General features: G+C 44.6%; 2 protein-coding genes across 4 annotated transcripts; both read left to right on the forward strand.

Moving 5' to 3' along the window:
* The first annotated feature begins 28531 nt into the window (after positions 1-28531).
* On the forward strand, positions 28532-30331 carry LOC121005593 (general transcription factor II-I repeat domain-containing protein 2-like). The gene has a single exon (XM_040438372.1). The coding sequence runs from the start codon at positions 28532-28534 to the stop codon at positions 30329-30331; it is 1800 nt and encodes a 599-aa protein (XP_040294306.1).
* Positions 30332-48823: 18492 nt separating this feature from the next.
* MAPK8 (mitogen-activated protein kinase 8) lies at positions 48824-110907 on the forward strand. 3 transcript variants are annotated; one of them, XM_040434922.1, is made up of 12 exons: positions 48824-49006; positions 60059-60239; positions 62420-62549; positions 63399-63457; positions 63583-63721; positions 67378-67543; positions 68189-68260; positions 80328-80510; positions 100157-100281; positions 100673-100736; positions 101636-101713; positions 109139-110907. In XM_040434922.1, the coding sequence occupies exons 2-12, from the start codon at positions 60118-60120 to the stop codon at positions 109279-109281; spliced, it is 1281 nt and encodes a 426-aa protein (XP_040290856.1). In that variant the 5' UTR covers positions 48824-49006; positions 60059-60117; the 3' UTR covers positions 109282-110907. The 3 variants fall into 3 exon arrangements, with proteins under 3 accessions (XP_040290856.1, XP_040290855.1, XP_040290857.1); XM_040434921.1 differs by lacking the exon at positions 68189-68260 and adding an exon at positions 76212-76283; XM_040434923.1 differs by lacking the exon at positions 68189-68260 and adding an exon at positions 76212-76283 and having other exon boundaries at positions 109134-109286.
* Positions 110908-133394: the final 22487 nt, after the last annotated feature.

The following is a 133394-nucleotide window of genomic DNA, read 5'->3' on the forward strand; positions in this document are numbered from 1 at the left end:
TGCAATTTCAAATGGATCCGTCCCCCATTGACTTTCAATGCAAAGTCAGGACGGATCCGTCTGACTAACAATTAGACTTATATTTTTTTCTGAAATATATTGCAGATGGATCCGTTATGAATGGATACCATCGTTTGCATTATAGGTGCGGATCCGTCTGTGCAGATACCAGACGGATCCGACCCGAACGCAAGTGTGAAAGTAGCTTAAGCCTCAAGAATAGGAAGGCTAGATTGGACTTAAAAAAACAGCACACTTCTGGAAGAACATTCTTTGGACAGATGAAACCAAGATCAACCTCTACCAGAATGATGGAAAGAAAAAAGTATGGTGAGGGCATAGTACAGCTAATGATCCGAAGCATACCGCATCATCTGTAAAACATGGCAGAGGCAGTGTGATGGCTTGGGCATGCATGGCTGCCAGTGGCACTGGGTCCCTAGTGTTTATTGATGATGTGACACAGGACAGAAGCAGACAGATGAATTTTGGGGTTTTCAGAGACATACTGTGTGCTCAAATCCAGCCAAATGCAGCCAAACTGATTGGTCGGCGTTTCATAAAACAGATGGACAATGACCCAAAACATAAAGCCAAAGCAACCCAGGAGTTTATTAAAGCAAAGAAGTGGAATATTCTTGAATGGCCAAGTCAGTCTCCTGATCTGAACCCAATAGAGCATCCATTTCACTTGTTAAAGACTAAACTTTAGACAGAAAGGCCCACAAACAAACCGCAACTGAAAACCGTTGCAGTAAAGGCCTGGCAGACCATTAAAAAGGAGAAAACACAGTGTCTGGTGATGTCCATGAGTTCAAGGCAGTCATTGCCAACAAAGGGTTTTCAACCAAGTATTAGAAATTAACATTTTATTTTAAATTATTTAATTTGTCCAATTACTTTTGAGCTCCTGAAATGAAGGGATTGAGTTTAAAAATGCTTTAGTTCCTCACATTTTTATGCAATCATTTTGTTCAACCCACTGAATTAAAGCTGAAAGTCTGAACTTCAACTGCATCTGAATTGTTTTGTTCAAATTCCATGGTAAATTACAGAACAAAAATTAGAAAAATGATGTCTCTGTCCAAATATATATGGACCTAACTGTAGGCCAGACCCCTTCTACACAAAGCCATGCCCATTTTATGTGAAACAACGCCCCCTTGTTGGGTGAGGCAAAAATACTTAGAAAAGAGTGTACAACAGTTAGTAAATGTGATGCAAAGAATGCACACCATTTTTCAGCACATTTTCAATAGTAAATGTGCCCCATAGTGCATAAAAGTCAACAGTGCTCTGCTGACTCAATAACTTCAGAGTTCCAAACCTCCTCTGGTATTAACATCTGCACAAAAACTGTGCACCACGAGCTTCATGGCATCGGTTTCCAGTTGCATGGTAGCCTTACATCACCAAGCAATGGCAAATGTCAGATGGAGGGGTGTTAAGCATGCCGTCACTGGAGTGGAAACATCTTCTGTGGAGTGAAAGCTCACACTCTATCTAGCAGTCTGATGAACAGGTTTGCGTTGGGCGAATGCCAGTAGAAAGTTAGCTGTCAGACAGCATTGTGCCAACTGTAAGGTTTGTTGGAGGAGCCTAGGCTCTTTAGTTTCTTCGAAGGGAAATCTTAATGCTTCAGCATACCAAGATATTTTGGACAATTGTATGCTTCCAACTTTCTAGGAACAGCTTGGGGAAGGTCCTTTTCTGTTACAGCCTGATTGTACCTAGTGCACAAAGCAAAGTCCATAAAGACATGATTGGGTGAGTTTGGTGAGGATCAACTTGACTGGCCCACACAGAGCCCAGACCTCAACCTTAACAAACATCTTTAGGATGAACTAGGGTCTCAGAAATGCCCTCAGAATGAACGGGCAAAAATTCCCACACACTCAAAAAGGTTGTAAAAAAACTTCCCAGAAGAGTGAAATCTATGTTAGCTGCAAAGGGGAGAACAAGTCCATGTTAATGTCTATTGATTTAGCATGGAATTTCATAAAGACTTCTGTAGGTGTAATGTGTAGGTACATCTCATGATGTCAAAAACACTTTGGCAACCTGCTCTTTTGATGTTTAAAACAAAGGGATCTCACCAACATCCAGATGGCGGGCATGTTACTGACTGCCCTTGAACTTTTCCAAGTATCTGCTGTGGATTTATTTTGTAGATTTTGCTGTGGATTTCATCAGTGCCTGGCTAAGGGTGAAATCCACTTTAAAAATATGCAGAACATAAAGACATACTGCAGATTTAAAATTCACACCACATGTCAATTTTTGCATAGATTTTTGTCACAGCATACAAATGACATTTGTTAAAATCTTATTGACTTTTCTGTTTCTGTAATATTCTGTGAATTTATGGGCTCAAAACTGGATAGAAATGTAAGGCCATGCTCTTAGGGCAAGGAAAAAAATGTACAATTATCTACTAAATAGTAAACAGTGGGGAAAAAACTGCCACTGAAAAAGAATTAGGGATATTGGTGGACTGTAAACGTAACTTTAGTGACAAATGCCAGGCAACTGCTGCCAAGGCAAATAAAATATTGGGATGCATCAAAAGAGGTGTAGATGCTCAGGACAAAACCATCATTTTGCATCTATACACATCACCAGTCAGACCACACATGGAATACTGTGTACAATTTTGGGCACCTGTGTATAAGAAGGACATGGCTGAACTGGGTGTAGAGGAGAGCGACTAATATAATTAGGGGAGTGAGTGGACTACAGTGCCAAGACAGGTTAGAGAAGTTTTCCTATCAAAATATTCTACATTTTCAAACCAGCACGTGGATCTGAATACTTTTGTAATTGCATGTAATTAAACATTTAGTATAACCAAAGAATTATTCAATAAAATGTATCTGTATAGCGCCACTGTAATACCCTGGAGTGGTATTACCATTTCTGCACTCCGTTACTGTCTCTAATGGTTAACATAAATGTAATCTTTGTATTTATTTCCAGGTCCTTCACCATTGTGCTTTGATATTATTGTTATGCAACTGTTTTGTTCATGTAATATGCCTAGTTTACCAGCAGGTGGAAGCATATATGGCAGAGAGAGAGAGAGAGAGACACAGATACTTAGATAGAATAGAACTTACCATTCCATTCTCCCCCCTTTGGGCAGAAGTGGGTCAGTGTCGCGGTGTGGGTGGTAAACTCCACACCGAACACAGGAGGGAAGGGAAAGGGGAAAGGTCACCACCTAGTAAATCCCTAAACCGAGCCCTGACTACAATCAGTATGAACAGACCTCGATGGTAGGAATGTTCATACGCAGGAACCTAGAGCCTTATCTGACCCTAAAGGGCCCTGGAAATAGTGTCAGGACAAAAGATGACCTGTTCCTCCCCAGCTGAAGGAACAGGAGACTCACTCAGGCCTAATACCAAAAGATAGGGGAATACAACAAACTAGAAATAGGAAAAAGACACTTAACTCCGAAGTACCGCGGACGAGCAGGAACTCAGTGGAGAACCAAACACCAACACTTCAACAACCAGAAAGGAGCTATCAACTGCATAGGATGAGGGGTGAGACCAGACTAATTAGAAGAGTTGAAATGACCACTTAAGCTACACCTGAGACAAGAGGTGTGGTCATAACCAGCAACAACACAGAAACAAGTGAAACCAAAGAGGCTTTCAGATCACATCATATATGCGGAGTCTTGCAGCCGAGCCGGATGCAGGCTGTGTGAGGAGCTCTGCTGTGGACCGAGCCCTTCTTGAGCGATTATAAGCATTTTTCAAAGCTAAAATTGTAAGAAGAACGGACACAAGATCCGAATCCAAGATGGCGCCTGTGCGGCGCGCAGGCTTGCTGGAGGAGAAGGAAGCTGAATCGGAAGGAGATGGAGACAGTGAACAAGAAGAAAACAGCTTACCTGAGGACTTACCTCTATCCAGGTCCTTCATGAAGGATCTTTTACAAGAGTCTCTAGAGCCGCTCCACCGCGATCTGTCAGAAATAAAGCAGGACATGCGTCAACTACATGACAGAATGGAGGAAGTGGAGACGGCACAACAGGCTATAATATGCTTTGGTGAACAGGTTTCACACAGCCTGGATGATACGCAGGCTCATGTCAATTATATATACTCCCTGGTGGAGGATCAAGATAACCGGGGAAGGAGGAATAACATACGCCTGAAAGGTGTACCGGAGTCAGTGTCTCAGGACGCGCTGCTACAGGAGGTGACTCAACTGTTTGTCCGCTTAGCTCCAGACACCCATCCTGATTTATTCGCAATGGACAGAATTCATAGAGCCCTCCGTCCAGTGCCAAAACCCCAAGACCCTCCCAGGGATGTGATCTGCCGATTAACCAGCTTTGCGGCTAAAGAAGTTATCCTGGCAGCTGCCCGCACCAACAAAACGGAGGAAATTGAGGGCTCTATAATCGCATTGTATCAGGATCTCTCTCCAATGACCCTGAGGAAGCGACGTCATTTAAAGCCATTCTTGGAGATTGTGGCGAAACCAACCTCGCCACTGGGTTTTGGAGAGGCATGGCTACCAGCCTCTTGCCTCAGGATTATGGCCCATACTAACTTTAAAGGAGAAGACAGACACAGCTTAAATCTGTCTTTGGAATTGTATTTTGTTATGTGAGGGTACCCAGATAGCTAATTTTATTGTATTCGTGTATTCTGAGTGCCATTCACCTAATGATATGCACTCAGACTTGAGCTATCTGGGGCTATGTTAAATGTCTGTGTTTGCTGTGGGGGTGTGACATTGTGTGTTTGGGTGGTGATTTCTGTCCTGCTGTCTCCACATGTGTATTGGCAATTTCCCTTTGTCCTGAGAGATAATTGAATTGCTCCTCGGGTGTCTCCAGGGCAGAGAGGAGGAAACCATGATGCATTGTGGGGATGTGTTGTGTCTGTGTATCCTGAGTGCTACGTATCAGTCCTGTGTCACAGTCTTCCTTCTGGTCCCCTAGGGGCGTGTCCACCAGATGGGGACCTGCATAAATACGGGCGGGTAGCCCTCAATAAAGAGTTCCTGTTTTATACCTTCATGAAGTCTTGGCTCATGTTTGGGGGATGGAATAACTACACTCTTGGGAATTGCTATATCACAATACTCCCCTGAGTATAAGCTCTTGTAAGAGCTTGCTCTTGGTTCCTGTCTCTGGATTTAGGAGAGGTTCACCCACTGGAGCCTGGAGCCTTGTCGTAGGTCCAGGGTGGGTAGGAGACGGCGAGACCTCCACCAACCTTCGGCGGTTCGTGGGGTCTGCAGTGCTGACGGTGTCAAGTGGAGTGCTTGGAGTCCTCTGGAAGCACTAGGAGCATCTATCGACAGAGGTACCCGGTCGGGGTGCTAGGCGTTCCGTTACAGAGATCTTACTGCAGAAAAAATTAACCTACCGCTGGCTCCATCTATTCGGGTTATTAATTAACACTCCGGTACATAAGCAAGTCATACGGAGTCATGCAGACTTGATCAGAGTGTGCGAAGTTTTGGACATTAAAGGCCTGGAGATACCGGATTGGTGGCCTATTCAGAACTTAGCTGATTTACCTGCCCTGCCGGTGAGAGTTGAATGGTGTGGAGCCCCTCCAAAGAAGCAAAGACCCAGGAAATCTGGCCGCTTCCCCATCTGAAAAAGAAGATCTACATTAAGTGGACTGTTAAACAAAACAAGCAATGCAACAGCTCACTGCAAACCAAATACAGTACAAAATTGCATCATAATTGCAAATGCTGAACTAATAGGTTAGAGATACTTGGCAAATCGTTTTGTACAAAATTATTTGAGCCCATCTGCCGAACGTCAAGGCAATCTCTAGTTAGACGGGTACATTAAGTGGACGTTAGTTTCTTAGTTTTTTCAGTCTAACCTATCGGCCTATCCGTACTACTGGCTGATAGGACTTGACCATAAAGGAGAGAGAGAATCGAGTTAATACATACTTAGTTTGTATGAAAGTTATATATACATTTATATGTATGTTTTACTTATAATTAATGCATTTACCATCCTCCTGAATTTGATCTTGTGATTATAATATTTTTTAGTTTTCTTCATTTCATCCTTTTTTCTTTTTTCTTTTTCTTTGCTTCCTGTACCTTTTTCCTTCATAAGCATTACCTATAAGACAGTCTTTTCTGTTTCTGGACATAGCTTATCACGGGTTTCATTGTTTGTGGAGCGACATCTAGTGGTGCTGGTGGAGATGGCTCCCTAAGAATATTTTTACTTTATGGTTTTTCTTTCTTGTTATTTATAAACCACGATAGCAAGCTCAATTAGGTCCTCGGTCGGTTGTGACCGCCACCCCCCCCCATTTCTCTCCCCCCTATAGGGACTGTACGTGGGCCCCACGTGTTCTATATAGCTTATATTTCTCTTATAGCTGTATAGTTAACTACAGTTGTTTTATTTTATTCCCTTTAAAGGGCTTCTGTCACCCCACTAAAGTCTTTTTTTTTTTTGGGCTAGTTAAATTACTTATCCTGCGATATATGAAAATATAATGGTGTTACTTACTTTGATTCAGCAGTTTCTTCTAAAAATGAACTTTTATAATATGTAAATTAGGTCTCTACCAGCAAGTAGGGCGGCTACTTGCTGGTAGCAGCTGCAGAAAACCGCCCCCTCGTCGTGTTGATTGACAGGGCCAGCCGGGATCTCCTCCTCCGGCCAGCCCTGTCGGCATTTTAAAAATCGCGCGCCTGTGTTCATTCTGCGCAGGCGCTCTGAGATGAGGAGGCTCGCCTCCTTAGAACTCCCTCAGTGCGCCTGCGCCGATGACATCACCGAAATAGAAGATGTCATCGGCGCAGGCGCACTGAGGGAGTTCTGAGGAGGCGAGCCTCCTCATCTCAGAGCGCCTGCGCAGAATGAACACAGGCGCGCGATTTTTAAAATGCCGACAGGGCTGGCCGGAGGAGGAGATCCCAGCTGGCCCTGTCAATCAACACGACGAGGGGGCGGTTTTCTGCAGCTGCTACCAGCAAGTAGCCGCCCTACTTGATGGTAGAGACCTAATTAACATATTATAAAAGTTCGTTTTTAGAAGAAACTGCTGAATCAAAGTAAGTGACACCATTATATTTTCATATATCGCAGGATAAGTAATTTAACTAGCCCAAAAAAAAAAATGACTTTAGTGGGGTGACAGAAGCCCTTTAAAGGGACTCTGTCACCACTTTCTAACCCCCCCTTTTCAAAGTATTGTTATCTGCATGGCGCCCCTGTGATTATAAATGTGTTGTTAGAAGTTAAATTCGCCGTCTCCTTTTGATAAAAAGAGCTTTTATCTAACCTGTCAATCTTCTTGATAAGGTGCCCAGGGCGTTTCTTTTCGTCTCAATCTGCCGCCCGCCGCCGCCACCGTTGGTGCCCAGCTCCTCCCCTCATGCTTTCAGCGCCGCCTGAATGTAATCAAATACGCCTCCGGCTCTCTCTCAGTGCCCCCTCCTCCTTTTCAAAGATCCCGCGCGTGCGCACAGGGCTGTGCCTGATGCGCCCGTGCGGACATTTACAATCAGCCTCATTGAGCGAAGTGCGCATGCGCGCACTTCGCTCAACCTCCTCATCAGACGAGCACTGCAGCCAGCCGGCTGCAGTGCTCGTCTGATGAGGAGGTTGAGCGAAGTGCGCGCATGCGCACTTCGCTCAATGAGGCTGATTGTAAATGTCCGCACGGGCGCATCAGGCACAGCCCTGTGCGCACGCGCGGGATCTTTGAAAAGGAGGAGGGGGCACTGAGAGAGAGCCGGAGGCGTATTTGATTACATTCAGGCGGCGCTGAAAGCATGAGGGGAGGAGCTGGGCACCAACGGTGGCGGCGGCCGGCGGCAGATTGAGACGAAAAGAAACGCCCTGGGCACCTTATCAAGAAGATTGACAGGTTAGATAAAAGCTCTTTTTATCAAAAGGAGACGGCGAATTTAACTTCTAACAACACATTTATAATCACAGGGGCGCCATGCAGATAACAATACTTTGAAAAGGGGGGGTTAGAAAGTGGTGACAGAGTCCCTTTAAGGTTCTTTCCAGATTATGTTCTTTTCCCCTACTCTCTTACATCCATTTCCTCGAAGTTTGCTCAGGATTCCATTGAGGCGGTTGCTGGTACACATGGAGGTGGTATGTCTATATAGTAATGTCTAGTATACAAATATGTGCTTACAATGTTAGAGGTCTCAATGCCCCCACTAAAAGGAGCCAAATTTACCATTTTTTACATAAAAAGAAAGTTCAAATCGCTCTTTTGCAGGAGACTCACTTTCGCAAAAATCATATCCCCAGACTATCCCATTTGTTATATAACCAACGGATACATAGCACCTCAAATTCCTCAGCTTCTAAAGGTGTAAGTATAGCGATTCACAAGAATGTACCGTTTGTACACCAAGATACTCTGAGAGATGAAGAAGGGAGGTATCTTTTTATGAAAGGCAGTATAGGATCGCAATTAATTACTTTTGGAAATATCTACGCCCCAAATTCGGCGCAAGCTAATTGGCTTAAAGATATCATTAGTAGATTTGGGAGTTTCGCTGATGGAATTATTTTCTTAGGGGGTGACTTCAATGTTACTTTGAATCCCCCCCTAGACTCTTCCACTGGCTCGTCTTCACTCTCTGGTGTAGCGTTGGATAAAATAAAATCAGCTCTTTCCCAGCAAGGGTTAGTTGATGTGTGGAGAGCAATGCATTCCAACGAGAAAGATTACACATACTTCTCAGCTGCTCACAAATCCTACCAGAGGTTGGACTACGTTTTTCTTGGTGCAAATAATCTCCAGCATTGTGTAATTTCTACTATTGGAAATATTCTTCTATCTGATCATGCTCCTGTTTTCGTCGCATATAAAGTGTCGACTTTACCCAAAACTGAGTTCAGATGGAGACTAAATGAGACCTTATTGAACGGATCTAATATTCCGAAAGTGACAGAGATACTTGAAGAATATTTCCGATTAAATGAGGTTGCTAATACATCTCCGGTAAGCATATGGGCTGCTCACAAAGCAGTGATAAGAGGTCATCTTATAGCTCTGGGTTCTCATGATAAAAAACAAAAACAGAAAAAGATAGAGGACCTCATTTCTGAGATCTCCAAATTAGAGAAACCACATAGGAGAAAGATATCAGATGACGTTTTGGCACACCTAGACACCTTACGTTCGGAACTAAAAAACATATTAAATAACAATACAGCTAAGTTATTTTTGGCTAATCAGTATAAATATTATGCCCACGGCAATAAAGCTTCAAAGGTTTTATTGGCTCAGACTAAAAAAAGGAGATTGGCTGCGTTTATTTCATGTATTAAAACAAGAGATGATCGGGTCATTCATAAAACAGATCATATTGTGGATCAGTTTTGTAGGTTTTACAGTCAATTGTACAATTTACAAGACATTTTTTCCCCTTCACAAATATCATCTAAGACCCAACTTATACAACATTGGACACTTTAAATCTACCCAAATTAAAACCAGAGCAAACTGCCATCTTAAACTCTCCATTCACTATTTCGGGGGTGAAAACAGCTCTAAAAAACTCACCACTTCATAAGTGCCCGGGGCCCGACGGTCTCCCAATTGCCTATTACATCACCTTTCAAAACATACTTCTACCACGCTTCCTGAAGGTTTGCAATGGGGCGAGAGGAGGGGGGTCATTCACCAGTGACATGCTAACAGCGCAAATTACCATTATTCCCAAACCAAATAAAGATCATTCACTCTGTGCGAACTGTGCGAAGATCATTCACTCTGTCACTCACTCCTCAACAACAATCTTAAATTGTATGCTAAAATGCTAGCAAATAGATTAAAACTATACTTACCGGATCTTATATCTGCTGAGCAAGTTGGTTTTATACCAGGTAGAGAGGGGAAAAATAATATTATTAGGGTTATCCAACTGATAAAGGTTCGAAAAGGCGTTCGACAGAGTGGATTGGTTATTCATGACCCAAACCCTGGCCAAATTTGGTATTCCGGACTCTTTCATTATGAGCGTAATGGCAATGTATCAAAAGCCAACGGCACACTGTCTCCGTCATTTAGTATATCGAATGGGACAAGACAGGGTTGCCCTCTCTCCCCATTGCTCTTTGTGTTGGTGATAGAAACCCTTATGCAAGTATTTCGGAATAATTCCGAAATTAAAGGTATTAAGATTAGTGCAGAGACCCATCAGACTGCAGCTTTTGCGGATGATGTGTTGCTGTTCATTACTAATCCTGATACGGCCTTTAAAGAGATTGAGTCGTTGCTTCATGATTTCCATGAAATGTCCAATTTCTTAGTAAATTTATCTAAATCTACGATCTTGAATGTCTCTTTACCGGTGACGACTATGGCTAGGTTAAAAAGCGCTGTGGCCTTCCATTGGACAACTGACCATATAACTTTTTTAGGAATTAATTTGACCCCTAGTTTTTCCTGGTTATATCACGAGAACTTCCACACTCTTTCGAAACGTATAGAGGATCTTATAAGTTCCTGGGATATCCCATTTGTGTCTTGGTTTGGTCGTAGAAGCTATTCTAATGCCAACGGTTTTGTATTATATTCAGGCATTGCCTATTCCAATTCCCAGGGCCTTCTTTAAGAGAATCCAAAGCATCCTTCTGAAATTTTTATGGGGTAAAAAAAAAGCTAGGATACCTTTTTAAACAGGTCAAGCAACGGTCAACTAAAGGGGGAATGGGGGTGCTAGATGTATACCTATACCACAAAGCAGTGATGTGCATGCGCTGTTTGGAATGGCTGAGAAATTATTCAAACCGCTTAGATCTTTCAATTGAATCCAACATGGCTAACATCCCTTTGCGCTCTCTGTTGTTTATGGATAGTACATTGGCTAGGAAGGCATTGAAGACAGTCAGCTCTATAACTTTATATTCGATAAAGGTATGGTCAGAATCTAAATGGCTTGCATCATTAGCCCCAAATTATCCTGCATTATTGCAAGTGAGAGATATATTATTTCAAGCGCCTAAACAGTTTTTAGACACCCTACCGGTTAGAACGAAATCTCTTACATCGCCTATTTTAAGCTTATGTAAAGAAGATGATGTTCCTACATACGAAGATTTGCGCTCTCATCCGGCGTTGTCTAACCTTTCCACTTTTCATCTGGCCTATTTACTCCAACAGATAAAAAAACACTTAACAATTTTCCCGATGGTAACAGCTCACACCCCATTTGAAAAATTAGCTTTACAAATAAAGGAACCAAAAGGTAAAAATTTCCCAACTATATGAAACCCTACTTCCCAATCAGGGTTCAGAGACTCCTATATTTATTAAGCAATGGGCAGCAGAGCTGAACATTCAATTATCCCCCTTAGAAGTAAAACTTGCGCTCAAAGCGTTTCTTAAGGTGTCCAGGTGCGTCAAGCTGCAAGAAAACAGCTATAAAGTTTTAACAAGATGGTATTACACACCTCAAAGACTTCATCGCATGTTTCCTGAGTGTAGCCCTATGTGCTGGAGATGCAACCTAGAAATAGGTACGCATACCCATATCTGGTGGGAGTGTACCAAGATAACCTCTTACTGGCAAGAGATTTGTAAACTTATATCTAACATTTGTAGCCTGAAATTACCTATTTCCCCGAAAATTTGCCTCTTAGGAGTTTTAGGAGAAATCAGATGCCCCAAATATAAACGTTCGCTATGTAACACTTTGCTAGCAGCAGCTAGACTTATGCTGGCAATAGCATGGAAACAACCAAACCCACCAACTATTCAAAATTGGATCCTCAAATGCGATCAACTTTATCGTCTCGAACAAATTGCACACTGGGATGCTCGCACCCCTATGCAGTCCGAAAATTTTTGGAACCCATGGAAAACATTTAGGAATTTTTCTGGGATATGAGTTCTTACAGTGGGAGGAACATTTTGCGAAAGTGAGCCCCCTCCCTTTGAGCTGCCTCCCTTTGAACGGGTCTCCTTCGGTTGTGAGCACTCATATTAGTTGCTCCTAGTTGGAGTTAGTGCGAGACATTGCACTTTACGCCTGCCTCGATGGAATTTTGATCTTTACAAAGCTACTTTCCCCCCCCCCCCAAGTCACTTTTTTCTCTCTCTTGCTTTTTCTCCCCCCCCCCCCCCCCCCCACCCCCTGTATTTGTTTTTTCTTGCATTAGTGTGTTTAGGGTCAGTCCAATTAGATCTCTAATGGATATTAATATGTCTGTTATATTAAGATGAGCAGATGCATTTTCTTTGAAGGTATCATTTGGAAGACAATGAGCATGTTAATATTTTGTATGTACAACTATACGTATATAATGTATGCTCAGGCTATGTGTATACTTCCAAAAGGTTGAAATAATGCTGACTTCTATGTTGTTGTTTATTTCTTGTTGGAAAACAATAAAAACTATTTTAAAACAGATCACATCATATGCAGCCAGTCTCTTAGATCTTCTGACCCCTGTCACGGGAGAGACAGTGACAATACCCCCACTTCTACGGGTGGCCTCCAGACACCCAGGAATGACTTTATCCAGATGAGCTCTGTGAAAGGCTTTCACCAGATGACTAGCATTAACGTTGGCCGCTGGAACCCATATCCTCTCCTCTGGTCCATAACCCTTCCAGTGAACGAGATACGGGAGGGATCTACAGAGAATTCAGGAGTCCACTATCCTGGCAATCTGAAATTCCAGATTACCATCCACCATAACAGGAGCGGGAGGCAAGGAGGACGGATCAGCAGATTCGACATATCTCTTCAACAACAACTTATGGAACACATTATGAATCTTCAAAGCCTGAGGAAGTTCAAGACGAAAGGCTAGCGGATTAATAATGGCAGTGATCTTATATGGACCAATAAACCTTGGACCCAACTTCCAAGAAGGTACTTTCAACTTAATGTTTCTTGTGGACAGCCACACAAAATCACCCACTCTCAGGTCCGGACTATTCATACGTCTCTTGTCAGCCATACTTTTATACTTGTTGCCCAATTTTTTCAGATTATTTTGAATTTTCCGCCAAATAGATGACAAAGAAGAGGAAAATCGTTCCTCTTCAGGTATACCAGAAGTCTCCGCACCAGAAAATGTGCCAAATTGCGGATGGAACCTATATGCCCCAAAAAACTGTGACTTATCAGTGGACTCCGGTCTACGGTTATTTATGGCAAACTCGGCTAAAGACAAAAATGAAGACTACTCCTCCTAGTTCTCAGAGACAAAACATCTCAAATAAGTCTCTAGATTCTGATTAGTGTGTTCAGTCTGTCCGTTCGACTGAGGATGAAAGGCCGAAGAGATGGACAATTGTACCCCCAGACGAGTACAGAACGCCTATCAGAATTTGGAAACCAACTGAGTCCCCCATCAGACACCACATCAGAAGGAATACCATGTAATTTCACGATGTTATCGACAAACGCTTGTGCAAGAGTTTAGCATTAGGTAGACCTGACAATACTATAAAGTGCGCCATCTTACTAAAGCGATCAACAACCACCAAAATCCCAGTTTTTCCTGAAGAATTAGGTAAATCTGTGATAAAATCCATGGATAAATGAGTCCAAGGTCGGGACGGGATGGGCAACGGAAGTAAAGATCTGGAAGGCTGAGTATGTATCACCTTAGCATGCGCACAAGTACTACGAGCAGATACATAGTCCTCAAAACACTTACGCAACCCCCGCCACCAGAATCTACGAGAGATGAGATCGACAGTGAATCTGCTCCCAGGGTGTCCTGTGAGAACCGTACAGTGATGTTCCTCGAACACCTTGTGACGTAATTCAGAAGTAACAAACAACTTCCCCAGAGGGCAAGAATCCGGTGCATCCCCCTGTGCCTCCAACACCTCTGCCTCAATGTCGGCATATAGGGCGGATATAACTACCCCTTCAGACAATATCAGACCAGGATCTTCCGAATCACCCCCAGGAAAGCTATGCGACAAAGCATCAGCCTTGACGTTCTTAACCCCAGGGCGATAGGTGACGGCGAAATTAAATCTGGTAAAAAACAAATGACCATCTGGCCTGCCTTGGGTTCAGTCGTTTAGCCGACTCCAGGTAAGCCAGATTTTAGTGATCAGTAAGCACAGTAATAGGATAAATTGCTTCTTCCAATCAATGATGCCACTCCTCAAAAGCTAACTTAATGGCCAGCTACTCTCTATTACCCACGTTATAATTCCTTTCTGCAGCCGAGAGTTTCTTAGAGAAGAATGCACATGAGCGCCATTTACTATGTGAAGGACCCTGCGACAAGACTGCTTCTACCCTTACCTCGGATGCGTCAACTTCCACAATGAATGGCTGTGACACATCCGGTTGCACCAGTATAGGAGCAGAAGCAAAACATTCCTTTACCGCAGAAAAAGCTTGTAATGCCGCATCAGACCAGACTGAGACATCCGAACCTTTCCTAGTCATGTCCGTTAAAGGTTTAACCACAGTCGAATAGTTCAAAATGAATTTACGGTAGTAGTTGGTGAACCCCAAAAACCACATAAGCGCTTTCAGATTTTCAGGTCGATCCCAGTCCATCACAGCACGGACCTTCTCTGGATCCATGCGAAAATCTAAAGATGAGAGTAGGTAACCCAGAAATTGCACTTCCTGAACTGCAAATACACACTTCTCCATCTTAGCATACAATTTATTCTCTCTTAGGATCTGTAACACCTGTCTTACGTGATCCTGATGAGTCTCCATATCCGGAGAATAAATTAATATGTCATCCAGATACACAACAACAAACCTCCCCACAAGATGATGAAAGATATCATTAACAAAATGCTGGAAAACCACAGGAGCATTAGTTAACCCAAACGGCATGACCAGACTCTCAAAATGACCCTCTGGGGTATTAAACGCCGTCTTCCATTCATCCCCTTCCTTGATCCTGACCAGATTATATGCCCCCCTTAGGTCCAACTTGGAGAACACCTTGGCACCAACAATCTGGTTAAACAAGTCAGGAATCAAAGGAAGGGGGTATGGATCACGGACCGTAATCCAATTGAACTCACGGAAGTGCAGATATGGCCTAAAAGTTCAGTCTTTCTTCTCTACAAAGAAAAACCCTGCTGCCACTGGGGACTTGGAAAGTCTAATATGTCCCTTAGCCAAACTCTCGGCAATATACTCTCACATGGCCGCTCTTTCGGGTTCAGAAAGGTTATATAACCTAGAATTGGGCAACTTCGCTCTGGGAATAAGATTGATAGGACAAAAGTTTGGGGGTAAACCCTGGCAACCTCTCTCAGAAAATACATCAGAAAATTCAGAAATGAAAGCGGGAACAGCTTTAGTGGTCAAGACAGAAAGAGATGTATTAAGACAGTTGTCCATGCAGTAATCCCTCCAATCGAGAATCTGTCTTGCTTGCCAGTCAATGGTAGGATTATGTTTGCTCAACCATGGTAAACCCAGAACCAACGGAGCAGACAGACCCTCCAGCACTAAACACGAAATGGATTACTGATGAAAATCACCCACTCTTAAACAGGTGTCCTGCACCATCTGTGACAAACATTTCTGAGTAAGTGGTGTTGAGTCTATTGCAAACACCGAAGTATTTTTCTCTAATGCACTTGTCAACCCATGCAAACGGACAAACTGACCATCAACTAGGTTAACCCCTGCCCCACTGTCAATAAACACCTCAATTCCCACAGTTTTGGACTCTAGCGCCACCCCGGCAGACAGGAGAAATCGGGTACTACCAGTAAATGACAAAAGTAAGTCCTTGACTCCCCACCCACACCACCAAGAGTAAGATGGGAATTAAACGTTTTTGTTTTTTTGTTTTCACCTTGACGCTGAACGTAAGGACAAACATTAACAAAATGTCCCCTTTTTCCACAGAAAAAAACATACTACCTTCTTATGACTAAAACTCTTGCAAGCAGGCCCAGGGGTCACTCCCCATGACTGCATAGGTTCGTCACCAGGCCTAAACTCAGGAGTCTCTCTACCCAAGGTGTCAAAGGAAGCTGCCACGTTATATATGATAGTTTGTCCCGAGATTGAGGGACTTTAGATCTCTCTCAGGCGTTTATCCATACGTATAGCAGGGGACATAGCCGCTTCAAGTGACTCAGGATTTTCGTGAAAGGCCAATGCGTCCTTTAGCCTCTCGGATAATCCCTGACATAATTGCCTATGGAGAGCTGGATCATTCCATTCCGTATCCGTAGCCGATCTCCTACATGAATGTAGAAGATCTCCGCAATAGATCTCCGCAGAACGCACTCCCTGCCGTAAACCACGTAACTTGGTCTCGGCCAGGGAGATCCCATCCGGGTCATCGTAGATAAGACCTAGAGCTCTGAAAAATTAATTTACCGACCGGAGGGACTGTGATCCGATCGGTAGAGAAAAAGCCCAAGACTGAGCATCCCCTTTAAGCAAATGATAATACCCAGTCTTTGATTCTCATACCCAGATGAGAGCGGACGTAACTTAAAGTACCCCAATCCAAGGATACCAGAAAAGACAGAAAGTCCAGTAACCAGACCCAAGCAGAGTTTAGCACAGCAAAGGGAAAGAAAGCAGAGTTATTAAGAAGGCTTGTCAGTCCAGCAGAGAAAGGGAGAAAGCACAGTTACCAAGTTTGCATTCCAGTTTATGCCAAAGCCTGCTGGAACCAAGAGAAAACCTGAATGTAAGAAAAGCCTGGCTATTTTCTGGAATCAGGTTTATCCAAGTAAAGCTGCTGTTAAAGTTTATCAAGGTCTGGACTCAAGTTATTCTTCATCCCCTAACTCAACTATTCCCCTTTATTTGCTTCGAAGACTAAGCCTGGGGTCCCGCTGTATCCAGTTAGGCTACTTTCACACTAGTGGCAGGACTGTTCACCCTGTCGGATCCGTCCTGCCGCTATTTCGCCGGACCGCTGCTCCGCTGACTATAATGGGGACGGGGCGACTTATAGTCAATAGGGACGGAGCGGCAGTCCGGTGGCACTGTCGGATCCGTCCTGCCGCTAGTGTGAAAGTACTCTTAGGAGCACAATGACACATACAGGCCGCACCACACAACTCAACATTCCACTAAACCTAGGATGCGATAGGATCCTGGGGGATGGGGGACGACGACAGCACGTTGCACTACCTACTGTTTGTCCTTTTCCTTATTTCTCTGTCTACTTCAGTAAGATTGCCCAGGTGGTCACACATGCTCAGTTCCATCCTTCAACTACTATCAGCCGAATCTGCTGTTAGAAGCTGTACAGTTACAGGCAGAGAGCTGCAACAGAAGACACAACCCCTGAGATAGGAGACACCCCATGAGCTGCAACCTAAAATAAATCTAGAAGAATAACTTGAGCAATGAATAGGGAGAGCGCTGGGTCCATGTGAAGGACAGTGCTGATTGCAGCTTTGTTGGAAAGAGATTGTCATGTACTATATAATGTCTGATTTTCATTTTTACATTAATCATGGCATAATCCCTTAAAAAATTTGAATTTGTTTAGTCTGGTAAAAAGAGGGCATACAAGATATCTAATTACAATGTACGAATATATTAATTGACATTACAGAGATCCCTTAATATGGGGCAGTTAGCATCTGCCTCTTAGTGTTTTCCTTTCTCTGGATCAACACTATAGAATTATAGGCTGGAGGTCATGGACCGGTGTCTTTTTACAACCTTAAAAAAATTATTTAACTTTATTTGTACAGTACAGTCAGATCATCAAGAGCATTTTTCCGCCTTCATTGGCTCCCTAAGCATGTCGTCTCAATGTTGTCTCGTGGCGAGTAATCTTCAAATTGTTGTTGATCGAGTTACATTTTTCATCAATCATCCTCAGTCTAGTCAACATATTGAGAAAGTCTATCAGATCTTGAAGTATTGTCTGAAACTTTCAGGACTATTGGGCTGAGGCTACACGGTGTCATGTGTCGCGTGAAATCAAGTCTCAGAAACGTTGCATGTACAAAAACACTTGTTTGACAATTTTAGAGCTGTGATTTGGCTGTAATGAAACTGCTTCCATGGGTGGAGTTGACTTTTATTACTCAAACTGGAAAATCTCATTCAGCTTCAACCCCCTTCATTGACCATGGACAGAACCTCAGAGTACCTATTGCTTATTCTGCACCTTCTGAGGTTTCTGCTGCTAATTTCTAGCTAATTGGGTTTCCTTCAAATATGGGGAAAAAATTCCTTGTGCAAGCTAATTTCTGCAGACAGAAGTGCAGATCTTCACCCCAACTCATGCCTGGAGAAAAAAAAATCTTCCAAGTACATTTGTCTTGTTTCAAATTTGTTCCACAATTCTTTATTATAGTGAATAAATCCAGTGAGTTACAAATAGGGGTAAGTGAATCGATTTGTTCCTAAACTTTTAATGCTGTACGGATACCTGTCTCCATATAGCATTAAAATGTATGTTAAGTCCGAAGTCACAAGAATAACATTGGGCTTTGATTCTACCATTTTAAAAACATTTTAAAACAAGAATCCGAAGTCGGTTTTGGTACCGGCTGGTTCCTCTGTATCGAAGCCGACTTCGAATTCCTGTTTTAAAATGTTTTTAAACTTGTAGAATAGCAGCCTGATGTTATTCACCGAAGTCTCATGCCACTTCGGACTTAACTTTTGCCTTGCCGAAGCACATACATTTTAATGCTATATGAAGACAGGTCTCCGTACAGCATTAAAATGAAATTTAGGAACAAATCAACGTCAGATCTTGGGTCCGAAGCTTGATTCGCTCACCCCTAGTTACAAACTTCGCATTTCATCACTCTTCTGTTCACTAACTCATTCTGTGTCTTTCTTCTCAAGCCTCTTATTCTTAGCCATTTTTTTTCCAAGGGTGCTGCTACACTCCTAGTTACTTCGGCTGGTTCTAATATGAGATCAAAGAGATTCTAGTTGTCAAAAAATCCAGAGGTAGAAAGACTGGAAAGATTTTGGTCATGAGGTGAGATCTTGGGAACCCATGGAAAACATCAGTGCTGTGATGTGGAGTACTGTGATACTACACCACTCACCCTGGCCACCGCTCAGTTCCTGCATCTTCCTGCTGTGTTGCCAGGTTGTGTGAATTCACCACTTCCCAGCCTTGTAAATGGAGAGTGTGTGGTAAAAGCCAGTGATTCAAGCCAATAACAATTTGCCCCAGTCTATTTAGGAGCCTTCTGAAGGTGTTCTTTGCCTGGGCAATAAGATTCATTCTTCCAGTTCCTGCAGTCTGCATAGGTGTTTATTCAAAACAGTCACCACTCTGTGGTGAGTGATCTGAAGTGGAAAAGTCCATACCTCCTCCCCAGGGTTAAAGGTGAAGCACGCAGGGCCGTCTTTGCTGCAGGGCAAAAGGGGCAGCTGCCCCGGGCCCAGTTGCTCCTGGGGGCCCAAGGGAGCTCCGTTTCCCGACTCCCATTCACTAGTGACTGCGTCGCTAGGTTCAAACATTCGGGGCCTGGGCCCCGGATGTTTTGTCCCATGCCCCGAATGTCCTGCCTGCCTGCTAGATACAACTGTATTGCCGTACACAGATCGGCAATACAATTGAATCTAATACACTGGGAAGTGGTGAAGGACCTGTGGTGACATCACAGGTCATGTGATCAGCAAAACAGGCTGTGATAGGATGACCTGGATGATGTCACCATCATGTGACCAATGCAGGATTGGACCGGAGTGAAGAGGAGAAGGAGCCTAATGGTGATGTCTGTACATGAGGAGAGGTAAGTTAAGGGAGAGGCAGAGCAATGCTGGGAGTTGTAGTTATTTAACTGAGATGTATGTTAGGGCTGAAGGGAGGGATGTTATTGACATGGAACTGTGTGCTTGAGGTGGCTGGGGGAGGGAGTGATGTTATTTACATGGGACTGTATGTTGAAAGTGGATGGTGGGGGGGAATGATGTTTATGTACATGGGACTTAATGTTTAGGCTACGTTCACACTTGGGTTTTGGGATCCGCTTTTGAGATCCGTTTCAAGGCTCTCACAAGCAGCCCCAAATGCATCAGTTTAACCCCAATGCATTCTGAATGGATGCGGATCCATTCAGAATGCATTCTTTCGGCTCCGTACAGCCCCCCGTTCCGTTTTGGAGGCGGAACCTAAAATGCTGCAAGCAGCGTTTTTGTGTCCGCATGGCCTTGTGGAGCCAAATGGATCCGTCCTGACTTACAACGTAAGTAAATGTGGACAGATCCCTTTGCATTGACACAAAATGGTGCAATTGTAAACGGATCCGTCCCCCATTGACTTTCAATGTAAGTCAGGACGGATCCGTATTGGGACTTAGAAATTCAAATCTAATACAAATGAATCGGTCCTGAACGGATGCATTCGTTTGTATTATCGGTGCGGATCCGTCCTGTACAAGTACAGGACAGATCCGCACGAACGCAAGTGTGAAAGTAGCCTTAGGGGGTGATGTTTACATGGGATTGTGCGTTGGAGGCAGCTGGGGAGGAGGTGATGTTATTTACATGGGACTGTATGGTGGAGTGAGGATTATAACTGCAGGGGGAACTGCAGATCCAGGGGACATTATAGGCGGTCTTATTACTACTGGGGGCTCTATAGGAGGGTCTTATAGATCCGCCTTTTTTCTACTAAGCGCACTATGGGGGCCTTATTACTACTGAGGGGTCTGTAGGGAGCTTTATTACCACTGGGGGAACAATAGCGGGCCTTATTTCTACTGGGGACTCTGTGCGGGTATTATTAATATGGGAGGGCTCTTCTAATAATGGGGGCATTGTTGAGGAGCATTATCATGGTTGGGGCAGTGTTACTAATGAGGGCATTCTAGAAGGGAATTATTATTGGTGGGACTATGAGGAGCACTATTACTATGGGGGGGCAGTAATGTTTCTTCAGGATAGTATTTGGGGGTATTGGGGGGGGGGCAGGGGCATAACTAAAGGCTCATGGGCTCCGGTGCAAGAGTTCAGCTTGGGCCCCCCTTCCCTCAGTGCTTTGTGTGTTTTCTTATGCGGCACAAGTGTCTTTGGGCTCCTTCATGCTCCTGGGCCCGGTAGCGACTGCTACCTCTGCACCCCCTATAGCTACATCCCTGGGGTGGGGGGGGGGGCACAGCAAAATTCTTGCCCAGGGTCCAATCAATATTAAAGACGGCCCTGGAAGCACGCATAATCCTTTAGTTTGCCAGTGGATCCACATCATCTCCTGTAGGCCACTGGTACACTACCATCTACCACAGCCTCTCCTGCGTATACGTCAATCACTTTGAAAGGAACCACACTGTGCCTCAGTAAGTGCTAATGGCTGCTACTTCTCTACATTTTACATTTCCCTAACCTTCCACAGCCACGAACATGCTGTCAAATTGATCTTTATGCTGCAACCTAGAGGATGTCCCTAGAATTACAATTCCAGTCCAAGTGCAAACATCTCTACACAGGCATTCACTTTACAAAGTAACATAGTGGATAAGGTTGTAAAAGAGACACAGGTTTATCAGTCCAACCCGTAATCCGGTAATCCTACTGTGTTGATCCAGAGGAAAGCAAAAAAAGAAGAAAAAAAAACCCACAAGGCAATAGCATCATATTAAGGGGGAAAATTCCTTCCTGACACCAAATCAAACAACCAGCATAAATCTAGTACCCATAATGTTGTCTTGGTTTGACAGTGGCAATGTAGCAGCAGCAAACTGTCACGGTTCCCCTGGCCGGCTCAGCCTCAATGCGGCAGTGGCGTCGGTTGCCAAACAACATTGTGATGCAGCCTGGACCTCAGGCTCAAAACAGACAAGAATAGGACATGTTCTGTTTTTTCGTGTAACAGACATGCGGATGTGGACAGCTCACGGTGTGCTGTCCGCATTTTTTGCGGACCCACTGAGATGAATCCAATCTGCAAAAGAAAATGCGGATTGTATGCAGGAAAAAAATACAGTCGTGTGCATGACGCCTAAACCTAAAATCAAACAAAGTCTGTAGACTGGGAAGTGGTTTTAAACCTGACACCCATGACATAATCTTTGGGCGCCAACAACCCGCTACCCTAGTGCAGAAGAACCATGCCACAGTCTGTCACAGGCAGAAATTGTAGAAGAGCTGGCCCGGACCCTGAACGAATGAGTAACAGGCAACTTACAAACATTAAAGGGGTTATCCAATCCCTATAATGACCCCAAGAATGCCCGGGCCCCTCCTCTAGAGCATACTTACCTGCTTCCCGGCACCCGCGTCCCTCCGGATCACTGCACGGCCGCCGCTGCATCTCGCTGCAGGCCATGACAATGACCAGCCTCCCCAGCGTCACCCGCTCCCTCCGGCGATGTGAGGGAGCAGCCAATACCAGGGCGCGACGGTGACCAGCCTCCCTAGCGTCGCGGGGAGATACAGTGGCGACATTGCAGGCATCCGGGGTTAATGCGGGTGCCGGGGAGCAGGTAAGTATGCTCTAGAGGAGGGGCCAGGGCATTCTAGGGGTCGTTATAGGGATTGGATAACCCCTTTAGCTATTTCATACAACTTGATTCTCAAAACAGAGGAGGAGCAATATTTTAGGGAAATTATCCCTGTGCCTCACCAACCCATTCACTCAAGGAGTTTTCCATTTATCCTAGGAGGTTAACTTAATAGTTAGTCTCCAAAACAGATTTATCTCCGTCTGGTAGCAAAACAGAGAATTCTCTGTTACCTCATGCTCACCTATTTACTATCATTGTCATGTCCATTGCTATACAAATGGTTAAGAGGCGAGGAAAAATACAGAGGTCGCCATCAGAGACCACCACCAATACTACCTATACTACCTATCTTCTTCACCACTCGTTCAGTAGACCTAAGGCTACCCCCTAGGTGTTCACCAGAGCCGCTGCAAGGGAGGATGGATTTGTCAGTTAGATACCCAGATTAAAGGGGTTCTGCACTTTCATTTAACTGATGATCTATCCTCTGGATAGATCATCAGCTTCTGATCGGCGGGGGTCCGACACCCAGGACCCCCGCCGATCAGCAGCTGTTTGAGAAGGCAGCGGCGCTCCAGCAGCGGCGCGGCCTTCTCACTGTTTACCGCCGGCCCACTGACGTCATGACTAGCATCAACTAGCGTGGGCGGGGCTAAGCTCTGTTCACTTGAATGGAGCTTAACCCCGCCCACGCTAGTTGATACTAGTCGTGACGTCAGTGGGCCGGCGGTAAACAGTGAGAAGGCCGCGGCGCTGCTGGAGCGCCGCTGCCTTCTCAAACAGCTGATCGGTGAGGGTCCCGGGTGTCGGACCCCCTCCGATCAGAAGCTGATGATCTATCCAGAGGATAGATCATCAGTTAAATGAAAGTGCAGAACCCCTTTAAGTCTCTGGAGCCAGGAGGCAGAAAACAGGTTTGAGCTCACAGGTGGCAGACCAGATGCAAAAGAGTAACAGAAGTGCAATGAGCAGGACCGTGGTACGGTTACACGGACGCCAATCATGCAGTAGGTCAGGATATGTGTATAATAGTCTATGGTTTTTGTTCGTGACGCCAATTGCAGCGTGTGCAGGGTACAGTCTCAGGGCCCTTTAAGGTGTTGCAACTCACGTACCAGGTTAGGAATGCCAGAGTGGTGTAATGTCTCTGTATGGTAGTGGTAATGGTGTCAACGGTGTCTCCTACCTTGGTACGGCTGGACTCCTGGATCCTGGCTCACTTGCAATAAAATGAGTGTTGCTAGTAGGAGTAATTGAGGAACTTGGTAGTAATGAATGAAATCCAGACTTGAAATATAATCCAACTTGTCTTTACTGAATTGCATCATAAATCCATACGAGTTACAGCATTAGTCTTTAGGTCCCACCAGGTATTTGGCAATGTATGGCAGGGATCAATATCTCTTCTGCTCCTATACTATGTGCCTGTAGAATATGGCAGTAATCTGTCTTCTGCTCTGTCTATCTTCTACTTGGTATGGGACTGACTAGCTGAGGAGGAATTTGGCTTCTCCTGGTTTCTGGATAGTTACTCACAGTTCTTCTCACAGGGAATGGTTCGTACTGGAGATCTGTAGTTCTGGAGGTGCTGCTTGCTTGTCAACCAGCTGAGGCTGAAGGCTCAGACTGGGGAAGAAGATCTTTGGCCTTAGCCGAGGCACGATCCTGGGTTGGGATCCCTAAAACTGGGAGCTCCTACCAGCACAGCCTTCCCCTAGCAGGGGTAGCTGGAACACTCACTAGAACTTCCCTTCCTCCCCATGAGGCAGGATGTGGGAACATTCCACACCTCCCCAAAGAGGGGGGAGTTAAACTGGAATGTACTATTCCAGTTTAGAAACACTAAACTGTCTAAGGCCTGCTGAACACATTGCTGCCGCCTGCTGGTGTACATGGAAATTACAGCAAATTTATGAAACAAAGAAAATGCACATAATGAAGGATGTAATGTTAGATTACACAGGATGACAAAATACATACACTTAACATGTTGTAGCGGGGTAACAGAGTGTAGTAACATAACTCTGGGATGTTACAGAAGTACAAGTCAGAGTCTAAGCAAAGAAAGTCAGTAGGAGCCAAATAACTAGACAAACGGTTAATCCAGAGACAAGCCAAAGTCAGTCCACCGAGAGTTCTAAGCAGGGTTTAAAGTAGCACAATGCACAAATAAAGTAACAGGAGCCAGGACACATATTAGTCACAGGAAATACAAGCAACAAATGCCAGTCTAAAAGGGTTTTCCAGTAATAATCATATTTTATATAATGCCCGCAGCCTACCTCCTGAAAAAGAAGATTCATACTTACCTGCTCCATGCCGCTTTGGTCCTCTCATATCTCCATCTCCCGGTCCTGCACTGTTTACATCCGGCTTGCCATGGACAAGGTCATATGCGCCGCTCCAGCCAATGACTGGTTTCAGCTGTGATTTGGCAAGCAGCACGTCACCACTGAAGCCAGTCATTGGCTTGAGCGGTGCATGTTACCATGCCCATGGCCAGCTGGATGTAAATAGTGCGGGGACTGGAAAATGGAGGCAGCGGGGGACTGGAGCAGCAAGGTCAGTTCAGTATATCTTTATTTCTGTTCTCTGCCATTCATCCACCTTCAACTTGTATGCCATTACCATCTCCAATCTACTCCACTGCTAGACTTCTATTTCCACTTCATCTATCTGTGAGTTTATTTCATTGATGCCCGGCCGTGCGGGCATCAAGAGCGATACGGGTTCTGGGCAGCGAGGTAAGTACAATTTGTGGAGGCCATTATGACGCATAACAGGTATTATTTAGTGTTAGGCCCTGTCTTACAGAGATCGCCTTGACGTTTGGCAGACGGACTCAAATGGTTTTGTACAAAATGTATTTGCCAAGCATCTCACTTTATAAATCAGCGTAGCATTAGCACTATAATATTTCTTGCGACTATGGCATTATTGTACTTTATCTGGTTTGCAGGGTGCTGCTGCATTGTTATTTTTTCTCTATGTTTTCAGCCATGGCAGCGTGCACCTGCGCATTAGGAGGTGCTGACTAACCCCCTTTTCTTTGCAGATTTACAGCGCTGGAGGTGTGGCAGTCCGGCGAGTCGTGCACTCCTGATTAGCCTGTCTGCCTTATAGGCTGATTTTAATGAGTTTCAGTATAAAGCTGTGGCCTGCTCTCACTACATTCATTGGAAGCTGTCTGGCACAAGGAAAGGAATAGAGTGGGCTCGGCATGCATGTTGGTACCTGCATCCCTTGTAAGTAATGGAGGCCATTTTGGCACCAAAAATAGTAAAAGGCAGAGTGGACCCAGCATGCATGTGGATCCAACACTTCCTGAACTTTATGGTGGCCATTATGGCTCATAACAGGTAGTATTTAGTGTTAGGACCCATCTAACAGAGATCACCTTGACGTTCGGCAGACGGGCTCAAATGGTTTTGTACAAAATGTATTTGCCAAGCATCTCACTTTATAAATAAGCGTAGCATTAGCACTATAATATTTTTTGTGACTATGGCATTATTGTACTTTATCTGGTTTGCAGGGTGCTGCTGCATTGTCTTTTTTTCTCTATGTTTTCAGCCATGGCAGGGTACACCTGCGCATTGGGAGGTGCTGACTAACCCCCTTTTCTTTGCATAAGTACAATTTTTGTGAGGGGCCTGGGCATCTGGGCATTTAGGGGTGGGGGGCATTTTGGGGGTTTGATAACCCGTTTAATGGCAAAATTCACAACAGGTGTTTGATGCATGAAAAATAAATTTCCTGGTTCAATTAGAAGTCCCCCTCATTAGTCCTCATCATGCTGTTTACATTTTGACATCATGAGACCAAGATGACACCTTGTCATTGCGAGGCTTCAAGCAAGATGTTCTCAGACAGAAGTGGCCACTGAGCTTAGAGTGTCACAGAATGTCATCAGCAGGTTGTAACAGACATACAGAGAGACTAGAAGAGTCACAGAAAGGCATAGAAGTGGACGTCCTTCATTGTGAACGATGCCCTGCGGAACTGGATGATGAATGCCACACAACTCCAGGCACATTTAAGGGAGGTGAGAGGCACCCAAGTGTCACGCCAGACCACCCTTTATATCAGCGAGGTCTGCGTGCTAGACCACGTGCAAGGGTGCCTGACCGCAGGTGTGACGTCTTGCATGGGCCAGGGAGCATCTACTCTGGACAAGGGACCAGTGGGCTTCAGTGCTGTTCACTGATGAAAGTTGATTCACACTAAGCAGAAGAGATGGCCACCAACAATGTTGGAGACGTCAAGGAAAGAGCTATGCATCAGCCACTGTTGTCACCACAGAAACCTTTGGTGGTGGTGGTGTTACAGTGGGGTCAGGAGTGTCTAGTCAATACAGAACTGCCCTACACTTTGTGAATGGTACAGTGAAAAGGCCATACTACTTGAATAACATTATTAATCTAGTCATTGTGCCTCTGCATGAACAACACAGGCCTAAATTCATCTTCATGGATGACAATGCACCAGCTCATCAAAGTCACATCATTAGGGAACAGCTGCTGGAGACTGGGGTACCTCAAATAGAGCGGCCTGCACTTTCTCCAGACCTTAATCCCATTGAAAATTTATGGGATCAGCTAATTTGCTGTGTAGAGGCTCATAACTCTGTACCCAGAACCTCAATGATATGAGAGCTGTCCTTTAAAAAGAGTGGGACTTGTGAACAGCATGCAAAGTCGTTGTCAAGCTGTAATTGATGCTCAAGGCCACTTGACAAGTTATTGAGACATTGTCATATTTTGTGGGGGTATACCCACCACTGGTGTTGGCCTTTGTTTCAATAAATTTTCGGGGATGAGGAAATCACTACTGCATGATTCTACTTAAATGTCCTACTTTCATGGCATACTTTCTACGTTTTCCATAAATTTCACCCGAAAGCCAAATATCCATTTGGATATCCCTTTTTGTGAGTAGTGTATGTTTATTGCGACCATCAGGTTGTCATGTAAATCAGTCCGACTATAAGTATATGAGTACGTTGGAAAGACGACTGTGGGGGAAGTGCAGGTCTGTGGTCTTGTTAAAGGGGTTATCCAGTATCTACAACAGCCCCCCCCCCCCATGTGCCGGGATCCTCCATGGGAATATACTTACCCCACTCCCGCTGCGCTCCTGGTCCCCGCGCCGCCACTGCTGCTTCTCCCTGTACACGGATGAAAACATCCGGTGTCGGTGGGGAAAGCAGTCAATGGCAGGTGGGGACAGGGACGAGCCTCTCTAGCATCACCCACGATGCTAGGAGGCTCTTCCCCGCCTGCCATTGGCTGCTCCCCCACCGACACTGGATGTTTTCATCCGTGTACAGGGAGAAGCAGCAGCTGCGGTGCGGGGACCAGGAGCGCCTCGGGGAGTGGGGTACGTTTATTCCCACAGAGGGTCCCGGCACATGGGGGGGGGGGCTGTTGTAGATACTGGATAACCCCTTTAAGAATCCACGAGGTTACAGCAATGGCACATTTCTCAATGCTATCTCTGCCAGGCCCACTAACACACCGGGCATCTCCTCCTCAAAATTTGGAACCAGGAAACTTTGTTTCCCGTCAACCAATCTTGTTGGGAGTGTTCAGTGACAGCCCAATTTCCCAAGGTCTAATCTTATGTCTGTATGTGTTGAGGAAGTCTTGCCTGCTGGCTGTATTTATTTAGGAGGTATATGTCTGGATTTCTTTAGGTGAGGATTGATCTGGGGCTTGTTTTGGTTGGGGGGGTGGTCAGGTTTGGGGTATGTATTTTTGGGACTGGATTTATTTAGGGTCTCTGCTTGGAGGTTAGTATCTATTTAGGGAGTCTGGTCTCATGTCTATAGATGTTTAGGGGGCTTGGTCTGGTGTTTGTATTAGTCTAGGGCAGGGGTGTCAAACTCTGGCCCGCGGGCCAAATTTGGCCCGCAGTGTAATTATATTTGGCCCGCGAGGCTATACCAAATGACTACTAGAGCTAGCCCGCCGGTATTATACAGCGCATTCATTCATCGCTAATACTACAAATCCCATAATGCCTTGCTGATGTTTTGGCGCGTCAATAAGGACAGGTCCCAGAAACGCCCTCTCCTGTGTGACAGAAGTCATAGCGATCTCAAGCTACAACTGTCACTGTGGAACCCCTTCCCAAAAATGGCAAAAAGAAAGGCAGACAACAGGAACTTTCTGGACAGGTGGGAGACAGAATATCTGTTTACATATGTAAAAGACAGACCTGTTTGTCTGATTTGTGGAGTCAACGTGGCTATAACTAAGGAGTACAACATTCGACGACACTATGAAACAAAACACCATGACAAGTACAAGGACCTGGACATGACTCAAAAGAGCCAGAAAGTGGAGGAGATGAAAAGAAGTTTGGTTTCACAACAGAATATGTTCAAAAAAGCCACATCACAAAGTGAGGCTGCTGTAAAAGCTAGTTATATTGTAGCAGTAGAGATCGCAAAATCAGCCCGGCCCTTTAATGAGGGAGAGTTTGTGAAAAAGTGCATGTTGAAAGTTTGTGACATTGTGTGCCCAGAGAAAAAGCAAGCCTTTTCAAACGTGAGCCTGAGCAGAAACACAGGAGCTGATCGCACATGTGATCTTGCCACCAATCTGTATGACCAGCTTTTGGAAAAGGGAAAAGATTTCGTTGCATTCTCCCTTGCTGTGGATGAGAGCAGCGACGCATCTGATACTGCTCAGCTGTCAGTCTTCATCCGTGGAGTGGACTCAAATATGTGTGTTACGGAGGAGCTATTAGGATTAAAATCAATGCATGGCACAACCACAGGAAAGGAAATCTTTGAGGAGGTTTCCAAATGCGTAACTGAAATAAAGCTGTCGTGGGATAAACTCGTGGGATTAACGACAGATGGTGCGCCAGCGATGTGCGGTAAAACAAGTGGACTGGTGGGCAGGGTCCGGGAGAAGATGCAGGAAGAGAACTGTGCAGGTGAACTAACTGTTTATCACTGCATCATACATCAGGAATCACTGTGTGGCAAAGCCCTAAAGATGGAACATGTTATGACCACAGTAACACAAGTAGTTAACTTTATAAGAGCCAAAGGTCTGAATCACCGCCAGTTTAAGTCTTTTCTGGAGGAGTGTGGTTCGGCGTATTCAGACGTGCCGTATCACACAGAGGTGAGATGGTTAAGCCGAGGAAAAGTACTGAATAGATGTTTTGAGCTGCATGAGGAAATATGTCAGTTTCTGGAAAGCAAAGGGAAGGACACAGCAGAGCTTCGGGAGAAAAAGTTTCTGTGTGAGCTGGCCTTTCTGTGTGACATCTCGAGCCATCTCGATGCGCTGAACCTGCAGCTTCAGGGGCGCGGGCGCATCATCACAGACATGTACGCTGCAGTGAGGGCTTTTAAAACTAAGCTGTGCCTGTGGGAGAATCAGATGCTGCAAGGGAACCTTGGCCATTTTCCCTGCTGCCAAACCATGAAAACGCAGTTCTTTACCAACTTGTTCCCATGCGCACAGTTTGCTGAAAAACTCAGTGTACTCGGCGCTGAGTTTAGCCGGCGATTTGCCGACTTTGATGTCCAGAAATGTAGGTTTGAACTGCTCAGTAATCCCTTCGCAGTTAATGTGGAAAACGCACCAACCAACCTCCAAATGGAGCTAATTGAACTCCAGTGTAATGACACGCTGAAGTCAAAGTATGATGCTGTGGGCGCCGCACAGTTTCCACAGTTCATCCCTGACACAATATGCCAAGCTGCTCAGATGCTCTCCATGTTCGGCAGCACTTATCTATGTGAGCAACTTTTCTCCTCGATGAAGATGACCAAAACATCTCACAGGAGACGTCTGACTGATGAACACCTTCGCTCGATACTGAGGATTTCCTCAGCTCAAAGCCTGAGCCCAGACATTGATGAACTATCATCCAAGAAGAGATGCCAGGTATCTGGCTTGGGCACATCAGATTAGATCAGTGTGCAGCAAACTGAGCAATAATTAATGTTTTCTTTATGTACTTTTTCTTGCTACTCCAAGACATGGGCTTGAATGGTTGATTGATTTTATTATTGTTATTTTATTTTAAAAATTATTATTATTTATTATTATTTAAATCTTATTTAATAAATGAATATGCTTGTTCCATATTCAATGTTAAAGCAAATCTTGTTTGGGTCCATGTTAAAAGGTTCATTTGTTCAATGCTGGCCCACGACTTTGTTCAAGTTTTACATTTTGGCCCACTGTGTATTTGAGTTTGACACCCCTGGTCTAGGGGGTTCCATAGTTGCCAACAATCCCGAATTTGAAGGGACTTTCCCTAATTTTCAGAGAGAGTTCCAACAAATGTACTTCCTGGCTGGGTAGTCCCACTCATAAGTGGATGATCTTGTACTGCTTTGGATTGTTTCATGGACAGGGCTTAGATGTCATGAATTTACCAGTTTCAATGTTGGTAAGTATGGGATGAGGTCTAGGGCCTGTATTTGTTTTAGAAATAAGGGGAGAACACGACACTCAGGATTCTGTGAGGCGCTTGAAAATAGGGTACCAACTAATTTTACATTATCGTATGTCTTAAAATAAATTATATTCAAAGAATATTGAGAGTGCTGGATGTCCTTGTGGTATTTGTTCAGGGGTCTGCTCTGTGGACTGTAGGAGTTGGGGAATAATCAACAACCCAGACCTCCCAAGTGTCCCTCTTTTTGAGGGACAGCCCTCTTTTTGACTTTAGTTCTTATGTCCCTTTTTGCTCCTTAAATGTCCCTCTTTTTGATCTGAGGGATAGATTTGCACGTTTACAATATTGATCCAGAAAATGCTTGTCTGGTTCTTCTATGTATTTAAGAGCCCACCTTGCATATTATTTCATTATTTGATGCAATTTGGATTTTTGGAAATTTCCACATTCAGAAAATTTTTGCGCTATTGTGTAAAAGAAAACTATTGAAGTTTATAGATATGCAGGTAAAATGGATCTTTAACATAGTGAACCAAAATTGTCCCTCTTTGACCTTCCCATACCTCCCAACTTTTGAAAATCGTTAAGAGAAACAATATATGCCGGCATGCATCGCAGCAATTTTTTTTCATACTAGGCAATGCCTCTAAGGCCTCATGCACACGACCGGATGTATTTTGCGGTCCCCAAAAAAACGGATCCGCAAAAACTACAGATGACATCCGTGTGCATTCCGTATTTTGCGGAATGGAACAGCTGGCCCCTAATACAACAGTACTATCCTTGTCTGTAATGCGGACAATAATAGGACATGTTCTATTTTTTTGCGGAGCGGAAATACGGACATATAGAAATGGAATGCACACAGAGTAACTTCCGGTTTTTTGCGGACCCATTGAAATGAATGGTTCTGCACACAGTATATGTAGAGCAGCACAACAATACCTTTAGATATGGAATATCAGGAATGCATCAGCCAGTCCAATTCCTCTGATCTATAGGGGTTATAACGACATCAACCACAAAAGATATGACGGCAGCATCTCCAATCCAATAAGGCTTTATTCACACACGGTGCATGAGACAGTACACACGGTCCAGTTACAGCAACGTTTCGGCTACATAGTAGCCTGTATCAAGCTAACTTAGAAGTGTAAGATAGGGGTATATAAAACACACACAATCGCTCCTCCCATCCCCCATCTGCCAATGAAATGTCTAATTACAAATAGATAAAAGCTGTGTACAAAATGTTCACCAATACAATCTGTGCAATACTTAAATACCATTATGTATAACCAATCGGTGCACATAAATTACCTTATCGCGTCTGTCAAAATGCCTGCTTGGCGTTTAATGGACTCTACTGCGGATACTCAGTGTACAATGTGGATCCCTGTCATTCCAGCCAATCACGTGTCAAGATCAGTGTCACGTGTCATCCGACACTGTGACGTAGCTGCACCATGTGACCCAGCGTAGATCACATGTCCACACATGTGATCCAACATATATGACATGTCCACATAGACACTGTTCGCGCAATATCGCCAGAAATTCTGACTTAGCAGTATCGCCAGAAACTCTGACGTAGCAGTATCATGTGATCCCACATTAGTCACATGGCTGCAACGCCCCGCCCACATGATCACTCAAAACTTACTTAATCTATGATTATCTCATCCATAAACGATCCTAGTATATCCATGTACGTATTTATTTTTATATATATATATATATATATATATATATATATATATATATATACAAATACCGCAGCAGCACAGTCTGACAGCATGCACTGGGTGCAATTCCTCACAGAGGTCGGCTTCTCCTCCACGATATGTACTTTCCAAAGAACGAGGCAGCACTTCCAGATTTCGGTGACAGGGTGAAGACCCCAAACTTTATTCCCCAGCAACATTTCGGCCTACTCAATGAGGCCTTTGTCAAGCTTTGTACATATATACAGTACAGACCAAAAGTTTGGACACACCTTCTCATTCAAAGAGTTTTCTTTATTTTCATGACTATGAAGGCATCAAAACTATGAATTAACACATGTGGAATTATATACATAACAAACAAGTGTGAAACAACTGAAAATGTGTCATATTCTAGGTTCTTCAAAGTAGCCGCCTTTTGCTTTGATTACTGCTTTGCACACTCTTGGCATTCTCTTGATGAGCTTCAAGAGGTAGTCCCCTGAAATGGTCTTCCAACAGTCTTGAAGGAGTTCCCAGAGATGCTTAGCACTTGTTGGCCCTTTTGCCTTCACTCTGCGGTCCAGCTCACCCCAAACCATCTCGATTGGGTTCAGGTCCAGTGACTGTGGAGGCCAGGTCATCTGGCGCAGCACCCCATCACTCTCCTTCATGGTCAAATAGCCCTTACTTTCAAAGTTTTCCCAATTTTTCGGCTGACTGACTGACCTTAATTTCTTAAAGTAATGATGGCCACTCGTTTTTCTTTACTTAGCTGCTTTTTTCTTGCCATAATACAAATAAATTCTAACAGTCTATTCAGTAGGACTATCAGCTGTGTATCCACCTGACTTCTCCTCAACGCAACTGATGGTCCCAACCCCATTTATAAGGCAAGAATTCGCACTTATTAACCCTGACAGGGCACACCTGTGAAGTGAAAACCATTTCAGGGGACTACCTCTTGAAGCTCATCAAGAGAATACCAAGAGTGTGCAAAGCAGTAATCAAAGCAAAAGGTGGCTACTTTGAAGAACCTAGAATATGACATATTTTCAGTTGTTTCACACTTGTTTGTTATGTATATAATTCCACATGTGTTAATTCATAGTTTTGATGCCTTCAGTGTGAATCTACAATTTTCATAGTCATGAAAATAAAGAAAACTCTTTGAATGAGAAGGTGTGTCCAAACTTTTGGTCTGTACTGTATATATATATCGCAATGAAATAAGAGGTTCCAGGTGCATATCAACCTCAACCTATAAAACATAAAGATACAATATTAGAAAAATAGAAAGGACATATTAAAAACAACTTTAAAAAAATGGACCATAGTCCTACATTCTAATGATCGATATACATCAATTATCTAATACTACTTACATTAAACTCCAAATTCAATCCATATGGTTGTAGTGCTTTCAGAGTAAAAATCCACTTTAGTTCTTTCTTCCTAAGTATTGCCTCCCTATCTCTACTGAATCAATCACCCGGAATCTAAGTTGATTGATTGAATGGCCCATCTCTACAAAATGTTTCGCCTCCGGTTTATCCATGTTTTTCTTCCTAATAGTGCTTTTATGTTTGTTGATTCTCTTTCTAATCTCCATAGTGGTATCCTCATTGTAGATCAAGCTACATGGGCACTGGATCATATACACCACATATTTTGATCTACAGGTATAATAACCATTTATCTTGAAAACTTGACAAGTATAGAGTTGTCCAAAGGTATTCCCTTTAATCATGTTACTGCAGTTACAGCAACCTAAACACTAAAAGTTGCCCAGCTTATATGGAGCTAAATATCGTTCCTCTTTGGGGACGTCATCTATCAACAGAAGCAAGGTACGGCCATGGGGTCTAATGTGGCCCCTACCTACGCTAACATCTTCATGGCGGAGTTGGAGGACAGGCTAGTGTACCAATCAACCTTTAAAAAGAGTGCCCTGTGCTGGTGGCGCTTTTTTTGATCTAGTGTAACACCCTTGAGGAACTGGATGAGTTCCATCAACATTTAAATACAGGGATACCTGGGCTACAGTTTACTAAGGTAGTGTCACGTGAACAGCTGCAGTTTTTGGATGTGTTGGACTATACTAAAGATGGTCAGATTGGAACTGATTTATACCAAAAATCTAAGGATAAAAACAATCTACTTAGATTTGATAGTTGCCATCCAAAACGAATGATAGAGTCACTCCCTTGGAGTCAATTACTCTGAGTGAGGAGGATAGTATCCGATGAACAACAATCTGGTTTGAGAATTGATGAGATGTGCAAAAAGTTTAAGGCCAGGGGTTATCCACAGAGATTACTACACAGAACACGTTAAAAAGGGCGATCCATATAAAAAGGGAAACTATTTTAACAGGTATCCCTAAAAATAAGGACACAGATAGGATCCCTTTTGTGTCTACATATGGCACTTATAGTGGCCCAATAGCAAGGATAATAAAAAAAAGAATGGCATATTTTACATTAAACCCCAACTGAAGGAATTTCAGACACAACCCATAATGGCAGATAAGAGACAATCGAATCTAAGAGATTGCTTGGTGAAATCAGATGTAGGAAGTATAAAAGAAGAAAGCCAACGATATTTAGCTAGATTCCGGGTGATTGATTCAGTAGGGATGTTACGATGGGGTGGAGATAGGGAGGCAATACTTAGGAAGAAAGAACTACAGTGGATTTTTACACTGAAAGCACTACAACCATATGGATTGAATTTGGAGTTTAATGTAAGTAATATTAGATAATTGATGTATATCGATCATTAGAATGTAGGACTATGGTCCATTTTTTTAAAGTTGTTTTTAATATGTCCTTTCTATTTTTCTAATATTGTATCTTTGTGTTTTATAGGCTGAGGTTGGTATGCACCTGGAACCTCTTATTTCATTGCGAGATATATATATACACTGCTCAAAAAAATAAAGGGAACACTTAAACAACACAATGTAACTCCAAGTCAATCACACTTCTGTGAAATCAAACTGTCCACTTAGGAAGCAACACTGAGTGACAATCAATTTCACATGCTGTTGTGCAAATGGGATAGACAACAGGTGGAAATTATAGGCAATTAGCAAGACACCCCCAATAAAGAAGTGGTTCTGCAGGTGGTAACCACAGACCACTTCTCAGTTCCTATGCTTCCTGGCTGATGTTTTGGTCACTTTTGAATGCTGGCGGTGCTTTCACTCTAGTGGTAGCATGAGACGGAGTCTACAACACACACAAGTGGCTCAGGTAGTGCAGCTTATCCAGGATGGCACATCAATGCGAGCTGTGGCAAGAAGGTTTACTGTGTCTGTCAACGTAGTGTCCAGAGCATGGAGGCGCTACCAGGAGACAGGCCAGTACATCAGGAGACGTGGAGGAGGCCGTAGGAGGGCAACAACCCAGCAGCAGGACCGCTACCTCTGCCTTTGTGCAAGGAGGAACAGGAGGAGCACTGCCAGAGCCCTGCAAAATGACCTCCAGCAGGCCACAAATGTGCATGTGTCTGCTCAAACGGTCAGAAACAGACTCCATGAGGGTCATATGAGGGCCCGACGTCCACAGGTGGGGGTTGTGCTTACAGCCCAACACCATGCAGGACGTTTGGCATTTGCCAGAGAACACCAAGATTGGCAAATTCGCCACTGGCGCCCTGTGCTCTTCACAGATGAAAGCAGGTTCACACTGGCGACGCCGTGGAGAACGTTCTGCTGCCTGCAATATCCTCCAGCATGACTGGTTTGGCATTGGGTCAGTAATGGTGTGGGGTGGCATTTCTTTGAAGGGCCTAGCCTGACTGCCATTAGGTACCGAGATGAGATCCTCAGACCCCTTGTGAGACCATATGCTGGTGCGGTTGGCCCTGGGTTCCTCCTAATGCAAGACAATGCTAGACCTCATGTGGCTGGAGTGTGTCAGCAGTTCCTGCAAGACGAAGGCATTGATGCTATGGACTGGCCCGCCCGTTCCCCAGACCTGAATCCAATTGAGCACATCTGGGACATCATGTCTCGCTCTGTCCACCAACGTCACGTTGCACCACAGACTGTTCAGGAGTTGGCAGATGCTTTAGTCCAGGTCTGGGAGGAGATCCCTCAGGAGACCGTCCGCCACCTCATCAGGAGCATGCACAGGCGTTGTAGGGAGGTCATACAGGCACGTGGAGGCCACACACACTACTGAGCCTCATTTTGACTTGTTTTAAGGACATTACATCAAAGTTGGATCAGCCTGTAGTGTGTTTTTTTCACTTTAATTTTGAGGGTGACTCCAAATCCAGACCTCCATGGGTTGAAAAATTTGATTTCCCTTTTTTTTTTTGTGTGTGATTTTGTTGTCAGCACATTCAACTATGTAAAGAACAAAGTATTTCAGAAGAATATTTAATTAACTCAGATCTAGGATGTGTTATTTTTGTGTTCCCTTTATTCTTTTGAGCAGTGTATATATATATATATATATATATATGAATAAATACGTACATGGATATACTAGGATCGTTTATGGATGAGTTAATCTGTGAATTAGATTTATGCTATTTTAACATTTTTGTGGATCTAATGAACTCTGATGAGGGTCTGATCTTTATGATAATGACAGACGCACATAGATTAAGTAAGTTTCGAGAGATCATGTGGGTGGGGTTGTTGCAGCCATGTGACCAATGTTGGATCACATAATACCGCTACGTCAGTTTCTGGCGATACTGCTAAGTCAGAATTTCTGGCCATATCGCGTGAACGGTGTCTATGTGGACATGTGATCTACGCTGGGTCACATGGTGCAGCTACATCACAGTGTCGGATGACGCGTGACACTGGTCTTGACACTTGATTGGCCGGAATGACAGGGATTCACATTGTACGCTGAGTATGCGCAGTAGAGTCCATTGAACGCCAAGCAGGCATTTTGACAGACACGATGAGGTGTCCAGCTGCATCCACCTTTTTAAGGTAATATATGTGCACCGATTGGTTATACATAATGGTATTTAAGTATTGCACAGATTGTATTGGTGAACATTTTGTACACAGCTTTTATCTATTTGTAATTAGACATTTCATTGGCAGATGGGGGATAGGAGGAGCGATTGTGTGTGTTTTATATACCCCTATCTTACACTTCTAAGTTATCTTAATAAAGGCTACTATGTAGCCGAAACGTTGCTGTAACTGGACTGTGTGTACTGTCTCATGCACCGTGTGTGAATAAAGCCTTATTGGATTGGAGATGCTGCCGTCATATGTTTTGTGGTTGGCTCCTTATACAGTCCACAAAAAAAACGGAACGGACACGGAAAGAAAATACATTTGTGTGCATGAGGCCTAACTCTGCCAGAAGCATACCGTATTTACTGACTGTCACAACTGCAGCAGCTGGGGATTGGTTAGGTGTGTATAAGGTGTTTATTTTTTTTACAGTATGTGGAGCCCCTGCGACAATTTTTTCTCTTGCGCTTCAATATCCATTTAAATATTAGCTTCTAAATCATTTGATTATAGATATTTCAAGGTCCGAATTGCACCAAATAATGAAGTTCTGGTCTAATATACAGGTAAAAACCATACAGATAGTTTATTAAGCTTTGGCCATAAAAATCAGACAGGACTCGGGGGTTCTTAGATTTAGGATTGCGGGAGATCATGATCGGATTTCTTTGTATGCAGACGATATTCTTTTTTTTATGCAACAGACCAATATTACCCTGCCAAAATTATGGAGATTGTAGAACTGTACTCCAGGCTCTCGGGTCTGGAGGTAAATTGGTCCAAAAATTATTAGTGGAGAATCTACCTCTGGACCTGGGGGTTGAGGATTCCATGAAGTACTTGGGGACAAACGTCTCTGCTAATGTTCAGGACTATGTTCAACTTAATTTACTCCCGGCCATTATGAAGATTAGATCTTAAATTAAAATATGGCATCGGTTCACCCTTTCGAGAGGAGATAGAGTCTCCCTGGTGAAAATGATAGTTCTTCCCCAACTGCTTTATGTTCTCCGAAATTCCCCGGTTTGGATAGAGGACAAATTCTTTTAATTGATAGAGAAGATGATCAATGATTTGTTATGGGGAAGAAAGCGGGTAAGGCTGAAACTGGATTATTTTTCAATGCCGCTGGAACTTTTTGAACCTTCCGAGTTTCAGGGGATACTTTATTGCGTCTCAGCTATGTTTTTTTCATGAGTGGGAGACCAGCCCCTTATGTAAAAAATTAGTGGATCAATTTGGTTTTCTTGACTTCTTTACTCTATTAGAGTCAGGATGCCTAATGAGTCGGAGGCAGGAGTTTGGAGGCTTCGTTAAGCTTGTCACCAGGGCCTGGAAATTGATCAGGAGCTGGCTTTCTATCACATCCTCACTGGTTTGCACTCCGCTATGGCAAAATCAAAGACTTCCAGTGCTGGGGGACCTTGATTGCCAGCAGTACTGGAGGTCTAAGAATATTCACTACATAGCACAAGTAGTTGGTGATGGTCGGATCCTCTCTCTTGAGGAGATCGTGCAGAAGGAAAACACAGGAGAAATAGTTTGGTTTAGATACTTTCAGTTACGATTGGCACTTTGTAGTATCGTGGATAGAACTTTACTAAGTATAGACACGTCAAGTTTTTTGCACAGCCTAATAAGGAAAAAGAATTACGTTAAGGCTAAGATAGCTTATTGTTACAAACACTTAATTAGGGCACGTTTTTTGGATTGTGTTTCGCCTGGACAAAAGTCCTGGAGACTCACTTACCCTAACCTATCTTCTGAGGCTTGGGAATGTGTATTGAAGAATATGGGTTTGGTTTCTTTTAGTTTTAACCACATAGTTGTTCAGTTTAATATTATGCACAGGATATACACTCCCTTAAAGAATTATTAGGAACACCATACTAATACGGTGTTGGACCCCCTTTTGCCTTCAGAACTGCACTAAAGGGCTTCTGTCACCCCATTAAACCGTTTTTTTTTTTTTCTCTTTACTATTAATCCCTATAGTGCGATCTCGGCATACTTGCAGGATAACAGGCCGAACTGGATGGACAAATGTCTTTTTTCGGCCTTATGTACTATGTTACTATGTTACTATGTTACATAAGCTAATTAATGATTTTCGTTCAGTAGAATTTGCTAAAAATCGATTTTTTAAATATGCTAATTACCTTGCTACCAGCAAGTAGGGCGGCTACTTGCTGGTAGCAGCCGCATCCTCCGATCGTAATGACGCCCCCTCTGCATTCTGATTGACAGGGCCAGGGAAGGGAATCGTTCTCTGCTGGCGCTGTTAGAATTTGAAATCTCGCGCCTGCGCCGTACCTGTCTTCAATCGGCGCAGGCGCACTGAGAGGCGGCCGCTCGCTCGACCGCTCCATCCTCAATGCGCCTGCGTCGATGACGTCATCGCATACACCCGGAAGAGAAGACGCCGGCATCGCTGGAAGGAGGCGGAGAGTCTGGATGACGTCGCTGGATGCTCGAATCAGGTAAGCATGTATGTAATAAGCATGCTGCCACAAAAACCACCAATGAAATGGGAATAAAAAACAATAAATGATTTTTATCAAAAGTACAATTATTAACACAATACCACCAACGAATATGAATAATAAGCCCTACTCAATAAATATACAGATGCTTATATATGACACATATATAAATATCTGTATATATCTGTCAAATAGTGTATATATATATACATATATATATATATATATATATAAATATATACAGTGGGGGAAATAATTATTTGACCCCTCACTGATTTTGTAAGTTTGTCCAATGACAAAGAAATGAAAAGTTTGAACCCCTACCAACCATTAAGAGTTCTGGCTCCCACAGAGTGGTTAGACACTTCTACTCAATTAGTCACCCTCATTAAGGACACCTGTCTTAACTAGTCACCTGTATAAAAGACACCTGTCCACAGAATCAATCAATCAAGCAGACTCCAAACTCTCCAACATGGGAAAGACCAAAGAGCTGTCCAAGGATGTCAGAGACAAAATTGTAGACCTGCACAAGGCTGGAATGGGCTACAAAACCATTAGCAAGAAGCTGGGAGAGAAGGTGACAACTGTTGGTGCGATTGTTCGAAAATGGAAGGAGCACAAAATGACCATCAATCGACCTCGCTCTGGGGCTCCACGCAAGATCTCACCTCGTGGGGTGTCAATGGTTCTGAGAAAGGTGAAAAAGCATCCTAGAACTACACGGGAGGAGTTAGTTAATGACCTCAAATTAGCAGGGACCACAGTCACCAAGAAAACCATTGGAAACACATTACACCGCAATGGATTAAAATCCTGCAGGGCTCGCAAGGTCCCCCTGCTCAGGAAGGCACATGTGCAGGCCCGTCTGAAGTTTGCCAATGAACACCTGAATGATTCAGAGAGTGACTGGGAGAAGGTGCTGTGGTCTGATGAGACCAAAATAGAGCTCTTTGGCATTAACTCAACTCGCTGTGTTTGGAGGAAGAAAAATGCTGTCTATGACCCCCAAAACACCGTCCCCACCGTCAAGCATGGGGGTGGAAACATTTTGCTTTGGGGGTGTTTTTCTGCTAAGGGCACAGGACAACTTATTCGCATAAACGGGAAAATGGACGGAGCCATGTATCGTGAAATCCTGAGCGACAACCTCCTTCCCTCTGCCAGGAAACTGAAAATGGGTCGTGGATGGGTGTTCCAGCACGACAATGACCCAAAACATACAGCAAAGGCAACAAAGGAGTGGCTCAAGAAGAAGCACATTAAGGTCATGGAGTGGCCTAGTCAGTCTCCGGACCTTAATCCAATCGAAAACCTATGGAGGGAGCTCAAGCTCAGAGTTGCACAGAGACAGCCTCGAAACCTTAGGGATTTAGAGATGATCTGCAAAGAGGAGTGGACCAACATTCCTCCTAAAATGTGCGCAAACTTGGTCATCAATTACAAGAAACGTTTGACCTCTGTGCTTGCAAACAAGGGTTTTTCCACCAAGTATTAAGTCTTTTTTTGTTAGAGGGTTCAAATACTTATTTCACTCAATGAAATGCAAATCAGTTGCTATCTTTTATTTAAAGTTATTTTTTCGATTTTCCTTTTGATGTGCTATCTGCCACTGTTACAATAAACCTACCATTGAAATGATACTGTTCTGAGACTTTTCAATTGGACAAACTTACAAAATCAGTGAGGGGTCAAATAATTATTTCCCCCACTGTATATATATATATGCTATTTATATATATATATATACACATATATTTTAGTGTAAGTGATATATATCATTATATATGTTTCTTTGTGTATATATTACTATATATATATAAATATATGTTCACGGACTGGCATATATATATACACATAGAAACAGATATAGAGATACACATAAATATATTTATATATATATATATATATATATATATATATATATAAATAGACATAGAGTAATTCCGATATATTATCATAAAGATATATATAGAAAGAGTCGTGATAGACAGGCACAGATGGACAGGCACAGATGGACAGGCAGAGAGGGACAGGCACAGATGGACAGGCAGAGATGGACAGGCAGAGATGGACAGGCAGAGATGGACAGGCAGAGAGGGACAGGCAGACATGGACAGGCAGAGATGGAGACGCAGAGATGGACAGGCAGAGACGGAGACGCAGAAATGGAGACGCAGAGATGGACAGGCAGACATGGACACGCAGACATGGACAGGCAGAGATGGACACGCAGACATGGACAGGCAGACATGGACAGGCAGAGATGGACAGGCAGAGATGGACAGGCAGAGATGGAGACGCAGAGATGGACAGGCAGACATGGACAGGCAGAGATGGAGACGCAGAGATGGACAGGCAGACATGGACACGGGGAGATGGAGACACAGAGATGGACAGGCAGAGATGGACAGGCAGACATGGACACGCAGAGATGGAGACGCCGAGATGGACAGGCAGACATGGACACGGGGAGATGGAGACGCAGACATTGACACGCAGACATGGACACACAGACATGGACAGGCAGACATGGACAGGCAGACATGGACACGCAGAGATGGACAGGCAGACATGGACACGGAGAGATGGACACGCAGAGATGGACAGGCAGACATGGACACGGAGAGATGGATACGCAGACATGGATACGCAGAGATGGACACGCAGACATGGACAGGCAGACATGGACACACAGAAAGGGACAGGCAGACATGGACAGGCAGACATGGACACGGAGAGATGGAGACGCAGACATGGATACGCAGAGATGGACACGCAGACATGGACACGCAGAGATGGAGACGCAGACATGGACACGCAGACATGGACAGGCAGACATGGACAGGCAGACATGGACAGGCAGAGATGGACACGCAGACATGGACAGGCAGAGATGGAGACGCAGAGATGGAGACGCAGAGATGGACAGGCAGAGAGGGACAGGCAGATATGGACACGCAGACATGGACTGGCAGAGAGGGACAGGCAGATATACATAGTCAGAGATACATATTCAGAGATTCATAGGCAGAGATTCATAGGCAGAGATTCATAGGCAGACATTTATATGGAGAGATTTATAGGCAGAGATTCATAGACAGAGATTCATAGGCAGAGATACATAGACACAGATACATAGAGAGGAGAGTGTGAAGATATGCGTATTGTGTGGCCTGTAATTGTACCTTGTAATTAGTCTATTTGATAATATTCGTGGCTTTATTCTTTAGAGATAGTTATTTTGGACACTGTCTGCACTTATTTTCTCAAAACAGACAAAGGGATCGAGCAAAATCTAAAGCATGTACTATTGGTTGTATGTTGCCTCCCTCTAGGAGGCCCCCCTCCCCTTTTAGCCGGGGGTACAGTTTAAATACAAGTTTTGGTCAATAAACAGACAGTCTTTTTACAGCCCTCATCACGTTTCTGCTGTTGTTTTGGTACCTGTGTTGTGTGTGGGAGTGATACCGCTGAGATGTCCATGTCTGCGTGTCCATCTCTGCCTGTCCATGTCTGCGTGTCCATGTCTGCGTATCCATCTCCCCGTGTCCATGTCTGCCTGTCCATCTCGGCGTCTCCATCTCTGCCTGTCCATCTCTGCCTGTCCATGTCTGCCTGTCCATGTCTGCGTATCCATCTCCCCGTGTCCATGTCTGCCTGTCCATCTCTGCGTATCCATGTCTGCGTATCCATCTCTCCGTGCCCATGTCTGCCTGTCCATCTCTGCCTGTCCATGTCTGCCTGTCCATGTCTGCCTGTCCATGTCTGCGTGTCCATGTCTGCGTGTCAATGTCTGCGTCTCCATCTCCCCGTGTCCATGTGTAGTGTACGGGGACTGTAATACCCGTCACTACCAAAGTGTCACTTGGTGTGCTGTCGTCCCTCCTTGGTTATGGAGAAGTTGGTGTATGTCAGTTTTATAGAGTGTCATGTAATGCGATGCTATGTGTTTCCCTGTTGCTGTGAAACTTGCATGTACAGGCCTGCAGGGGTGTCATTCCAGCTTCTGGTCGCTAGAGGGAGCTAGGGAGCCCTAGTTTATATAAGGCCCAGACAAGGAAGTAAAAGTCAGTCTAGACCACAGCTCAGAAGTTTCTAGAGCCTGAGGAAGTGTCCAGAAGCTGAGAGAGACAGAAGTAAAGATCAGGAAAGCCAGAGGTACTCAGAAAGACAGAGGAGGTACTTATAGAAGCCATAGCCAAGGATATAAAGCCAGAATTAGGTTAATGGGCCTTGGTGAAGAATTGCTGTATTCCAGGATCAGACAGAATTAGAGTGCAAGCTCCTGTGCTGCAAGTCCTGGGTTCAACACTCTGTAATTACCCTGCTATAACTGAATTGCCTGCATCGACCGAATTGCAAAATCGACTGTATGCTTAGGAACTGCATTTCCTATATTGTCTCTGCTTGGAAAACTACTAAAGTTGGAGTTCTGTTTTAATACTACGTTTCCTCAATTTATTCCTGCATCCGCAAACGGCGTGCCACCGTTTACTTGGCACTGGCGTCACGAACTATTCCTACCTATACCTGCCCTTGCAGAGAGTCAGCTGTACCAGGTTAGTGTATATTGCACTACATCAACCAGAAACACCTACTACACACAACTTGAGTACGCTGCACATGTCTGCCTGTCCATCTCTGCGTCTCCATCTCTGCCTGTCCATGTCTGCCTGTCCATCTCTGCGTCTCCATCTCTGCCTGTCCATGTCTGCCTGTCCATGTCTCCCTGTCCATCTCTGCCTGTCCATGTCTGCCTGTCCATGTCTGCCTGTCCATCTCTGCGTCTCCATCTCTGCGTCTCCATCTCTGCCTGTCCATCTCTGCGTCTCCATCTCTGCCTGTCCATGTCTGCCTGTCCCTCTCTGCCTGTCCATCTCTGCCTGTCCATGTCTGCGTGTCCATGTCTGCGTGTCCATGTCTGCGTGTCCATGTCTGCCTGTCCATGTCTGCCTGTCCATCTCTGCGTCTCCATCTCTGCGTCTCCATCTCTGCCTGTCCATCTCTGCGTCTCCATCTCTGCCTGTCCCTGTCTGCCTGTCCCTCTCTGCCTGTCCATCTCTGCCTGTCCATCTCTGCCTGTCCATCTGTGCCTGTCTATCACGACTCTTTCTATATATATCTTTATGATAATATATCGGAATTACTCTATGTCTATTTATATATATATATATAAATATATTTATGTGTATCTCTATATCTGTTTCTATGTGTATATATATATGCCAGTCCGTGAACATATATTTATATATATATAGTAATATATACACAAAGAAACATATATAATGATATATATCACTTACACTAAAATATATGTGTATATATATATAAATAGCATATATATATATATATATTTATATATATGTATATATATATACACTATTTGACAGATATATACAGATATTTATATATGTGTCATATATAAGCATCTGTATATTTATTGAGTAGGGCTTATTATTCATATTCGTTGGTGGTATAGTGTTAATAATTGTACTTTTGATAAAAATCATTTATTGTTTTTTATTCCCATTTCATTGGTGGTTTTTGTGGCAGCATGCTTATTACATACATACTTACCTGATTCGAGCATCCAGCGACGTCATCCAGACTCTCCGCCTCCTTCCAGCGATGCCCGCGTCTTCTCTTCCGGGTGTATGCGATGACATCATCGACGCAGGCGCATTGAGGATGGAGCGGTCGAGCGAGCGGCCACCTCTCAGTGCGCCTGCGCCGATTGAAGACAGGTACGGCGCAGGCGCGAGATTTCAAATTCTAACAGCGCCAGCAGAGAACGATTCCCTTCCCTGGCCCTGTCAATCAGAATGCAGAGGGGGCGTCATTACGATCGGAGGATGCGGCTGCTACCAGCAAGTAGCCGCCCTACTTGCTGGTAGAAAGGTAATTAGCATATTTCAAAAATCGATTTTTAGCAAATTCTACTGAACGAAAATCATTAATTAGCTTATGTATGCTGAGATCGCACTATAGGGATTATTAGTAAAGAAAAAAAAAAACGGTTTAATGGGGTGACAGAAGCCCTTTAATTCTACGTGGCATTGATTCCACAAGGTGCTGATAGCATTCTTTAGAAATGTTGGCCCATATTGATAGGATAGCATCTTGCAGTTGATGGAGATTTGAGGGATGCACATCCAGGGCACGAAGCTCCCGTTCCACCACATCCCAAAGATGCTCTATTGGGTTGAGATCTGGTGACTGTGAGGGCCATTTTAGTACAGTGAACTCATTGTCATGTTCAAGAAACCAATTTGAAATGATTCGAGCTTTGTGACATGGTGCATTATCCTGCTGGAAGTAGCCATCAGAGGATGGATACATGTTCTCATTCTGTTTACGCCAAATTCGGACTCTACCATTTGAATGTCTAAACAGAAATCGAGACTCATCAGACCAGGCAACATTTTTCCAGTCTTCAACAGTCCAATTTTGGTGAGCTCGTCCAAATTGTAGCCTCTTTTTCCTATTTGTAGTGGAGATGAGTGGTACCCGGTGGGGTCTTCTGCTGTTGTAGCCCACCCGCCTCAAGGTTGTGCGTGTTATGGCTTCACAAATGCTTTGCTGCATACCTCGGTTGTAACGAGTGGTTATTTCAGTCAACGTTGCTCTTCTATCAGCTTGAATCAGTCGGCCCATTCTCCTCTGACCTCTAGCATCCACAAGGCATTTTTGCCCACAGGACTGCCGCATACTGGATGTTTTTCCCTTTTCACACCATTCTTTGTAAACCCTAGAAATGGTTGTGCGTGAAAATCCCAGTAACTGAGCAGATTGTGAAATACTCAGACCGGCCCGTCTGGCACCAACAACCATGCCACGCTCAAAATTGCTTAAATCACCTTTCTTTCCTATTCTGACATTCAGTTTGGAGTTCAGGAGATTGTCTTGACCAGGACCACCCCCCTAAATGCATTGAAGCAACTGCCATATGATTGGTTGACTAGATAATTGCATTAATGAGAAATAGAACAGGTGTTCCTAATAATTCTTTAGGTGAGTGTATGTAACGCCGCTGTGGCTTCAGAGGCGTGGACTACGAGACAACTCCAACTGCATGCGTTGTGGGAGCCCGAATTCAGACTATCTTCATCTGTTTTGGGATTGCCCCCTTTTAGATGGTTATTGGGGAGCAATAGAAGAATTTCTTGTGCGGCGACTGCAGGTGGAGCTCCCTCGCCAGCCTCAGCTATGGATCCTTGGGGATCTTTCTGTTCTAAATTGCCAGAAGCCAGAGCAGTGCCTTTTGACTAGGGCGATGTTTGTGGCCCGTCTCCTGATCTCCAGGTCCTGGTTTGCAGCTACTCCTCCTCACGTTAACCAGTGGCTGAAATTAGTCAATAAAATCAGAGATTATGAGGCCATTTTGTATAGGCAGAGAGGTTCATATGATAAATGGCTCAGGGTTTGGGCAGCATGGAAAGGGGGAAAGAAGAATTGAAAAGTCTCATGTTCATCAATTTCTTATATAATTTTTTTTATGTATGTGTGTGTGTATATGTGTGTATGTATGTGTATATACATATATACATGCATTTTTTTTTCCTTTCTTCTCCCGGATATGGCGGCACCCTGGGGGGAGGGAAGTGGGTGGTTGGGAATGTATGCATTCTGTTTTTCTTAATCTTGTAAATGTTGGTTGAGATGAATAAAGAAAAATATTATTAAAAAAAAAAGATAGTTTATTAAGGAGCAATATAGTAAATTTATTAATGCACATTTGTGCATTAATTCCCCAGGTTAAAAAAGAGGGACATTTTAGGATCAAAGAGGGACATGGGTCAAAAAGAGGGGCACTTGGGAGACATGCCTTCCAAAAAGTTGGGAGGTATGCCGCAACCTGTGGCTCTCCAGCTGTTGCAAAACTACAACTTCACTTCATACATTGCTTGTCGAAAAAATCCTGACTATATAAGGCTCCATTCACACGTCCGCAAATGGGTCCGCATCCGTTTCCGCAATTTTGCGGAACGGGTGCGGACCCATTTATTCTCTATGGGGACGGAATGGATGCGGACAGCACACAGTGTGCTGTCCGCATCCGCATTTGCGGAGCGCTGCCCCGATCTTCGGGTCCCGCAGCTCCGCAAAAGATAGAACATGTCCTATTCTTGTCCGCAGCTGCGGACAAGAATAGGCATTTCTATAGGGGGTCCGCAACACACCACGGACGTGTGAATGGAGCTTAAGGGCTCATTCAGACGTCCGTATTCTTTACGCAAAAATGCGGATGTTTTTTGCGGACATGCATTCCGTTTTTTTGCTGATCCATGGACTTCAATAGGGCCATGTCCTGATTTTCACAGACAAGTATAGGACATGTTTTATTTGTTTTGCTGAGCCGTGGAATGAAAAAGGGCCCTATAGAAGTGAATGGGTCAGCATCTAATCCACAAAAAAAGGATCCGCAGGACCGCATTTTTGTGGACAGCATAAGGCCGTCTGAATGAGCCCTATAAGGCATGTTAGTAGGTATGTGAATAAGCACAGTGAAGGAACCATACGGCAGGGTCAAAAGGTAGGTGGGTAACTGTTTATTTTCACTCTTTTGGGGTGATTTTTTTTAGAGGGTGGCGGACACCTCCCTCACTATAAGGTGTTTCTATGTTATACACAATGTGCATGAGTATTCATGCCCTAAACCTTTTGTCATACACTGACAGGGCAATCGCACAGCTAGAGAAAAGCGTAGGCTTTAAAACAAGCATGTAGGCCTCAGTTGCCGTGGCGACACAAAGCGATGCACGTGACCTAGTGACGCAAGGTGGACGCAGCAGGCGCACTGGGCGTGTGCGCAGACTTCCGGTTACGTCACGAATTCTCCTCCAAGACCGAGGCACCGGGAGAGCTATGAACCGGAGAGACCGAGCGCAAATGACGGGCTACCACCAGTGACAGGAGACGGAGCGCAGAGAAGACATTGAAGCCGCCTTGAAGACAGACTGACCGTGTAGGAACCGCCCTACGGGGCGCCACAAGCAGGTGAGAGGAGGGGAGGAGATGTCACTGAGGATAGAGCCAACACAATGGGCTGCTGACAACATCTGCTGTGTGCACGGCTACCTGTCAGTGTGGATTACTCAGCGCGCGGCCATAGCTGTGGGTCACGGTGTGGTGCCAGGTAGGCGAGGCTGGCCCTCCATTCTAGATGTGGGCCTGGTGGGAACCTGTATAATAGAGATCCTTTAGTTCTGTGATGTTGGGTCCCAGGGGTGAGGGGCCGCGACCCAACTCATTTTTCAATGACTAAATTCTTTGGCGTAACATAATGGACCACCATTTCAGGTTTAGAGCTCATGCCCACAACCGTGGACAGCTGGCCACAGTAGAACAGTCCTATCTCTGTCCGGACACACGGAAATGGAACTAATGGTTTTGTTTTGGTTCCGCATACGGTCCGCAAAAAAAAATGGAACGGGCACGGAAAGAGAATACATTGGTACGCATGAGCCCTGATGTGACGTTTTAGCAGGGGCATATTTTAGGACAGTCTGGATTCCTCAGTACGTTGGCATAAATCGCCCAGTCTTCTGAAAGCCCGATTTGTCTGCCATGGTTATCAGATTTGACAAACTGTGCCCTTTGTGTCCCAAAAAAGGTTGTGACCTTGTTCCCATTGCGTGATCTAGGGGTTGTGGAAACCCAGCAGTATCACAATGTGAATAGGTATCAAACAGCGTCATTGTTTGCATCTAGAGCCTGAAAGCCTATGATGGCAGCGTCCTGTCTGGTAACTGTTCGAGGGATACCGGATCTCCTTCTGGAGAACCACTCAGGATAGGTCATTAATATCTGATCTCCTGGGTCTCCCGCCAGTCGGCTGTTTAAAGGTTTTTGAAGAGACTGTTCTCATTGAACACTGCAGCCTCTTCCTTGACGGGTGACGTCACCGCACATCGGTCACATGGCGCAGCTTGGTCCCATTCAAGTGACTTGGCCTGAGCTGCAGTATCAAATCCAGCCACTGTGCTTGGGAAGCAGCAAGGAGGCCTCAGCGCCCACTCTTCATCCAGCTGATCGGACCCCCACCGATGAAATATTGGTGATCGGTATAAAAATTGCGGACAACCGCTTTAATGACAAGGCAATTTTGGGTGATTTGAAGCATGTGGTGGTTCCTAACACTTTCTTTTTTATTTCTTAGAATACCAAAATAATTTTGGCAACGTTTTTTATGCCTACTGTTTTTAGAAATATTTTTCTTTTATTAATTTTATTTTGGGAAAATGTAAAATTTTTAAAGTCAATTTGTTTGAAAACGAAAGCTTTTTTTTTTTTTTTTTTTTTTTTTTTTAAATATGTGAACTGACACCAAAATAAACGATTAATTTGGGTTCCCTAATATGCGTCGGTCGTTTTGATCTATAATGTGTATGGGTTGACGTGAATTGAGGCAACTGTTTTGGTGGGTATTTTTTATTTGTATTTTATACAGAATGTCCCCCAAGAGGTCATTTAAAGACATATATATTTTTTTTTCCTTTTTTAATTTACTCCTTTTTAATTTGCGCTTTTCCACTGTAGCTGGGGCGTCCAAAGGAGCCACAGTTCCAGGCGAAAGCAGCCCCCTGTGGGTGCATTGTACATGGGCAGAGCTGATCAGGTTCTGGTAAATGGGTATTCCGGTAGGTGCAAGTTATCCCCTATCCACAGGACAGGGGATAACAGTCCGATCAGTGGTGGTCCTTTTGCTGGGATCCCCACCGATCACGAGAATGGGGCGACCACTCTCCTGTGGAAAGGGGATAACCTGATCGCCAAGTCCAATAGAGGAAGCGGCATAGCTGTCCCTGAGCGGAGGAGAAGGCAGAAGCAGTAATAACCCGCCGGGCACCTAGATTGCAGGAGCTTTAATTGGGCGCCATAATGTGCTCTGAAATAAAGCCCAGGACCAGGCCATACATTTCTGGTACTTGGTTATGTGTAGAGATGTGAACCTCCTGGCACTCTGGAGAATGTTGCTTGGAGTCGGGTTCCCACCCCATATAATAATAAAGAGAATACTCCAGCACTGTGCGCCAAGGCTTGTTTATTTGGAATGCGGCGTCGGAACAACGTGATGTTTCGGCCAGAACGGCCTTTATCAAACAAGTGCCGCTGTAAGGAAAAGCGCCAATGAATGCTGCGCTGTGAAGTCGTAGCGTGTATCCGCACGCTGAAATGGAGAAGCTCTTCTCTATTTCAGCGTGTGGATACACGCTACGACTTCACAGCGCAGCATTCATTGGCGCTTTTCCTTACAGCGGCACTTGTTTGATAAAGGCCGTTCTGGCCGAAACATCACGTTGTTCCGACGCCGCATTCCAAATAAACAAGCCTTGGCGCACAGTGCTCTCTTTATTACTTGGTTATGTGTGTCAGAGCTGTCTGGAAGTAAATAATGGCTGCCTCCATTTAGAAGCTGTTCACATTGTGATCTGCATCCGTCATATACAGCTCTAGGGCTTGTTACAAGACACACATGAATTTTGTGTGGTGTGTTTTTATTTTATTTTTTTAACGTCTAAGAAATGCCAGAATAACCGCATGTTTAGCCGCTATTTTCCTCATGGCGTTTTCCCTATAGAGCAGGTGATGTGAAAAGGCCTGAAAAAATACACCACGCTGCTTTTTTTTTTTTTTTTTTAAAGACACCAGTAAAACAAAAAAGCAACCTCATTAAGAAAAACAGCAGTAGCAAAAAAAAAAAAAAAACAGACCTTGAGCGGACATTTTTACCCCAAAAAACACAGGTACAAAAAAATGCTGAAAACCGCCATCAAAACCTTACATGTAAAAGCACCTTAAAGGGGGTGTCTGGTTTCAGGATGAAACCGAACACCCTGCAGATCAGGAAGATGTGAAGAACGGGTAAGTATTTATCAGCCAGATCTTGTGCCGCTGCACTGGTTCTCCTGCCTGGGCTCTATTTACCCGGCTGCAGCATTGACATCACATGTTAATGGTAAATTTGAGTCAGTATATTTTAACAAAATTTTTAAAAATTCACTATTTTCTAAATTTGAATCTCTGCTTTGGCAGATTTTAATTTTTTTTCCCTGTAGCACATCAAGGGTTAAAGGGGTTGTCTCATCTCATGAATCCACTGTAAATCATTTGTTGTCCAGTGAAGGTATCTTCAATATACATCAATTTTCAAATATGGCTGTGACTCCGGTAATTAGCATTTTTATACCCCCAAATTGCATGCTCGTTTCTATGGGTTACGGCCACCACTGTAACGTTCAGAGCGGTGGCCGCGCAGACGCACAAATATCAATGCTGCGGCTGCTGAAGTGTTTCAGGGGAGCGAGCGCGCACTAAGACTTGCTCATGCGCATTCACTCCCGGCCCCGGCCACCTCGTCTGAGCTCCGTCCAAACTGCACGGATCAATAGCGCAGCTACAGGGCAGGTGCATTATGTGGACATGATTACTGGGGGATGGGGCATGTCACGATCTTCTCTGTTATCCCAGAGGCTGAATCTCCTCTGACAGCCTCAGGAGTTAAGTCCCGCCCCCAGCAAGCAAGGAAGAGAGGCCCTGAGAGCAGCAAGGCAGGCTGCAAATAGGGAGGTGAGACAACCCCTTTAACAACAAAACAAACCTCAATATGTATTAGGGCTTATGCACACGACCGTATGTATTTTGCGATCTGCAAAAAACGAATCCACAAAAAAATGCGGATGACATCCATGAGCATTCCGTATTTTGCGGAACGGAACAGCTGGCCCCTAATAGAACAGTACTATCCTTGTCCGAAATGTAAACAATAGGACATACGGAAACAAAATACACACGGAGTACCTTCTGTTTTATTTTTTGTGGACCCATTGAAATGAATGGTTCTGTATACAGTCCACAAAAAAAACGCAACGTACACGGAAAAAAAATACTTTCGTGTGCATGAACCCTTAGGCCTCTTCACTTAAATGGGTCCGCAATCACGGAGATGCGGAACGGAAGCACTACGGAGTGCTTCTGTGGTGTTTCTGTCCGTGCCTCCGCTCCGCAAAAAAATAGAACTTGTTCTATTTTTTTGCGGTGTGGACAGATCACTGACCCATTCAAGTTGAATGGGTCTCGATCAGTCCCGGCCACTGCACGAAATAGACCCACAACGGCCATGTGCAAGAGGTCTTACCCTGATTCTGCAGTTTACAGAAACACCCCTGTGACAAACTCCCCTCTTTTGAGTTTGCCACGAGTACTTGGAGAGGACTACTTGCCAGCCTCTTACCATGTGATTACGGTCCCATGTTGAATGCAGCGGTTTTATGCAATAGCTGCATAGTTATATAAGCTCATGTATGGACGTATAGGGCGATACCGTTGATAATAGCGATTTATTGCTCTGTGGATTATTTGGCTGTGCTATTACATGGGAAGAAGGGAATACTAGACGGTGACACAGATGATACCGTCACAACTGGTGGCAAGCAGCGGGATTTTCCCTTCTTTTTCCCTGCACAGAGGATTCAAGGAAGGCACTAGTGTATGGTGCATGGAGGGCAACGCTGGCACTCGTGCAGCGACCCTGGCTTTGAAGGAGCTCAAGGGACAGAGCTAGCTACTGGGCAGCGTTCCTATCCACAGCAACATGGAAGAGGAGTTTCGCTGGAGGTTGCAGCAGTACTTGGCCCAACAGGATGGGCCTGTATCACAGGAGGGCATAATGGACTTGAGATGCCACTCGAAAGGGGCTGTGGTATGACTCCTTAGAGGAGGTACAGCGGCGGCGGAGAGAGAGCCTTCCCAGTGAGGAACAGAGGTTCCAGGTACTCGTGGCCCTGCGGTCACCCTTCCTAGGAAAGCAACCCTTGGCTGAGTGGGTGACGGAACTGTGGAACCTGATTTGGAAGGAGTTGTGGCTGGACAAAGCGTACCGGGCACTAAAGTGGTATGCCACCCAGCGCCACCCATGGATGACTAACCACTATCTGCCGGAGGGAGAGGATTATTATGGTCCGGGCTTACTGTGGGAAGCCTTTGAGGAGGGCGATGACTTTGGATGCCCCGCAGAATGTCGGTTCTGGGACATCCACGACATCAGGGAAACCATGCTGGACCTTCCCCGAGCGGACGACCTTGGACCAGACCTGATTCATCTAGTCACCATGAAGTGGGAGCTGGAGCAGAGCTACCGTCAACTGTTCAACCTTGCTCAACCACCATCCCTCAGCCTAGAGGATTGCCTGGAAATTATACCCTCTTTTGCCCAAGCAATCTCATAGACTTGTCCTGGGAGGACCCACAGATGGCAGGTGGAGATGGACCGAGGTCTCTCTACCGGCCCTACAGGGATGCTGGGCCGCCTGCCCAGATCTCCAGCGGCAACCTGAGTTCCAGGGGAAGGAGATGCTGGGTCCCTCTGCCCTACAGCAACCAGAGTCCTGGGGAGGAGAGGCAACCGGCCTCGCCTTCCAACAGCAGCCGGAGATACCAGGAAAAGGGGGACACAAACCCCACTACACGGGCGCAGATGAGACCGCGGTCTCTGTGCCAGTCCTACAGGGATGCTGGACGGTTGGTCCAGATCCCCAGCCATCTCCGCAGGGATACCAGGAGGAGGAGGTAAGCGACCCCTCCCCTTCCCAGCTACTTCCCAACCGAGATCTGGGGGCAGGGGATGAGCCTGCGATACCCACTGATCCCTTCCCAGCAGAAGAGCTGGCATCAGGGCAGAGCGCCGCTAGCCTCTGCTCCACCGACCCCCTTGTTGCAGGGCTGGCTTGCAACCACTCACCCCAGCAGAAGAGCTGGCATCAGTGCAGAGCGCCGCTAGCCTCTGCTCCACCGCCCCCCCCCCCCCCCCCCGCCCCAGCAGAAGTGCTGGCATCGGTGAAGAACGCCGCTGTTCCCCAAGTAGCCCCAGCGGTTTGCCTAGCTGCACTGTGGATGCGGAACTGTTTCACCACAACCTGGGACCTACAGACCAGTACTGTCCCTGGTGGGTAAGCTACCCTGTTAACTATTTACCGTGGGTGGGCAACTCTGCTAATGTTTCTTTGTAGGTGGGCTTCCCGACTAATCTAGGTACTGACCGACAGGAGGTCAGATACCTGTTTAGTTTTAACCCCCAAAGGGAAGATATGTGACAAACTCCCCTCTTTTGAGTTTGCCACGAGTACTTGGAGAGGACTACTTGCCAGCCTCTTACCATGTGATTACGGTCCCATGTTGAATGCACCGGTTTTATGCAATAGCTGCATAGTTATATAAGCTCATGTATGGACGTATAGGGCGATACCAGCGATAATAGCGATTTATTGTTCTGTGGATTATTTGGCTGTGCTATTACATGGGAAGAAGGGAATACTAGACGGTGACACAGATGATACCGTCACAACCCCATATGTGGTCATAAACTGCTGTATGGGCACACGGTAGGGATCATAAGGGAAGGAGCACCATATGTTTTTTGGAGGGCTGATTTTTGCTGGAATGGTCTTTAGGCACCATGTCGTATTTGAAGAGACCCTGAGGTATCCCCAGTGTGAAAACCCCCAAAAAGTGACCATTTTGGAAACTACACCAACCAAGGAATTTTTTATGGGTGAAGTGAGCGCTTTGAACCAACAGGCGTTTCATAGAATTTATAACACTTGGCTGTGAAAATGGAAAATTATATATAATGGTGCTTTAAAAGGAACCTGTAACCGAGATTTTGTGTGTAGAGCTGAGGACATCCGCAATACCCATTCCCTATAGCTCTGTGTGCTTTTATTGTGTAAAAAAAAAAATACAATTTGATACATATGCAAATTAACCTGAGATGAGTCCTGTCACTGAGATGAGTTAGGGACAGGACTCATCTCAGGTTAATTTACATATGTATAAAATCGTTTTTTGGGGTTTTTTCACAATAAAAGCACACAGAGCTATAGGGACTGGGTATTGCGAATGTGCTAGCGGCCATCTAGCAACCCATGTCCTCAGCTCTATACCCAAAATCCCGGTGACAGGTTCTCTTTAAGCACAAACTTTCTTTTTCACAGGATAAACTGTTTGGGGATATGCCAGGACTCAGAAGGGAAAGAGCAGCATCTGGATTTTCGAACATGAAATTTTCTAAAATGGTTATTAAGAGGGAGAAGTTTTTTATGTTGACATTGCTGTTTGAGGGCTTATTTTTTGCAGGATAAGCTGTCGTTTTTATTGGCACCATTTGGCTTTTTGATCGCTTTTTATCTAATTTTTTGGGAGGAGGTCACCAAAAAAGCTGTAATTTTTTTATATATATATATATATATATATATATATATATATATATATATATATATATATATATATATATAATATATAATTTTTTTTTACGCCGTTCACTTAATGAGGTAGATCCTGTGATATTTTTATAGATCCGGTCTTCATGGATGCGGCAATACCAAATGTCTTTTATTTTTTTTCATTTTAAACAATAAGAGCATTTTTAGAAATAAAAAATCATGTTTGTGTTGCTGTTTTCTTAGAGCCATATTGACTTTTTTTCTTCTTCTTCTGGCTATGGTCGTGTGTGTGTGTGTGTGTGTGGGGGATGAGATGAGGTGATGTTTTTATTGCTACCATTTTGGGGTACATATGACTTTTTTGGGGGAGAAGAGGTGACTAAAAAAATCTGTTTTGGTGTAATTTTTATTAGTTTTTTACACCGTTCACTTTATGGTGTAGAATAGATGATGGAATATTTTTATAGAGCTGGTCGTTACGAACGTGGCGATACTAAATGTCTCTCTTTTTTCATACAAGACCTCTGGGGGACATTTAACATATTTAAAAAAAAAATAATTTCACTATTGATTTCTCTTGACATAGTAGCACCAGTTATAGAGGAAATACAGCCCCTAGAGAAGCTGTACAGCCTCAGTGCAGGGCTGATGGTGGTCTATGGAAGACCCAACAGCTCCTGCACTCCCCCGGCCCCGGCAGTCACATGACCGCCGGGCCAGAGCAGGAAGCCGCACAATGCTTCCTTAGCTGTATACACAGCACTCATTCAGTGATGTGTATAGAGCGATCTAGAAGGCAGGGGAACGGTCCCTGTCTTCTCTATGGGGAGCCCTGCAGTCACTGACAGCGGGCCCCCAGTACGGCAGCTGCATGAATAGCACGTAGCTGCGATTATTGAAAGGACGTGGGAAGGGAAAGACGCTCGCAGGCTGCGCCTGTGCCGAATGCTGAACGGCGCGAGATTTCACCAGAGCACAGGGCTGGCAGACAGATGCGAGCGCTGCCTGGCCCTGTCAATCAGGACTTGGAGGGAGGTGACAAAGGTGGGAGAACGGAGCCTCTAGGAGCAGGAACAACTCCCCCCTGCTCCTGGAGGCTAATTGGCATATTATAAAAGTTAGATTTCTGGCGTAACGGGGGCATAGATACAAGAAGGAATAGGCTAGTTAGGTTTAGCGGACATTAGCACATCGCTAATGTCAGCTAGCTTTATAGGATTAAATCTGGTAACAGAATCCCTTTAAACACTTATTTAAGCCATTTTCTTATCAGTAATATAATATAATATAATGAGTGTTTATAAGGTCAGAGATCAGGAGCTGTCAGCTGAACTGCCTGACAGAACAGGTAATATTCAGATCATACTAATAGATAAACTCAAGGCTACACAAGGACAGTGGTTAAATGTTTTTTTTTAATAAAGAGCAATTGAAAAAAAATATTTTTAGCTCAAAATGAGTATAATGCAATATAAAAAAAAATGCCCCCAAAGGTGTATATAGCCTTTAAAGGGAATTCGGTTTGAGAAGTTATCCCCTATCCTATATTAGATTGGTGGGGTTCCTACCCGATCACGAGAATGGGGTTCCCCTCAATTAGAGCATCACACATTACACTGATAAGTACAATGTTCTTCTCTGGGTATCTTTATTTAGGCCGATCAGAAATAGAGCTGCAATATTTTTATCCTGATCCTACTAATCTACAATTATACTAACAGGTAACATGTTTCTCTCACAGCAGCAGTAAACTAACCGTGGATTACCTGTCTACATAGGAGTTTTACTTCTCTGTGCCGACTATTGAAAAAGGGCAATGTTTTGTATTTAAAAGGCCAGTGATACTAGTAGTGACGTCACTGGGCCTGCGGTAAACAGTGAGAAGGCCACAGCGCTGCTGGAGCGCCACTGCCTTCTCAAACAGCTGATCGGCGGGGGTCCCGGGTGTCGGAGCCCTGCTGATCAGATGCTGATTATTTATCCAAAGGATAGATCATCAGTTAAAATAAACTGTAGAACCCCTTTAATATTCAATGGCAAAGTACTGCTGAAATGAAAAAGAAAAAGCTAAAAGTTTTTCTATGAATATGGAGTCCCTTTCTAATATAAATATCCTTTTAATCTGGAGCTATGTCTCCTCCACAGTTTCCTTTACACATGGATGCTCTTGAATGGAACTCGAAAAGTTGTAGTTCCCTTAAAAAATGATGGGAGCCTTGTTAAGCAGGAAAACGAGACGAAGAGTGCCAAAGATCTGACTCTCGCAGCTCATGGAGCGGTGGCGCATCCTAGCGATGCCTTTGGAATACTCCTTTAAGCACTGGACTTTTTTTTTTTTTTTTTACATTTTTGTTGGCTCTAAACTTTCCGTCGGTCATATTCCTAAGTGTCCATTCACACGTCAGTATGTGTTTTGCGGATCTGCAAAACATGGACACCGGCAATATGCAATCAGCATTTTGCGGACCGCACATTGCCGGCACTTTCATAGAAAATGCCTTTGCCTTTAATTGTCTGCAATTGCGGGCAAGAATAGGACATGTTCTATTTTTTTGTGGGACGGAAGTGCAGATCTGCAAATGCGGATGCGGACAGCACATTCCGGCCCCGTTGAAAATGAATGGGTCCGCACCTGTTCCGGAAAATTGCGGAACGGATGCGGACCCATTTTGCAGAAGTGTGAATGGACCCTAAGTTGGATTAGTGGTTGTCTTATGACTATAATCTTGTCCACTTGCCTTATCATAGCATATGGACTAAAGGGTTCTTCCATGACTTTGATATTGATCGCCTGTCCTTAGGATAGGTAGTCAGTATCTGAACGACTGATGTGCTGGAAACAGGCACTGCACCTACACAACCCCTTCCACTGTGTACTGGACAGAGCTGGTTACTGCACCCTACAAACAGGAATACTTAGAGGATTTCCAGGACTTTTCTATTGATGGCCTCAGTTTAGGTCACCAGCAGCAGATCTGTGGGGTGAGGACACCCAACACCCCCAACAATCAGCTGTTTGTGGCAGATGCCAGAAATTATACAGTGGACAGAGTTGGAAGGAGAATGCTCCATCTACGGTCTAGTGGCCGTGCTGGGGTACTGCAGCCCAGCTCTCAAGTGAACGGGAGCTGAGCTGCAGTATGCCGCCGGCAGAAACTACACATTGGATGGAGCCTTCTGCTTCCAGCTCCAGCTTTGGTAGCCTCCACAAACTGTGCCTGACCCTCACCAGTCCTGTACTGATGGCCTATCCGGAAAATAGGTCCTCAACCTCTTTGTACTTTTTGTATACTAATTCAGGAAGGACCAAGGAGAACAGGTACTCAAATTTAAAGGGCAACAAATAGTCAGATTGGTGGGGGTCTGACCCATGTACCCCATCTGATAACCTGCTTCAAGCAGCCCTGGTGCCGGAAACTCTACAGTGTATAAAGCCAGAAGCAGAAGGCTCTGTATGCTGCTGGGATAGTGCAGTCTAGCTCCCGTTCATTTGAATGTGAAAAAAGCTGCAGTACCATATAACAGCCATTGTACGGTGTATGGCGCTGTGCTCCGTATACAGTATAGTTTCTGGCACTACATCTGCTGGAAATGGCTAATCGCTGGGGATGCTGGGTGTTGGACTGATCTGAAATTTGATAGATCCTCAATATCTGAAGCCAACCCCTTTAACTTGCATTTGTCTAGATTTCATACTGCTCTGTCCGTTTGTGTCTGGTGACCTGGCTGACTGTATAGTGACAATGTTCTGGGCTGGTGGCAGAATGATCCGTGTATGTCGTGTTGTCACTGTTTCTTGATCCCACATTTCTTCTTGTTTCTCTGACAGCTTTTAACCAATAGTAACACTGTTTGGATGAAGCCACAGGGGTAAAAGCTTGTGCAACCATGAGCCGAGGCAAGCGTGACAGCAACTTCTCCGTCTTTGAAATCGGAGACTCCACATTCACGGTTCTGAAGCGCTACCAAAATCTGAAGCCTATTGGGTCTGGAGCACAAGGAATAGTATGGTGAGGAAGCTAGCAACTTCATGTTCCCTTTCTCTGTATCTGACTGTTGGTCCCCTCATACACATGGTTGGTCTGTAAACACCGGATCCTTGGAAAATGGATAGCTTCTGTAAGCATTGCATTATTCCCTCACTCCATCAATAGCAAGGGCTATCCTCATCCACAAAAACCGACAAGGATAGGCCCTGTAGTAAAATTCTCAAATCGGGCTCATTGATCCATGAGAAAAACTGTGTGAATGGTGCCATTGAATTGTATGGGTAAGTGTGCTATCTGATTTAAAGGGGTTTTGCCATCACATACAATGGGGGCATATCGCTAGGATATGCCCCCATTGTCTGATAGGTGCGCGTCCCACCTCTGGGACCCGAACCTACAATGAGAACGGGGGGGGGGGGGGGATTAATGGCGGGCGCACTGCGCATGCGCAGCCGCCCTCCATTCATTTGAATGGGGCCACCGAAAATAGCCCTGGCTCAGCTATTTCCATCTGCCCTATAGAAATGAATAGGAGCAGGGGCCATGCGTGCGCTCCCGTTCACTTGTATGGGAGCAGCGTTTGGTGGACGTACCCTGGGAAACCCGGGGTCCTCCAGCCACAGATCTCCCCCCTCGGTTCTCCTTGGAGGTGCGGGTCCCAAAGGTGGGCCCCGCACCTATCAGGCAATGGGGGCATATCCTAGCTATATACTCCCATTGTATGTGATCGGAATACCCCTTTAAAAACTGATAGCACACTGCTGAAAAATTTCCAGTTGAATCACAAAAATGATACTTGTTATGTTGACCTTACACGATGAGGCCTACTGAACCCCATTGTGTATGGGCCTCCTTAAAATTAATGTGTACAAACGTCTGTCTACTGTTTTCTATGTCAGGAGCTGGTATTGATGGGTGTACGGGTGCTGAGATCCCCACCAATGGCTGGCATGAAGTTGCTGTGGCACTCTTCAGAGTTCAGTATGCCATTGTCTTCTTTTGGCCTTACTATCAGTGGCCTGACAGCTTCTCTTCCCTATTGGTACAGCATGTTCGTGGGTTCTCTACACAGCCCATTGCCAATACTGTCTTCAGACATATCTTAATGTATATTGCTTTAATTTTTATCTGCAGAGATCGGACATCCTGCATCCATGCTAGTCATCTTTTCTGCAGTAGCCCTGGCGCAGGATCTGGTAATGGCAGTGCTGATCCCATTGAAGTTTATGGGACCAGTGCTGCAGTAACCAGCTCCATCAACTGCACTGTGGACAGAACCGTGTAGTTTAGATGCCAGAGCTACTGCAGTACAGCTTATTGCCGAGGATGTAGGGCAGGCATGCTCAACCTGTGGCCCTCCAGCTGTTGTAAAACTACAACTCCCACAATGCCCTTCTGTAGGATGATGGCTGTAGGCTGTCAGGGAATGATGGGAGTTGTAGTTTTGCAACAGCTGGAGGGCCGCAGGTTGAGCATGCCTGATGTAGGGTGTTGGCCCACCATCAGTCAGATATTTATGGACTGTCCTGAGGATAGGCCGTCAGTATTAAAAATGCCAGAAAATCCCTTTAAGGTGTCTATATGCCTTAGATAAGTCAACTGTTTTGGCAGGATCAACCATCTACTTAATGTGTGTTTGGGTCATCCAGTCCTCTCCTGAGTGCAGATGTGGGGCTGGAAGATTGGCCATGCACAATCCTTTGTTCCCTTAAGAAATAAGCTGCTGCCAAAAGATATTGAGTATATATAGGAAAGTTGAGAAGAATAGCTGTCAGTCCAAAGACTGTATTAAATTAAACGATCCCGCAGGCGATTGTCAGGAGGGAATTGTTCCTTCTCGGCATTCGCCTACTCACTCACTACTCACTTCGCCTGCTCATTCGTCGGGTAATCGGCAGCAGTATTACACTGCCAGATCATTGAGTGTTCTCGCCAATGCTTGTAAATGATGAACTAGCCAACCGTTGGTCAATGTAATACTGCCTTTATAAGCGTTTGGCCACCAGCTTTAGTGTGGTGTACATTCACATGTGACGGTAAGATCATTGTCTGCCACGTCGTACTGACAATGGACCAGTAGTTTGTTAGGGGAAGCTTTAGATGGCTTTGTATATCAGGAACATTTGGTAGTGCTCCTGTAATGCATTTACAATGCTCAGTTATTTCTGCTGTAGTGATTAATTGAAATGTTTTTCATTCAGCGCTGCTTATGATGCTGTTCTTGAGCGTCATGTGGCCATCAAAAAGCTGAGCCGACCCTTCCAGAACCAAACACATGCTAAGAGGGCCTACCGGGAGCTGGTACTCATGAAATGCGTCAATCACAAGAATGTAAGTCAAGATCTTATCTGCATCTCATTCATCATGGTCCAGAACATTAGTGAAGATTTTTTTTGTTGTTTGTTTTTGTAACCACTGCATGAAAGTGTAAGGCCTCCTTCACATATGTCCGGCGTTCGGGTTCCGTTCCCCTCCGGCGTGAAGTAGAAAACGATGCAGGAGAACTGAAGCTTGAACTGATACCATAGTTTTCTATGAGATTGTCCCAGTTGTGATGACAGATGTCAAATTGCTCCGGACAGAAAATCGCTACATGCTCAGTTTTTCTGTCTGGCGCTATCTGTGTATAGACGCCGGATCTGTGCGCTGAAGTTCTGTACACATCAGTTGTCTGACTCCCCACCTAAAACAGCTGGCCAGTACACAACGGATATGTGCTTCAGACCTTATTTATCTAGCATATATTTCGGCCTATAAGGCTACATGCACACGACCGTATGTGTTTTGTGGTCCGCAAATTGCGGATCCGCAAAAAAAACTGATTATGTTCCTTATGGCATCTGTTTTTTTGCGGATCCATTGTAATAATGCCTATCCTTGTCCGCAAACTAGAAAAAAATAGGACACTATTTTTTTTGCGGAGGAACAGACATATTGATGCGGACAGCACACGGTGTGCTGTCCGCGTTTTTCTGCGGATCCTTTGAAATGAATGGGTCCGCATCCTATCCGCCAAAAAAAACCGGATCGGACACGGAAACAAAATACGGTCGTGTGCATGAGGCCTAAGCCTGTCTATTCTCTCTTTGTACTCTGTGCCTTCTACTGAAGAATACTGTGATTTATGTGCCTGTTTATTTTATTTCCATCTGTCTTTTTTTTTTTTTTTTTTTTTCACAGATAATTGGGCTTTTAAATGTCTTCACGCCACAAAAATCTTTGGAGGAATTTCAAGACTTGTAAGTTGTCTTTGACGTCTATTATTTTTACTGATAATTTGAGTACTTAGTTGTGGGTTCTTTGGATAATTTGCTACCCTTTTGACATTTGGTGTCTTACATCAGGGCTTTTTTTTTTTTTCCAGGTACATTGTGATGGAACTAATGGATGCCAATTTGTGCCAAGTTATACAGATGGAATTGGATCATGAGCGCATGTCCTACCTTCTTTACCAGATGCTTTGTGGCATTAAGCACTTACATTCTGCAGGCATCATCCACCGGGTGATTTATTTTCCTCCTGATTTTGAATGAGTGGACATTGCTTTTTTGTCAGCCTTGATATCTCCTAGGGATGCTGTCTAGTGTCTGCAATGACAATCCTGCTTGATTACACAGTTACATGGGTGATAAGGTTGAAAAATAACATGCCGGCACTACAGTTTGTTACACTTTTGTTAAATGAAACCACTTTTTATGGAAACATTTTTATTAACCTTAATTTAAATCATGGGTGCCTTTGGGGCATTATTTTAAAAATATTATTGCTGTGTGTGTGTGTATATATGTGTGTGTGTGTGTATATGTATATATATATATATATATATATATATATATATATATATATATATATATATATATTATATATTTTTATATTACACACACACAAGTATAGAGGGGAGGATGAAGATGTGGCTAATGAGCAGCTCCACATTACCTAAGTCTGTCTTTCCGTCTTCTCTGTACTTCATGTCTCCTCATGAACTCCATTCCTGCAGAGATTCAACTGCAGGATCATAATCCCTGACAAGTAGAGCAGAGAGGAGGATGAGGCAGCTCTTTTTAGCTCAGTGTTCTGGAGTAACTTGTCCTCCTGTGTGATTAGGACAGCGGCCATTTTATTTCTCCTACTGAATGCTCCCCAGACAAAACAAGTAATAAATTTATTTTCAGTAATGTTATTTTATTCCCCGAGAACCTGTTTAAGTGAATAAAAAAGGTTTACTACGCAGTAATAAAATATTTACACAGACAGATCACATACAGATTAAAAGTAATAGTCAGTTAGGTCTAAACTATGACATTTGTCGCGCGACCAACTACACTGCAAAATTTATCGCACTAATATTTATAATGATAGTCTATGGTGTCGCACTGCAACATGCGACATGCTGTGATGCGACGAATGGATTATTTGCAACTGTCGCAGTGCGACACCATAGACTATCATTATAAAAATTGTTGCTCGACAAATGTCGTTGTGTAGACCTAGCCTTAGCCTGCATCAGTTGGGGAGCTCTCTTTGACCAGTTCCTAACATAGTACATGGCCGACGCCTCATGGTGATACAAGAGAGTGAGTCACATCACATCATTTTGCCCGATCGATGCCATCAGTAGAGCTGAAGCCTCCGTTACATGCATATAACTTTTCTAGCTCAGTGGCCCCTCCTAAAGAAAAGGTCTGCAGTGTCCATTAGGCATATGCCGTGGCCTAGTACCACCAGTCCTGGAAACTGTAGAGCAATAGTGCTCATTATCTCACATTAAAGGGAAAGAACCACTCAAAATAACCTTAGAGCTTAGTATCAATTGAAAATATTACATCTGAAATATTGTATCTGTTAAACCTCCTACAGTATCCTTAACCCCTTAAGGACTCAGCCCTATTTCACCTTAAGGACCAGGCCATTTTTTGCAAATCTGACCAGTGTCACTTTAAGTGGTGATAACTTTAAAACGCTTTGACTTACCCAGGCCGTTCTGAGAGAGTTTTTTTCGTCACATATTGTACTTCATGACACTGCTAAAATTGGGTAAAAAAAGTAAGGTTTTTTGTTGCATAAAAAAATACCATATTTAGCAAAAATTTTGAAAAATTAGCAAATTTCAAAGTTTCAGTTTCTCTACTTGTGTAATACATAGTAATACCCCCAAAAATTGTGATGACTTTACATTCCCCATATGCCTACTTCATGTTTGTAGCATTTTGGGAATGATATTTAATTTTTTGGGGATGTTACAAGGCTTAGAAGTTTTAGAAGCAAATTTTGAAATTTTTCAGAAATCTTCAAAATCCCACTTTTTATGGACCAGTTCAGGTTTGAAGTCACTTTGTGAGGCTTACATAATAGAAACCACCCATTCTAGAAACTACACCCCTCAAGGTATTCAAAACTGTTTTTACAAACTTTGTTAACCCTTTAGGTCTTCCATAAGACTTCATGGCAATTGGACATAAAATTTAAGAATTTAGATTTTTGGGAAAATTTTCCAATATAATCAATTTTTTCCAGGAAAAAAACAAGGGTTAACTGCCAAACAAAACTCAAAATGGGTTGCCCTGATTCTGTAGTTTGCAAAAACACCCCATATGTGGTCGTAAACTACTGTTTGGCCAAACGGGAGGACATAGAAGGAGGGGAACACCATATGGGTTTTGGAAGACAGATTTTGCAGGACTGGTTTTGTTTATACCATGTCCCATTTCAAGCCCCCCTTTGCACCCCTAGAATAGAAATTCCAAAAAAGTGACTCCATCTAAGAAAGTACATCCCTCAAGGTATTCAAAACTGGGTTTACAAACTTTGCTAACCCTTTAGGTGTTCCACAAGAGTTAATAGCAGATGGAGAAACAATCTTGGAATTTCTATTTTTTGGAAAATTTTCCATTTTAACCCTTACTTTATTATTGGAAAAAATGGGTTAACAGCCAAACAAAACTCAATATGGGTTGCCCTGATTCTTTAGTTTGCAGAAACACTCCATATGTGGTCGTAAACTACTATTTGGCTAAACGGCAGGACATAGAAGAAGGGGAACGTCATATGGTTTTTGGAAGGCAGATTTTGCTGGACTGGTTTATTTACACCATGTACCCTTTCAAGCCCGCTGATGCACCCCTAGAGTAGAAACTCCATAAAAGTGCCCCAATCTAAAAAACTATGGGATAAGGTGGTTGTTTTGGGACTATTTTAGGGGTAAATATGATTTTTGGTTGCTCTATTTTGTGGAACACCTAAAGGGTAAACAAAGTTTGTAAAGTAACTTTTGAATACCTTGAGGGGTGTAGTTTCTTAGATGGGGTCACTTTTTTGGAGTTTCTAGTCTAGGCTACATCAGGGGGGGCTTCTAATGGGACATGGTGTAAAAAAAAAAATAACAGTCCATCAAAATCTGGTGGTGGTGATGGGGGGTCTAGGGTCTGAAAGCTGAAACAAAAAAGTTCAGAATAAAAGTGCTTTTTTTTTTTTTTTTTCCCTAACTAACTTTTCCCTTCTATCCCTGCCTAACAGTGCCTCTCCCTCACTGACCCTAACTTACCTGGAAGGCGATGGGTGCAGGAGGGTGATGGAAGGCGATTAGGGGGACTCAGGAGCTGGTGCTGCAGGGTGCTCGTGCAGAACAGGAATAGGAGGGGAGAGAGGAGCGCAGGAAGTTTGAATCTCGCGCCTCTCCCCTGCACCAATCAGCACCCTGGACAGCAGCATTCAGCACCAGGGCCAGCACCGCCTCTTTAAATCTTCGTACTGTGATTGGTGGTGTGTAATCACGCCACCGATCGCAGTCTTTTTCCGGTTCATCGGGTCACCGGAGACCCGAATGGACCGGAAACACAGCAAACCGCAGGTCTGAAATGATTTCAGCCGGCATCCTGTTCTGATTAACCCCCGCGGTGCCGGAATCGCGATTTAAAGCCATGACGTACCGGTATGTCATGTGTCCTTAAGGGGTTAATAGTAGGAATTAATAAAGAAGAGGGTCTTCTGCTGGTCCACCGGTGCCCCACTGGTAACTGTTGTGGTAGAAAAGGCAGACCAGACAACTAGGAAGTTACAATTGCTGTTACCTGCACGCCCCACTACCCATCATTTCTATGGAAGAGGGGAATGGGAAGCTTTAGTAGGAATATAACACAAATTACAATTTTTTTCCCCTCAGGATTTAAAGCCAAGTAACATTGTAGTGAAATCTGACTGCACCTTAAAGATTCTAGACTTTGGCCTTGCCAGGACAGCAGGAACCAGCTTCATGATGACACCTTATGTCGTGACACGTTACTACAGAGCTCCTGAAGTGATCCTGGGAATGGGATACAAAGAAAATGGTTAGTTCACCCCTCCCCCTCCTCATTCACACACATTGTTCCACAACGGAGTTCATACATGTGAGCAGGCGGTTTCATCAGTGGAGGCCTCTCTGAAAGCGTGCAGTCACTGTAGTCCAGTTTTCCCACGTTGGCACCACAAGCCTTCCATTTCATGATATGCAGCAGCTTTGTTAACTGCTGGGGCCCAGACAGCGGGTACCCGCCTCTTAGTGCTACATTGTTCTGTACCGTTTGCAGCTTACCTGCTTTCCAGTGTGGAAAATGTTCTCTATTGACCCTCCCTAAAGTCGATGAATCGGGTTTCCAGCATTATTAACGTGAGCCTTGAATGGCAATGGTGGCTGCTATGCATTTGCTGCTATCAGTGAGCCTTCCAGCAAGATGCCACGCCTGAAGCACAGCACTGATCTCTCCATTAACCCCCGGTGATGACCGGTATCAGAAAGGTTAATGATCTGCTAACCCACTCTGCATTGCCCTGTGCTCCTGTCTTTTTCATGCTGACCTCTCACTTTTCAGGTTCTGCCTGCACTTGGCTGTTCACTTGTTTTCACTGACACCTTTCTCTCTTGCTTCTGCTTTTTTTCCCCCTCCTCCTTCCACCATCTGTTTTTTCCCCCCTTGCGCTGTCACCACTGATAGTGGACTTATGGTCGGTGGGGTGCATAATGGGAGAAATGATATGCCACAAGATTCTCTTCCCGGGAAGGGACTGTATCCTTACACACTTGTAAATGGTTGCCACCTGTCACAGTTACTTTATACACTGGTGTGTACAGATGTGTTCATTAAGTGTTCTCTCCTGGGACCGCAACGCACATTTACAGTGGACGTCACATCGGCATTATTCTTTGCACCTAGTATTAGGGAATTGTTTAGACAGCAATTGCCTAATATATTTTCTTTCTAGCAGAAGAACATGAGCTGTCAGAGCGACCAGCATTCTGCTAAATACTTGAACTGCCTCTCCCCATAAACTTGCATACTTGAGTTGGGCAATTGTGTAGGTTTTAATAGATGGGGCAGATAAGCTATCCAGGATATCTGGCATTATTTTATCTCCCTGAGTAACGGTGCCTGCAACATGCCCATCTTTATTTCCATCAGACTGTCCTCCTACCCATTGTCTGACATTTCTCTTATGTGTACGTCCAGATTCAGGGTCCTCTTACACAGGCTGATGACTGACAATAAATGAGTGCCGATCAATGATATTTGTTAATCCGTGCTCGTTTAAGGCACTTTAAAGAGGCTCTGTCACCTGGTGCAAGCATACCCTATTTGGCATTATAGCCAGGTAGGGCTGATAACGCATATGATAAAGCATACCTTTCTTCTTCCATTAGGTCCGGTTAGCAGGAAAATCAACTTTTAAAAATATGCTAATGAGCAAAAGGAGCACTCAGTCGGGCTTATGCCTTCCAAGCACTGCTTCTGCGAGGCCCATGTAATTATACTGCTGCCCTTATTCTAATAATCACACCCTAATCCCTTTGACTGACAGAGCTAGACCCACCGGTCTAGCGCTGAGATCCTGCGCACTCGTATCTGACGGCGCGTGAGGAATACACTAGCCAAGAGCAGCGGGAAAAGTCCAGTGCGCATGCACCATCATAGATGCGAGTGCGCAGGCGCTGGATCTCAGCGCTAGACCGGTGGGTCTAGCGCTGTCAGCCAAAGGGATTGGGGGCGTGATTGTTAGAATAAGGCCGGCAGTATAATTACATGGGCCTCGCAGAAGCAGTGCTCCCTTTGCTCATTTGCATATTTTTAAAAGTTGATTTTCCTGCAAACCGGACTTAATAGAAGAAGAAGAAGAAAGGTATGCTTTTTGTCAGTTATCAGCCCTACCTGGCTATATGCCAAGTAGGGTATGCTTGCACCAGGTGACAGAGCCTCTTTAAAGTGCCTTTCACATGGCTTGATACAAATTGAAAGGATGATCACTCCTTATTACGATCATTCATCTACCATTCATTTTGCGCATTGTCAGCAGCACATATTTTTGCGCGGGGCAATGTGCTGCCAACTGATAACGATTTTGTGTGCCACATGAAAGATGCAAACATGGGCCAATGCTCGGCTTGGGTAAAAGAACCCTTTAACAGGGTATCAGTAGCAACCAGTCTTATGGGCACTGTGTTGGCATCTGAACAGAGGCAAAGCTACCCTAGTTGACATTCTTCATATCAGATGAGCATTCGTTGAAGAAGCGGGAGTGGTCCTACACATACGATAAATGTCAGTTTAAACCCTCAGATTTCAGCATGTCCAATCTACTATCCTATGTATGCAGAAGTCTCCACTCTCCCTTTGTAGCAGATGTCTGGGTGTGATGGATTTCAACATTCTTTTGTCCCCACTGGAGATGAGCCACAGCAAGACACAGAGTGTGCAGGTTTATGGTGGAGTCAGGAGGAATAGTTATTAGCCCAACAGCTGTCTTAAGGCCAGCTTCAAGACCATGTTCGTCTGCTGTGGCGCAGCGCGGCCCAAAAGTAACTGCAAAATCTGCAAGTGTTATAAGCATGGCCTCAAATGTTTCCTATAGGGTGTCTGATGTTCAGATTTTTAGTGTGGATTCTGCAGTTGATACGCTGTACTGTTCACATAACGTAAAGGAGTTGTGCGAGTATGGGGAAGGTTTGGACTCGCCACTTGGCCGGACCTTTAAAGGGAAGCTTACTTATCTGCTTCCTGCTGCTGGCTCCTTGCTTCTTCTCATCCCGGCCTGCGGCGATCTGCTGTGCTCCCTCACTGAAAACAGCCAGTTTGAGACCGCCTGCAGCCAATCACTGACCGGATTCCCTTGTAAGGGGAGACTGTCACCACTGTGCCCGGTGATTGGCTGCAGGTGGCGTCAAACTGGGTGTTTTCAGCGAGGGATTTCAGATCTGGAGGAGAAGGAGCGGGTAGCCAGCGCTAGGAAGCAGGAAAGTTAGCTTACCTTTACAGGTCCCGCCAAGTGTGTGTGTGTGTGTGGGGGGGCGGTTTCGAAACCACACTCCCTTCATTCTTGCACAGCCCCTTTAAAGACTCGTTAAGACAGGGATGGCCAAACTGTGACTCTCCAGCTGTTGCAAATCTACATCTCAGCATGCCCAGACTGCCTACAGCAGGGCATGGTGGTAGTTGTAGTTTTGCAACAGCTGGAGAGCCACAGGTCGGTCATCTCTGCTGTAAGACAATGTTCACATATTCGGGTTTGTGTCAGGATTTAGGCGTGGTTTTCGCCAGTAAGGCATGTGAATAGGATATTTGATGCCCCATTCACATGCTACAGAAAAAAATCTGCACTAAGTAATGAGCGTACTGCTGATTTTAAGATCCACCATTATTCATTTCCATTATCTGTACAGATTCCTCATGGAAAAGGCCTCCATTAAATTAGTGGGACTAATCCATGTGTGGATGTGCCGGGCAATCTGCAGCAGAAGTCGTATTGTCAGCCTTGGATTTCTGCTGCAGATTTTCTGAAAAGTCCACAGTGGGTTTGTCTATCCTTGTCGTGTTAACCTGGCCTTATTCTTCTTTCCTGATGAGACTGGATTGTACACAATTGTACAATTTTCCCTGCCGATGCATGGCTGTATGTTCTGTGTACACACACTGTTACGTGTTCTGTATATGTAGTGTGTCTGCTTCTTTTTCATGTTAATCCCAGGAGAGCAAACATCTTTCATTTGGGTCGAGTAGTGAAATCTGACTGGCGCAGTCAGCCACAATCTTATCAATACTGCACCTTATTATTACCCGTATTGCACGCTGCAGTGTCTGTTTTCTCATATGTGCTTGTACATAACTATATGGGATCTGTTTTGGTACCTCTCTTTGTACATTTCATTTCTATTAGCTCTATGTATAATGGGGTTGTATACATTACTGTGGTAGACCTGCACGCTTCTGAACACTTTTGTCATATAGTAGCCACAGATTAGTTTCACCACAAGTAAACTGCTCGTTGAGCTCCATCATTGTGGGAATTACTGGTTTCCACCCACAAAATGGGGAGCAGGAGTAAACTTTTATTCAAATTTTTATTTTAAATGTCCCAAATGCCCTAAAACTCACTTTTCTAATGAATGATTTTGCATTTTTACTAAAGAAAGTAACACCCAAAGTCCTGATTCTCTACCTCATTTAAAATTCACTAAACTCGCACATCACTGACTTCTCAACGTTGTACAGATTCCTTGCATTGTAGAAATGGGACAACAGCAAGCAGTACATGGGCAGCAGCACACAGTGCTGCTCCTGGCTGTGCCCGCTTTGTGCAGCTAAAAGCTCCTATGCAGGACGTTGAGCCCATTCCGCCAATTCTGGCACAGCAGATTGTTACATGGTGCCCATGTGCTATGCCAGCCTTTTAGTCCAGCTCAGCGGGAAAGCAGCAGGAGCAGCACTGTGTGTGCTGCTGCCCATACACCATTCGCTGCGGCCCGATTGCTACAATGCAAGAAATAAGTACACCGCTGAGAAGTCGGCGATGTACAAATATAGGGGGTCATTTATTAAGACTGGAGTTTTAGATACCGGTCTTAATAATCCTCTGTGTTGGCGATGGATCCACCAAAGTTATGTAGAGGCGCAGGCCTCTACATAACTTTGGCAGATCCGCCGCCGCTTCTAAATGTATGCCAGCTCCCTTGCTGGCATAGATTTAGACCATTTTCTACGCCTGAAACAGGCATACAAAATGATTAATGAGAAGGCCTGCTGGCCCGTCCCCTTTCTCTGCCCACACCATGCCCACTTTTGTAGACCTGGCGTGAGTGAGGAAAAGTCTCAGATTGCGGTTCTTTGCTCTGCCATCTGCGTCGGAAATACACCTAATATAGACTTATTTCTGTTAGTAAATAACCCCCATAGTGAAATTAAAACGCTGTAGAAATCAGGACTTTTGGGTATCAGGGCTGAAACGATTCATCGATTCATCGAGGCAAAAAAATCCTCAATGCAGTTTCCCTGCACCGAGGATTCGTTTAAATCACATGACCCCGGAGCGTGAGTGAAATGAAGCTTCTCACTCACACCTCTGTGGCCTCCCGACTCTGCACCGCACTGCAGGGCCTTGCGTTCACACATCGTCAGCGCGCTGGCTGACGATGTGTGTGACGTCAAGTCCCAGTGCATGTATAATGTTATTGGTGGGGGATGGAGGTGTTAATAGGTGATTTGGTATGTTTAAAGTTATTGGGGGGTTAATGGGGACACCTGTGATTTGGCATGGAGGGGCTGATCTGGGGTAGCAGGGGACATGGTGGATGACCTCATGGCAGCCAGTGAACTCCGGCAGTCTGTTCCTCCACCGGAACATACTGCCGGAGTTCACAACATAGCCTTAGATACACATTCTGGCAGAAGAACAGCCTGCTGGAGTATACCGTATTGGGTATAGCCGAATACAACCAGCTACATGCTCTTATTGGTCCAAGGCTATCTGGCCATATTTTGGCATACATGCTGGCAGCTTGAATGCTGTTCCAAGGCCGGACCCCATTAGTCAATCGCTGCAGCAGGCGGCAGTATCCAGATATACCCGATATGGTACATTCTGGCTGGTTGTTTTTCTGACAATGTATATTGCAGCTGTGAAAGAAGCCTTATGTGTGTGCAATTATTTGCTATACCACTATAATAAATAAAGTTTTTATAAAGGAATACGTTTTTTTAAGAAGGTTTTTCCTATTAGAGTACTTGTTTAATCGTGAAAAATAATTGATAGAATAATCGATTAATAAAATATTTGTTTACTGCAGCCCTAGGTGTCATGTTCTTCAGTAAAAATGCTAAATATGTTTTAGATTTAAAAAATAAAAATTAAAAATGTAATAACAGTTTACTTCTTTTAATCTTTCTTCTATTTTTTGCACTGTATCTGAGCCGACAGCACCAGTGCTTGACTGTCACTCCATACAAACTCGGGGGCTTTCCTTTGGAAAGTCTCTAGCTTTTTGCAGATGTACCAGCAGTCTGGGAATAAAAATTGATGGCCTGTCCTTAGTTTGGGCCTTTTTGGGGTCTCAGCTGTTCCTGGTACTAGCGGTGGTGATACCTGTGCTGAAGCAGTTTACCCGTGGTGAATAACCGGTAGAAACTCTAAATTGTCTTTTCATTTTATGTTTATTTGGCCGGGTCAGCGGGAGAGAGGAGCGAAATAAGTGTGCTCCGGCACTTTAAGCTTGTTTTTCAGAATGAAAATTTATGAGGAAATATAGAATTTCAACATGCTTTCTTTGTTTTCTTCCATATAAATTGTACCTAAACACTGCCCTGAGATTGCATGGAGCTTCCATGACTTTGACTGCAAATCTCAACCGTGGGATACAATTTATGTACCGTATACTGAATATGTTGTGATTATATATATATATATATATATATATATATATATATCCGAGAGTAAAGTATGAGAAACTCCTCCGCTTCATTACCAGGCTGGATTCTAAACTGATCATGAAAGAACATGGAGGCCTCATACACACTCTCTAATTATGACTTTTGTATGGAGCCCCAATGAGGATCCCATAGGTACATGGGAACTTACAGTCCCTCAATTTGCAGATTCTGTATGAATGAAGCCTCTTTCTGAATAATATTTCTTTAGATTTTAAGGTCCTTGTCAAAAAGTGAAGGACCCCCCTTTATCCTTAAAATTCTAACTTGACCAAAGGTCCATGAAATGGAGATCTTTCCTCTTTGATGCCATCTGCAGCTTCACTGAATGGAATGGATTAGCCACTCTCCCTCCTTTGTACTTTATTGAGCACCTTCATTTTCCTTGGCGATGGACAGTCCTGTATCTTTCATTGTCTTGTCAGCTTACCAGTAAATTATATGCAACTTTGTGCTGTGGAAGAGTACAGTACTGGAAGCATTGGAAACCTATATAAACCCGAGGAGTCATCTGGAAGTGTCATGGTGTGCAAAATGACTTCCATTAGTAACTCTCTAATTTAGAGGTTACATAAAACCTATTCATTGAGATATAGACTGAATCAGTTTGACTACTACATGAAGTATATTACTGTATGACACTTTCAGCACATCAAAATTATAGTCGTGGACAACTCCTCTAATAAAAGTATACAAGAGGGAAATTAGAAGGTGCCATTAAAAGGGTTGTCCAGGACTTGATGACCTATCCCACTTCTGGCACCCTGCCAATCGGCTGTTTGAAGGGCTGCAGCCTCTTCTATGGCCGGTGATGCTGGTCCATCAGTCTCATTAACTTTTGTACAGCTAAACTCCATTCAAGTAAAGACGATTGAGTTGCAGTACCAAGCACAGCCACTATACGATGTACGGCACTGTGCTTGGTATTTTATGAAAAGTGCTAATCTGAGCGCTACGGCTCCTTCAAACACTGGTGGAGGTCCATCTCTCATATATCCTATGGATTTTATTCCAGGAAAATCCCTTTAAGTGTACATTAAAAGTATGATTTTGTTTCTATGCTGAGATACAATTTGAAGTCTGGCATCATATCATGGCTACAATGTAGAGATGTGCAAATTTCTTAAATTTGTTCGGGGTTCAGAAAATTTGATTCAGGTATGAGTCGGTTCTACCCAAACCAGATATGCTCGAATTGTCCTGAAAGTTGGTATATAACACTCTCTGATCTCTTAGGACTTCTGTTTTGTCTGGAAAGACTCCAGTAGGAGAGCGAGAAAGAGAGCTGTTTGAGGCTACCACCAAGGAAAAATCCTATTATGAAAAAGCATGTTTCTCGGAAAACTATATGAAAATTAGCACATCTTACATCTATGGGCATCAGATATGCTTAGGAAAACTAATTTTGAATAACTTTCCCAGAACCTCCGGGTGACCATTCCTGGCCTCCAATACTCTGCATACCAGAAGCTCTCCTTTAATGAGAAAAAGTACTCCCCAGACAAGGCATAGATATGTCTGTCTCTCACTTTCCCTCACTCTGATTAGTCTGAAACGAATCACAAATATTTAGGTTTGTTACAACTCAAACTATTTGGATAATTTGGAACAAATTCTGAACTGGTAGATTAAATTTACCCATCCCTACTACAAAGTAATGCTGGAGTTAGACAGCCCGATTATTGGGCCCATGTAGAGGTGCTGCCGATCACCCGATGAACGAGCAAAACGCTCGTTCATTGGGTGAAATGATCTTTCATGCGGACAGCAGATTGCTGCCCAGAGATAATAAATCTGTATAAGGATTAGCAATAGCCATCACTCATCCCCATAGAATGGCGGTGATCACTGCTTGTAAATGCAGCTTTTCACTTCCATTGATGAGCAGGAAATTATTGGGAAGGAACGCTTCCTTCCCGATAATTGTATGATCTCTTGGCGCAGTGTAAATGCACCTTAAGGATGCAAATTGGCAAAATGTATTTGCCACTGTCCACACCAGGTATCAAAATCTCTTGGGCCAATATGTCATGTACAGGACCTTCATCTAAGGATATTAGGAATCCATATAAAAGATTGGTTGGAACTTTTTTGGATTTTATGTTTTTGAAAAGGTACAAAGAAGAACTTAATTTCACACGGTTGATGTCTGCAGTCAAGTAACAAGGCTTCTCACTGTAAAATTTTCTTTGGTCACACTCCCCTATCTTTCTATGACAGTGCTCCTTGAAGGCCATTCTCTGTTAATTGCCTTGCATTCTGTTTTCAGTTGACATTTGGTCAGTGGGTTGCATCTTGGGAGAGATGATCAAAGGTGGTGTGTTGTTCCCTGGCACAGACCGTATCCTTCCCATTGGCTTTAACAACCCACCATTCACTCCCCAAACCAAAAGGACGCTTCCATGCTCCAGGGGGGCCTTTTCTGTAAGTTTCTGTGTAGGTTGAGCCTCATATTTTCCTTGTACCCCAGAAATGTAATGCTGGGGTGATTTTAAATAGTAAGTTAAAAGGAAAAGCTTTGGCTTCACTGCTATGTTAACTTGTTTTCTATTTGGTAACTAAAGCTATGATGTAGCCAACACGTCCCACCTATTGTAGGTCTTATCAGCGGCCTATTGGATAACTAGCTCTTTAACCTTGTGTTCAGAACTAATGGAGAACGTTGTGTGTTGGTGTAAACTGTTATAACTATTCCCAGCTAAAGTGATATTGGAACATTGTAGGGGGCAGCCTCAAAGAGTAACTAATGTAGACCGCTTGGTACTGTTGTGGTATGGACATTTTCTATCCCTTTGTTCTCTACATCTGGTGCTTGTCCAGAGCTCGGCTATTAAGCTAAAATCAAAGTTAGGGCGAGCACTCAGCACTTGGACCAAATTAATAACGAATAAAATATATTATAAAATTTTATTAAATCACAATATATCACACGTGTATAATAAAACCATACAGACTAAAATCTGAAAATAAAAAGCATAATAAATACCACCTAAAGGGATGGTTGAGTAACAGTCTCTTGTATAGCAAAATCACTGGTATAAGTGTAACCAACCAAAGAGTTTAGTAATGGTGCGCTTCACTATCCTGTGCGCACATTGGAATAGTTCATGCGTTTGCTAGCTCGTATATGCTGTTCCAGTGTTCATAAGACAATTAGGCAAATGAGTCAGACACTTCCTGATCCTATACGGACACGTACCTCGGTGTCCCAAAGTGCCAGTTGTACAGTCAAATCGCCGTGCACATTTAGATAGTATGCCTCATCGCATACAATTTACAGGCAGTGTTCCTACCTTCCACTCAGAATCTTATGGGCGCCTCTATGGACGTATGCGGTGGATAGGCAGCGTGGAGCAGTTCCAGCGTCTGGCTTGTAGCTGCTGAAATTCGCTGTTCCCAGATCTCGCGGGATTTCGGAAGTAGTGTGTATCCTGGACACTACAGCGCACTGCTTGGCAGATTCTGTACTCGGCGTCCTGGAAATTTAGATTCTTCCGATTATGATGTTTGCATGGCCATGCATAAGGTGCGGAGATATTTCTGTTACAGGTGTGCGGCCCAGACACGTTTCGGGAACTCTTTCCCTTCGTCAGTGGTACAGCAACACCTGTCTTTCTGTACCACTGACGAAGGGCCGCACACCTGTAACAGAAATATCTCCGCACCTTATGCATGGCCATGCAAACATCATAATCGGAAGAATCTAAATTTCCAGGACGCCGAGTACAGAATCTGCCAAGCAGTGCGCTGTAGTGTCCAGGATACACACTACTTGCGAGATCTGGGAACAGCGAATTTCAGCAGCTACAAGCCAGACGCTGGAACTGCTCCACGCTGCCTATCCACCGCATACGTCCATAGAGGCGCCCATAAGATTCTGAGTGGAAGGTAGGAACACTGCCTGTAAATTGTATGCGATGAGGCATACTATCTAAATGTGCACGGCGATTTGACTGTACAACTGGCACTTTGGGACACCGAGGTACGTGTCCGTATAGGATCAGGAAGTGTCTGACTCATTTGCCTAATTGTCTTATGAACACTGGAACAGCATATACGAGCTAGCAAACGCATGAACTATTCCAATGTGCGCACAGGATAGTGAAGCGCACCATTACTAACAACTCTTTGGTTGGTTACACTTATACCAGTGATTTTGCTATACAAGAGACTGTTACTCAACCATCCCTTTAGGTGGTATTTATTATGCTTTTTATTTTCAGATTTTAGTATGGTTTTATTATACACGTGTGATATATTGTGATTTAATAAAATTTTATAATAGATTTTATTCGTTATTAATTTGGTCCAAGTGCTGAGTGCTCGCCCTAACTTTGATTTTAGCTATATTTACTACTAGAGGAGGGGTGTTCCTCTATATTGGGCTAGAAGCACCTAATCCAGAAACCCCGCCTGAGGTAGGCCACCATTTTGAGTCTACAGTATTGCATTAACACATGGACATCATGGGAAAAAAAATCTGACACAGTACTAGTTCGGCTATTTACGAAACTCCCATAGAGGAGGATGGCTGCACTTGTGCCGTGTACTCTCCATTCACTTCTATGGGACTTCCGGAAACGGACAAACACACTCAGCTCTTTTGGGACTCCTATAGAACTGAATGGAGAGCACATCGCGCTCTTTCACTTTGGGGCCCCATTCTAGAGGTAGATGGAACCCTCACATATCAGACATTGGCGACATATTGCTACAATATGTCACCAAAGTGTGAGATGGACCAACCCCTTTAACGGTGTTTTGTCAGCCAGTAGCTCCATGCACAAGTAGAAGAAGTTCAAGATGTATCCTGTTCTTAGGCTCTTATAGCCGTAACCTTACAACCCTTAACAAGAAATGGTGTTATTGCCCCTTAACAGTCATACATATTGCTGTTACTTTTCCTTTTAGTGGCTTCTCCATTTTATGTAATACAGGGGTGCACAAACTTTTTTCTAATCGGAGGGCCACATTTCAGACTATGCTGCTACAAGAGCTGCAAAAAACTAAAGGCGTTCGCAGGGTAAAAATAAATGCACTGCTCCTAACTTCCTGCTGATCTGTTCCATATTTGACTGAGGGGAGAGGGTTAGCAATTAGGCAGGGCTTAAAGGAAATGTATCATCAGAAAATAGCCTATTGTTTTAAATCATCGTTATGTTTAGCAAATTTAAAGATTTTTTATTTTGCATGTCCTCATCTATATTTAAACAAAAACCATAAAATCCTGCAGTTTTTCGCACTAGTAGTGAGCCTAATAATAGATGCTACTTCTTTGTCCGTACAGATCAATTTACTGCAGTTACCTGCTTATGTCATTCTAATCCTGCCTGTAATGATATCACCTCTGTGTATAGATGAGACAGGGACCCACACCATTCACAGTAGATGATTGTAAGAGCTTATCTATTCTTTCCTTGTACAATGACCTTGGCACAGTTCCCATAGAAGTAGATGAGATCCCCTCCAGACCATTGTGTCTATGGCCCACGAGGCTGCCATAAAGCAATTTTCTTAATGCTTTCTAAATGCTGTTAAGAATAGCTCGGGCAAGATGGCCGCCCCCCATAATCATGTTCAGGACATAGAATAAATCTGTAATCAGAAAATAAAAACCGATTAGAAACAAAGTAAATGTGTTTCTATCTGGTTTTAACTGGCAGATAAAATATTTGGTGACACATTTCCTTTAACAGTCTACATACCTTGCTGCACACAGGGCAGCCATCTTATAGACAGGCTGAGCCCTTTTGGAAACAAACAATATTTCTTTAGATATTTCTCAGTTTTACTTGTAATATGAGAGAAACTAGGTACAGGGGAATAAAAGGCGAGAAGAGAAGTTCTAAGCTGTTTTTTTTTCATTGTCCACTTTAGTGTTCCTTTAAATAGTAACCTGCTCTCACCACCAGAGGGAGCTGAGGAGCTTGCTGTATACTGCTCAGTATGCTACTATTCAGTAAACTTGTGAGCTTTGTGTAGTGGTGGCTCAGTATCAGAAAAACGAGAATGACCTAAAAAAAAAAGGGTGGAAACCATCAAAGGTAGTATGCCACCTTGCCCCAATCTTCACTACTTGGATAATTTGGTTATATAACCACTACTTTATGGTTCTGCTGCAGTGAGGAAAGGCTGGCCTGCTCCTCTTGTCATTGCTTGTAGCCTATGCCATGAAATGTACGTTGGTGGCAACTGCTTTCTGGGGCTCCTGTGATGCATCAGAGTTGTAGTTGTGGATTTGAAGCTGTTGCTTATGTAGTGTGTTGGCCTGGCCAGAGGATTCTGTACTGTTGGTGTATTTCGGCTGCCCCCTGCATGAAAATGTTTTTTTCAGGTATTTCCGATTTTGTAAATATTTGCAAGTTTTCTTGAGCTCCACTCACAGATATTGATCAGTGGAACAAGGTTATCGAGCAGCTTGGAACCCCCTGCCCTGAATTTATGAAGAAGTTGCAGCCTACAGTAAGGACCTATGTGGAGAACAGACCCAAGTATGCAGGTTACAGCTTCGAGAAGCTCTTTCCAGATGTCTTGTTTCCCGCAGACTCTGAGCATAACAAATTAAAAGGTGAGTTATATAAAACCAGTCTATAGACCCACTGGGAGCATGACAATGGCTATATGTTCTTCATTGCATATTAAATGTTTTAAGAAATAGTTTCCATCCTAACGCCACACAATCCCAAAAAATTCAGGAATGATAATCATTAAAGGGACATGTCCATCAGAATATTTTTTTTATTTATTTTTTGTAGATGCCATATAGTTAGAAAAGCATTTTTGGTTTGTTTCTTTTTCATTTTGGTAGTTCTATACCATTGAAAATAAAATACAAAATATCGGCCTTCTGTAGCAGTCACCACTGAGAGAGAAAACTCCTATATAGATGGGGATCTCTGTCAGTTTACTGGAGGGTAATCCTTAATAATAAGTACAGATTCGGGATAACCTTTTAGGTCTGCTTTATTGTTCTCTTGATGGGCCTAGATAAGGATGCTTTCAGAAGAGCATTGATTAGTTTGATGTGTGGGGCTCTAATTGACTCACTACAGGAACACTTCCTGGTCACACTGATGACCAGGGAAAGTAAGGCTACTTTCACACTGGCATTTTGGTTTCCGTTTGTGAGATCTGTTTCAGGGCTCTCACAAGCGGTCCAAAATGGATCAGTTTTGCCTTAATGCATTCTGAATGGAAAAGGATCAGTTCAGAATGCATCAGTTTGCCTCCGTTACGCTCTGGAGGCGGACACCAAAAGGCTGCTTGCAGCGTTTTGGTGTCCACCTGACGATAGTGAGGCAAACGGATCCGTCCTGGCACACAATGTAAGTTAATGGGGAGGGATCCGTCTTGTTATGTTAAAGATAATACAAACAGATCCACACCAAACGCGAGTGTGAAAGTAGCCTTAAGCAAGACTGTCTGCCGTCCTAAAAGTCCAGAGAAAGAGGAAGTTAAAGGGGTTGCCCGAGTTAGGCCTCATGCACACTTTTTTCTTTTTTTTTTTTTTTTTTTTGCGGTCCGCAAAAACGGGTCCCGTAGTTCTGTGTCCGTTTTTTCTTCCGTGGGTCTTCCTTGATTTTTGGAGGATCCACGGACATGAAGGAAAAAGTCGTTTTGGTGTCCGCCTGGCCGTGCAGACCCAAACGGATCCGTCCTGACTTACAATGCAAGTCAATGGGGACCGATCCGTTTGACGTTGACACAATATGGTGCAATTGCAAACTGATCCGTCCCCCATTGACTTTCAATGTAAAGTCAGGAGTCCCTATTATACCATCGGATCTGAGTTTTCTCCAATCCGATGGTATATTTTACCTTGAAGCGTCCCCATCACCATGGGAACGCCTCTGTTAGCATATACCATCGGATTTGAGTTAGATCGTGAAACTCAGATCCGACAGTATATTCTAACACAGAGGCGTTCCCATAGTGATGGGGACGCTTCAAGTTAGAATATACTGAGAACTGTGTAATAACTGCCCCCTGCTGCCTGGCAGCACCTGATCTCTTACAGGGGGCTGTGATACGCACAATTAACCCATCAGGTGCAGCACCTGAGGGGTTAATTGTGCGTATCATAGCCCCCTATAAGAGATCCTCCCTCCCCAGTTTTAATTTCATTGGTGGCCAGTGCGGCCCCCCTCCCTCCCTCCCCAGTATTATATTCATTGGTGGCCAGTGCGGCCACCAATTAATATAATACTGGGGAGGGAGGGAGGGGGGGCCGCACTGGCCACCAATGAGTTAAATATAGGGGAGGGAGGGGGAGCCGCACTGGCCACCAATGAATTTAAAACTGGGGAGGGAGGGGGTCTGGCAGCACCTGATCTCTTACAGGGAGCTATGATACGCATTGCTTATAACATGTACACAGTTAGTAGTATATTCTAACTTGAAGCGTCCCCATCACTATGGGAACGCCTCTGTGTTAGAATATACTGTCGGATCTAAAAAGCTTTTATGCAGGCGGATCCGTCTGTGTGAAAGTAGCCTACGGACGCGGATGACAATCTTGTGTGCATCTGTGTTTTTTTCATGGACCCATTGACTTGAAAGTCAATGGGTCCGCGGAACAACGGACACGGATGCACACAACGGTCGTGTGCATGAGGCCTTAGGGTACTTTCACACTAGCGTTTTTCTTTTCCGGCATAGAGTTCCGTCCTAGGGGCTCTATACCGGAAAAGAACTGATCAGTTTTATCCCCATGCATTCTCAATAGAGGGCAATCCGTTCAGGATGTCTTCAGCTCAGTCTTTTTGACTGATCAGGCAAAAGATTAAAAAAAAATTCCATAGGAAAAATACCAGAATGCCGGATCCGTCCTTCCGGTCTGTGCATGCGCAGACCGAAAAAAGGTAAAAAAAAATAAATGCCGGATCCGTTTTGCCGGATGACATCGGAAAGACGGATCTGGCATTTCAATGCATTTTTCTGACTGATCAGGCATTTTTAAGACTGATCAGGATCCTGATCAGTCTTACAAATGCCATCAGTTGGCATACGTTTTGCCGGATCTGGCGATGGAACTGCTTGCCGGATCACTCTGCCGCAAGTGTGAAAGTAGCCTAAGGGAGTGAATATAAGTGCTGCCCTGAGTGACATGTCTGCCTGCTGGGAGACTGAGCAGCATGTTGTATGTGTAGGACTATAAGTCCTAGCTGTACAATGACACTGCTAATAAACACAGGATCTTCCCCCTACCTGCAATGCTTTGCAGAACTTCTTTCAGCTCCTGTGCCCAGCATTTGTCTCCTCACTGTCTGCAGCTACACAGTAAACACTTCAGCCCTGAGTCTGTGCAGCTGAAGGGGTTAAGAATCCTGGGAGAGTGCAATAAGCAGCAGCTGCAGTGCAGGGGGGCGTGGCCAGCACAGTGATATCTGGTGTACAGATCTCTCAGGCTTGTGCAGGAACATTATCAGAGCAGGGAGAGAAGCTGACATCACGGGTCATGTAACCCTCAGTGAAATCTGAGAAACCAGCCACTGGAGATAAAGTGAGTTAATTGGAAAGCTGTTAATTTGCCTAGTTAAAAACATAAAAAGAATAAAAAACTTTACTCGGACAACCCCTTTAAGGAGCTAGGACAGGAAGAATAATACTTCAGAAATGTATATCCAGGAAACGAAACACCTGCTGTAGGCTACATGCACACGATCCATTGTAACAATGCCTAAAACGGACAAGAATAGGACATGTTATATTTTTTTTGCGGGGCTACGGAACGAACATACGGATGCACACCGGGTGTGCTGTCCACATTTTTTGCTGACCCTTTGAAATGAATGGGCCTGCATCCTATCTGCACAAAGAAAGGAATGGACACGGAAACAAAATACGTTCGTGTGCATGAGGCCTTATATATCAAAATACATGAGGCTGTTAACCCTTTGGATACCAGCCTGTTTTGGGCCTTAGTGACCAAGCAATTGTCTTCATTTTTCTCATTATCACAAGTGCTGTAACTTTTTTATTTTTCAGTTGATATAGCTGTATGAAGGCTTATTTTTTTGCAGGACAAGTTGTAGCTTTTAATGGCACAGTTTTGGGGTACACATAACTCATTGTTTGACTTTTATTAACTCTTTCTTGGGGTGAATTGGAAAAAAACATCAATGCAGCCATTGAGGTAGATTTATCAAAACTGATGTAAAAGAAAACTGTCTTGGTAGCCTATAGCAACCAAATCCCACCTTTAATTCTCCAGAGCTTCTTTGGAAAATGAAAGGTAGAATCTGATTGGTTGCTTTGGAGAACTAAGCCAGTCTTCCATTCCACCAGTTTGATAGATCTCTCCCATTGAGTTTTTACATTATTAATTGAGCTGTGTTAACTTTGCTGCACAAATACCATAACTTTATTCAGAGTCAGTATGATTACAGTGATACTAAATACATTGTGTGGTTTTTTTTGTTTTTGTTTTTGACGCCTTTCTGCTTTTGCACAATAAAAACCCCTTCTACCCCGGGCCAGTTTTCACCTTCCTGCCCAGGTCATTTTTTGCAAATCTGACATGTCACTTTATGTGGTTTTTAGACACCATGTCCCATTTGAAGCCCCCCTGATGCACCCCTACAGTAGAAACTCCCAAAAGTGACCCCATTTTGGAAACTAGTGGATAGGTGACTGTTTTTATTGGTACTATTTTGGGGTACATATGATTTTTTTTTATTCTGTATTATGTTTTTTGTGAGGCAAGGTAACCAAAAAATTGCTGTTTTGGCACTGTTTTTTTAATTTTTTTTTGCAATGTTCATCTGACAGGGTAGATCATGTGCTACTTTTATAGAGCAGGTTGTTACGGATGCGGTGATATCAAATATGTTTACTTTGTTTCAGTTTTACATAAAGCATTTTCGAGAAAAATGTTTTTGTGGCTCATTTTTTGCAGGAAGAGTTGACGTTTTTATTGGTACCATTTTTGGATACATATGATTTTTTTTTTTTTGATCATCCATTATTACACTTTATGAGGCAAGGTGACCCAAAAAATTGGTTGTTTTGGCACAGTTTTTTTTTTTTTTTACAGCATTCACCTGAGGGGTTAGGTCACGTGATATTTTTATAGAGCAGGTTGTTATGGACGTGGCAATACCTAATATGTATTCTTTTTTCTTATTTATAAAAATTTTACACTAATAGCATCTAAAAAAAAAAAAAGATGTTTTAGCGTCTCCATAGTCAGAGCCATATTTTTTTTATTTTTTTGAGATTGTCTTAGGTAGGGGCTAATTTTTTGTGTGTTGAGATGACTTTGTTTGGTTCTATTTTGGGGAGCATACGCCTTTTTGATCTTTTGGTGTTGCACTTTAAATGATGTTAGGTGACAAAAAAAATGGCTCTTTCTCGCCCAGTTTCCTTGGGGGACACAGAAGACCTTGGGTATAGCTCATCTCCATAGGAGGCGTGACACTAAGTGAAAGCTGTTAAGCCCCTCCTCCACAGCTATACCCTCAGCCTGGAGAGAGAGACTGCCAGTTTTTTGCTTAGTGTCCAAGGAGGCAAGACACTCCCTGCTCTGCAGGGCTGTATTCTCCTTGTTTAAATTTTAGATTTTTACTTTTTTATTTTCTTTTTGTTCCAGATCATCAGGGATAACAGAGTCGCACTAGACCTCTCTGTTCTCCCGGGGTTGAGCTGCGCCAGTGCCGGTCACCCGCACTGCTGCCTCCCCCACAGAAGGCAAGGTGGACCAGGGCAGCCTAGCTCCCCTGCATCCCGCCAGCCCAAGGGTCGCCCGCACGCCAAGTCCCTCTTCCAGCGTCCTGCCACTACGGTGCCAGTAGCTGAAGGGGCGACCCTGCTGGAATGGACCGAGGGTGAAGACGGCTGTGGTAAGAGAGAGGCTTCTCCAGCCCTACGTCCCCGTCCCCCCCGGTCTCCTGCGTGCCTGACCCCCATACTGGGCCTCTAGTCCCCTGCTGGATCTATGCTGGCACCTGCAGAGCGGCAATCTCCTTCTGCCTTACCTCCCCCCCCCCTGCCTGGCTCCCATAGACATGCAGCCAGTGGCTGTCTCCACAGCCAGCTACAGAAGCGGCAACATAGTTTATTTCTACCACAGGCACCCGGTCTCTGGGTCCCCCCCCATCTCCTACCGGAGTGTTGCTCAAGGCCTGCCTGACGGCTGTGGAGTGAGGCCTCGCCTCCGGCCGACATTGGTACTCTGGTGCGACCGGGCGCCGCAAAAATCTTAGCCCAGGCTCCGCGGCCTGCTAGGCCGCCATTCCGGGTCCCTGACTCTTCCGGCCGGCGGGGTGGGCTCCCGCGGCCGGCAAGCCGCCATTCCGGCCGGCGGGGTGGGCTCCCGCGGCCGGCTTTGGGCTTGACTTCAGCAGGCCCCGGCCGACCGTCGGTGCCGGTCGGTGGGGCTCCGCAAATTGTGGCCCAGGCTTCGCGGCCTGCTGGGCCGCAATTCCGACCGGCCCGCGGGGTGGGCACCCGCGGCCGGTTTGATGCGCCACTCCGCCTGAGGTTCCGGCGGTACATGCCGGGCGCCGCAAATTTAGACCCCGGCCTCACGGCCTGCTAGGCCGCAAAATTCCGGCCTCTGGTGGAGGGGGCGGGAACTTCTCCAGGCGCGAATTTTTCCCGCCGGGAGGTTCCTCCGCCCCCAGGGGATCGCAGCGCCGCCCTCCAGGCCGGATCCATGTTAACCCTTTTGGGTACAGGCCGGCTCCCAATGGGCCTGTATGGCTGGCCCCCCCCTTTTTCCTGACTATCTGTGCCCCTATATGGTGGCCCCCCTTTAGCCTCAGAGAGGCTGTGTTTTTAAAAAAAAAAAAAAAATATATAATATATATATATATATATTTCTATTGGACTGCGCAGGACGCTGCAGCCTCATCAGTAGTGCTGCATGTCTGCATGCCCTCTTTCCACAGGCGGCATAGTGTTGCGCTCCCAACCTGCGTCGGTGCTAGGGCATTTCCCCTTTTAGGCAGTTTTCCTGCCCTCTTCCAGGATACGGCGCTGGCCAAGTGCATGCGGCCCTTCCGTTGGCAGCATTCATCATCTCTCCAGTTATGGTGCCTGCCATGTGCATCCCCCCCCTCCTAGGCGGGATACTGCACTCTCCCTGGCTGCCGGCTGGCCATGTGCATGACCCCCTTTTAGGCGGAATGCTGCACCTTCACCGGATACGGTGCTGGCCATGTGCATGACCCCCTTCCTAGGCGGAATGCTGCACTCTCTATGGATTTGCTGCCGGCCATGTGCGTGACCCCCTTCTCTAAGCGGAATGCTGCACTCTCACTGGATTCACTGCCGGCCATGTGCGTGACCCCCTTCCATGGGCGGAACGCAGCGCTCTCACTGGATTCGCTGTCGGCCATGTGCGTGACCCCCTTCTTAGGCGGAACGCTACACTCTCACTGGATCTGTTGCCGATCGTGTGCATGACCCCCCTTTTTAGGTGGAATACTGCACTCTCACCGGATTCGGTACTGGCTATGTGCACGACCCCCTTCCATAGGCGGAACGCTGCACTCTCTCTGATGGGCTATGATGAACTTATGTACTATGTTACTATGCTGCACTCTCACTGGTTCCGCTGCCGGCCATAGGCATGATTCAGGCAGCATAAATACATCCCTCTGTCTGTGGTTGTTTTCTCGCAGGTACGTTGCTGGCCATGTGTAAGTACCCCATACATGGCGGGGTGCTTGCACTCTCGCTGGATCCGCTGTCGGCCATATGCATGACCCCTATTCCGTGGGCGGTGTACGCACTCTCGCTGGATTCGCTGCCTGCCATGGGCATGCCTTCCTTCCTCAGGTGACATACACACATTCTCACTGACTGTGTTTGTCTCTCACCAGTACGTTGCTGGCCATGTGTATGACTTCCATACATGGCGGGTGCACGCACTCTCCCTGGATGAGATGCTGACCATGTGCATTACCCCCCCTTTTTTCTGGGCGGCATGCTACACTCTCACCGGATACCTTGCTGGCCATGAGCATGGCCCTCTAACATGGGTGGAACGCTTGCACTCCCATTGGATATGGTGCTGGACTTGTGCGTGACCACCCCTTGTTCCATGGGCAGAATTTGGCACGCTCATGAGATTCACGGCTGTCCTTGTATGGCTGTACTGGACTTGTACATGTCCCCCTTCATTGGCAGAGTAGTAGCACTCTCGCTAAATCAGTGTTGGGTGTATTATTGCACACTCACTTAATGCTAGGATAACCCTGTGCATGTTCCCCTTTCACTAGGTGGACCTCCTGCTGGATTATAGGGTATGTCCTGCTTCTCTGAAGTAGGTACGGCCTTAGGCATCACTCCCTTTTGGGACCGGCCTTTGCACTCTTGCAGACTGCAGTTTGCCAGATACAATTTCCCCCCTTTCGGGGCGGACTGCTTGCGTTCCATCGCATGCTATACTAGGCTTGTGCATAACTCCCTTTCAGGTTGCACTTTGCAATTCCGTACATGCTGTGGCACTCTGTGGCGAGCCCCCTTTTTCGCTGAATTAACCTTTTTGCAGTAAGCGAACGTTCTTGTGCGTTGTTTGGGCCGTTTATGCCTTCTCCTCCTGTAGGTGGGTTGGCCTTCTCACTGCTTACGGGCTGCTCGTACGTATGCCTCACCTGCTTCCTGCGGCATACTTTTGTTTTCTTGGGATACGATGCTGGCCGCAAGCCTTGCACTCGTCTCTAAGGAGTTCATTCTGTCCACCTGACCCGGACGGGCTCTACTTGCTCTCTGCTGCACGGAGCTGGGTGGTACTCATTCATTTAGTTGGCCCTTCATCCCAGGGAGTGTTCGTGGTTCCTAGATGCGTGCCCATTCGTCCTTCCGCGGTATTGCTTCCCTGCGTTAGTGGTCACATGGTCGGGAGTGCTGTTGTCTGGAGCGCCCCTCGAATTCTTCGTTGGCTCTGGCAGGACTGCGGTTCCCTTGCCTGCTGCAATTTCCTCCTCTTCGGATGTAGTGTGGTATGAGTCCTTCCTCTTGGCGCCTCTACGCTTCAGTCTGATCTGCTACCAGGTGCGGGCCGCTTTTCTCGGGGAAAGTCACCCAAATTCTCTTGGGTGCTCGATTACCCAGGTCCGGAGGACCTCCACCTTGGGTTCTCAGGGTATTCGCCTTCTGCGAGGCGGTGAACCGGGCATCTCACAGTGTAGCAGGGTTCTGCTTTTGAGCTGTCCTATGGCTTCCCTGTTGCCCACTCCTCCTTTCGATTGGAGGGTGTTATGCCGGCCTCTGTCTCGACTACCTTATCTCGCCGGCTCTGTTTGGCTCCCGCTCGGTACAGATCACTCCGATGTGGCTTCTGTCCCGCCAGACTTCAGAGGCTGTTCCTTCACTGTCCTCCCCTCTGGGGAGAGCATGGTTGTTCATGTGGATGGTTCCGGTGTTCCTTTTGGCCTCGTACTGTCTCCCTTGTCCACACTGGCTGTATTAGCTGTGCCTATTTACCGAGTCTACCGCGTTCTGTCCTCCCGCTGAGTGCAGATTGCGTGGTCCATTCTAAGTCAATGGTCCTGCTGTAGACTTACCTTCTCGGTAACTTGGGGGGACTACCTTTCGGTCCAGATTGTCCTTTGATCTCCCACACCGGGACTGTAGAACATGGCTACATCAGCATGGACTTTAGCCTGTCTTGTCCTGGCATCTGGCGGATGCTGGGCGGGCCCTTTGGTTCCTTTCAGTCTGTCCTTCTACTCCCCCGCTAGGGTGGATACGGGACAACGTTGCCCGGGGGCCGACGGGACCAGTTTTGTCGACTTCTGCCCGTGTTACTGGTCTGCGCCTGATCACATTGGTTTTTTTCGCCCGCTTGCCAGGCGACTCCAGCGGGTTTGCTACTGTCCGCTCCTGGCTGTATTCGTCCAGGATCTGTCGTAAGACTTATGGTTCTTTTGTCTGGGGTTCTGTGGGAAGCTGTGCATTCCCCACTCTGACCTTTTCTCTCCCCATGGTTCTGTCTTTTTTTTTTTTTTTTTTTTTTTTTTTTTTTTCCAGTCCGGCCTGGACCTGGGACTGGGATTCCTTTACTTGAGGTGTCAAGTGTCAGCGCTGTTCTTCCTCTTCCAGCGTTCCCCGGCCCTCTGGGCCTGTCAAGACCTTCTTACTCGAAATGGCTCTTTGGTTCCTCTGTACTGTCCTTCGGTATCGCCCTGGGAACTTCATACTGAGCTCTCGGTGCTCCAATCTTGTCCTTGGAGCCGTTACAGAAGTTCTCTCTACCCCGTCTGTCCTGTACGGTTGTGTTTCCGTATCAGTCGTGTCTCTGACTGGGGCCTGAATGGCCCCTTTTTGTTCTGAGCCTTATGTCTTTTCCCAGGACAGGGCTGTTCTACATCCCGTTCCTTCCTTCTGAAGGTGGTGTTTGCCTTTCGCTTCAACACTTCACCGATTTGGACGTTGTTTGGGCCTTGCCGGTTTTACTTGGAGATCTCCGACTCTTGTCGACGTTTGGTCTCTTGGGTTTCCTGGAGGTCCGCACTTAGAGTTGACGGACTCCAGGGTGGTTTTCCTCCGCCTTATCAGATTGGCTATTGCTGAGGTTACCGCACCGAGGGCAGGTTTCTGCCTTTGCTGTCACCGTTCATTTCACCAGAGCGATCGGTGCCTCCTGGGCCGGAGACATTGGGCTTCGGCCATGCATTTGAGCAGGGCGGCCACAGGTCTTCCGTGCACGCTTTACAGAGTTCTACAGGGTGCATACTCTGGCTTCGGCGTATGCTGCCTTGGTCCGCCTGGGTCTGCAGGCGGAGGTTCCTTGATGCCTTCGGGTGCTTCGCCTTGGAGCTGTGGTCCCTCCCCTTTTGGACTGCTTTTGAACGTCCCAAGGTCTTCTGTGTCCCCCAAGGAAACTGGGCGAGAAAACGAGATTTTTGTATAACTTACCAGTAAAATCTCTTTCTCGCTCTTTCCTTGGGGGACACAGCACCCACCCATTCATTGTTTTTCTCTACACGGTTTCCGAGTTTGTGTTACCCGTTGGGTAGTTGGCTTGTTGGTTCCTTGTTGGACTTTGCCTTTTCTCACTGCTTGGACACGCAACTGGCAGTCTCTCTCTCCAGGCTGAGGGTATAGCTGTGGAGGAGGGGCTTAACAGCTTTCACTTAGTGTCACGCCTCCTATGGAGATGAGCTATACCCAAGGTCTTCTGTGTCCCCCAAGGAAAGAGCGAGAAAGAGATTTTACTGGTAAGTTATACAAAAATCTCGTTTTTGGCACTGTTTATGTGATATTATTATAGAGCTGGTTGTTATGGACACGGTGATATCTAACATCAACTTTTTTTTTTTTATTATTATTTCACTTTAACACAATAATTGCATTTTTGAAACCAAAAAAATGATGTTTTAGTGCCCCCATGTTCTGAGAGCTATATTTTTTATTTTTTGGGCGATTGTCTTAGGTAGGGGCTCTTCTTTTTTTTATTTATTTTTTTGCACGGGATGAGGTGACTTTTATTGGTACCATTTTGGGTGGCATGCACCTTTTTGATCACATGGTGTTGCACTTTTTGTGATGTAAGGTGACAAATGTTTTTTTTTTTTGTTTTCAAACATTTTTTTTTTTTTTACGGTGTTTATCGGATGGGGTGGATCATGTGATATTTATAGAGCCAGTCGTTATGGATGCGGCGATACCTAGTGTGAGAGTGTGCGTTTTATTTCTGTCCCACTCTGGGACTTTACTTTTGGGGGTCTGATCTCCTCTGCAATGCATTACAATACATCTGTATTGTAATGCATTTCCTGTTAGTGTATTACACAGAGTAATACACTAATAGGTTGCCTAGGAGACGCAGGTCCCGATGCCATGCAAGGCATTGGGCAGCCTCTGCACGACATCGGGCTGCCTTCTCTCCTATCTGGTCCCTGCCACAGCAGCACGGGGACCCGATGGGCTCCCCCACCCGCCGCAGATCCCTTCTATGCCACGGTCAGCACTGATCACGGCATAGAAGGGGTTAAACAAGTCGATGCCGGCGGATACAGCCGGGGCCTGGCTACCAGGGACTGCCGGGCCCCTGCAGTGATCGGGCGTGCACCGCTCTGGTGCCTGCCTGATCACCATGACGTAATGGTACATCAGAATGTGGGAACGCACCTGCCACCATGACGTACTATTACGTCATATGTCAGGAAGGGGTTAAAAAAAAAGAATGTTTGTTTTTGCATTGCCAAAGACCCATAACTTTTTTTTTATTTTTATGGAGCTGTGAAAGGGCTTGATTTTTGTGAAATGACTTGTAGTTTTCATTGGTATCACTTAGGTACCCCAAACAGCAATTCTACCATTGTGTTTGTTTTTTTCTCTTTTATGGCCTTCACTGTGCTGGATAAATTATATGATAATTATGTAGTTGTGTGTGTGTGTGTGGTGTTGTTGTTGTTGTTGTTGTTGTTGTTGTTGTTTTACTAAAACTTTATTTTGCTGAGACCCATGCAGTACTTAAACTAGGCCGCTGTAAAAATGTCAGCTCCCTAGGCTAAGGCCCCTTAGGGACTGCAATAAAAAGGCAAATTGGCTGGCAAAAAGGGTTAATAAGTGATTAAAAAAATGTAATGGAAGTTTCCCTTTAAAGGTCCCCCCTTCCCAGAAACGGCACCACTTTTGTCCATTAGCTGTGCCTGAAATGGTAGCTTAACCACCTTTGCTTGAATATAGACGCAGTCCATGGACAATAGTGGTGCTTTTTCAGGGGAAACATGCAGAACAACCCTTGTAATGTCAGGGTGTCATACTAAAATGGTGTGGGAGGTTGAGAGGGTGGTATTCTGGAGGTTCTGCACACTGAGTGCACACCAGTGATTTACTTTCCGTAACAATATGGTTGCTCTGCAGGTAAAAATTAATTTATTCAGCAGGTCTACTCCCATTCTTACCATATGAAAATTGTGGCATGACTGGCTCTGGGTCACCATGTGGTTGTGGCTGCAACTACTTTGTACACAGAAGTCTGGAGCCACCACAATTGGTGCATGCTTTTGAATAGTGCCCAGAAAAGGTTAATAATAGCAGCCGAAGCATCACAACCATGTGAACATACTACAGATACCCTTTATAAGCTAATGGTAGATACTAAAGTGCCTATGGATTTTATTTTTTTTACTGTCCCTAACTGCTGTATATGCAAGTAGACACAGATTAGGCAATGCTATATGCAAATTGGATGACTTTACTAAAGTTACCAGTGGGTGCACAGAAACACTGAGTCAACATGAACAGTGGCAGATCCACAAGATCCCGCTATCCACAACAATAGCAAAATATTGCAGATCTCACTAGAGAAGAGAAACAACATTAAATGGTTATCCCATGACTAATGTAAAAAAATGAAAATGAGACCTCATATAGTACATGACAACCTCTTTCTAAGACCTCTTTTTCACACAACCGTTTTTGTTTTGTTTTTTTCCATTTACAGACCGTTTTTTTGCGTTCTGTATATGGAACCATTCATTTCAATGGTTCCACAAAAAAAAAAAAACGGAATGTACTCCGTATGCATTCCGTTTCCGTTTTTTCCGTTCCGTTGAAAGATAGAACATGTCCTATTATTGCCCGCAAATCACGTTCCGTGGCTCCATTCAAGTCGATGGGTCCACAAAAAAACCTGAACACATACGGAAATGCATCCGTTTTTGCGGAACCATCTATTGAAAATTTTATGCCCAGCCCAATTTTTTCTATGTAATTACTGTATATGCCATACAGAACGGAAAAACGGAACAAAAAACGGAAACGCAACTGAAAAAAAAAGGGACAACGGATCCTTGAAAAACTGACCGCAAAAACATTGAAAAAGCCATATAGTTGTGTGAAGGAGGCCTAAAAGCTAGAACCAGCCCTGTACCTCACATGGTCTAGTGGTCTCCCCATTCATTGCTCCAACTGCTCTGCTAGATTTATATAAAGCTGGCAGCTCAAAGGGAGTGTCTTTTCTGCTGCAGCTCAAGGGGGCGTGTCCATGCTCTCCCTGTCACAGCTCAGGAGGCAGTTGAAGCATGTGCGGCCATCTTGGTGAGCCGGACAAAGGAAAAAAGAAAAAGCGGCAGGTGGCGCTATACAAAAACATTTTATTGAATAACTCGGTGGCTATGCTAAATTTTTAATTACATGCAATTACAAAAGTATTCACATCCAGGTGGTTTAAAAACTGTAGAATAGGGGCGGAGCCTAGCCGCTGATGGAGACGGAGCTGTAGGAGAGATCTCCTTCCGCTAAAGTCCGTGCTCTTTAGCTTATACACAGAAATACCTGCGACAATATGGTAAAAATCATCGGGAGAGACAAGCCCAGAGAAGCTCCTAGGCACTCCAGCTCGCAGAAAAACCCGGTGGAGATGGACAAATACCTCTATAAGAAGAGCGCCGTGTCCCCAGCGCGCGCTTCCAAGATGGCGCGGGACGAGGGAGATTGGATTCCTGCGGAGGATGAAAATGCAGAAAGTGATGCGGTGTCATGCGCGGGAGATGACCACGAAAAAGATAGTGGCGCTCTCACAAAAGCTTTCTTTAAAGCCACGCTACAGCAAGCGATTGCCCCGCTCGTAAGGGAGATACGTGACCTCAGCCATGAGATGAGATCTCTAGGCCAGCGAGTTGAAAAGCTGGAATCTCGACAGGATCGCATGATCAAACACAGCACAGCACTCGAACAGACGCTGGAGCAGCATGCCTCCTCATTGAATACTACCCACCTCATGATAGAAGACCAAGAGAACTGAGGTAGGAGGAGGAATCTCCGTCTCAAAGGCCTTTCAGAGCTAGTGGCGAATGAAGACTTGGAGTCTGCCGCCATGAAGTTATTTACAGATCTGCTGGGGGAACAAAGGGCAGCCTCCATTGTCATAGAGCGGATCCATCGCTCCCTCAGGGCCAGACCCAAAGCGGATGAACCCCCAAGAGACGTGGTATGTGGGCTTTTAAGTTAGAGACACAGCTGCCATCCTACAAGCCGCGAGGGACACCAAGGATATCAGGTACACTGACTCTTATCCTTCTATTTCAAGACCTACCGCCCTCCACACTGGCGAAGAGGTGAATTCTCAGGCCCCTTACAGAACAGCTCAGAAACCAGAAAGTTCTGTACAATGGTTGTTCCCTTTCGGGTTGTCCTTCGCTAAAAATGGCCGCAGATGTGTCGTGCGCAATCCCTCTGACCTAACTGAGGCCTGGTCCATATTGGGGGTCGCACCAGTCCAGATAGACTCTTGGCTACCCGTAGACTCTCTTGCGGGCAAACTACCTCTCCTCCCGCCAAGGGAACCGTGGGAGACAGTTGCCAGACCGAAATCCAGCAACAAGAGACGGGCTGACATTAAATAGGCCCACAGCACCGGGCGATCTACTTTAGTGAATCTGTGCCGATAGCCGTTGTTTCTCATGGCCCCTGGCACACTGGAAACGGCAGTGAGTGAACCCTGACAGTCCATGACTATCTTTTTCCCTATGAAAGTCACTGTCGACACCCTAAGAGTACGGACTCTGCTGATACCCTACTTATATGCTATGGGGCCCAATACACCTGAAATGCGGGTATCTGAATTGGAACAAACCCCAATAATCAAGACCTCAGAGTACAAGTACCATACTTGCTCTACTGAGGCCTACTCGCAGGGGTGGGATACTCCGGAAGCCAAATTCACCCACTAAACAAAAATGGTTTATCAGCTCGCAGGCTCATAAATAACCTTGGGTGTCCAATACACTTATCTCGCTGATGGACTTTGCTGACCCCTCATGGCGTTAATTAATGTGACCACTTTCAATGTGAGAGGTCTTAATACACCTCAGAAGCGTTCTCAGATTTTCACCATGTTGAGGAAAAGCAAGAGTCACATATGTTTCCTACAGGAAACACATTTTAAAAATGGGAAAGTTCCTAGACTGCCGAAATCTAAATTCTCTCAGTGGTTTCACAACACATACCACAAAGCCGCCAGGGGGGTCAGCATAGCCATTAGTAGAAATGTACCCTTTTGTGACCTCAGGGACCCAAATGGACCCGGAAGGTAGATTTATGTTTGGGTAGGGTAGGCCAGGTTATGGTTTCCCTAGCGTGTCTTTATGCACCTAATACGCGCCAGCACAAATGGATTAAACATACCCTCAAAAGCTTCAGGGATTTTGCGGAAGGAATTCTAATAGTAGGGCGAGATGTCAATGTCATGCTCAATCCCTTATTAGATGCATCCATAGGTGGCACTGCTCAATCCCAAAGGACGATAGGAGGCATCCAACTGTTGTTGAAGGAATACAGGCTAATAGATACTTGGAGGATGTTACATAGTTCTGACAGGGACTACACATTTTATTCAGCAGTACACCATACATACCAACGCCTAGATTACATATTTATTTCTCAATCCCATGTAGACATGGTGCGTGACTCCACTATAGAACCCATTACTGTATCCGATCATGCCCCGGTGACCACTACCATCTCCTTTGCTAACTTACCTGTTAGGGAGTGGGCGTGGCGTCTCAATGAGACTATTTTAGACTCTGAACGTCACTCGTCTGACATCACTAAAAAACTTACAAGATATTTCCAGGAGAATGATCCCAAGGATACGTCGCAAACGATAACGTGGGAAGCACACAAGGCCTTCATCCGGGGGGAACTTATAGCCCTAGGTTCTCGTATCAAGAAATAGAGGCAGAACAAAATAAACTCCCTGATAAGTCAAATAACCTCTATAGAAACAAAGCAGAAAAGATCAATTGTTCTTTCACTACAGGCCGAACTTGAGTCCCTTAGGAGACAACTAAAAGAACTCCTCAACATTAGATGTGCTAAGGCTTATCACTACTCCAAAACCCAATTCTATCTCCATGGGGATAAGGGCAACCGCTTGATGTCGCACATGATAAAGAAAAGAAATGAGGCACAACATATTGCAGCAATCGGAACAGATAGTCACACTGGTAGCCACGACTAAAGATATTGCAAGGGAGTTCTGCTCGTTCTACTCAAAATTGTACAATATTGACCCCCCTAAAAAGACTCTGCATACAGAACATACTCAAGATAAGAAGCGACAGTTAATAGATAGCTTCCTGACAAAATTGCATCTCCCCAGTTTGCAGGAGGCAGATGGCTCCTCTCTTCTTAAACCGGTCACAGAAGGTGAAGTTGTAAAAATACTTAGCTCGATGCCTATGGGCAAAGCCCCGGGGCCAGATGGTCTACCAGTAGGCTATTATAAGAAATTTCTATCTGTCTTAACCCCAGAACTCACTAAATGGTGCCAGGCACTTCTAGAAGGGAACCCCTTACCAAAACGGACTTTGGAGGCCACTATTACCATAATCCACAAGGAAGGGAAAGACAACACAGAGTGTGGAAATTACCGTCCCATATCATTGTTAAACATAGATGTCAAGATATGGGCTAAACTCCTAGCTTCTAGACTAGCCCCCCTCATAACAAAAATAGTCCACCCAGAGCAGGCGGGTTTCGTGTTGGGTCGAGAGGGTAGCTCCCAATCGTGTAGATTGATGAATGCAGCTTTCTGGGTTCATAAGAAGTCTTCTCCACTAGTCCTTCTTAGCACGGACACAGAGAAGGCCTTCGATAGGGTAAATTGGCTATATATGCAGAGAACTCTACATAGATTTGGAGTGCCAGACCCCTTTATACGGGCAGTTATGTCTTTATATGGATCCCCAGGAGCAAGAGTAAGAGTTAATGGCATACTGTCGGAGCCCTTTCCCATTACAAATGGGACACGACAGGGCTGCCCCCTGTCGCCCTCTCTCGCCCTCTCTCTTCATACTTGTAATGGAAACACTGCTACAAGCATTCAGAGATGATCCATGTATAAGGGGTCTAAAAATTGGTAAAACTGAACATAAATGTGCTGCATTTGCAGACTATCTTATGCTCTTGATATCAAATCCCACAAAAGCCTTCCCACATGTCTTAGACACCTTCTCTGAGTTTGGCAAACTGTCCAATTTTAAAATCAACTACACTAAGTCGGAGACAATGGGGTTTAACCTCTCGACCCAAACGATCCATTTATTAAAAGACAGCTTTCCCTTTAAATTGAATCCTACCTCTCTTCCATATCTGGGAATAACTCTCCCCAATAACCCCTCCCTTCTATATAAACTAAATTATCCTACATTAGTGAAAAATATTCAGGAGCAGCTGAGCTCTCTTGCTCTGCCGTGGCTGTCATGGATAGGTAGAAAGAACCTCTTACAAACTTATATCATGCCCAAAATCACGTACCTGTTACAAATGGTGCCTATATTTCTCCCAAAGTCTTTTTTCAAAACTGTCAGACAAATCCTTATGACCTTCCTATGGAGAGGCAAGAAACCTAGGATTTCTTTCCTCAAACTTACAAGGAGCAGAGCTCACAGAGGTTTTGGCCTGCCGGATGTGTAGCCCTATTAGAAAGCGATCCAATTGAAAAGGTGGTTACAGCTGTGCATACCAAAATATAGGATACTGGGTTCTGATATTGAGACAGACCTACTGTCAGATGTTCAATCGGCGGGTCTGTGGGGGCTGAATACCACTGCTACCACTCCACACAACCTCACAAGAGGTATATACCAAACCATAAGGTCCTTACACACAACATTGGGGCTATTCTCCTCCCCCCCCCCAAGACCCTACCTGCAAAGTTAATACCTTATCTTTTAAATACACACACCCACGAGTTACCCCATTTTTGGAAAGGCTTCAAAGATGTCACGATCTCTTCCCTGCTTCAGGAGGTCGGTTCAGCTAATAATATCCCAAACTTTTGCTCTCAAGCCATTTCTGTTAGCAACTTCATAGCGAACCAGGAACTACAGAGTTTCCTCAGGACCTTACTGTCTAACACTAAGATTCAGGCAGACCCCACGTGGTTTAAGAGACTAACCATGTTAGAATCCTGCCCGAAACATTGCATATCTACCCTATACAGGGCACTGATTACCCCCATAGATCCAGTTGTCCCTTCCTATATCAGATCTTGGGAAAAAGATCTCAATATATCTGTCTCTGCTCAGGAGATCGCACACATTCATCGGAACTCACATGGATTCTCGAGATGTGCAAAAATTCAGGAACACTCATATAAGACAGTAACGAGGTGGTACAATGACCCACAGAAACTATTTGTAATGGGCCTATCTCAGTCGGATGTGTGCTGGAGATGCTCAGCCCACGCGGGTTCCCTAGGTCATATCTTTTGGTCATGCCCCCAGATTCGACAGTTCTGGGACCTAATTGGAAGGGAAATTAATAAGGTATGCCATTCTGACTGGGTTTTCTCTCCCCAATTTATACTCCTTTTGGCTTCCAGGCAATAAGTGGTACCCCTCTTCTAAAGATCTAGCTACTTTACTGATCCAGGCGGCGAGACTTTTAATCCCACTTCAATGGCTCAGTCCCTCGCCCCCGACATTAGAACAATGGCACTCAAAAGTAGATCAAATATACCTAATGGAGGAATTAGTCAGTTGGTCATACAGATCTCATGAAAAATTTGCTAAGTTGTGGAAACCTTGGAAGGATTATAGGAATCCCCCCAGTCAACCCTAGTCCAACACAATGCTTTCTAGAAATTTATGTGATCCCGAGATGGGTAATATCACTAACTACTCAAATACATAGTGTCTCTTATTGGAACACTCAATACTGTACCAGACTGTTAGTTTGTTCAATATTTTAGACTGATCAAAGTTTATTTCTTATGCCCTAGCTGCCCTTGTATGGGAGTACTAGATTTGATACAACCAGTGTAATTCATCCGGTATGACTGCCTATTATCTGATGTCGCAATATATAAGGGATACTATTGATTGTAGACCTGTTTAGTAATACAGTAATGTATTGCATTCGTATTGGTGTTATCAACTGTACCCCCATCCCTTCCTCTACCCCTCTTTCCCTTTCCTTGCCCCCCCCCCCCCTCATATGTTCCTCCCCATTTATCCCTGACTTATCTATATTCATAAGATGCTGTATTTGTCTCACCACCTATTTTGAATCTCTTGTGTACAATCATTTGTGATCCTTGTTAATTGTGAGACTTATTTCAATTATGAAAATAAGATTTAAAAAATAAAATAAAAAAAACTGTAGAATATTTTTTGTGGGACCAACCCTTTAATAAAAGAACCACAAGCAGAAAATTGTACCAAGGCTCAGGTGATGATGCACAGCACTGTAACCTAGTTCTGTCCTTGGTACCTATTAATGTCCTTTGTGTTTTGTTCCTTCATATAGCCAGCCAAGCCAGAGATCTGCTATCAAAAATGTTAGTAATTGATGCTTCCAAGAGGATCTCTGTTGACGATGCTCTGCTGCACCCCTACATCAATGTTTGGTACGACTCTCTAGAGGCTGAAGCTGTGAGTATTTTCCATTTTTTCATCTTGTATATGTTTATGGAATTCCGCTATTGTTGTGTTAAAGGATAGTGAACTGTACAACAGTCCGCGCCCGTTTTGCAGACCGCAGATCTACAAAACACAGGCACTGGCCGTGTGCACTGAGCATCGCTGTATAGACCCATTGACTTTAAGATGTGGCCAAAGATAGGACATGTCCTATCTTTTGTGGCACGGAGGCATGGACCCAGAAGCACACATAGTTATGAAAAAACTTGTATGTATCCATTGTAGTGGTTCAATAAGTATTGAAAGCTGACAACCCTACTGATGTGGATTTAGAGCATCTGCTGGGACTGGTATGTTTTATGATTGGGTTCTATCCACATTGATTCTCCATTTTCTTACACAGCCTCCACCAAAGATACCAGATAAGCAGCTGGATGAGAGAGAACATACAATAGAGGAATGGAAAGGTAATTGTCAAACGCCTTTCTTCTCTGCACAGTTTGATCAAGCTTAGGTCAGACTAAGAATCTACCTGGGTCTATTCAGAGCAAACAGTCTTCATTCTCTATCAAATACCTAATACCTTCATTTTTGGTGACCACTATACTACTTTTTGTTCCAAAGCTCACAGTCATAGATTTAAATGGAGTTCTTCCAGTTTAGACCATAAGAGTTGAGGGGGTGTTTGCGAATGTGAGCCTCTCTTTTGAAGTAATGGGAACCACAGTGTGTTTCATTTCTGGGACCCTTAGTTTCTGAATAAGAGGCTTTCAACGCGGTAAGTACACCAGGTGTAAAACCTTTTGGGCATTTTCTATGGATGTCTACAATGGCATAGGCCTTCATTTCTTTCTTGACCTTGAGATTCCGTATATTTTGTCCTGGTGTAATCTTTATAACTCAAGCACATGCAAATATAGGTGATTTAGAAAATAACTTCATGATATACAATATATAAATAAAGTGGCATACTAATCCACTAAATAGACCCCCCCCCCCTCCCCAATATACAAAGGTCATCATTGGTTAATATTCATATAAAAAAAAAAAATGCTTTCCCAAACTATATCAAATAAGGGATACTATGGATGCATAGATAAAGTACCTGAAAGCACTGTTCCTTACAACTAAAGCTATAATGGCACAGATACTATGGGTTAGCATGTATATATTATCTCGACAAACATACAAAAAGTATAAAATACAGTCCAGGAAGGAGGGAGTGTGAGCTTATATCCAGGGAGGGATACACATTAAAGACCTTTTTGTATTGTCCCATCAAGAAGTGTTCTGCTGGTTTGCAGTTCACACCTATTATAACTTTTTTTTATATTATATTCACAAGATCATACATTTTGTTTTACAGAGTTAATATACAAGGAAGTTCTGGATTGGGAAGAAAGAGCAAGAAATGGTGTCATCCGGGGTCAACCAGCCCCTTTAGGTTGGTTTCATTTGCACAGAATTGACGATTTAGTGAATATATTGGAGATGGGAATAGTTGGAGAGATGGTGTATGTGTATGTGTGTGTGTGTGTGTATATGTATGTATATATATATATATATATATATAATTCAGCAAACAAAAAATAACACGCAGCACTAGTCCAATAGCACGGGTACAAAATCCTCCCAGCCGCAGGCTTAACGGCTAATATGTTCAAAAGATGAGGCAGCACTCCAGAGATAAAGTGAAAAACGATGGACCCTTTATTGACCCCTCTGCAACGTTTCAACAGCTCAATGCAGTCTTTATCAAGCATAAATCATGGTGTATCACAGGGGTATATATACCCAGAATACATAGCAGCAAATAGAGTGACAATCAATTAATAAATAATACAATCATAAAAATAGATGTTAAAATACATAAGATATAATCATACAGTGATCCGTGTATCATCGATATAATTTACATGATTGTGTTCAAATAGACAATATTCATGATTAATTCAAACATATACTATAAACTGTGTAAATTGAACACCTTAAGACAGTGTTACATCACCTGTGCATAAGTGTCAGCAATAGCTGTAATTAATAAAAACTCACTCAGCGGGAACAGACCAGCGGCGCCAAAATGTATGTATGTATGTGTGTGTGTATATGTGTATATCTATATCTCTATATCTCTATATATCTATATATATATATATATATATATATATATATATATATATATATATAATCTTATTGATTTATAAAGACGTTGACTGTAGGTTGTGTTAAGACTGATGGCTGTGACACATTAGGTCTCAGGTTATGAACATATTCACCAAGCTTGCATATAGATTGCCCAACTCGCTTGGTGTGTGCCAAGATAACGTTGTAGACCATGCTACTCCATGCAGTGCCGTACGTCTCAACTTTCTTTCAAAGGTACACGTTAGGAAATCCACACTATGAATAGTGCCAATGGAAGGCTCAAATGACATGCACTCTTTTTATTTTACAATGTTAATCCCCCATGAGAATAACTCCCTAGATTGAAGGAAACCTGTCACCTCCAACAAACATCCCAAGACGGCAGCAGTACCTTAGAGTAGCCAGCAGCATGTTTGTAATGATCATTTTCTTCCTGCAGGTAGTTGAAGCAAAAGCTGTAAAAACGTTCTTTAATCCCCTGCCCGGCGCGCTTCTCTAGTCAGGCTTGAAGTCACGGAGGCAGCGGCCTCCTTGCTTCAAGTCACGGTAACCACGCCCCCTTCCCTGCCTCTTTGCTGCGATTGACAGCGCTTATGCACGACAGTTCGGCTGGTTTTGCCAAACTGCCGGCTGTCAGTCACAGGGAAGGGGGCGTGGTTACCGTGACTTGAAGCAAGGAGGCCGCTGCCTCCGTGACTTCAAGCCTGACTAGAGAAACGCGCCGGGCAGGGGATTAAAGAACGTTTTTACAACTTTTGCTTCAACTACCTGCAGGAAGAAAATGATCATTACAAACATGCTGCTGTCTTGGGGTGTTTGTTGGAGGTGACTGGTCATTAAAAGGGAACCATTCTCCAAAAAATCTAATAACTATAACTAGATTTTTGTACTTGCCATAAAATCTGTTTGTTTCTCTTCCGTTCATCGGGGGACACGGGCTTGACCATGGGTATAGCTGATGCTACTAGGAGGCGGACACTAAGCACAAAAGTGTGAGTTCCACCTTTGAGCTATACCCTTCCTACAGGGACTAAGCTAAAACAGTTTGTGCAAAAGCATTAGGAGAAGCCGAAAAAAACTGGAAAATCAAACAATAAACAAACCCAGAACCAAAAAGTAAAAGTAAGGAATGGGCGGGAGCTGTGTCCCCCATTGAACGGAAGAGGAACAGATTTTACGGTAAGTACAAAAATCTAGTTTTCTCATCCGTATCACACAGGCTTGAACATGGGACGTTTCAGAGCAGTCCCAAGGTTCGGTCATAAACGCAGAAACCCTCCAGCCAATCAGAGAACCGCCGTCTGCAAAACTCTATGCCCAGAGACGCGTCAGAAGATGCAAAGGTGTGTACTTTGCACACCTTTTAAAAATTTTACAAAGAATACTAGGTTGCCGCCCTGCACACCTGAAGGGACGAAGCCCCATGATGCACTGCCCAAGAGGCCCCTACTGCCCGAACAGAATGAGCAGTAACCCGGAAGGGTGGGGCCCGGTCACTAATGCAGTATGCATCCACAATGGCCAAACTAATCCATTGGGAAATGGAATCTTTGGACGTAGCGATGCCCTCGTTTCGGCCCCTCTGTAATGACGAAAAGGGAATCAGTCTGTCGAAAAGATGACATTTGAGACAGATAAATGCGAACATCCCAAACCAAATCCAGAGTGTGGAGCGACTGCTCGCGAGGATGAGACTGGGCAGGACAAAAGGAAATGAGAATGATCTCTTCTTTGAGATGGAATGCCGACACGACCTTCGGAAGGAAGAACTGGACAGGGAGAAGGACTATTTTGTCCTGATGGAAGATTAGGAAGGGCGACCGACAGGAAAGAGCCGCAAGTTCAGACACCCTACGGATGGATGTGATTGCCACCAAAAAGGCTACCTTGTAGGATAGGAAGCAAAGGGACACCTGCTGCAAAGGCTCAAACTGTGAGGACTGGAGAGTGCTGAGCACTAGATTAAGGTTCCAAGGTTTCAACGGAGGACGGTAAGGGGGGCGCAGGGTGCGCAACCCCCTGCATAAAGGTACGAACCACAGAAAGCAAAGCCAAGTTCCGCTGAAAAAGAATGAAAAGGGCCGAAACTTGACCTTTGAGGGAACTGAGAGCCAGCCCCAAGTCCATGTCTGACTGCAAGAAAGACAAGAGTTGCAGCAACGAGAACCGAATGGGAGACCGCTGGTGGCGTTCGCACCAACAAAAATAGCATTTCCAGGTCCCTTAATAGATCTGGCAGGACTACAGCTTCCTAGCACAAATCGTGGTCTGGACAACAGCATCCGAGAAACCCAGATCCCTTAGTACGGTGGCTTCAACAGCCATGCCATTAAATGAGGGGAAGACGACAGGGTTCGTTGGCGAGGAGGGAGACTAGGGATGTGTGCCGTTCTCTGCGTGGCCAGTGACGGGCCACGAGGATGACTGGCAGACCTTCGTACCTGATTTTTGGAACATGGCTCTCCTTCCAGGTGAGGATGAGCGCTGCTCCCGATATGGCTGCGGGGCACCGGGTGCCTCCCTGGTGGTTTAGGTATTCGACTGCCGTGGAGTTGTCTGACTGAACCCGAACTGGAGACAGTCCGTCCAATGAACCAGAGGGAGGCAAATCTCCTGCAACTCCAGCATATTGATTGGAAGGAAGCATTCCTCGCGGGACCAGGTGTACTGAACAGAGAGATTGTCCAGAACTCCCCAAGGCCAGAATCTTGGTAAAGACTCTGAGAGCCGTGGCAAGACCGACCGGGAGGGCCACAAACTGGTAATGAAAAGGTCCCACTGAGAAATGAAGATATTTCTGGTGACTGACGCAGATGGGAACATGGAGGTAGGCGTCCTTGATGTCTATCAAGGACAGGTACTCCCTCGTCCATGGATGCAATGACCGTTCTCGGGGACTCTATCCGGAAACGGCGGAGCCAAAGGAAGCAGTTGGGGGCTTTTAGGTCTAGGATGGGACAGACCGTACCCTCCTTTTTGGGAACCACAAAGAGATTGGAGTAGAATACGCAAAAACGGTCTTGAGCCGGAACAATCAGTCCCTGCCGCAGAAGGGTGAGAATAGTCTGATAAAAAGGAATGGGCTGTGCGAGAGAGAGGTCAGAGGAGAAGAACGAAAAAACTGGGGCGGAGGTGGGGGACCGGAATTCCAGTTTGTAACCCTCCGAGTTGACTTCTTGCACCCAGGCATCCGAGACGTGAGCCAGCCAGACATGCCGGAATAGATGAAGACTACCTCCCACTCGTCTTGGGGGCCCCAGAGACCACACGTCATGCAGAGGAGAACTTGGGGGTATGGGGCTTGGAGCCCTGTTGGCGAGGACGCAAGGTAGGGCGGGGTTTAAAAGATGGCTTGTGCTTGGCGCTGGAAGAACTCTGAAGAGGTCAAAAAAGAGGTCTTCGCTGCTTTGACCTGCTAAAGCGCGCCCATTTATGCAGCAAATGGGTGCTTTTACCCCCTGTACCATCAGAGATAATCTCATCCAGACTCTTGCCGAAAAGTCTGCTTCCAGTAAATGGGAGGGACGTTAAGGCCCATTTTTAAGCATTTTACGCCACCCAGCAAGATAGCCAAAGGGTACGGCGAATAGCCACCAAAAGGGCTGAAGAGCGGGCCATAAGCCTGGCCGCGTCCAGAGAGGCCTCACAAATGTAAGAACTGGCTTGGGAAAGCTCCAATGCAATATCTGAAAGTTCCTCCGAGGGGTCCCCAGAGATGAGGCCCTGACGTAACTTTGTTTGCCCACTCGGTCATAGCCTTGCTAACCCATGTGGAGGCAAAAACTGGGCGCAGGGCAGTGCCAACTGCCTCAAAGGAATATTTGGCAAAAGATTCCAATTTTTTTATCCCTGGGGTCCGAAAAAAACAAGACTAATCCGCCATAGACAAGGTGGTATGCTTAGCCACGCGGGATACCGGAGGATCAACAATAGGAGAGGACGACCACTTTTTTCGTAAAATCCTCTGGAAAGGATAAGCGTTTCAGTAACGCAAAACACCTGCCAGGGAAGTTCCACTCCTTGGAGAGGGAGAAATCAAACTGCGGGTGGTTGGGGAAAATTTTTGACGAGGGACAGGATCACCTGAAGGAAAAACTAGAACCAGCAGATGAGGGTGTAGTGTCCTCAACCTGTAAAGTTTCAATAACTGCTGCAATGAGATTGTCTACCATAGCGGACACTTTGGAAGACTGTTCCTCAGGTGAGAAAAAGTCAGAGTCTGACAACCCTTCCTCAAAATACGCCTCTTATACTGAGGACACGTCAGAGCAACACTCCCTGGGAGGTGGCGGAAACGGGGGAAGCAGACACCCTTCGAAGAGAGGGTGGTCTGGCCCGTTTTGCAGGATGGCCGCGATGGGGATTAGCAGAGGGGTCCCCAGATTCCGACTGGTCAGATGGTGGCCGTATGGCCAAATGCCCCAGTATTTCCACAGTGGCCTTGTTGGAATGAGAAACGTCCTGTACAATCTTAGCCAGGGAGCACACCCACTCCAGTTTTACCATCTGCAGGAGGGGTGACTGGGTCAGGGTCAGAGCCACTGACCGGATGGAAATTTTGAGCGACAAGAAGCACAGGCAAAATGTTGCACGGAAGTGACCACCTACCTGCTCTGGGGTCTGGGCTCGGACATAGTGAGCACCCTGTAGTGTCAGGTAGGAGGATGAGGGAGTAGTTAGATCCTGTAGGAAGGGGAGACGGAGCTTACCCAGCCTGTGTCCCTTACTGCAGCTTGTCCAGAGATGCCTTTTGCCAGAGTCCCGCAGAGGATCCCCTGAAGCAGAAGGTGGGCAGAGTGCAGAAAAAAATCTCTAAGAATTCACGCCAGGATGCCCAATGGAGGGGGCAAGCGGCGAGAACTTCGTGCCCTGCCCCCACTAATGTAGTCAGTTGTCCGGCGCTAACAAGGGGAAGTGCTGACCCTAGCCACCTGACTCCCCTAAGAGGTCTCCTCCCCCCTTATGGGATAGCAGTGCTGCCACTAGAAGCCCCCGTGTATGCCGGCCGGGTGTGAATCACCCATTGGTAGCCGGATTGGAAGTAGGCTTCAGAGAAGCCCGGGCCTCAATTACAAGCGGTCCCAGCGGAGGACAGGACCGGAACACCACGATAAGGGATGGAAGGGCCCATAGAAAGGTATTGCGAGCACTGTATAAAGGTATTGCGAGCACTGAGGGCTTCCCTTCCCCCCCCCCCCCCCCCCCCCTTCCCATCCTCGAACAGGGGATAACGCAAGATAGGGACAAGGCCTTCATGGGACTCATTCACATAAGGTAACCTGAGAAGAGGAGGAGGATTGGGGCCAAGCATACTCGCCCGTCTGGCGTGTTCTGCCCCCTGGTTCCTGCCGGGTCACCACCTTCGGTGTTCGGCCCCTTGGAGAGGGCTGCTACACCGGAAACAGAGGGGACTTATCGTGGGCGGCCGCGGTGACCAGAAGGCTGGCGGGATGCAGAGGCTTTGGGAACCTCTGGTCCTCCTTGTCTTCTGGAGACCGGGAACAAGCAGCGGGCTTGGGGACCCCCTGGTCTCCTGGATGGGAATGCAGGCAGCTAGAACTGCCTGTAACCCTGCTAGAAGAAAAAAGAAAAAAAATTATGAAAAATCAGCAGACCTGCAAGGCAGGGAGGTCTGCCTCCTACAGACACTAAGCTAAAAAACTGTTTTAGCTTAGTCCCTGTAGGGATGGTATAGCTCAGGGCTGGCCAACCTGTGGCTCTTCAGCTGTTGTAAAACTACAACTCCCACCATGCCCTGCTGTAGGCTGATAGCCGTAGGCAGACTGGGCATGCTGGGAGTTGTAGTTTTGCAACAGCTGGAGGGCCACAGGTTGGCCATCCCTGGTATAGCTGAAGGGAGGAGCTCACACTTTTGTGCTTGGTGTCCGCCTCCTAGTGGCAGCAGCTATACCCATGGTCAAGTTTGTGTCCCCCCCCCCCCCCCAATGATACGAATGAGAAATTACTACACTCCAGAAATACATCCAAGCCCCTCTTGAACTGTTTTAGTGAACTCACCATTAGAGATGGTGAACACTGCGAACTGGCCATCACTGCTCACCATCACCACCTCCTCAGGCAGAGAGTTCCATAGTCTCACTGCTCTTACTGTAAAGAATTCTCTTCTATGTTTGTGTAGAAACCTTTCTTCCTCCAGACGCAGAGGATGTCCCCATAGTTATTAGATCTCCCCTCAGTCGTGTTTTTTTTTTTTTTCTAAACTGAATAACCCTATTTTGATCTTTCTGGGTACTGTAGTCCACCCATTCCAGTTATTACTTTGGCATCCTATCTTCGAATCTGCTCAAGTTCTACAGTTTTTCTTGTGCACTAATACCTCAAACTGCACACAATACATTTAATATGTAGCTTGTAATTCAAATTTGTCTTCTAAAGTGTTCTCTGGGTTATGAAAAGGGGTCCATTTATTTATTTTTCTTTCTTCAGAAAAAGCACCACTCGTGTCTCTGGGCTGTGTCAGGTATTGCTCCATTCACAAGATGATCTGCAATACCAGAAACAGCCAGAAGAGAAGGTTGGCGCTGTTTTGAACCCTTTTTTTTTTTTTTTTTATCTAGTCTTTGTACTTTCACCTCTGTAACCTAGAAATGTGAGGGGTGATGCTGACTGGAAAGTGTAAATGCACAGAGATGTTTTTGAAATATGGTGTAGTTTGAGAACATTTACTGCAGCTAACTCCCCTGTCTGTTTTCTCATAGCACAGGTGCAGCAGTGACTGATGGCTCCCAGCCTCAAACCTCCTCCTCATCGGCTGATGCTTCCTCCATGTCCACAGATCCAACGTTGCCCTCCGACACGGACAGTAGCCTTGAAACCTCTGCAGGGGCCCTGGGCTGCTGTCGATGACTCAGCAGGAAGACCGAAGGAAAAGATGGCAGGGAAAGGAGGAGGTGAAGAGGGACCTCTAGGGTAGCACACAGTGATGGCACCAGGATGCAACGTCTATTATTGTAGAGTAAATATTATTAACCCCTTAGCTACCCGACCCCCTCGGTTGCTCGGCAGTCATGGGAGTGGGGTTTCGCAGGGTCTAAGAGTTGACCTGGGAAGGAGCGACAAAATACAATGCATTCCCTGCCAGGCCTATGATGGTTAACAAAAGTGTAGTTTCATTTTTATTTTTTTATTTTTTTTGTGCTGTAATTTGAACACTTAAGTGCTGGAGGGTTTGAAAAGCTGCCATAAATATGTATTGTATTTTTATTTCCATAGTGTGAGAAAGGGATAGGGGTGGGGGGCTTAGCGCTCCGACTTTTTTTTTCAGAAAAGGTCACTTTGGTCCTGATTGTCTTGAAATTTTTATTTTTCATTTGACTTAGATTTTCATTTTATTTTTTTTTTGTCCGTTTCTTTGCTGGTGCTGCTCATGTTTTTGTTTTTTATCCTCTTCGAATTTTACAGATCTCTTCCATATTGTAATAATTTAAAGTTGATTTTTTTTTTTTTTCATTGTATGAGTTTTATCACACTTAACATTTATGCCTCCATTTGCCAGTAAACCAAAGGGAGACACTGCTTCTACCCACTTTTCATTTTGTATTATTGCCTGTGCTATTGAGGTGTTGGTGCATCCACTCTTGCAAAGTCAGGAAAATAGTAAGATTTTTGTCTGAGTGAATTTCTAGCCCTTTTTTATGTGAGCATTGGGTGTGGCGCATACACCGAGGTCATGCACGTTGAAGCTGCACTTCATCAATGCACAACTATTCGGTGATATCTGAACATTCATGCAGGTAAACACTTTCAACGTTACCGGTGCTTTCCACTGTGAAGGGGCAGTATCTCCCTAGTTTATATTCAAAAAAATTCCCTTCCTTCCTGAATCCGTATTTCCCTTCCAATGTTTGATGTAGATGCAGTTTTGCCATGCTGAGTATTCTGTGACCTAACTGAATCATGATACTTTATGCATGTGCCCTTGTGGTGCTAAGTCGCTCATGGGTTGAAGTTGGGCTAATGTAAAATCCTCTTTTTTTTTTTTTTTTTTTTTTTTTTTTAAAATAGTATTCCTCTCAGGAAGCTGAATAAATAGTTAGATGGTGGCAGCCATGTTATGTGTGGAAATGAAAGTTATTTATTTTTTTATTCAGGGTTGGGTAAGAGTAGAAGTGTTACTCTGGATAGGTACTGCTTAGTGCAGACGAGGACTTGGTTGAACTGTGAGAATGAATGCACCATAGATGCCTCCTGTGTCGCACCTAAAGTATGCATAGGGCACGTTTCACATTTCCCAGGGCTGGCCTGCCATGGAGAAGCAATCTTCACCTCGTTAGAGAGTTCTTTTGTCCGTCTAGATGCACCATATCACTGCTTGTTAATTCCTCTTCTGTTTACGTTAGCAGTGCAGGTCAATCATTCAGCCAAGTGTGTGAGCTACCCATGCTGATGACAGCTGCGGGCGCCCAGAGCAGCACGGCCATTTATATGATCACCGACTCGTAATAAAAGATCAATGTTGGGGAAAATCTTTAAGCCTGTCTTGTTATTTTGAGTCAGAATGTATAGTTTAACTGTCTATTTGAATTGTGTGTTTGCCATCCGCTGGGACGAATACTTTTGTGTCTACTCATCAAAAGCTAAGTTTTACTTTATTTGTGTGTCCGAGCTCATACTTTCAAAATCGTCTTAACCACCTAACTGTTCTGCCCGAGCTGAGCTCGGGCTATGGGTAAAGTACTGTTCTGGGCGAGGGGGCTGCTTTAGCTGCTGATATCTCCTGATTGGTAGCAGCTAGAAGCAACTGTTCTTGTTTGAAAGCTGACATCCCAGGCTTTCATAAAATACCAAAATGGCAGCTAAAGTCCAAGCTAAAGAGGAGCTATCACTGTTAAAAATCGAGTCGGGAATAATCGCGGGTAAAATCTGCTTTTACTTTAACTTTCAGCTATATTCACTGCATCCCGATTCCCAATTATATATTCCCTTGTACTGAATATATTGCTGTCATTTTGGTATTGTTTGAAAGCTTGGAATGCCAAACATATCTCTTGCTGGTACCAAACCAGAGATATAAACAGCTAAAGCAGCCACCCCTTTGCCCCTTTAGTGTTGAGGAGGAGGGGGAACAGTTGAAGAGCTGACAGGTTGCAGGAGGAAAGGAAAAATAGTAAAAAAAGATATATAGAAATATGGCATTATCATCACTGTAGTAACCCACATAATACAATTTTTTTTTTTTTTACCACACAGTGAATGCAAATAATACAAAATAATTTTAAAATAGCTTTTAACATTCCCTTTAAAAGTAAAATTATTTACTACACTATATATCCCCCAAATGGTTCCTAAAAAATAAAATAGTACTAACCCCGCGAAAAAAGTTTGAAAAGTTATGCTGGTAACACAAAGGGGTAAAATATTATTGGTCCTTAAGGCTTAATTTAATTATGTCACTAAGGAGTTAAAAATGTAATTAATGAGTCATGCGCCAAAAAGATTTACTGCAGACACACATTAAAAATCTACAATGAAAAATTTGACTTTTTGGGAGGGTTTTTAACTTTTTCCAATTTTAATGTGACTGTTAGGAGATTAAATCAAGACAAAATGTGTTGGGAAATCAGAAGTCTTTGCAGATGAGTTTCCCTGAAACTATTTTTAAACCTTTCTTTCCTCAGTACCTTTTTTTATTTTTATTTACCTTGAAATGTAGGTGGCAGTAGAAAGACTGTTTTTCCTTCCGTCTGGAGGAAAAGCTATTCATGGACTAAGGATAAGGGGCTATAGTCGGAAGCCTAGAAGAACATGAATTACTCACTTTCATGTTTTTTTAGGACTGGTACCAAAGAAGCATTTTGGACTTTTATTTTGAAAAGCTTTTTAACTTTTAGGGTAGCTATTTCCAATTGGTGGCTCTATAGAGACAGTTATCTTCCTCATGGAGATGAGCTAATTTATGTACCTCTCTCCCAGGGAGCCTTGCCTTGCCTGTAAGACTGCCTGCCTGGTTTCCAGACTGCAACAGTGATGTCACATCAACAACACATGACCACAGCAGCCAATCACTGTTTTTCAGATGCAGTGCTGAGCCCAGTGATCGGCTGCAACAGTCAAATGTTGTCGATATGATATCACCGCTGGCCGGCTGGGAGAATCAGTGCGCCAGCGCAAGATCTAGCAGGCAAGTAATTAGTTATTTTCCCCTCACCCATGACGGCACCCATGCGACCAGGACCGGAAACCTGACCAGATAAAAAGGTTCACACCCCACCACACCTCAGTTCAGGTTTCCTGTCCTCCGGATAGGAGGTACCTCAAGAGTAACCGATGACTGGTCAAGATCCGGGTCTACCATACCGTAACGGGACCCATCCCTTGCGGCATAAGTCTCCCATTGGAGCGGTCGCCCAAGTCTGCCCTTCATCCTGCCTCCTCCCAAGCCTCTCCAGGGAGCCGCTATGGCTGTGTTCAGGTGTCTCCCGATCCACGGCAGTTGTTGCGCCGGCGTCCCATTTCCAAGATGGCGAATCGGGCTTCAGGACGCTCGGCGCATGCGCAAACTCAGGACGGCTTCTTCTGGCGCACAGATGTGGCTTGGACCGGAGGCCTGGGTTTCATCTGCCGTGCATTAGGCACTCTTTTGGGCCCTGTGTTAAAAGGAGCCTGAGGCGCTTTATAAATTCGGCAGCAGGAGAAGGCAGCCAGCCGTGGACGCGCACAGTGCTGTGCAGTATCTGGAGCCAGGTGACACCGGACGCGCCGATCCCGTGGAACCCTTGATACCCACAAGCCCAGTATTGGACTTGAGGAGTGGGAAATCTTGATGCTACACTTTGGTGAGACTGATCCACTACTTTTGCTTTTTTGTAGGTTGCTTCAAAAAAATTATTCCAAATTCTGTCAAGAGAAAATACCCATTTGAGGAATGAGTATCTAGCGTATGGGACAGAGCTCCTTCCGTAGACGCTCCGGTAGCCAAGATTGCCAAAAGAGCAGATCTTCCCTTCGATGACTTAGGCTGTTTAGCAGATCCTTTAGACCAGGCATGCTCAACCTGTGGCCCTCCAGCTGTTGTAAAACTACAACTCCCACAATGCCTTGCTGTAGGCTGTTTGGGCATGCTGGGAGTTGTAGTTTTGCAACAGCTGGAGGGCCGCAGGTTGAGCATGCTTGCTTTAGACAAAAAGGCGGACGTTTACCTTAGACGGTCTTGGGAATGTGCCTCGAAAAAGTCTGACTGGCCATTGCGGCCTCGTGGGTCTGTAGGTCATTAAGGTTATGGCTGGGTCAGTTAGAATCTCATGTTAGAGATAAGACACCAAGAGAAGATTTACTTGCCTCCCTCCCAACCTTCCACAAGGCGGCAGATTTTTTGGCAGACGCCTCCACTGACTTAGTCAGTTTTTCTGCCAGAGCTGTGGCCATGTCAAATGCAGCTAGGCGGGCTGTCTGGCTCAGATCTTGGAAAGAGGATCAGGGCTCAAAGTCTAGACTTTGCTCTCTCCCATGTGAAGATTCTAGACTGTTCGGCTCCTCTCTTGATGACATCTTAGAGAGCCCTTCAGACAACCAGAAGAAATTTCCGGTTCCCCAGAAGAATCCCTTTTTTCGTAAACGTCAAGCCACTTTTAAAACGCAGAGAAGTAGGCAAAGTACTAGAAGCTAAAGAGATTCTCTAAGAAGCCTGGGGGTTTTCTATTTAACACTCGGGACAATGGACCAAAAGACAAACCCCCCAATGACGCCAGAAGTCAAGTGGGAGGAAAACTGTCGCTTCCTTCCAGCCTGGGAATCTGTTTCCCAGAACAAATGGATTTTAAGTGTAATAAAAGACTGATTCCGGCTGGAGTTCCTTTCTCGTCCAAAAGATTTTTTTCATCCAGACAGTCTGCCCCAAGAAGGGAGATTTTACAGTCATAAGGTTTTTCCCCTCTTACTCAAGGGAGTAGTTTGTCCAGTTCCTATAACAGAGAGAGGCAAGGTTCTATTCCACTTTGTTTTTGGTAAAAAAAAGCCGAATGGAACATACAGGGTTATTCTAAATCTAATGAAACTGAACAAATTCCTAGTGTACAAAAAGTTCAGAATGGAAACAATAAAATCTACTTTGAGTCTTCTCTTCCAGGATTGTTGGATGGAAAGCCTGGACCTAGAAGACGCATACTATCATGTTTCAATCCATCCTTCCTCCAAACAGTTTGGGTTTTGGGGGAGTTATTGCATCTTCAGTACAAAGCTCTTCCCTTCGGTGTGTCAGCCTTTCTAGGACAGTCGGGTATTACTCTAATCTCCTATCTGGACGATTTTCTGATTGTCTCTGTCAAGAGAAGGGCTGGAAAAAGATATCAATTTCCTCTGCTCCACTTTAGAAGACCTGGGATGGATAATCAGTTGGAAAAAGTCAAACTTGATTCCTACTCAAAGTTGTCTCTTCTTGGGGATTCAGTTAGATTCGGGTCTACAAAAAAAAGCTTTCTTCCACCACAAAGAAAGGAGACAATTATAGAAATGTTATGGTCCATCTTACTGTCTTACCGGTGTACTTTCAGAGAAGCAGTAATGGCGGTACTGGGACAAATGACGTTGGCAATCCCGGCGGTTCCTTACGCACAGATCCACTGCAGAGATCTTCAAGCAAACATCCTGAGGAGGTGGAACGGTTCCCAGTAGTCTTTAGATCAGAAATTCCATCTATTCTCAAAAGCAAGGCGCTCCCTGATGTGGTGGACGATACCAGAGTAGGTGTCCCATGGACATTTCCAAACCAGACCATTGTGACCACAGATGACAGCCCTTGGGGCTGGGGTGCCCACTCCCAGAACAGGTTTTGGCAGGGGAGGTGGGACTTGAATACAAGAAAGGAATCATCCAATTTCAAGGAGTTAAAAGCGGTACAAATGGCACTGACGGTAGCTCTTCCGGAAGTAAGGAACAAGAATTATCCGAATAAAAAAAAACATCTTCAACAGTGGTGTCAAGGGGGGACAAGAGTCGCTTCCCTCCTACACCTATGCCAGCAGATTTTTTATTTAGCAGAGTCAAAGATGCTCTTCCTTTCAGCAATACATTTAAAGGGAAAAGAAAATACTGTCCCATAGTAAAATTCCAGCTCGCCTTTTAGTAGATTTAATCAGCCCCTGGTGCACGGAACAGGTAAGTAAGTCCTTTGGTAGCTTGTCTCTTTATTCGTGGTAGCAAAATTACAGCATGTGGATCAAAATCTCACACTCAAACACCAGTTGACGCATTTCAGACACTTAGTCCTTAGTCATAATTACCGGTAAGAGGAATTATTGTTTTTTGCAGGTTGATCTAGAGAGTTGTCTAGTTTCATCCTGAACTGTCAGAGGAAGCTACAAGGATTCATTAAGAGTACTGGTAAAGTACAAATGTCAGGTGTAGTGCAGCCAGAAAGGCTAAGCCTAACTTGTATATATTGAATCTTTTTGTACTTTCTGCTGCTATTGGAGAAATGCACTATTTTGTTGCATTTCATGGTATAGGATTTTTATGCAGGATAGACCATTTTAGAAGACATTGAGCTTGTCTGTTGGAGGCAGACACACCTGCTTAACAGGTATGCATACTTTTTGTTTCTTTCTTGCTATCGCCATATTAGTTGCACTTTTCCCCTCCCCTCCATGACTGCACCTTACTTGGAGATTATCCTCCAGCCAGGCAGGGACAGGAAGGTTCAAAAGGGCCCGCCTCCTCACTCATCTTCAGTGCCTTCCTGTCCCTGCCAGGCGGAGGATAGGAACTACTTTTACCTTGGGCAAGTAAGTCCATTTTCATGGAGTGCCTGCCGCGGTCCCTTTTTGTTTAAAACTTGCGCGCGCCAGCCCGTAGTGGCAGGCTGCGGCAACCGGATACTCAAAGGAGCACTTCCAGTTTCTAGGCCGTCCGTTGCCCGAGATTCTCGGCTCCGGCGGGTGACGTCATTCGGGGGCCTAATAGTGGTAGCCTGAGAGTTGCCGGCCTGGATAACGTCGGAGGTCCTGGGGAGACTTCCGGCCATACGTGGTTTAAAAACTGGCGCCCTGGTCAAGTCGGATGTCTGCCTCTGACCAGAGAAATTGCAAGCATTTCTGCAGCCTCCGATATCCACACATATGGATCCAGAGGAAGCTATGGACCAACCTGTAGCAGTGAGAGTGAGTATGGAATGCTGCTTGCACATGCGTTAAGTCTTTCTCATCTTTCCCCTGTTTTTGTATGGAAGAGTGACAGACAGTTGTGTGAAACCTAAAATAGCGCAGAAATCTAAAATTCCTAGATGTCGCGTATGTTCGGCTAAACTCCCTGATAATCATGATAAAAAACTTTGTGGAAAATGCATTGATAACATTGTCAGGGAAGAAGTCCCGTCTTTAAAACAGGAACTGCAGTGTCTGATTAAGCAAGAAATAAAATCTGCTTTTTCAGATTTTTCTGCAGCCGATAGCATACCATCAACATCAAAACAGGGGCCCAGAAAAAATCACCCTTAAAAACCTCTTCATCTTCTTCCGATGTTTCTTCAGATAGCGATGAGAGTAGTAATAATTCTGACTTATTTTCATCTGACGATATAAACGATCTTGAAAGACAGAAACATGCAATGCGACAATTAACTGCAATATACAAGTACAAAATTGCATAATAATAACAAGTGCTACACTATAAGTGCGAGATACTTGGCAAATCGTTTTGTACAAAATTATTTGAGCCCGTCTGCCGAGCGTCAAGGCGATCTCTGTTAGACGGGTTCCTACGCTAAATTCTACCTGTTAGGTGCAATGACGGCTACCATACACTTCAGGGAGTGTAGGTTCCACATTCCTACGCTTAATTTTACCTGTTAGGTCCCATGACGGCTACCATATACTTCAGGGAATGTAGGTTACACAGCAGGCCCACTCCACGACATCACCGGCGCCAAATGGCTACCAAGGACTGCAGTGAGAGTCCACAAACTATCCCACTCCTGGTGCCATGGCTTCAGTGAGTGAAGGGGAGCAGGCCTGACTATGTACTAACACTAATTAAAATCAGCCTATAGGGCAGACAGGGTGGTCAGGAGTGCATGACTGAGGAGGCAGCCACACCTCCAGTACAAACTGCAAAGAAAAACCAAAAAAGGGGGTCAGTCAGCACATACCAAACCGCAGAAGCACATTGCTATGGCAGGGAACAACATTGAAAGACAGAAACATGCAATGCGACAATTAACTGCAATATAGAGTACAAAATTGCATAATAATAACAAGTGCTACACTATAAGTGCGAGATACTTGGCAAATCTATTTAATGCTTGCAGGGCTCTGGCCGACTTAACATTGAACGTATCCTTCAATTGGGAGCGTAAGAGACTCAAAGTATTTTGAGCATCATCTGTCATAATGGACTTGTGCCGTTTTTCTAATATGGAGATTTGTAACAGGAGTTGTTCTATTTTTTTCGTTCTTTGTTTTTTCACCCTGGTACCCAGGCTAATCAACTCCCCTCTAACAACTGTTTTATGAGATTCCCACAATATGGTTTTTGAAGTGTCGGGTATGTCATTAACCTTGAAATACTCTAATATTTTATCCTTGATCATGTCTCTATTAACCACTTCTATAAGCGTAGTATTAAGTCGCCAAGACCAAGCTTTAGGTGGTATGTCCTGGAGCCTTAAACATATACTTACTGGGGCATGGTCCGACACTGTTATAGAACCTATCGATGCGCTAGTGACAGACGTTAGGGCAGTATTAGAAATAAATAAATAGTCCAACCTTTGATGGGATCTATGGACCCGGGAGAAATAGGTATAGTCCTTATCACTCGGGTGGAGTATCCTCCAGACATCAGATATTCCCAAATCAGCCAGACTAATTTGGATCCGACGAATCTGTTTCAGAGAAATAGAGGCATGTCTGGAAGTGGAATCTTTTGAAGGGTCCAATGCCAGGTTAAGATCTCCCCCCAAAATGAGGGTCCCTTCAGTGAATGACTTAAGAACCTCCAATGTCTGGATCATCCACGTTACCTGCTTGGTGTTAGGAGCATATAAGTTAGCAAGGGTGACAATAGAATTCAGAATTCTACCTTTGAGGAACAAAAATCTTCCTTCGGTATCCACATTTTTATCTAGTATCACTAAAGGAATATTGCTGTTGATCCCTATTGAGACCCCTCTAGCTGCTGACGTGTACGTAGCATGATGCCAGCTATTAAAATGCGTATTTACCATATTGGGTATGTGTGAATGTCTGAAGTGCGTTTCTTGCAGAAACGCAATGTCCGCTTTCTCTTTTCTGAGCATGTGATCTACCTGGCTGCGTTTTTGTGGTGCATTCATCCCGTTCACATTCAATATCACCGCCGTGACTTTAGCCATATGAGAGTTGTTTTGAGGTAGAAAAAAAGCATTGCTATCCATTCCTGAACTGACTTAAAAATTAACAATAAAAAATGGTGAACAAAAACCAAAATCAGACCCCCATAAAGGATGAGGTATGTCAGAAACATACACCTGTAGAGAACAAAGGCAACATACAAGGGATGTATGTTGGGGGAGGTAACTTAGTGGTGTGAGCCAAGGTCACATTCGGAGCACCACAACCTCGGCTTGAGCAGAGTGAAACCTGCCTAATACTAAGAGAGCCTATGAAGGTGGAATTTCCATCGTTGCGATGTGTAATGCCTCCCAGATCTTACGCAAATCGTCCGGGTGTTTCACTAGGATCTGCCGTCCATTTATGGTGGTACTGAGGCAAAAGGAAACAGCCATCTCAAGGGGTGCTTCCTAGCTCTCCATTCCGCAGTCAGCAAGCGTAGGGCCCTGCGCTTAGCCAGGGTGCTAGCAGCTAAGTCCTGAAATAGCAGAATCTTGCTGTTGTCAAGCAGAACTTCTTCTTTATCCCTCGCCGCTCTCAGGACGTCTGCAGTGTCCAGATAATTAATTAAGGCACAAATGGTGTCCCTGGGGGGATCACCTGCAGGAGGTTTCGGTTGTAATGCTCTATGAGCCCTTTCTATTGTAATGGCTGCCGCACGGTCTGGTCCCAGCAGCGTGGCAAATACACGGCGGACTGCTTCCATCAGCTCGTCAGGGGGAACCAATTCGGGGATTCCTTTCAGTCGCATATTCTTCCGCCGACCCCGATTTTCCTGGTCCTCAAGATACAGGTAAGCATTGTTGACCTGTGAGCGAAGCACTTGCATCTGTGATTGCATGCCTTTACTGTGCTGGATGACTGAAGCTTGTGACTCTTCTAATGCTTCCACTCTGTGCCCCATATGTGTCACCTCTGATTTTATGTCAGCCAATTCCTTCATGACTGGCGAAAGAGCTTGTGGCAGTGTGTGCTTTAAGAAGGATCTGGTGATGGGCATCGGGTCCTCCCGATCTGGTGGTTCAGAGTGAGCGCAGGAACTCGCGCCATCAGAGTCTTCATCTTCATGCGCCGCATCGCTGTAATCAGCCAGCGCCATTTTGCTCCGTTCGGCCGTTAAGGACAGCTTCTTTTGGAAGAACTTGTTCATGTCCCCATGAGGTTCTTGACCCTCGGGGTGGCCTCAGTCTCTCCCTCTTTCTTTACTGAGTTTGCCCATGGTTCGGCAGTAGTAAACGCTATTTTAGCTAATAAGCCGGGTGGTGTGGTGAGGAGCTCTGAGTTCAAGCGTCCTGGACCATGCTCCGTTGGCTCCGCCCCCGGTTTTTGCAAATCTGACATGTCACTTTATGTGGTAATAACTTTGGAACGCTTTTACTTATCCAAGCCATTCTGAGAATGTTTTCTCGTCACATACTGTACTTCATGACAGTGGTAAAATTTGAATCAAAATATTTCATTTTTATTTAACAAAAGAAAAAGAATTTACCAAAAATTTGGAAAAGTTAGCAAATTTCAATTTCTCTCCTTTTTATAATAGTAATAACCTCCAAAAATAGTTATTACTTTATATTCCAGATATGTCTACTTCATGTTTGGATCATTTTGAAAATGATATTTTATTTTTTGGGGACGTTAGAAGGCTTAGAAGTTTAGAAGGAAATCTTAAAATTTTGAAGAATTTACCCTACAGTGGAAACCCCCAAAAGTGACTCCAAAGGTGATTCAGGGAATTGGCTGTGAAAATGAATTTTTTTAATTTTTTCCAGAAAAATTGACTTTAGGACCAAACTTTCACAAGGAGGAATTGGAGAAAATGCACCCCCTAATTTATTGCCCATTTTCTCTATTACAGGCCATGGTATTACTGTAAATTAGTGTGGTACAAGACATCCGCACTCCAATACTGAGTAATCTTATTCTTTTTTTTTTTTTTTTTTTTTTTTACTGGGGTCCAACCTTGGTCTAGCGTATGGCGTTGTCGGGTTCTGGGAAATTGCTGGGCGTATAAATTTGTTTGGGTTTTAAAAAATCTATTTCTGTGAATCCCGCACAATCTATCTGAATTCCTGAGTTGCCCACAAACTCAGGAATTTGGGGCTGATAATTCTCAGGGGTTGAGTCCTTGTGGGCTCACTCTGGGGGGGGGGGGGGGCTGCCTCTGCTGCTACCCTGGGGCGCCTTCTAGAGGATCCCTCATCACCGGATGAGGAGGAGTAGAGGAAAGTGGCATCCTCTTCTACCTCACTGGCAGACTCTGTATCGGAGGTAAGCATGGCATATGCCTCTTCAGCGGAGTATACTCGTTGGGGTGGACGGGCCATTTTTATTTTATTGGGGTGTGAAATGTCTAAATATTTAGTGTGAGGGGTGTGTATGTAGTGTTTCACACGTGAAGGGGCTTATAATAAATTTGAAATTAAATTTAGGAGAAATAAATTTGTAAAAAAAGAAATAAAAAAAAATACAAAAGTCTTTTCTGCGCACGCAAAAATTGCACTGCAAACTGAGCAGACGCGATCAGTAATGGACAACTCTACTGATCAGTGCTCGGTGGTTGCAAAATGCACGTGCGCAGATGGTGCGTTCGTGCAAAAACCTAAACTGACACTAACTGAAAAAAAAAAATATATATATATATATATATATATAATATATATTTACACCACTAACTGCAGTTCTTTTTTTCAAACCAAAAAACTGTAGTATAAAAGTTATGTCCTTCTCAAAAAATTAGCATATTGTGATAAAGTTCATTATTTTCTGTAATGTACTGATAAACATTAGACTTTCATATATTTTAGATTCATTACACACAACTGAAGTAGTTCAAGCCTTTTCTTGTTTTAATATTGATGATTTTGGCATACAGCTCATGAAAACCCAAAATTCCTATCTCAAAAAATTAGCATATTTCATCCGACCAATAAAAGAAAAGTGTTTTTAATACAAAAAAAGTCAACCTTCAAATAATTAAGTTCTGTTATGCACTCAATACTTGGTCGGGAATCCTTTTGCAGAAATGACTGCTTCAATGCGGCATGGCATGGAGGCAATCAGCCTGTGGCACTGCTGAGGTGTTATGGAGGCCCAGGATGCTTCGATAGCGGCCTTAAGCTCATCCAGAGTGTTGGGTCTTGCGTCTCTCAACTTTCTCTTCCCAATATACCACAGATTCTCTATGGGGTTCAGGTCAGGAGAGTTGGCAGGCCAATTGAGCACAGTAATACCATGGTCAGTAAACCATTTACCAGGTCGTGCTGAAAAATTAAATCTTCATCTCCATAAAGCTTTTCAGCAGATGGAAGCATGAAGTGCTCCAAAATCTCCTGATAGCTAGCTGCATTGACCCTGCCCTTGATAAAACACAGTGGACCAACACCAGCAGCTAACATGGCACCCCAGACCATCACTGACTGTGGGTACTTGACACTGGACTTCAGGCATTTTGGCATTTCCCTCTCCCCAGTCTTCCTCTAGACTCTGGCACCTTGATTTCCGAATGACATGCAAAATTTGCTTTCATCCGAAAAAAGTACTTTGGACCACTGAGCAACAGTCCAGTGCTGCTTCTCTGTAGCCCAGGTCAGGCGCTGTTTCTGGTTCAAAAGTGGCTTGACCTGGGGAATGCGGCACCTGTAGACCATTTCCTGCACACGCCTGTACACGGTGGCTCTGGATGTTTCTACTCCAGACTCAGTCCACTGCTTCCGCAGGTCCCCCAAGGTCTGGAATCGGTCCTTCTCCACAATCTTCCTCAGGGTCCGGTCACCTCTTCTCGTTGTGCAGCGTTTTCTGCCACACTTTTTCCTTCCCACAGACTTCCCACTGAGGTGCCTTGATACAGCACTCTGGGAACAGCCTATTCGTTCTGAAATTTCTTTCTGTGTCTTACCCTCTTGCTTGAGGGTGTCAATGATGGCCTTCTGGACAGCAGTCAGGTCGGCAGTCTTACCCATGATTGCGGTTTTGAGTAATGAACCAGGCTTCATTTGCAGGTGTTTAGAGTTAATTAGTTGATTCAGATGATTAGGTTAATGCTCGTTTAGAGAACCTTTTCATGATATGCTAATTTTTTGAGATAGGAATTTTGGGTTTTCATGAGCTGTATGCCAAAATCATCAATATTAAAACAAGAAAAGGCTTGAACTACTTCAGTTGTGTGTAATGAATCTAAAATATATGAAAGTCTAATGTTTATCAGTACATTACAGAAAATAATGAACTTTATCACAATATGCTAATTTTTTTAGAAGGACCTGTGTGTATATATATATATATATATATATATATATATATATATTCTATCTCACCTAAAGAATTATTAGGAACACCTGTTCTATTTCTCATTAATGCAATTATCTAGTCAACCAATCACATGGCAGTTGCTTCAATGCATTTAGGGCGGTGGTCCTGGTCAAGACAATCTCCTGAACTCCAAACTGAATGTCAGAATGGGAAAGAAAGGTGAATTAAGCAATTTTGAGCGTTGCATGGTTGGTGCCAGACGGGCCGGTCTGAGTATTTCACAATCTGCTCAGTTTCTGGGATTTTCACGCACAACCATTTCTAGGGTTTGCAAAGAAAGGTGTGAAAAAGGGAAAACATCCAGTATGCGGCAGTCCTGTGGGCAAAAATGCCTTGTGGATGCTAGAGGTCAGAGGAGAATGGGCCGACTGATTCAAGCTGATAGAAGAGCAACGTTGACTGAAATAACCACTCGTTACAACAGAGGTATGCAGCAAAGCATTTGTGATTTTACAACACGCACAACCTTGAGGCGGATGGGCTACAACAGCAGAAGACCCCACCGGGTACCACTCATCTCCACTACAAATAGGAAAAAGAGGCTACAATTTGCACAAGCTCACCAAAATTGGACTGTTGAAGACTGGAAAAATGTTGCCTGGTCTCATGAGTCTCGATTTCTGTTGAGACATTCAAATGGTACAGTCCGAATTTGGCTTAAACAGAATGAGAACATGTATCCATCCTCTGATGGCTACTTCCAGCAGGATAATGCACCATGTCACAAAGCTCGAATCAATACAAATTGGTTTCTTGAACATGACAATGAGTTCACTGTACTAAAATGGCCCCCACAGTCACCAGATCTCAACCCAATAGAGCATCTTTGGGATGTGGTAGAACGGGAGCTTCGTGCCCTGGATGTGCATCCCTCAAATCTCCATCAACTGCAAGATGCTATCCTATTAATATGGGCCAACATTTCTAAAGAATGCTATCAGCACCTTGTTGAATCAATGCCACGTAGAATTAAGGCAGTTCTGAAGGCAAAAGGGGGTCCAACACCATATTAGTATGGTGTTCCTAATAATTCTTTAGGTGTGTGTATGTGTGTGTGTGTATATATAGCCAGGTCCATAAATATTGGGACATCGACGCAATTCTAAAATTTTTTGACTCTATGCACCACCACAATGGATTTGAAATGAACTGAACAAGATGTGCTTTAACTGCAGACTGTCAGCTTTAATTTGAGGTTATTTACATCCAAATCAGGTGAACGATGTAGGAATTAAAACAGTTTGCATATGTGCCTCCCACTTGTTAAGGGACCAAAAGTAATGGGACAGAATAATAATCATAAATCAAACTTTCACTTTTTAATACTTGGTTGCAAATCCTTTGCAGTCAATTACAGCCTGAAGTCTGGAACGCATAGACATCACCAGACGCTGGGTTTCATCCCTGGTGATGCTCTGCCAGGCCTCTACTGCAACTGTTCCTGCTTGTTCTTGGGGCATTTTCTCTTCAGTTTTGTCTTCAGCAAGTGAAATGCATGCTCAATCGGATTCAAGTCAGGTGAACGACTTGGCCATTGCATAACATTCCACTTCTTTCCCTTAAAAAAACTCTTTGGTTGCTTTTGCAGTATGCTTTGGGTCATTGTCCATCTGCACTGTGAAGCGCCGTCCAATGAGTTCTTAAGCATTTGGCTGAATATGAGCAGATAATATTGCCCGAAACACTTCAGAATTCATCCTGCTGCTTTTGTCAGCTGTCACATCATCAATAAATACAAGAGAACCAGTTCCATTGGCAGCCATACATGCCCACGCCATGACACTACCACCACCATGCTTCACTGATGAGGTGGTATGCTTAGGATCATGAGCAGTTCCTTTCCTTCTCCATACTCTTCTCTTCCCATCACTCTGGTACAAGTTGATCTTGGTCTCATCTGTCCATAGGATGTTGTTCCAGAACTGTGAAGGCTTTTTTAGATGTCGTTTTGGCAAACTCTAATCTGGCCTTCCTGTTTTTGAGGCTCACCAATGGTTTACATCTTGTGGTGAACCCTCTGTATTCACTCTGGTGAAGTCTTCTCTTGATTGTTGATTTTGACACACCTACACCTACCTCCTGGAGAGTGTTCTTGATCTGGCCAACTGTTGTGAAGGGTATTTTCTTCACCAGGGAAAGAATTCTTCGGTCATCCACCACAGTTGTTTTCCGTGGTCTTCCGGGTCTTTTGGTGTTGATGAGCTCACCGGTGCGTTCCTTCTTTTTAAGAATGTTCCAAACAGTTGTTTTGGCCATGACTAATGTTTTTGCTATCTCTGATAGGTTTGTTTTTGTTTTTTTCAGCCTAATGATGGCTTGCTTCACTGATGGTGACAACTCTTTGGATCTCATCTTGAGAGTTGAATCCAGCAACAGATTCCAAATGCAAATAGCACACTTGAAATGAACTCTGGACCTTTTATCATTGTAATTGGGATAATGAGGGAATAACACACACCTGGCCATGGAACAGCTGAGAAGCCAATTGTCCCATTACTTTTGGTCCCTTAACAAGTGGGAGGCACATATGCAAAAAATTCCTGATTTTTATGTAAATACCTTCAAATTAAAGCTGACAGTCTGCAGTTAAAGCACACCTTGTTCGTTTCATTTCAAATCCATTGTGGTGATATATAGAGCCAAAAATGTTGTGTCAATGTCCCAATATTTATGGACCTGACTGTGTGTGTATAACTACCACTAACTGCAGTTCTTTTTTCACACACAAAATGTAAAAAAAAACTCAAATGTGCAGATGCAACACTACTGATTGGTGCTCTGCAGCAAGCACGCACACAGATCGTGCGTGCAAAAACTAGTATAAAAATTCACTAGTGTTAAAGTGAATACTGGCTAAAAATTAACATATCTATATATAGAAATATACCCCTAACTACAATTTCTTCTCTTTGAACAAAAAAAAAAGGAAAAATTGGCAAAAAACACAAATGTGGGAAGAAAAACAAAAGCACAAAAAATAATCCCCAGGTGCTGATCAGGCAGGTATGCACTTGGCGGTCACAGCTCGCACGCAGAAAACGTGGTGCAGAGCTGGAAAATTGTAAAAAAAATAATGAAAAGAATAAAGAGCGTGGACCAAATGGAGTCTGTAAAAAAAAGAATGGGGGGGAGGTGGGGGAAGAAAGGGACAGGGACGGAGGGTGGTTTAGGGATCTGGAACAGCTGCAAATGAATAAATCAGAGCAGCAATTCCAGATCTTTCTTTCAGCTGGAAAGGGTTAAATCGCTGTCGTGGTGCACCACAAGTCCCAGCAAGCTAACAGCAGAAAAGGACAGAACGTCTCTGCACGCAGTCACCAGCTAGAATGGCTGCTTGCAGGGAAGTTCAGCCCTTTTTTTTTTTTTTATCTATAGCGCTGGCATTGGCTGGAGCATTGTTCCAGCCAATCACAGCGCTGGCAGGGGACACCAAACACCCCCTGCCTGAGACAGGGGCTGACTTGTTCAGCACCAGTCACCTCTGTGCAAGACTTGTACCACCCCCTGCAGCTCAATGAATTATCTGGAGCTGTGATTGGCCGGTTTCTGCAGACTGGCCAATCGCAGCGATTGGGGCTGCAAGGTGGCGGAAAAACTTCCCTGTGCCTGTAGGAAAGATGGCTGCCTGCCGTGCAGAGCAGCCATCATACCCCGATCACTGAGCAATTTCGCTCAGGGTCCGGGTGTACACAACGCCGTACATATACGGCGCTGGTATTTTTGTCCAACATTTCTGCGCCGTGCATGTACATTGCTGGTATCCTACAGGTTAAACCCTATGGCAGCTATGGAAAATTACCGGCTTCTCAAAGTCCTAACAGTCTCTCAGTATTCATTAACCCTTTCCACAGAGCCATGTAAATACAGTGATAATGAACAGGATATATAGCACAACATCTAATATATAAAGCTGAAAGTAAGTGTGTTTGTCCGCTAAAGGATTCCGCACCGTCGCACTTACAATCATGAAATTTTGCACACATGTACATCAGGTGTCTGGGAAGGTTTTAGACCCGGTCTCAGCTCCCACTCCGCAGCTGACAGGATTGAAAAAATGAAGGTAAAAATCAACTTCTGTCAGCTGCAGGGGTGGGAGGGAGGGTGACTTTCTCCCTGCAGCTCATGCTCAGAAAGCACTGTGCTCCTGTCTGAGAGTGAGCTGTTTAAAAGGACATCCCTGTGTCCATCCAGGCCCTGCGCCGGACGGAGTCTGAAAGCTGGACTGTCCGCCCTAAAACCGTACCTCTGGCCACCCTAGGGGCAGGCTGCTCTGGAGGTCGCAGTTAAGGGAACGATCCGCTATGGAGGTCAGTGTTAAGGGGCAGATTGCTGTATAAGCCATTGTTAACGGGGCAGGGTGTTGTGGAAATCACTTCTAAGGAGACGGGGTACTGTGGAGGTCACGAATAAAGGGGTGAACTGCTGTTGAGGTCACAGTTAAGGGTGCAGGGAACTGTGGAGGTCACAGTTAAGGGGGCATGGAACTGTGGAGGTCAGTGTTGAGGGGCGGGGTACTGTAGAGGCCGCTGTTAAGGGGGCAGGTTGTTGTCACATTTTAAGGGAACAGAGCTCTGTAGAGGTCACTGTTTAAGGGGCAGTCGCAGTGGAGGTCTCTGTTAAGGGGGCAGGGAATGGTGGAGGTCACACTTAATGGGGACTGTAGCCTATGGTCACTGTAAAGGTCAAAGTTAAGGGGTAGACTGCTGTGGAGGTCTCATTTTAAGTAGGCAGGTGCACTGCAAGATCGCAAAAGGGGACTGCCTGAATCTTAAAACTTTAAAGGGGTGGTCCCATGAACTGTTTTACAATAAAAAAATTGTCAATTGGTGAAATTAACTGCCAGCTTGTGGGTGAGCTGCAATGTCACCCCTCATGTCTCTATGCGGTGTCTCCCAGTAATTTGTGGTCTCCTGCAACTCTGGCCTAAGGCTTTGTTCCACAGCCTCTCTTTGAAAGGCTACATCACTAGCAAGGATCCCTCCATAGAGCTGTGAGAAAGGAAGATAAACGGTGATGCGTGTCCATTGCTGAGTACTGTGGAAGGTGGAAGAAAAATTAGGGGTACTCTTGGTACAACGTTTTGCGTTTACATTTTCCTTCCCTATCTTCCTTGAGCCATAATTGTGTCCTGCAAAAAATAAGTGGTGCTTTTCTAATGCCACCATTTAATATGGCATACAATGTAGTGGGAAGCAGGGGAAAAAAATTCCAAATTAAGTGGAATTGGGGGGGGGGGAGGGGGAAAGCAATTCCTCCACTGTTTTACAGGTTTTGTTCCTACGGCGTTCCTTTTGTGGCAAAACTGACCAGTGTCAGGGTTAGTACGATTACAATGATACCACATATGTATAGTTTTTTTTTTATGTCTAAATAGCGTAAAAATCAATTAAAACGTAAACAATTTATATCGCCATATTCTGACTACCATAACTTGTGTGTGACTTTTTGATCATATTTTATAAAAAAATTTGGGGTAAGAGAAGCAATAATAAAATGGCAAATCAACCATTTTGACCCCTTTTTCCATTGCACCATTCGCTGTAAAAAAAATATTTTAATAGTACAGGTGTTTTTAGACACGGTGATGCCCATGATTAGTTTTGAGCGAGCATGCTCGGCCGAACACCACTTGTGCTCGAGCGCGATGCTCGAGTCAGTGTATTTAAATCTAATTTTTCTGTGACTGGCTATGCAGCTATATAGTGTAGTGGTTAAAGTTCTGGGCTATGATGCAAAACCTGTGAGTTAAAATCCCGTCAAAAACTTTTTCAGAAATAGAGGATAAATTAGATTTATATATTTTATATTTTGTTTTAGCGACTGTAAAAAATGTATGACACTAAATAAATGTGAAATGACAAAAAAAAAATGATTATATATATATATATATATATATATAATGAACGGCACCGCAGGTCCAATAATCAAATGGGTGCCAGCGGATATTGAAGCGATACAATCTCCAAAAATGCAGAAAAAGGAAAATTGGAACTGCTTGAGGAAGGTTCCAGTGTGCGGACCGAAACGTTGCGTTGGTGAATAAAAGTCACCTTTATTTTACTTTTCTGGAGTGCCGTGGAATATTCTTTTTTTTCTATATATTCTAAATATATAAAATATATAATGTGTAAATATATTATAGCTAAAAAAAAAGTGTGTGTGTATATATGTGTGTATGTATATATACACTGCTCAAAAAAATAAAGGGAACACAAAAATAAAACATCCTAGATCTGAATTAATTAAATATTCTTCTGAAATACTTTGTTCTTTACATAGTTGAATGTGCTGACAACAAAATCACACAAAAATAAAAAAATGGAAATCTAATTTTTCAACCCATGGAGGTCTGGATTTGGAGTCACACAAAATTAAAGTGGAAAAACACACTACAGGCTGATCCAACTTTGATGTAATGTCCTTAAAACAAGTCAAAATGAGGCTCAGTAGTGTGTGTGGCCTCCACGTGCCTGTATGACCTCCCTACAACGCCTGTGCATGCTCCTGATGAGGTGGCGGACGGTCTCCTGAGGGATCTCCTCCCAGACCTGGACTAAAGCATCTGCCAACTCCTGGACAGTCTGTGGTGCAACGTGACGTTGGTGGATAGAGCGAGACATGATGTCCCAGATGTGCTCAATTGGATTCAGGTCTGGGGAACGGGCGGGCCAGTCCATAGCATCAATGCCTTCGTCTTGCAGGAACTGCTGACACACTCCAGCCACATGAGGTCTAGCATTTTCTTGCATTAGGAGGAACCCAGGGCCAACCGCACCAGCATATGGTCTCACAAGGGGTCTGAGGATCTCATCTCGGTACCTAATGGCAGTCAGGCTACCTCTGGCGAGCACATGGAGGGCTGTGCGGCCCTCCAAAGAAATGCCACCCCACACCATTACTGACCCAATGCCAAACCGGTCATGCTGGAGGATGTTGCAGGCAGCAGAACGTTCTCCACGGCGTCTCCAGACTCACGGCGTCTGTCACATGTGCTCAGTGTGAACCTGCTTTCATCTGTGAAGAGCACAGGGCGCCAGTGGTGAATTTGCCAATCTTGGTGTTCTCTGGCAAATGCCAAACGTCCTGCACGGTGTTTGGCTGTAAGCACAACCCCAACCTGTGGACGTCGGGCCCTCATATCACCCTCATGGAGTCTGTTTCTGACCGTTTGAGCAGACACATGCTCATTTGTGGCCTGCTGGAGGTCATTTTGCAGGGCTCTGGCAGTGCTTCTCCTGTTCCTCCTTGCACAAAGGCGGAGGTAGCGGTCCTGCTGCTGGGTTGTTTCCCTCCTACGGCCTCCTCCACGTCTCCTGATGTACTGGCCTGTCTCCTGGTAGCGCCTCCATGCTCTGGACACTACGCTGACAGACACAGCAAACCTTCTTGCCACAGCCCGCATTGATGTGCCATCCTGGATAAGCTGCACTACCTGAGCCACTTGTGTGGGTTGTAGACTCCGTCTCATGCTACCACTAGAGTGAAAGCACCGCCAGCATTCAAAAGTGACCAAAACATCAGCCAGGAAGCACAGGAACCTTAGAAGTGGTCTGTGGTCACCACCTGCAGAACCACTCCTTTATTGGGGGTGTCTTGCTAATTGCCACCTGTTGTCTATCCCATTTGCACAACAGCATGTGAAATTGATTGTCACTCAGTGTTGCTTCCTAAGTGAACAGTTTGATTTCACAGAAGTGTGATTGACTTGGTATGTGTATATATATATATATATATATATATATATATATAGAAAAAGAAAATAGTGGCGGCACCGGAAAAAACACAAAGAGGGTGCTAAGTCCAGGGATGTAGCAGCTTACCCCGTCAATAAGAGATGAAAAACGGACAGCACTCCAGATAAAAGATAGTGGTGTTTATTCACCCATGTGGATGGCAACGTTTCAGCTCATACAAGAGCCTTTTTCAAGCAATGAACACAGTGTAAAAGTGGGGTATATATGGTCCAACCCCTATTACATCACAATATAATCAATTAGTGAACATGTGTACATAAAGTGCAGATAGTGCATATATAGAAAAAACAGCATATATAAATAGCAGTGACATATACAACAGTGTCAAAATACAACACTGGTGTATGCAAAATACATAATAAAGTGAATATAATATCACATAGAGATATAATGATCAATTAATAAAAATCAGGTGCACATAAAGTGGGAGGGACTAAAAGAAATGATGCCAGAAGGTGGGGGAAGCGACGACATACCCGGTTCCATTATCCATACCGTACATGTCATGTACCGCCACGTCCGGCGTTCGGCTGGAGACAGTGCGCAGGCGCCAAGTCGCCTGAAGATCACGATGTGACTACCTCAAATGACGTAACCGGAGCATGCGCACAAGTGTGGAAAGGCTTCGTCGGCCATCTTGGAAAAGGTACAGATGCCCACATGTAGAGGAGAACACAAATACCAACCCGCATCAGCGGTATAATGTAATGTATTGTCCTCACATATGGTGACGAGAGTACAAGCAAGACAAAAAACACTTAGTCAGCCATAATAAGACTAAACAAAACAAAACAAAATAAACACCACTATCTTTTATCTGGAGTGCTGTCCGTTTTTCATCTCTTATTGACGGGGTAAGCTGCTACATCCCTGGACTTAGCACCCTCTTTGTGTTTTTTCCGGTGCCGCCACTATTTTCTTTTTCCATATATCGCTTGGGTGGCTGAGCACGGATTACTATATTGTCTGGTGACAAACATTTTACCATGACGGACATTGATTTTCCATGTGGCTCTATGTACTCCCAGGAGGAGACTGATCGCATATTACAGGACATTGGGGGAGATGCTGCTTTTTTAAACACCCCTTCTATCCATGAGCTCAAAAAGAAGTTTGAGTTCCTATCTAAAAAGACGGCTTCATTACGACTGCACATGACCACACTTGGTGAATACTTCAAAATGCAGAGGATTCCACGTGGCATGAGGTCCAACTTGAGACCTAATTTATTTTCTCATAATGCATTGTTTTGCAAAAAATTTGAAATGTTATCTAACAGGTATTCACTGGATTTTATCCTGTTAAATATCCAATACCTGCAACAGGAATTATCCACTATTGCTAACGACACGGCTGAGATTGACCTCACATTACGGACATCCATGTCCACAGAGGAATATTCAGTGTTCAGCGACAATGTGTTGGCTCATGTGGCACGGGCTAAAACTGAATTGGAGGAAGGCAAAAGGTCCAAATGGAATCGTGATTCCGATGACTATAAGAAGGATGCGGTATACACCTGGCAGTCGGACACTACCTATTCCAACTACAAGGATCCAAAGAAAAGGAAAAGAAACACCCCAGCTACTTCTACTCCATCTTCCCTTTTTTTAGGGAACAATGTGGACCCTCAAAGAAAAGACGAGGGCGGACCAGGAGAGGGGGTCGTAGACACCACAGAACCAACCGTACTCAGGAACAACAAGACCAGAGCTCAGACAAACAAATTACAGATCAACAAGAGGAAGTGACCGTCATCAATTTATCCAGTAAGATGCTCACTCCAGCTCAAGTGAGTGTTCTCAATAGAGGACTTTCTTTTTGTCCCATGTCTTCCTCTAACTGGTTTGATTTAGATACAGATTTGTCTGCATTTTTTCGTAGAATCAAATTGAAAGTGTGGTTCAACACTAGGGCACAGATCGCGGCGCCTCAGGCTAGCGAGTTCTCCCTGAGACGCCTCGATCTGTCCATGAAGAGCCATTTCTCTCCCATTGTGAACGAGGCTTCTGTTGATGCATTTATCACTGCTGTTAAATCTGATATATCTGCATATAAGATGAGATGTAGTAACTATGTTTTTAAACATCCTAATCTCTCTAAGTTGGAAATTGAGGCACTTGACCAATTAAGACAGGACCCTTCTTTGACGATCAAACCAGCGGATAAGGGCGGCGCGGTGGTCGTCATGGACACCAGCAGATACGTGAGTGAGATTCAACGTCAGTTGGACGACGGAGATGTTTACTCTGTCCTTCATAATGACCCCAAATTTGGGATAGCCAAACTCATCAGGGAATGTTTGGCGGATGCCATGTTGGCAGGCACTATTGATGATGACTTGTGCACGTTTCTTACTGTAGATCATCCGGTTACGCCGGTTTTATATATACTTCCTAAAGTGCACAAGTCACTTGAGGATCCGCCCGGACGCCCTATTGTGTCCGGGTCGGACTCCATCTTTAGTCGCATCGCCATCTTCCTTGACAAGGTTTTGCATGACTTTGCTACAGGGGCTGAGTCGTATATACAAGATACGACTGATTTCCTGTGCAAGTTGGATAAGATTGATTTTGCTGGTGTCCATGAGGTCCAC

Source organism: Bufo bufo, chromosome 6 (genome assembly GCF_905171765.1).
Source record: "Bufo bufo chromosome 6, aBufBuf1.1, whole genome shotgun sequence".
NCBI lineage: Eukaryota > Metazoa > Chordata > Amphibia > Anura > Bufonidae > Bufo > Bufo bufo.

Excerpts from the sequence above, each read along its gene's own strand:
- MAPK8 (XM_040434922.1), top strand. The coding sequence starts at position 60,118 with ATGAGCCGAGGCAAGCGTGACAGCAACTTCTCCGTCTTTGAAATCGGA. Across the intron at positions 63,458-63,582 it reads TTGGAGGAATTTCAAGACTT|GTACATTGTGATGGAACTAA; the intron begins GTAAGTTGTCTT and ends TTTTTTTTCCAG. Across the intron at positions 63,722-67,377 it reads CTGCAGGCATCATCCACCGG|GATTTAAAGCCAAGTAACAT; the intron begins GTGATTTATTTT and ends TTTTCCCCTCAG.
- LOC121005593 (XM_040438372.1), top strand. The coding sequence starts at position 28,532 with ATGGCAAAAAGAAAGGCAGACAACAGGAACTTTCTGGACAGGTGGGAG.